This window comes from Megalobrama amblycephala, linkage group LG4 (genome assembly GCF_018812025.1).
Source record: "Megalobrama amblycephala isolate DHTTF-2021 linkage group LG4, ASM1881202v1, whole genome shotgun sequence".
Taxonomy (NCBI): Eukaryota; Metazoa; Chordata; class Actinopteri; order Cypriniformes; family Xenocyprididae; genus Megalobrama; species Megalobrama amblycephala.
Window position 1 is genome coordinate 25,392,431 of NC_063047.1, and position 144,179 is coordinate 25,536,609.

Here is a 144,179-nt window from a genome sequence, read left to right on the forward strand (position 1 = left end):
AAAAAATCTGTAAAACTACCTCAGGGTCTTTCCTGAAATGAAAAGAAAAAAAAAAAAAGCATTTCTCAGAAAAGCCAAAACATGAGAGTATATGTATGCGTATTCTGTTCCTGCTTAATAGTTTCTCTTGTGATGTACTTGTAAAGTTTTGCAATACATAGTCAAAAGAAGGTTCTCTGGCAAAAAAAAAAAAAAAAAAAGTCATTCTTGAGCACCTCAGGCCTGGGCAGATGAGAATGAGGTTTTTTATTTTGTTCACAATTCCATAAAAGTTATGAGATTACTGAGCAAATTATTAAAGGTGCTCTAGAACCCCTTTTCAAAAGATGTAGGTGTCCCCTGAACGTGTCTGTGAAGTTTCAGCTCAAAATACCCCATAGATTTTTGTAAATTATTTTTTTTAACTGCCTATTTTGAGCCATTATTACATATGCACCGATTAAGCGTGCGGCCCCTTTAAATCTCCCGCTCCCTGCCCCCGCGAGCTCTCAACTGCCTTAAACAGCAAACACAAAGTTCACACAGCTAATATAACCCTCAAAATGGATCTTTACAAAGTGTATCATGCATACATCGATTCCTGTGAGTATAGTATTTATTTGGATGTTTGCATTTGAATCTGAATGAGTTTGATAGTGCTCCGTGGCTAAAGCTAACATTACACACTGTTGGAGAGATTTATAAAGAATGAAGTTGTGTTTATGAATTATACAGACTGCAAGTGTTTAATAATGAAAATAACGACAGTCTTGTCTCCGTGAATACAGTAAGAAACGATGGTAACTTTAACCACATTTAACAGTACATTAGCAACATGCTAACGAAACATTTAGAAAGACAATTTACAAATATCACTAAAAATATCATGCAATCATGGATCATGTCAGTTATTATTGCTCCATCTGCCATTTTTCGCTATTGTTCTTGCTTGCTTACCTAGTCTGATGATTCAGCTGTGCACAGATCCAGACGTTAATACTGGCTGCCCTTGTGTAATGCCTTGAACATGAGCTGGCATATGCAAATATTGGGGGCGTACATATTAATGATCCCGACTGTTACGTAACAGTCAGTGTTATGTTGAGATTCGCCTGTTCTTCAGAGGTCTTTTAAACAAATGAGATTTACATAAGAAGGAGGAAACAATGGAGTTTGAGACTCACTGTATGTCATTTCCATGTACTGAAATCGAGCGCAGCGTTAGTTCAGGAAGGCCACGTAGGCATAGTGCTGCGACCAGCTGACGAGGTCAGCTGTCAAATCGCTCCAATCATTACCATTCTCCTATTAGACACGGGACATATATACGTGGCATTGCTGCTCGGTAAGTATGCTCAAACTGCTCGCAAGCTTTGCGGTACCTGCCGCTTCCACCGGGGTGCCCTTTTTTGCCCCCAGCAGCTGCTCTTTCTCCCCAACTGCGCGCTCAAATCCTGTCAGGTAATGACATTAAACTGTTTAAAATATTGCTATGCGCAGAAACCAACGAAAGAGGTTGTGGGGACATTTCTGTCATTCTTTAAGATAACGATCCAAGCAAGGCTCACCAGAAGTTTAACCATGGCAGAATTTAACGTTGCTTTCACCGTGTTTAGAGACATTATCCATGAAGTGTATCCAGACAGGAGAAAGGAATTAGATCTATCTACCATTATTTCGGATCTCGCAATGTCTTACGGAGGTACTCTTTTCTACAAATACCACAAATCATTTTCATCTAAAGCAGCAATGTACTTTCAACTATTTTTGCTGCGCTGCTAACGCTCAATTAAGTGAAAGTACACCTTTAATGTACAAAATAAATGTGATTTCACACAAAAGTGCTCAAAATGCACAGATAAGCATATCTAGTGTGTTTTAACAAGAATTGAAGCATGTCATGAAAGAAAATCAATATTAAAAATATTTATAGAGATTTACTCATTTAAACTTGTTTTTAATTATTCAGTTTGGGCTAAAGTATGGTATATTATAGGAAACTCAACTAAACTAGCCAGAAAATATAATATATAAACATTATTTTAGTTATTACACAGACAGCAATTGCATACCCAAATCAAACCCGAGTTTGCTGTCTTTTTCGCCGAGTTTGCAGTCTTGTAAACATGTTCATGCGTCAGATGATGTAAAACACAAAGCTTACCTCATTCGTGTGCAGCAATGGATGACACAAAGGCTTTTATTTTTATTTATTTTATGTTTATATATATGTGAGTGTTGTACACCTTGCATGTTAACAAACTTTCAAGACTATCAAGTTTAACAATGACTAATTATATAAACAATTTATAGCTGTCTTTGTAAAGAAATACTCACTTTATATGTAGCTTCGAGCCGCTGCTGTGACGCTGTACAAACGCTTCCAGTGTGAATACCCGCGCGTCTCTGCAGCTGCAGTTCACGCTCACGCGCTGCTTCCGCTCTGCTGCCGCTTGCGGTGTGAACCCGGCGTAACGCGCTGCTTCCGCTCTGCTGCCGCTTGCGGTGTAAACCCGGCGTAACGCGCTGCTTCCGCTCTGCAAAAACCCCTCTTGCTATAATTCAACGAGAATGTTTGTACTCCTAATAACTAAATATTTTCATGCTTGCTGCTATTGCGGGAACAATCACCCTAAGTTCTTGTCCACGCTGCTCAAAATCAATGTTCGCATGCTGCTCTCCTACCCCTTATGCCAGTCTCAGGGGGACATGCTGCTTTGTGCTGGTGTGAGTGGTGTGAGTGGTGTGAGTCACCACTGCTGTATATTGGGGCCAGCAGCAGCCAGTACTTTAAAAAAAAAAAAAAAAAAAAAAAAGGGACTGCTGTCCTTTTGCTGCTATATATTGAAGGGGTCTGCTGTTCATCCCTCAGCGAGGGAAGAACACCTCTCGCAAAAAAGAAAAAAAAAAAAAAAAAAAAGGGACTGCTGCTTTCTCCCGCTGGAGAGAACACCCTTTGCTGCTGTAACTGCAGGGGCCTGCTGTTCATTCCCAGCAGGGGATGAACACCCCTCGCTACTTAAATTAAAAGAGGGGCCTGCTATTCTCTCCCTCCTTCTAGAGGGGAGAATACCCCTCTGATAGTCAGTAGGCTACATTAAGTATATCTTAATAACATTGTCTTTCTCTTTGGCAGGAATGGAACAAGTATGGTTTTGGGGGGTTCTACTTCGGGCAAGTAATCCTTCTCATTATGTTTGGGGGGTTAATGTTAAAGCTCTTGTATGTTCAATTAATTTTGGAGCAAGAACCCCCATAAGGAACCATACCGCCAAAGATAATTGTGTTCAGTAAACTCAAGTAACTTGCCAAAGTGGTCCTGTCTGAAATCGAGCGCAGCGTTAGTTCAGGAAGGCCACGTAGGCATAGTGCTGCGACCAGCTGACGAGGTCAGCTGTCAAATCGCTCCAATCATTACCATTCTCCTATTAGACACGGGACATATATACGTGGCATTGCTGCTCGGTAAGTATGCTCAAACTGCTCGCAACCCTCCCTCCCTCCCCATTATAAGCATGAGCATATTACTGTGCACCTTCTGGTTGTCATCATCTTTTGTTTCAGATCACTACCTTTAAAGTCAACAAGGCTTCAAGTCCCGGCTGGCATGGACCGCACTGCTGAGAGACACTCATCCTCATAACCAAGCTACAGTATAGACGTCCCACATATCTACACGATACCACGTCGCTCTTAAAGACATTACTAGTGTCTTAATTGTCTCTGTATTTCCAAGCTGATGGTTCCGGGGGGTTAATGTTAAAGCTCTTGTATGTTCAATTAATTTTGGAGCAAGAACCCCCATAAGGAACCATACCGCCAAAGATAATTGTGTTCAATAAACTCAAGTAACTTGCCAAAGTGGTCCTGTCTGAACTCTTGTTATTCAACTATGCCAAGATAAATTCAATTTTTCATTCGATGGCACCTTTAAATTTGCTGCAGGTTATCAATGCTTACCTCATTTGCCTGACAAACCGCTTTGCAGGGAAGGCATTTGTCATGAATTTCTTTGAAATGTTGCATGCACAGAATCTGATATTGCACTAATGTGAGATGACACTGGACAACACCTGCTGAGAGAATGTTTTTTTTTTTTGTTTGTTTGTTTTTTTGTTTTTGTTTTTTGCTTTAAATTCGGTTAATATAGATGTATGTCATGGCCATATGTATAAAATTACCTCAATAAATTTGCTTCCACAGAAGACTTAAATTACTTGTGTCTGGTTTGTGGTGATAAATATCTGCATACTCAGGACACTTGGGTATATTGAAGTATTTATCCACTAAGTATTGGGTATTTATATGAAGAAAACTTGTTGTCATCTGACATAATTTTTTAAGGTTACATTTTCATGATAATCTTTTTAAGATTCAATGTGACAGCTGCACTGACTCATACATTATCTTCCACCACAAATGCTTCTTTATCAGAATCAGAAAGAGCTTTATTGTCATGTTTGCTTGAACACACAAGGAATTTGTTGTTGGTACTGAAGATTATGAACATTTACAGTATTATGAATAACATGAATAAATATCAGCTCAATTTGCATAGGTATTGCACTTATAGGCATATTTGGGAACAGGCTTGGGAGGGTTACTTTAAAGGGCACCTATTATGCCCCTTTTTACAAGATGTAATATTGGTCTTGGGTGTCCCCAGAATGTATTTGTGAAGTTTCAGCACAAAATACCCCACAGTTAATTTATTATAACCATTTGAAAATGTCATTTTTGGGGCCTGTTTTAAAAAGAGCTGTTTTGGTGTGTACCACCTTAAATATAAATGAGCTGCATATCCCCGCCCTGCCTTTGGATGAGGGCGTAACTATGGCAATAAACAGTCGGTAGAAGCAGAATGGCTGAGAGTGAGAGACCCGCTGTTTTGTATGGCATTCAGCCGTACATGTTTGAACCGGAATCAGACCCAGATGATGAAGAGACTCCGGCAGAAGAAACACAATTGAGAATGGAGCAGGACGTCTCTGAATGGTTATTTGATACATTTATGTACTTATAGAGTTTTAATCGCGTCCCCTTTGCAATTATGAATGTGCAACACACACACACACACACACACTGTGATAACGTTCGCGCAATTTTTTGAAACTACAAACACAAATACTGTGATAACGTTTGCTAAGTACAAACGAAATTATATTTATGCGAGGGAACGGTTGCGTCATGTTGACATTACTTGTCGTACAGGTGCTTATGTGGCAAATGTGAGAAGATGGCTACAGAACCAGAAAATATATGCTGCAGGGAGATAGAACAGGTATTCATTTATTTACATTTGTAATTGTTGAAAAAAATAATAATACGTGACATAAAACTGTCTGACGCTATTTGTTGTATCAAAGGTTACAAGACGGATGAAACAACTTCAAGTCACTCCATCATGTATGGTAGACCATCCCGGAAAACATACACAGTTTTTAATACAATATCTTTAAAAAATATATATATATACGTGTGGATACACACTATACAAACAAGGTTTAAATTATATACACAGACATTCTACGACGACAACAACAACTTTAGACGCATTTGTTATTGAATTGGCTGACATCGACTGAAATGACTATTTGCTCAAAAAACATTAAATACACTTACTTCTTCTGGAGGTGACATTGGATCGCGAACAGTAGGCAACGATCCACACTTGAGGATTAACTTTGAAGCAAGACCTGCTTTGAATTGTCCCTCGCTCTCAAAACAGTCAGTCAAAAAATGATTCGCGCAAACATAAACGTATTTTGGAATTTTGAGTGGCAACTTTCCTTCGTAAATAAAATCCATCCACTGCGTTTTCAGTGGCTCTGATGTCGGAAGTAAGTGAAAACTACTATGTTCATTATTACATCCCACAACAGAACACTTATGTTTCTTAGGAGACATTACCGGCTGTCCTTGAAACAATGGAGGATGGTTGACAGATCACCGAGGGCGGGGTCTATGCCAAAACCAGATTGTCAATCAAACCACGTGGGTGGGGCTTAGCGCAATTCTACGTCACAGTGAGAGCAATCTTAGAACAGGGCGTTCTGAGACAGTGCTTATGAATTATTGAGATTGTAAAAAAAACACTGGGTGGATTTTTCTCATTCTAGGGTGGTTTTGCTCACACACTGCCAACACACATTTATGGTCAAACACCATGTAAAAGTGAATTTTGCATAATAGGTGCCCTTTAAAATGTATCCCGTTACAGTTACAAATTACTTCATAAAAGTATTCAGTAATGTAATCCAAGTACCACAATATGAAAGTAATGTAATCTGATTACTTTTGGATTACTTCAAATTCACATATAAAAAGAAAGAAAGAGAAATTTAAAAATTGCCTTTTTAAATTTAATTTTAATTCTTCTCAATTTCTGCAAGTTTTTACATGTTACACGTTCCATACTTTTGAATGGGTCTCAACAACAAAAATATTTTAAAAATCTAATAAATTATCTATTGCAATATTATTATGGGGTTGTTGTTTAGAGCTTAAAAATATAAAAGTCACATCAGATCTTAAACAAACTGAACAAGCTTGGATCAAACATTTCTACCAGAAAGACTCGGGGAGGTAAGATAACGTGACAACCATATTTATTAACAATCAGCAAGCAAAATATTGAAAGAAAGTTCTTTGGCGTAGGCCCTGTCCGTAGCTCAGATCCTAAAGGGTTGCGGACTCTGCATTTCCTGCCTGAAGATGAAGGCAGGGGCATAGCTGACCCCCGGGAGGTATGGACAGGGACCATCCTGGTGGTGGGGAGGATGGAGGTGAAGGTTTGGGTCAGCATCTGCAGACTCAAACATGTGTCAGAAATCTTATATACTCCAAGTGTAAGATAGACGGGTGTTATTTGCGCATGCACCAGCGGGTGGCTCACGTGAGTCATCACTGGCAACAGAACCAGGAAATACGGTATAATCAAGCAGCGCTTAATGTGCGTTATTGTGGCAAAATAATGATTTGTTTAGTTTTAAATGTAACAATTGTAATCCTGATAGTATTCCCCCTTTTTTCAAAATGTAACTGTAATCTGATTACTAACAAATTACAGTTATTAACTAATTACAGTTACTGGATTTTTGTATCCTGATTACGTAACGCCGTTACATTCCGTTACTCCTCAACCCTGTTTGGGAGGCACTAACTGTTCAAAGGGAAATAGCCTGTGAGAAGAAGCTGTTCCTGTGCCTAGATGTTCTAGTGCCCAGTGATCTGAATCGCTGTCCAGACTGCAACAGTTCAAACAGGTTTGCGGACGTTTTTCACTGTGGAGTCAATGTGACAGTCCTACTTCATGTCCTGAGAGATACCTGAATGACTCCACTGCTTCCACTGTGCAGTTCATGATGAAGAGCAGGGGGAGTGCAGGGGGGTTTCTCCTAAAACCCTCCATCATCTTCTACTGTTTTGAGCGTGTTCAGCTCCAGGTTGTTATGAGGCACTAGACAGCCATCTCTACTGTCTGTATGCAGACTCATCACCATTGTTAATAAAGGTGCAGTCTTACAGTGAGAAGAGCAATGAGGAGAGAACGCATCCCTGAGGAGCTCCAGTGCTGATGGTGAGAGTCCTGGATGAGTGAGAGTTTTCTCAGCCTCACCAGCTGCTGCCTGTCTGTCAGGAAACTGGTGATCCACTGACAGATTGGGGTTGGCATGGAGAGCTGGGTCACTTTGGATGACAGGAGATCAGGCATGATGGTTTTGAAGGCTGAGCTGAAATTTTCATAACAACAGAATAGTTTTTGTAGAAAATTGTTTATCAGAAAATTTTCAATGTTAAAATGAGGTCACTATTTGACTCGTTTTTTTAATTAATTAAAATTTCTGCAAAAAGCCACATCCTTAGTAATAGTAATATTATATGCTTAATATTTTAAATGACCCATTAATTGGTTTTAAAGATCTTTGTGACTGTTAATGAGCCTGAGATGTTTGATGTGAACAAACTAAGGTTGTTTTATTGCTCTTTTACACTGTCTTGTACAGCTGTAGTTCTCTGCTCTGTTCCTGTTCATGTGGTTTGTACTGTCTCTGTGAATGTGTGTTTTGCCTAATTATATTAAAATAAGATATTGTAGCAAATTAGCTCAAAATAAATATGAATAATTAATCATAACTAGTTATAATTAATTATTAATATTTTAATCAGTTAATAAAATTAACTTAATGTAATAAAATTAATATTACAATCAATTAACCTGTTGTTCAATGAACACACAGTGTTAATTGTTTATTAATTCTAAGAAATGTTCATTTCCAGGTTATGGGAAATAACAATCTTATTCTACTAAAAGCCTGTAGTCAGGACCGACATGAACAGGGACTCCTGTATATGAGCGCAAAACACAGACAACCTTACGTGTGACATGAACAAGACTTTATTAACTAGACTAAACACTTAAACTACTCTAACATTTACACACATACATGCATACAGTTTACCAAGAGAGAGAGAGAGCTAAAGCAGAGTACAGGAAAGCAAGAAGTTACAGCATTGTTGGACATTCAGCAGATCAACAGCCTTGAGCAAACCATCAGTGTAGTTTTAACAGGCCCATCTTTAAAAGGGGTAAGGATACTCAATGTATCCGATAATGAGACTAAGTTTGATACTTGCATGTCTCTCCAAGTTGAATTAAAACGGTCCTGATGCAATTTGTGGAGGCTCCCGTTGAATCTTTGCTGATATTGTCTTGATGAAAGAGAACCAGTTGGATTCAGAGGATCTTTGGTGAATGGAAGGTCTAGGCCGAGGCCTGGCACAAGCTTGGGTTCCTTAGAAGCTTCTAGCTTCTTAAAGCATCATCTTGACGTCAGCATTTGTCAGTAAAAAAAGAAGAAGAGGAGGAAGAGCAGGAAGAGAGGGCTTGGTCTTGTGATCAGTGTATATAAAGGGTGAAGATGTCACACCCTCTTGAGGTGTCTGAGCCAATAAGGAGTTGCCCCCTCGGAGGGAAGTTTTACGAGTCTTTGTTCTGTAGCAAGATATTAGCATAAGACACTGGATTGGATGTTTGAGAGAAGAACCCTCTAGATTCCTATAATACTAACATGTCACAGAGTTAGTAACATGTAACATGAATTACCAAATAGGAAATGAAAGTTGGAGTCCGTAGATACCAAACATGTTGCCAGTGTGATTTCAGTTAACTATACATTTGCAACTATGGAACATTAATACCAAAATAGTTCAAAAGAGAGAATTAATACATAGAATAAAGCCTATAAAAGGAAAGTCATGAGATGGGAAAATTGGATACATGTTTATACATTTCCCAAGTGGTTATATAGAGAATACATAGGATTAAGAGAGTTTATTTGTCCTTCTCAGGAAGAATGAGTCACTAGTCTCTACAGCATTCTTCTGGATCATAAAAGTACCATATAACTGTAACAGGACACCTAGTTGTGCCTGTGTGCTAGCTACACTTGGGATGCTGGTTGCAGTTTTAGGGGGATGGGTTCAGAGAACTTTGATAGTGAGAGTGAGTTTATGGGTAATTCATTAAATACAATGAATAATTGTGTGGCTGATTGGTCCAGACACTACATCCCCCCCTTTCGATCGTTGTTGTTCTTTCTATGGACAACAGCGAATGACGTTGAAGGTGTAGAAAGATCAGACACACCACTGGCACACACGGCTGGAAGGCTGTGATGGGCTCTGGTTGTATGTGTCTCTTGGAGTGGTGGTCGTTCCATGGCGGTTGATGTAGACAGTAGACAAGCTCAGGTCTCTGAGCTGGTGTTGTGTGAGTGGTCAGAAGCTTGTACTTCTGAGTACTCCTCAGGTAAGAACTGTTCAAGGAGCTATCTTACTAGCGTTAGAAGCTCCTGCAGGTCCGATGCAGGCGTGTCCAGTCGTCCTTGTGCTGCCTGCTGTTGGAGGTCCTGCTGTGTCTGCAGGAAGAGGATGCTCCCATCCCTGGCTTCTCCCTGTGGTAGGTCTGGTACCTGGGTCTGTCTGAATTAATCCTTCTCCTTCTGCAGCTGCAGAGGATTTCAGGAAATTGGCTGATAATGTGTCAAGCAGAAGGCTTTGGCTTCCCCCTCTGTACCTCTGTGCTTGGCTGGGGGAGGTTCTTCTGCTGACTCCATGCGGTGAAGTGAGATGTTTCTCCTGCAATGGTTCTGTTTGCTGCAGGTAAGAGAGTCTCAGTTCTCTTTTCTTCTGTGTCTCTATTCTGTCAGGGTCCTTGTGTCTGTCCCGAGCCTCCATCTCTAGCTGGTCTATGTGGCTTTTAGCATGCATCAGCTCCTTGTGAGTCTCTGTGATCTGGAGTTTGAGGTTGTTCACCTCCTGTTTCAAAACAGCGAGGATGTGGGCCAAGAAGAAGTTGACTTTAGTCAGATCATTGTGATCACACCTCTGGTTTGAGTCATCTGCCTTTACTTCTCTTCCATCTTTGTCCAGTTGCTTTTGGGCTCTGGTGCTGTAACTGATCAGCAGCACTGGTTAGGAGGGTGTTCCTCACGACACATAGCCAGTCCTTTTGGTCTGCCATCTGGGCAGTTAGGCTGAGCATCTGCAACATTTAGGCACGCTTGTGGTGAGAGTAAGGGCAAGAGACTACTGCAAGATCAAACAGAATTTAGGGCTAAAGGCACAGTGAGCAGCCAGGTGTATAAAATACAGCTAGGTTTAATAAATGACTTAAGATGGTTCTTGTGGTCAAATTATTTCTTAGTATTTCTTACTGATGGCTCACAACAGGCTTGACCTCTGAACAAATGGAAAAGAGAAAGAGAGAGGAAGAGGAGAGCTTTCCTATTAGATTGTGCTTATTAGTGGAGCTCAAAATTATGCCATAGCAATCATTCAGATTCCTTTGTAACTGGCTCATAAAATTGAAGCAACTGTTGTAAATAAACAAAATCAAGAAGGAGAGTGTGTCTATTTGCTTGTGGTTATATTGGGAAATTAAACCACACAAGACTGAACAGGAAAATGTAAGTAAATCACATAGATGAAAGAAATAATACTAGTAAAAACAAATAGCTGACTGCTATTATAATTAAAATCAATAAAATATTTAAAGAAGTGATTAAAACAGCAGAATGACCTGGTATTGGGAATAGTCAATAGCACTAGTGATTGACAATTAGATTAGCTTTGGAAATCACTCTATAGTTGGTCACGGCTGCAGCGTGTTCAGGACCACACCATGTGTGTGTCCCTCCCAGAAGTTTAGTCAACGTGCTATTGAAAAATCTCAATAAATCCTAGAATTCTTCTTTAGTTAAACAGTTTACATGTAATTAAATTTAGATTTAATTACCCTAGTAACTGCAGATTTAGCTGAACAGTGTTCAGGGAGAAATGCACCTAAGTGCAGGTGAAATTAGCTGAGAAGAATTAAAGGTAAGGAAAGAGAGAAATCAGAAAACCAGGAATGTGGTTAAGGGAAATTGGTTTAGATCAGTTCACACTGCATACACACAAGCTATAGTTAAAGGCTTCACGTAAATGATGGTAACCACTAACTGTAGAAGCTATTAGTTAGCTTAGCCTGAGGTGCAGGGCTGCTAGGTGAGGTTAGCTTAGCCACCTAGCCTGGTTTGTTTACAATATGGCGTCACAGGGTGATGAGTTAGCACTTCCTGTGACAAGTCGTTGTCATGGGAACCAATGCACATCTGGGCAATTCAAACAGTTTATTGAGACTGTCTGCTCATTTCAAACAAGTTACGTATAGAGTTAAAATGTGACGCTTATACTTTCAGATTTTCAAAAACTTGATATTACATTCAGTAAAATGCAAATATGTTTTGGCATTTGCAAATTTTACTCATGTAAACTCTTCTCTCTACTTTAAACAACGTCTTGTACTTGTTTAAAGGGTAATTACACAGTTTGCTGTAAGTCAAAGCTTGTTTAAGCATATATAGTTAAGTCCGTCTTGTGCATGAATACTGATATTCCTTTCAGCGAGTGAAACACAGTTTTGGTCAAAAGGTAGCTACGCTTGTAGATGCAGCCAAAGTTTAGATGAATGACATCAATCTTAACTATAAAAGGGGAGCATTACCCAAATCTACATTTATATAACACTGTACTGAGATTCATTCATCAGAAACAGGTTAAGCAATACTGCAATTGGTATTTCTCCAACCAAAGCAGAATAATCAATTCTGGTACAGTTTACATGTCGCTGAGCTGAGATTCCTTCGTCAACACAGGCTTACGCTCTAATACTGAGATTAGGATTTCTTCGCTAAAAACAGATTAACTTTACACTGATACCATTTGAACATATGCTAAAATGTGTCAAGAGTAGACTCTTTCAGTTACAGTAGAGATGTCAATTCAAGCTATCACTTTATCAGCATCTAACAAGCCAGCAATTAGTGACCAAAATGCGCATCGTCTGACATATTCTGACTGGAATTATCAAATGCACACTTTTAAGTTGACAGTGGTTTAAGCTCATAACCTTTGTTTATTCATGCCCATTTCATTCTCCACCATTTAAATATATAACGAATGTAGCGGTTATTAATCAATTTATGGATGAAATATGAATATAATAATTCATAAGGTTATGAATAAATTATGATTCATATATCGACCCAACGGGGAATTAAACATATATTGTGAATCAATTACAACGAATTATAATCAATTACATATATGATTAGTTCTGGTTTAATAATTATTTACAGAAACTGTTCTTTTGTCCAGCAAACTAAGTCCCTCACAGAATATTATAAACGGAGTTATTCTCTGGCCATGAAAATAACTTGCTATTAGCATAAAGCGATCGAAAAACGTTAAAGTGACTTGGTCTTCAGTTGAAAGAACGAACAGAACAATCGAGCATGAATTAAGTGTTTAATATATGCAGCTATGTCTACAGAGATTATACGTCTAAATTATATACAGAAGTATACACATATATATACAAGAGTGGAAGTAGAGAAGGAAAGAGAGAAGGAAAGTAGCAAACTCACAACCAGTCCTAAGCCAGCACGGAAATCAGTTTCATCATCTAAGATTGAGAAACGGCAGTATACTTGCATTGGTTGCGTGTGTCGAATTTCAGGTTAGCGCTGGTGCAGTTCGGTGGCTTCCTCCGTTCCGCGGGAAAGCTTGAAGTGAGGACTTGAGAGTGAGTTTCGCTGGAAGATGGCGATCCCGAAGCTGAGCGCGATGGCAGCGCGTGGTCACCGGAGATGTCCGGGAAAAACGTGCACGAGATGCTCGTGAGACAATCGGGAGAGAGCACAAGAAATTGTGCGTCTTTGCTTTTATGACAAATAAGCCGACACACCTCCTTGAGGTGGGGTAGCCAATAACATGGGTGCAAAGTTGGCGGGAAAGCTTTCCCTTTGTTTGGCCTCACGACTTAATCTGCATGATTTATGATTATCAGATCAGATTTCGAAATGGAGTGCATTCTTCACAGTATCATCAAACACATAGAAAAATGCATTTGTCAGCTGTGTGACATATCTCAGTGAATAGCTCGTGTCCGGAGCTTTACGGAGAGATCAAACTCGACAGATCAGAAAGGCATAGACAAGAAGTTATGGTTTACAGACAGAATTCCCCTATTAAAATGCACACTAGCACAAATACACTCATTTAAACACTAGGAAACATGCATAGGCTCTAAACTATATCATGTATATATTCCAGCATAGTGGTAGTTCACATATACAGTTAAAAATGTATGATTGTGTGTTTTCGTGTGTGCCTGTGTGTGTGGGTGTTGGAATGTGGATCTGGTCAGTCTCTGGGGGGGGTGCTCCTTTTGAAGTCACCAAAGTGAGGAAGTTGGACTTTTCTGTTTTACCGTCGCAGGCCCACAAACCTGCCGAAAGTCACAGCCGTCCGGCGCCGATTTAGTGATTTATAAACAAAGTTCACCAGGTTAAAAGCGTTCTGAAAACTCCAAAGTTTATTGACTCTGAACGGATCCATCCAGGCGTTACAATATCTAGTATGTTTGGTGCTGTTGTGTTTTGATTTGCACGAACTCAAATGATTGTTTAACTCCTGTACTGATGCATTCAGATGTTCACCAGTTTTGCTTGTGAAAATATTGCTGATGATTGCTGTTTTTATCCAGCTATTTTATGCACATTTTAGGATATCGCATACAAAAACACTGGATAGAAATCCAAGATGTGCATAAATGTCTTTATGTGCTCAATTGAGTCGGATAAACTTTTTATCTGATAAAGCCCAAAATATACTTTTTACGTGTATGCAAGAGTCAGCATCAGATTTTTGGTTGCACATGCGCGTACAATTTTTTTGCTGTAATTATTTTATCCACAAGGTGGCAACTGTGTCCTGAGGGCATCGATTCACAAGGTAAACTTCATAAACAGAACAGACCAGGGGTCTCATTTATAAAGCGTGTGTACGCACAAAACGGGTCTGGAAACGTGCGTACGCCAGACTCCGGGGTATGTTTTTGCTTGTAAATCCTGTGCTACTGCATGGGGAGGGGGTCTAGCATTACTTCATAAAGAGAACCCAGCTAACTGTGGCTACATACTCTTCATTTGAATCCATTACCCTAAAAATCAACGGGGCTATTCCTACCATTCTCATGACTATCTACTACCCCCCTAAAAACAATCCCATCTTTTTAACTGAACTTTCTGAGCTTCTGACTTATCTATGTCCCATGTCTTCAAATGTTATCATGCTGGGTGATGTTAACATTCATATATATAATGTCAGTAACACAAGCACAAGTGAATTTTTATCTTGTCTGGATAGTTTTGGTATGCAGCAATTCACTAATTTGCCCACTCATCCTCGATCTCATTTGCATTTTTGATCGAGATCATCTACAGTCACTACCAGTGTTTTGGGCCCGCTTTTATTCATTATCTATCTACTCCCGCTTGGTAGGGCTGGGCGATATATCGCATGCGATTCTCACGCGCATTTCTTCAGTAAAGCCGGTTCCCTGATTACCGCTAAATCGCCATCACCTGCTTTCAAATGGAGCGGCATTTAATAGCCAGAGCCGTAGTTCACTGATAAGCCACGTTCATATCGCAGATGAATCGCCTTCGATAATGAACGCGATATTTGCGTGGCTTATCAGTGAACTACGGCTCTGTCTGTTAAATGGCGCACCATTTGAAAGCAGGTGATGGCGATTTAGCGGTAATCAGGGAACCGGCTTTACTGATGAAATGCGCGTGAGAATCGCATGTGATATATCGCCCAGCCCTACCGCTTGGTCACATTTTCAGGAAATATGGTATTCACTTTCACTGCTACGCCAATGACACCCTCTCTACCTGTCTTTCAAAACCCCTGATTCTTTTCCTCCGCCTTCTTTGTCCAGTTGTTTAGCTGAAATTAAAGACTGGCTTTCAGCTAACTTTTTAAAACTTAATAGCAATAAAACCGAGGTTCTACTTGTAGGCACAAGATCTGCTCTGATAAAATCTGACCATTTTTCTGTAGATATCAATCAACATGCCATTTATCCTTCTCCACAGGTTAAGAGTTGGGTGTTATTCTGCATAGCGCACTTTCATTTGAAGCCCATATTAATAATATTCTGCATACTGCATACTTTCATCTGAGTAATATTAATCATCTCTGTCCTTCCCTCACAATGTACATTCCATGCACTTCACAGTCTGGACCAACTTCTGGTCCAGGCCCTGGTCATTTCTAGGCTTGATTACTGCAATGCACTTCTGGCTGGACTGCCATCATGCACAATCAAATGCTCGCATCAAATTCAAGGCGTTGACGCTTGCTTACAGATCTACCACAGGCTCAGCACCTCCTACTTCCACTCACTCTTACGAGTCTACACTCCTACCAGAAACCTGCGCTCATTAAAGGAGCGAAGGCTTGTGGTACCATCACAGAGAGGCACGAAATCACTTTCCAGAACATTCTCATTCACTGTCCCTGGCTGGTGGAACGATCTTCCTGCCTCCATCCGGAATGCGGAATCCCTGGCAATATTCAAAAGACAGCTGAAAACCCATCTCTTTCGTGAGCACTTAACCTCATCTTGATAAAAAAAAAAAAAATGAAAAAAAAAAAATATTATACCTATCCTTTCACTTCCTCTCTATTGTAGCTTATGATACTCTGAGTACTGCCGATACCTCTTATTGTGAGCACTTCTTGTCTATTTGCTTCGTCATGACGACTCGCTTGTTGTATTCCTCACTTGTAAGTCGCTTTGGATAAAAGCGTCTGCCAAATGAATAAATGTAAATGTCTCGCTCCTCCGTATCTTACTGATCTTCTACATATTTATACCCCTTCACGCACTCTAAGATCTTCACTCACACTCTGTCTTGTGTTACCACGTATACGCTTAACTACCATGGGAGCCAGAACTTTTAGCCATGCGACCCCTCGCCTATGGAACTCTCTCCCTCTCGATATCCGTAAAAATGACAGTCTGCATACTTTTAAATCTTGTCTTAAGACCTTAAGACCTTTTTACCCAGCCTTTTTTATAACTTACTTATTGTTCTACTGTTTCTATGATGCATGTGTGCTTTTAAGTTGTTGTGATGCTAAAGGCATTTGTTTATTGTTATTTATCTATTTACCTTATTTTTTTATTGCTTGTTTGCTTGTAAGGTGACCTTGGGTGTTATGAAAGGCGCCGTTAAATAAAATGCATTATTATTATTATTATTATTATTATTATGCTCTTCTGAACATTCAGCCTGAGACCAAGAGACTCGAGGTGGCGATTATATATATATATATATATATATATATATATATATATATATATATATATATATATATATATTTTGTCACGACCGGCTCACTGCCGTGACAAATGAAAATGGAGGACACAATCGGATGGTTTGGTTGCAACAAAAGATTTATTTAACATAAATAGAAAAGTATAAAACAAGAAATTAACAAAACAGCAACTTCTGTCTGACACATGATCAGCGTGTCAGACAGAACTAGCTTCAAATTAATAATAACATCAAAATAAACGAACCAAAATCAGGGAAAAAACAACCAGAAGCAAGTTCGAGAGAGCGCACACCAAACAAAGTCCAAACTTTATAGGGGAAGAACAGGTGTAAATAGTTCCGTTGATGAGTCTCCCAACCACACCCACCGGCCGGCCACTGCAGGAAAGGAGAGACTCGTCACACACCCCCCCCTAAAAGAAAAAGACCAGAGTCTTTAACAACAAATCAAATCTCCACAAAATTCCAGTAGTCCACGTATTAAGATATTCAATCCCAAATCACTGTCTTAACTCCCCAACTCCTTCCAGCAACCGTGGCGCCTAGGAAGCAAATTAAGAAAAGAACAGAGACGAAGACAAGGAGAAATAGGACAAATCCTATAACATTTAAACTACATGGACACGAGACAAGGCATCGGCAGTTAGGTTTTCTGAGCCTTTAATGTGGCGAATCTCTAGCAGGTATCCCTGTAAAAACAAACACCACCTCATCAACCTTTGATTGGGATTCTGTAAAGAATGGAGAAAAACTAACGGATTGTGATCCGTAAAAACCACCAGCGGTCCCGCCGACGAATCCACATACACTCCAAAGTGTTGCAGAGCCCAAATCAAAGCAAGAGCTTCCTTTTCAATCACTGAATAATTAAGTTGGTAAGAATTAAACTTTCTAGAAAAGAAGCCAACTGGGTGATTGATACCATCTTCAGAAGTCTGTAACAAAACTGCACCAGCACCCACATTGCTGGCATCCACCTGCAACTGAAACGCTTGGTCAAATTTCGGAGCTCTTAAAACAGGACCCTCTGTAAGGAGCATTTTTATTTTTTCGAATGCTTGCTGACAACTCGAAGTCCAGCGAAAGTCCACTCCTCCCCGCAATAAATTTGTCAGGGGGGCCACCACTGTAGAAAAGTTTCTACAAAAACAACGATAAAACCCTACCATTCCAAGGAATCGCATAAGTTCTTTTTTGGTAGTAGGCGTAGGGTAATTATCAATCGCTTCTACTTTTACACGGACAGGGCGCACTTGGCCTTGCCCCACCACTTTCCCCAAGTAAATAACTGTGGCCTTGGCGAACTCACATTTTAATAAATTAACAGTCAAACTTGCCTTCACCAATCGATCAAATAGTGCTCTAATTTGAAGTATATGTTCATCCCAAGTTCGACTATACACGACGACGTCATCTAAGTACACAGCGCATCCCTTCAAACCAGAAATAACTTTATTCATTAAACGCTGGAAAGTAGCGGGAGCGTTGCGCAGCCCGAAACTCATAACCTTATACGAAAATAATCCAGACGGTACAATGAAAGCAGAAATTTCTCGAGCTCTTTCAGTTAAAGGCACCTGCCAGTAACCTTTAAGTAGATCAAATTTGCTAACGAATTTAGCGTTTCCCACCTGATCAATACAGTCCTCAATTCGAGGCAATGGAAACGAATCGGGTTTTGTTACAGCATTTACCTTTCGGTAATCAGTACAAAATCTATACGATCCATCAGATTTACTCACCAACAGTGATGGAGAAGCCCAGCTAGAAGAAGGTGGTTCAGCGATATCATTTTTTAACATATAGTCAATTTCGCTCTCTAGATATTTTTTCTTATTCATAGACACTCGATAATAACGCTGACGAATTGGAGCAGAATCTCCCACATCAATGTCGTGTTCAATGAGATTTGTACGAGATGGAGTATCGGGAAACAGCGTAATATATTCAAAAATCAAATTGATCAAATCCGTACGTTGCACCTCTGTTAAATAACTAAATCGATCGTGCAAAGAGCTTAATGCTTCCGAATTGTGTAGCCGACCTTGAAGAATAGAATCTCCAGGATCAATCTCATCCTGGTCCCCACTTATCAAAATGGAGTTGGTTGACAATTCAGCATCATTATTACAGGCAAAAGAACCTGCAAGCAAAACAGGTTTAATACCAGAATCAGATACATCAACTTTTTCTTCATTTATTTTATCAACACAATCTTCGGAACCATAAAAAGGTTTTAACAAATTTACATGACACACTCTAGTTTTCTTTCTCCGATCTGGTGTATTGATCAAATAATTAAGATCAGACATTTTACGAGCAACGACATATGGACCCGCAAATTTGGCCTGGAAAGGTGATCCAACAATAGGCAACAAGGCAAGGACCTGATCACCCGATTGAAATGAACGCAATTCTGTACGACGATCAAAGAGTCGTTTCATGCGATCTTGAGCTTTACTCAAAGATGCCTTTGCCAATTGACACGCCTCAAAAATATGTCTGCGAAAATCACTCACATAAGACAGGATATTTTTAGGTGGATCAAATTTTTTCCAATCTGCTGACAAAACAGATAATGGACCACGTACATCATGACCAAAAACAAGGTCGTTCGGACTAAATCCAGTGCTCTCCTGAGCGGCTTCTCGAGCGGACATCATAAGCCAAGGTAACCCAGCTTCCCAATCCTTTCCCATCTGAACACAGTAAGATCTTAATAAAGATTTCAATGTTTGGTGAAATCTTTCCAGTGCTCCCTGACTTTGAGCGTGAAAAGGACTGGAAAGATTATGTCGAATATTAAGTTGTTTTAAAACTTGACCAAACAATTTGGAAGTAAAATGACTCCCCTGATCAGACTGAATTATTCGTGGTATACCGAAAACAGAGATAAACTGAGTCAGTGCTTTTACAACTAACTTTGCAGTTATAGAACGTATCGGGTACACAGCTGGATATCTAGTCACTTGGCACATTACAGTAAGCAAATATTCATTTCCAGCTTTTGACCGAGGTAACGGCCCAACACAATCCACAATAAGATGTTCAAAGGGTTGGCCTATAACAGGAATTGGATACAAAGGAGCAGGTTTCATAGACTGGTTCGGCTTTCCCGTAAGCTGACATGTTTGACAAGATTTTATATACTTCGATATATCACGTTTCAATTTTGGCCAAAAGAAACGTTTCAAAAGCAACTTGTAGGTCTTTTTTACTCCTAAATGACCAGATGTGTCATGTGCGGTTTGTAAAACAAGTTGATGGAGAGACTGAGGTACTACAATTTGTTGTACAGGATCGCCAAGTACAAATTCTCCATGCGGCACCCACTTTCGCACCAGAACATCCTCCTCAAGATAATATCCAGAAGGAAGATTGATGATAGTATCATACGGGACAACTCGGTCAAACAACTCAGTAAGTGTAACGTCTGCTTTTTGTTCTTTAATCAACTCGTCGCGTGACACGGACAAAAGGGAAGGGATTTCTACAATTGTATTCACCCTATTAGTTTCAGACTCACCATTAGTTTTTTTTTTACTCATAGATCGCGTTATTACGCATGACGGAAACACATTTGAGGAACAAGTAAAATTTTCATCACTTGCCTCAAAAGTCGACACAGATGGTATAACCACCAAATTCGGTGTAGTATTCTTGCAAACTCGTTCACCAGCCAAATTATTTCCCAAGATTACCTGTACTTCTTCCACAGGCAAACAGGAACGCACAGCAACTTCCACTTCTCCCTGGATCAAGTCAGAATGCAGAACAATTTTATGTAGGGGAACAGACAACACATTCAAACCAATACCCCTAATCAACACATTGTTTCCACTGTAAGGCCGTGTGTCCACCAGAGCGTTTTTAGCCAGCTGAAAACGCTAGGCGCTCCGCTTAAAACGCCCGTCTGTGAGCGCTTGAGAGCGCTTCTGTAGCGCAGCATTTTTTTTTTCTGTTGAGACGCTTTGTTGCTATGATACGGAATATCCGCGCTGTTACTTATAACTGATTTTGCAGGTAATTTGTTTCAGACTTAAAATGTTCACACAATGTGAAATTACTTTGCTATGTATTTTTGGAGAGCAGCAATATTAATTTTTCATCCATTTTGTATCGTTCTCTGCTTGTTGATGTCGCTGTACAGCAAGAATGTTGTGACGGTTGGCCGGTGTAGTATTTGTCCCGCCCCTCCTCCATTCTGATTGGACGGCTGGCTAAAAAGTGACAGTGATGAGCGCAGCGTTTTACTCAAAGTTGAACATTCTTCAACTCGAGGCGACCAGTAAAAAACGCCCAGCTCTCAGCGCCTCGTTACGCTCCTGGCGTTTAAAAAAAGCGGCGCTCCCATTGAAAACAATTGAAAAAGTACGCTAGAAGCTGGAAAAACCGCTTTGGTGGACACACGGCCTAAGAGTCATTTGAAAAAGGTAAAACAGACTCTAAAACAAAAGTTTCTGACGATCCAGTATCACGGAGAATTTTGACTGGTACATCCTCTGTAGAATTAAGCAACCTCACAGAACCATCTGTAACAAATGGAGAAAATGTTGAGACACATGAAGGAATTTTCTGTACATTACTGATTTCCGAAGCAGTCACAGCCAGAGCAACAGACTTCACTGAAGAATTAGATTTTGTTTTAGCAATTTCTTTTACTTTCAGTGATGGACACTCATTCTTCCAGTGACCAAACGCATGACAATAATTACATATGTTTGCTCTATCGTCTTCATCAACAGAAACAAAACGTTGTCTGTCAGATGAAGCACGAACAAATTTAGAAGATCTGCTGGAAGATCTGCTGGAATCATACCACCGGTCATTCTGAAAATTCTCTCCACCAACTTTGGTAGAAGGGATTTTACGAATCAGAAAAAAATCATCAGCCATAACGGCCGCCTCATATGCAGTGTCGGGTTTACGCTCACTTATGTATGTTGCTACACGCGTTGAAACAGAGTTTTTAAACTGTTCAAGCAACATCAACTCTTTTAAATCGTTGAGTGTTTTCACATTAGAAGCTGTACACCAACGATTGAAATGAACTGAAATATCATGCACAAACTCAACATGCGTTTGAGACTCATTTCTCTTCCAGGACCTAAATTTTTGTCTATAGGCCTCTGGGACCAATTCGTATGCCTTCAATACAGCATCTTTAACAGTCAAATAATGCTTAGCATCTTCCACACTAAGAGGCGAATATGCTTCTTGAGCTTTGCCTGTAAAAACAGACTGCAACATGAGTGTACGATCGTCATCTGGCCAATTACGTGCCTCTGCCATGCACTCAAACAACAAAAAGAAGCGTTCAACATCTTTTTCGTCAAACTTGGGGATTAATCTCATATTAGTCACTATATCAGATTTATAAGGAACTAAATCACGTTCTACACCTCCAGTTAAAGAAAGTTTACCATCCCTTATTAGATCTAAATGATAACGTTCAAGATCAAGTTGTTGTTGTTGTAACTGAACTTTAGACATCTCGACACGATTTTGCGCTTCTAACATTTTCTCTTTCATCTCATTTTGAATTAACAACAATTGTTTGTGTTGCTCAAATGTTAAATGAGACATTGTAGACATATTACCGAAATCTGACATAAATCTAGCGTTAGCGTCAGTTCTGGCAGGTCACGTCAGTCAAGCTTGCATCAGCTGACTCCCAGGTGACTTGCGTCTACCTATAGGAATACGATGCCTATCACAGCATCTATATATAAGCTCCTCAGTATTATCAGCAGCTATTGCATTCTCAGGAGCAAATTATATGGCGAATTTGACAGGCAAACAGCATCATCTCACTAGGAATTGTGCAATCGGGAATTTAGCGGGAGGGATTCGTGGATTTCACCTCTCATACACGCGAATTCGCAGCATTGATCATAAGCCAACTGACTGGAAACGACTGAGTTAACATTAGCATTGCTTCTCGCATCGCTGCAATTAGACATGGACTCGCAGTTCAGATGGATCTGCACTCCCCGCATGAAGAAGCGTTTCAAGAGAAGATCAAACATCCACTTCGGCTATTTCACTCAACTTCATCTCTGAATGTTTCCACGAAGCTAAGCTAAGTTCCTTTTAATGCTCATTGTTTAAAGCTAACTCATGCTGTTGTTAAAGCTATCAGTGTTGCTTAGGCTTCTAGTCCTTCTCAGTAAAATTGTTTTTGCAAAGCTTTTGCGATCGTATTTGGCGATGTGCTTTACTTATCTGTTGTCGTGGCAACCGGCTCGACGCTGTGCACGCTTATCGGGTCGCTTTCGTTTGTATAGCAACATACACGCTGGTCGGATCGCCTGTGTTTAGCGCTATACATCGCAGATTCAGGCAGCTTGCAGTAGAGACAGAAAACAACTATTCATGGTGCAAACGGATTTTCTGCTGTGGCGCAGCACATAGTAAACATTGTTTTTCTCAAAGCTATAGTGCATTGGAAACGCTCGTTCTTAAAGGTTTAACAGTTAGTTGCTTTTGGAACAGCCGTTCTTAAAGCTACATTGCTATTGAAAATGCTCCTTCTTAAAGCTATAGTTGCTATTTAGAACAAGCTGTTCTTAAGGCTATCTAGCTGCTATGGAAGGCAAAAATATAAGAGAAAAAAAAAAAAAAAAAAAATTTTTTTTGCTTGTTACCGAAGCTCTAGTGTCATTGCTGCATATTATAAGCACATACTGTGAGGTTTCTATTCAACCCTAACAACATCGAACTTGATCCCGTAGGAGTGTGAAATCATGGGAGTCGTCATCTTCACTTTCACAGCCGAAGGAATCAGCCCGACTGGAGCAGAAATTGTTCATGATGAGGAAGCACTGTATTCGTGCCTAGCTGCATGCTGCATCTAACTCAGAGCTATTGCTGCGGGTGTATGCTTCCCCGACCAGACTACCATAGTTTTTACTAGTCTGTGATTTACAACATGCTTGTTGTATCAGTTTGCTGCCGCTAGGGGTGTAAGCTTCCCCCAATAGGAGAAATAAATAAATAATAAATAAATATGTATTAGGCAATGGGTGTATGCTTCCCCGACTAGACTGCCGGTAATGGTGTAAGCTTCCCCCATTATATGTATAATATATAAAATTGCTAACTAAATGCACTACAACATGCTTGTTGTATGAGATTGCTGCCGCTACGGGTGTAAGCTTCCCCCATTCATTAATAAAAACACAACACTAGCCAGGCTCATTCCTCATTCAGGTAACTGCATTTTAAAGAAACATGCATTCAGATTTTCGCACTCAGTTTGTGTTGGGGGATTTCGGCATATAGTTTGTTTTGGGGGTTTATTGCTGCTCTCCCTGCTCTTATTCATGCTAAGCTGCATGGAGGCGCAGGGAGTTCTTGCCCAGAACAGAACCATACCGCCAATACAAACTCTATGCATTATCTATCATATTTGACGATAGTGGTCCTGACAGAACGTCTGAAGAGTGAGACTGTAAAACTCCACGTTCAATTAACTCAGTTTTTACCAGGGATTTAATATTGTCTTTTAAACGCTTATCTTGACTTACCAAGTTAATTTCATAATAACCTGCAAGTTCTAGCAACTGATCCTTAGTCAAATCATTCAACAAACTTTCAGATGGAGCACTAATAAATTCCTCAACCTTTGAGGCCATTGTAAAAGAGAAACACAGGCTACTTAATTTACAAAAAGATATTTGAGGGGTAGGACTTGGACAAACAGTTCCCTCTAACTAAATTTCAAAATTATCTAAACTCATCCCTAATCTTCGTACAGTTACTTGCAGTGGGTTTTTATACACTGTAAACCAGCGTTTGCAATGGCAACCAATTAATGAGTCACCATTACAAAACACGGACGTGTTCCCGAGACAACTGCTCTAACTGCTTTCACCGTACAAACAAAACAAACTAAAATAAAAAAAAAAATTCGGAGCATCCCGTTAAGGATACCCCGCTAAACCTAACTAGGGAAAAGCATATCCAACAATAAACCCACCCTCAAATATACAAATAGTAGCCGATACTTACCGAACCCGAACTCCCGTGAAGCAACGAAACAGAACCAAACCAACCATTGTATCCTCCAAATATTTTACAAAACCAACGATTTAACCAATATTACCAAAAGAAAAAAAAATATTAATTTAACGAATTAATCATCAAATTAACGAAAGTAACTATTTAACCAAACAAAATCACTTAAGTTTAAAGACGAGCCCCCACATTTGTCACGACCGGCTCACTGCCGTGACAAATGAAAATGGAGGACACAATCGGATGGTTTGGTTGCAACAAAAGATTTATTTAACATAAATAGAAAAGTATATAAAACAAGAAATTAACAAAACAGCAACTTCTGTCTGACACATGATCAGCGTGTCAGACAGAACTAGCTTCAAATTAATAATAACATCAAAATAAACGAACCAAAATCAGGGAAAAAACAACCAGAAGCAAGTTCGAGAGAGCGCACACCAAACAAAGTCCAAACTTTATAGGGGAAGAACAGGTGTAAATAGTTCCGTTGATGAGTCTCCCAACCACACCCACCGGCCGGCCACTGCAGGAAAGGAGAGACTCGTCACAATATATATAAAATTTATTTCATTTTATTTATTTTTTTTAACTAAACAGCTGACCACGGGCCTCATTTATAAACCATGTGTACGCACAGATTTGATCTTAGAGTGTGTAGGAACTGTGGACGAACCAGACAAATGAATCATTCAGATGATTCTTTCAAACATAATCCTAATTCAGAATCAAGTTCCAACTCCAGCTCGTCTACGGAGAGAACCAATACTGATTAATTTTACGACACCCCATGCTTCCTGATAGCAGGAGAAGTGACAAACCAAATGGTCACCCAGGAAGATAAATAGTCTTTGATCTTCAGATCAGAAGAAACAGACTGTTCTGCAACTAAAACTGCATCAAAATTGTTCCAAACAATTTTAAATGGACTTATCAAACATCTTTTAACTACATACATTTTACATTATGTGTTCACAAATAGTTATGCTTTAAAACACTCAACAATTCATGTAAATGTGTTAATTCTTGACTGAATGAATGAAAGTATGCTTTATTTGGACTTAATTTGTCCCTTTCACCCTTTCCTATATCCTGACTTGAATGAAATCTGTTTAAAATGTATTGCATTCCATTTAATAGAAATTATGTTAAAGTGACACTCTCTGCTAAAGCAGAAACAGGATGTAACACCCATGTTTTATTGGGGGCAGAGAAAAGCCCTTTTGAAACAGGACAATATCTGATTGGCCAAGACTCCTCTGAGGTGTGAAAAACAACTAAGTTTAAATAGTCAAACTGCAAGAGAAGACTAGATTGTTTTATTGTTGTTTTGTTGTTATTAGTTAGGACTATTCAAGAAAACAACACAGAAGAAAGAACCGGTCAGCCATGACCAGAGTAAGCAGAACCATGGAGTAACAAGAAGAACAGACAAGCAGCTCATTCAAGCCATTCAAGTTTCGCTCACTTTTCTTTTCTTTGCTTTTACTTAATTTTCTTTTCCGTTGAAAGTCTCGTGTTCTAAGCTTTGCCGCAACGTTCAACAAATGACTTTTGCCGCGTCAACTCTAGCGACAAAGAGACTTCCTTTCATTTGTTCCACACGGACCGAACCTGGACAAATCATCGACCCTTCTCTGCACGACGAGGGAAACATTGAAAGTCAACGCAAGCAAGTACCTCCAGATGAAAACTGAACTGGTGCATTTAAATTAATGATTCATGGTTCGTTCAGGTCAGATCTTCCAAAGTGAATAATTTGCTAGGAATTCATCATATCTCCCTCTCTCTCTCTCACTTCCTGTCTTACTGCAACATGTATGAATGAATGTGTGTATGTGCGTGTGTTTGTCTTAGATTAGTTTGTGTTTGAATAAATAAAATCTCCTGTAGATTTTTAAAAGAAAGTGTCTTGTATTATATGCTTCTATGACTTAATGTCTTAAACTGTCGATTTTAAGTTACCTGCTCTAATCAGAAGAGCTTACGGCTCGAGCAAATAAACGCTGGACGAATCAGTTGCTCGGTGGTAAACTTACAACTCTTTATAATTCCCTGATAAATTATTTCATTTGAGCTAATTTTACTTCCTAGGGTGTGTATGCCCTACAATATATAGTTATGAGACAGGATAGAGTGACTGTATAACTGACTGTAAGGACTGACTGTATAACATCAGACTGATTAGAGGCATTATGGTATAGAAAGACTGCCTCATTACTGTAACTCACCCTTCATCTGTAAAGATCAACTACAGTATAAATTCAGTCATACAGTACAGTGAGAACATTTACTGTGTTGTCAGCACACTCTGTTCTACACAAAACCTCACGACTGTGTCATACTTCACACCTTTTGATATTACAATGATCTTGTGTTTGAAACAATGATTATGTGGACTGAAAACGTGCAACTGACTGAAAGCATTCCATCAGGTTTTGAAAGAACAGGTTTTGACTTTGTAAAATGAAAAATAACTAGAATGAAAGCCTGAGATCAGGTTTGAAAGAATGACTTGCTGTGTTAGAAGTGTGATCAGTTTGGAGTTTTGTACTAAGAGTTTTGAAATTATACACATTACTTGTTAAAATAGCACCAAAGCAAATAAAAAAAACCTGTAAAGTGATTGATGCATAAGTAAAATGATTTCAGACAACACAAGTGATACAGAAAATCATAACTAATTTATTTTTGTTGATGGCTTGACAAATAAACATCAAACAACCACTGAAATTTGTGTAACATATATATTTGTTAATATTTTCTTATTTCTTAGGCTTCACTTTTGACTATTCTTGTGTAAGACTACCCTTGTACAACAACTTTTTGTTATGTGAACATCATGGACACACCCCGACAAAACAAGAACTAGGCCTTGGGCAAACATATACACTGGCACACAAACAGGAAAGACACACACATACATTTGAACCTCTCTCACTTATGATTGGATGGAATGGTTTCATATTAGATCTAGCTCTAAAAAAAGCTCTAACCCTAACCCTACAAAGTTATGACTTTTTTTTGACAAGTACAAACTTGTTGCAAGGAGTGGCTGCTGTATATAACAGAGTCAAATCAAGTGAAGGTTCATTTTCTCAGGCTGCTGGCATTTGAAGACAGATTACTAAGACAGTTGACATGTAAGTATGTTTTTCATAGATTTATTCTTCTTTAATAACATTCAATGTATAATAGTTTTAAAAAGGAAAGTAAAAGCAAATGAAACCTTAGTTTGTGATTGTTTGTTTCGGGATCTCAGTGAAATTATAAGTCTTCCCTAATATATCTGGGGCCTAATTTATAAAATGTTGCTCAGAATCCATCCTAAATTTGATCTTGTGATCATTTCTCAGATGTGCTGCGTGTGATTCATAAAATGAACAAGTGTACACTCTTTCAGATGTGAAATTTATAATTCACAAATGAACTTGATCTTGTCATTTACATATAAAAGATCACCAGTCATTGTCCAAATCCTTTAATTTAGAATGGCAAGCTGAAAGAATACCTTAGATTTCCAAACCTGCAATAATCTGACAAGGAAAAGTGCGTACGTCTGTTCAGACCCTGACAAGCACTTTTTCACGCCAAAGACTGTTTTTATAAATATGTGTGTTGCCGTTTAAGCATACACACACTTGTAGGGCAAACACACCCTAGGAAGTAAAATTAGCTCAAATGAAATACTTTATCAGGGAATTATAAAGAGTTGTAAGTTTACCACCGAGCAACTGATTCGTCCAGCGTTCATTTGCTCGAGCCGTAAGCTCTTCTAACGGATATAAATATCCAACAATCGTGAAAACACTGATTAAAGCACGGTGACAGATCAACAGTTTAAGACATTAAGTCATAGAAGCATATAATACAAGACACTTTCTTTTAAAAATCTACAGGAGATTTTATTTATTCAAACACAAACTAATCTAAGACAAACACACGCACATACACACATTCATTCATACATGTTGCAGTAAGACAGGAAGTGAGAGAGAGAGAGGGAGATATGATGAATTCCTAGCAAATTATTCACTTTGGAAGATCTGACCTGAACGAACCATGAATCATTAATTTAAATGCACCAGTTCAGTTTTCATCTGGAGGTACTTGCTTGCGTTGACTTTCAATGTTTCCCTCGTCGTGCAGAGAAGGGTCGATGATTTGTCCAGGTTCGGTCCGTGTGGAACAAATGAAAGGAAGTCTCTTTGTCGCTAGAGTTGACGCGGCAAAAGTCATTTGTTGAACGTTGCGGCAAAGCTTAGAACACGAGACTTTCAACGGAAAAGAAAATTAAGTAAAAGCAAAGAAAAGAAAAGTGAGTGAAACTTGAATGGCTTGAATGAGCTGCTTGTCTGTTCTTCTTGTTACTCCATGGTTCTGCTTACTCTGGTCATGGCTGACCGGTTCTTTCTTCTGTGTTGTTTTCTTGAATAGTCCTAACTAATAACAACAAAACAACAATAAAACAATCTAGTCTTCTCTTGCAGTTTGACTATTTAAACTTAGTTGTTTTTCACACCTCAGAGGAGTCTTGGCCAATCAGATATTGTCCTGTTTCAAAAGGGCTTTTCTCTGCCCCCAATAAAACATGGGTGTTACATCCTGTTTCTGCTTTAGCAGAGAGTGTCACTTTAACATAATTTCTATTAAATGGAATGCAATACATTTTAAACAGATTTCATTCAAGTCAGGATATAGGAAAGGGTGAAAGGGACAAATTAAGTCCAAATAAAGCATACTTTCATTCATTCAGTCAAGAATTAACACATTTACATGAATTGTTGAGTGTTTTAAAGCATAACTATTTGTGAACACATAATGTAAAATGTATGTAGTTAAAAGATGTTTGATAAGTCCATTTAAAATTGTTTGGAACAATTTTGATGCAGTTTTAGTTGCAGAACAGTCTGTTTCTTCTGATCTGAAGATCAAAGACTATTTATCTTCCTGGGTGACCATTTGGTTTGTCACTTCTCCTGCTATCAGGAAGCATGGGGTGTCGTAAAATTAATCAGTATTGGTTCTCTCCGTAGACGAGCTGGAGTTGGAACTTGATTCTGAATTAGGATTATGTTTGAAAGAATCATCTGAATGATTCATTTGTCTGGTTCGTCCACAGTTCCTACAATATTATATGCCCTAACTCTAAACCTACCCATCACAGAAAACATTCTGCATTTTTACATTTTATAAAAATATAATTTTGTATGATTTAAAAGCTGTTTTCCTCATGGGGACCAAGAAAAACCCCAACAAAGTCAAAGTCATGGTAAACCCTGCGTTGTGAACCAAATGTCCAAACCAAAAGGATGGTAATACCAGTAATTTTAGACCTAGTGGGGACATTTGGTTCTGTTACAACTGGTGTAGATGAGGCAGAATAGGAATTCCCACAAGAGATGGGTTTATTACAGTTTTTTTTTTTTTTTTTTTTAATTGCTTTGGTGCAATTTTCACAACCAACTAGCACATAAAGTGCACTTTTTTCAAACATTGCAGCATATTTTCAATTGTGTTAGTACAATGCACAAAATAAGAAAGTATCGTTTTCACTACAAAAAATAAGTGTTTCATCTATATACAGTTTTTTTATTCGCTTTGTTACTATTTTCACAAGTAAGGTGTTCATTTTCAAAACTCTTAGTACAAAAATCCAAACTGATCACACTTGTAACGCAGCTAGTCATTCTTTCAAAACCTGATGAAATGCTTTCAGTCAGTTGCACATGTTTTCAGTCCACATAATCATTGTTTCAAACACAAGATTATTGTAATATGTAATGGGAACATTTGGTTTAATCACCCAAACACAACAGTATGATCTTCTTTCAGTTTAGTACTTTTAACAATCAGTTCATCCAACAGCAAACAATGCAAGATACATGTTTCAAATCACCTTGATGCTAAAATAATTACAGTTACACAGACTACAAATGCCACATTAGAAAATACACTTACATTACCTAAATTACATAATTGGGACCAACAAAACAAAACAAAGTCATGGTAAACCCTGTGTTGTGAACCAAATGCCCAACCAAAAGGATGGTAATACCAGTAATTTTAGACATAGTGGGGACATTTGGTTCACAACCCAGGGTCTACCATGACCCCACACACTCACTTTGGCAATTGTGGTCATCATCTAAGATAATTTGCTTATAATGTAAAAATAATTCATTACATTTGGTTATCCATATCGGAAAATGCAAACAAGTTCTATATAAACTATGCCTATAGAATCAGTATCTATAGAAATCTATAGGTGTACCAAATGATTCATTGATTAACCATTAAGCTCAGTTGGATTAAATAATAGACAAATGTATTACAGTTTTTTTTTTTTTTTATTCGCTTTGGTACTATTTTCACAAGCAACTGGTAAATTTTAAAAACTCTTAGTACTAATATCCAGGGGTTAAATTGGGCCGGGGCCGTCCGGGGCTGAGCCCCGGCACATAGGCTTACAAGGGCTCGACATACGCAGACAAGACAGACAGATTTTTTTGATGTAAAAGAGAATATTACTTGTCTGACCAGATAAGTAGCTTGATTAATATGTCAATAACAACCAAAACGCGAGAATGATTATTTTAGTTTAAGTGGCGGATTGATAGTGGATAGTAGCCTAATATATGTAGCCTAATGTATATTGGCGGTGATATTGCGCTGCTGAGGCGCACGTAACCTCTTGAGGAGAATTAAAAACAACTCTGCAGCTCACGCAAAGAAACTCTGTTATCATGTTGCAATAAAAATTCAATATGTGGGGTTTTTATAGCTAGATATTTTCGACATTTGATAAAGTTAAGCATCACACGACCGAAAGTGCTGAATTCCTGGATATCACCTTGATTGAAATTGACACTAATTTCATACAACAGTTCAATAGACAAGTAGTTAATATTAATTACTTACGTTTTAGGTGCAATATTGGCTGTTTTTTGTTCTGTTTGCACCGAAAATAGTTCCAAACAAAGCAGAACCAGCGCGTCTCGCAGCTCAGCCGTTTCGAATGATTCGGTGTTTTGAACGAATCGGTTGAGTGAAGATTCAATGGCCCAATCATAAACAACTGCTTCAATCTTGAATGATTCAGCCTTTTGAATGAATCTTTTGAATAAATGAATCAGTGGCTCATTCATTAAGACGGCCACTTGCCGCCATCTACTGGCGGTTTAATTTCATATTTAAAAGTATAAATTTCCCACCAACATTTCTTATTTGTATATTCAAAAATATTTAAAAAATCTCATAACAATATTGAATGCAGTTGTACTTTTTCAGTGTAAATTATTTAATTTGGTAACTGCCCTATAGTTTTTTACTATTTTAATTGATCAAATGTAAGAATTTGAAATAAAAGATTAAACATAGCTAAATTTAATTAGATTGGGGGGAAATGCCCTTTATAAAGGTTAATAAAATACCCCCAGGGTAAATTACATAAATATGCAGATTTAAATATGTCACTGCTGATAAAACACTGATGAAAATGTTGCTTGTTTCAGAAATTATATTTACAACACACACAAAAAACAACCTTTTTTTCAGACAAGCTACTTTTTTACTCTGAGAAGTAAATGACAAATTTAGTTGTCCAAACGACAAGCACAAAACAGGGCTTAACGTCGAACTCTGTATTTTGTATTTATATTCTCTCCTTTAATGGTAGCATCACTCTTATATTGATACTGACACAAAGGAGAGGGAACAGGCCTACAGAAAGATTGTATTAGTGTTCATAGCAGAGGACTCTCTCAACTTGTTATATTTTAATTTGTCAGTTGATTCTATTTTGTAGTCTTCGCATACACATGCACCCCTGAAACCACAGAGCCCCCCCACATAACAAATCCCAATTTAACCCCTGCTAATATCACAGCAAATCATCAAAAGTGCACTTTTTTCAAACATTGCAGCATATTTTCAATTGTGTTAGTAAACAAAGAATTTGTTGTATGAGATGAACAGAGCACTCTTTTTACACATGACCTGAAATCACAAAAATAAATCAAATTTACTAGGCCTATTACATTAAATAAAAAATTAAAGCAATATTAGTTCTAGTCAGAGGTCATGGCCACTACTGTAGATATAAGCCATCCAATATTACTTTCTCTGATAGTAGCTTTGGTTTGGTTATGCCATGGTTTCCCACGTATACTTAGCTAGAACAACGTTGCATTAAACAGGGGTAAGGCTCACCCTATTTAGGTTGGTCGATCAACATATTGTTGTCCTGAACGGAAATTCCCATTTTAGCCTTTACAGTCTAAGTACACTTGAACTAATACCGAATGTTAGTCGGAACTCTAAAATCTCAGTTGGTGTGCCCAATGCTCCACTCAAACTGGATTTTAGTCTGTTACTAACCTGACCCAGATTTGCGATTATGATTAAAATGATGAGTGGGTCTAGTGACGATTTGCTTGACCCCAAAAGAGTTTAGTAAATCTGTAAACGCAGCCCCTAACGCATCATTATAATATTACCAAATCAGCATTTTATCATCTCAAGAACATTGCTTAGGTAAGATCATTTCTCTCTCTGAGCAACACAGAAAAATGAATGCATGCATTTATAACTAGCAGACTTGACTATTGTAAAGCCCTTCTTACTGGTCTACCAAAGAACACAATTAACCAATTACAATTGATCCAAAACACTGCTGCTCGAATATTGACAAAAGCCAAAAAGAGAGATCATATTACACCAGTATTAAAGTCATTACACTGGTTACCTGTTAGTTTTCGTATTGATTTTAAAAATCTTTTATTAGTTTATAAGGCATTGCACGGACTTGCTCCAGACTATCTTTCAAATATGATTACAGTATATGAACCGAGAAGGACTCTTAGATCTTCTGATTCTTTTCTTCTAAAGGTTCCTCATAGTAGAACTAAAAAGTTTGGTGATGCTACTTTTAGCTGTTGTGCTCCTCACCTCTGGAACAACCTTCCAGAGAACATAAGATGTGCTGAAAACATTAATAGTTTTAAATCTAAATTAATTACTCTTTTTAGTCTGGCCTTCCTGTAAAATCTTATAAAACCTTTTTTATATTTTGTGTTTTGCTTTGTTTTTAATGTTGTATTTTATTTTTCATAATTTGATTTTTATAAATTCTATTCTTATGTATCTTAATGGGTTTACTTTTTAATTGTTATTTACTTCATTTAATTTTATTAATTGCTTATTGGTTCTTTGTCAAGCACTTTGAATTGCATTAACTTGTTTAGAAAAGTGCTATATAAATGAAATTTGCTTGCTTAAGAGCATTTTTTGAAGGTCTTGGTCTCACTAAAAGCACTCACTAAATTGCCGTTTCATTGTCTGATTTCTTTGTTCATATCAGTTTGATTGGATGTAAAACTTCCTGCTTCAAATGCAATCAATAACTTATTTCTAATTTCATTTATTATGTTACTGTTGTGCTGGGTGAGAAATCAAGAAGGGATTGTGTCAAAAAAGACATCAAAATTAATACAAATGCCCACAAAATTCAAGATATGATTGCAAGAAAGTACTTTTATAAGATCATATTATAACATATGCTATAATTAAGTAAAATATGAGCACAATTGCAAACGTGTTAATGATTTTTTTTTTTTTTTTTTTTTTTTTTTTACAAATGTTCAATAAACATTTAATTTTTACATTTTAATTTTTTCCAATTCAGATGCAACTTCTGTTCCACCTCTGCAGTGTAAAGATGAATTCTGCTGTTAGTGATTTCAGTTGATCGGTAACAGATCTATATAGACTCTTATTATTCTAATTTTAATTATTGATTAAAAATAAGACATTTCTCAGGCAGTAAATGTGGATCTTTCAGATGAATTTGAGGAGTGCTCGTCTGGTCTTGGCTTGGTCTCGTTTAAGGTGGTCTTGACTACAACACTAGATATTAATTCAGTTGAGATAGAGCCCGTTGTGTCCTAAAGTTCCTTAACTTGGGAGCCAAGCTGAGTTAAGGCTACACTAGGAGACCCCCGTAATCCCAGAGTATGGAGCCCCAGCTCAGCTCGACTCCCGAGTTATGACCGGTCAAACGTCCAGCTACAACTCCAGAGACAAGCTGACTCAAGGCTCCAGACCACCGGGCACCGGCCACTAACACCTACCAGGGTTCTAATCAAATATTAGAAAAAGGAATTTTTTAAAAAGTTGCCTGTCACTGAATGAATAAATTGATGTTTTACTTCTTTAAAATCAGTAGATTTTTATATGTTGTGAATCAGTCATGATGTGTGCTTATTTGGAACACATGCAGGCTTACAGTAAATGGTGCCAAAGGGCAGTTCGATTAAGGTTGTAATAACTTAATGGAACTGTCTTGATAAATTCAGAAATTAGGCAGTGGATTTCTAGTTCCCAGAATAGATAAAGAGAATAAATAATGAAATGAAGTGTTAATTTATGTGTTTTTAGTGAAGGGAAAGACCTGTTAGTGTTTATTGCTGTTACGTTTGTCATTTAAAAGAGTTTCTGTAATGTTGAAGTTTTGTGGTTATCATTGTGCTGAAGAGTAGATGCATGAAGATAAACACTATTGTGCTAATGCCAGTGACAAGTAATATCGTACTTGCTCATTAAATACAAATAAAATAAAAATGTCAGGGAAGTAACAGATCACTGGATTTGTTAAAATAATGAGCAGCATAAAATATGATTTTCTCCTTTTTCATTTGAATTCAAAGTTGAAAGTGGGTTTAAAGGGTACATGGGCTTAATGGGTACATTTACCCTATATTTTAATGACTGAACAACTAACCGGTTTGTGTTGGGTGGAGCAGCTGAGAGGACTATAAGAGAGAGCCCTGTGAAGGTTCTTCGAAGATCTCTTCTGCTCTCGTCAGTGAAACAGCAGTATCTTCTACAACATCTTCTGGTGAGGCGATGATTTATTCATCTGGAGAAAATCTAGACAACAACCATTTAACAATTATAATTATACAAATATAATAATTAGAATTTAAACAATTATATTTCAAAGTAAGAAAAGACTTATGAGTATGAAAGTATAATAAATTAAAAAAATTGTAAAAAATAAATAAATAAATAAATAAAAACTGCCATTGCATTAATAAATTTGAAGTTCTTATCTAAAAACATGTTATTTCATAAAGAGATTGGTGAGCCAAGAAATACAATTATATGCATGTCAGACTTAGAAATAAAATGATAACTACAGAATTGATATAAATTCCTGATCATATAACAAAAGCAATAATTAACTATAGTTTTTGTGTTTGTTTTTTGTTTTGGTTTGGGTTTTTTTTTTTTTCAGAATTTTCACCTGCTTCTTCAGCGCCACAAATACAGAAGAAAACAAAATGGCAAATGCACAGCCAATAACCACGCTCAGTGTCTCCACCTGTAGGGGCGAAAAGCAAATACTCAGAGCTCAAGGTTATCAGTTCATCAATGTTAACCTCAATGAAGGTGGAAACCGGGTCTTTCTTTGGTACAAGAAAGAGTCTGGCAAAAGACCAGTGACCAGGATCGAGTTCTCATTCACTGACAAGATGAAATCTGGTCTGGCTGAAGCTGGGTATGAGGTGATCAACAGGGATCTGAATGCAGGAGTCAGTGATCACATCTTCCTCTGGTACTTCTACGGCAGCACTGAATATGACATGCCTATTGTGGACCTCAAGCTAACCAAAGGCGCCAAAGAAGAACCTGTTCTTATGAATGATGGCTGGGAGAGACTGGGCTGTGATCTGAACCGTAATGCATCAAGAACCACCATCTACCTGTGGGTGAAGAGAGAGAAGACCAGCTACATACAGGAGATCGCAGGAACTGTTGACTTCTCTTCTGACAAGCAGATGTTTGAACTGGGCTACACTCGTGTGTGTGAAGACACCAATCGAAACGCTGGTGGAAAAAACTACGTCTTCCTCTGGTATCGCCGCACAACCGATAAGAAAAAGGCTCTCACTGATCTCAACATATCCACCTCCCGCCAGGACGAATCAAAGCTTCAGAACGAAGGCTATAAAAAGCTCAATGTTGATCTCAATACAGGAAACGGTGGAAATGTTGTCTACCTATGGTACAAGAAAGAGGGAGATCAATCGATCCAGGCCATGGCTCTGCTGATCAACCCTGACGCCTGGATTGAGTATCCGAATGCTGGTATCAACTTTATCGACAAAAATCTGAATAAGAGCATTGGCTGGAAAATATCCATCGCCTACAAGTAAAATCCCAGAATCATGCTGCCATCACAGGATCTTCTTCAGTTTTCTCATTATTAGATCTATATGGCTTTAACTGTAAGCATATCTGTTTCTAATGCATGATTTTAATGTCAATCTTTAAAGCACATTGTGACTGTGGCTGTTGTACTAAACTCAACCACACACATTTCATTTGGCCTTTGTGTTTATGTTGAAATGCATTATGAAATAAAGTCAACTTTAACCACAACAAACGCTTTAGAGAGGTTTTTTGGTGAGGTCATTGGTCTCATCTGTACATTATACTGCATGCACTGTCCCATCATTACATTAATTTTAGTGTATTTGTTTACAGGGGCAATGCACAATAAAAGACACGACTGTAAATGTGCCAGAATTAGTCAAAAATGCTATTTTTCATCTGCAGACCCTTGACAGAATGTTAAAGTCACAATAAAAACACAAACAAGCATCTCATATAAACACACACAGATACACGAAAATATATAAAATAGTAACAAAAACCCTACAAATTGGAAAATGTACTAAATTACAACAATGGGAAATTATCTAAAACAAAATATCAAGCTAGATACGAGGTAAGAGAGATAGTGACAGGAAAAAAAATAAACCACCAAGAGCAAAATACAAAGAAAGCTAAATACTCATTTTTCAGGGTCATAATACCATCGCACTAAAAATTCAATATTATCAATACAAATTAATTTAAAGGGTTTTAGTCTTTGGTGTGTTTTCCAAAAAATAGTATGTCAGTATCACTGAAAGCTCTTTTATAACAATGAGATTCTTCATGGTACTTGATGTTGGTATATTAGGAGTTTCTGTTGATTTATTCACACACACAAGAACAAATGAGTGCTTGAAATGAACCCAAAATTTAAAGGTGCCCTAGAACATGTTTTCACAAGATGTAATATAAGTCTAAGGTGTCCCCTGAATGTGTCTGTGAAGTTTCAGCTCAAAATACCCCATAGATTTTTTTTTTATTAATTTTTTTAACTGCCTATTTTGGGGCATCATTAACTATGCACTGATTTACGCTGGGCACCACCCCTTTAAATCGCATGCTCCCTGCCACACGAGCTCTCGACTATATTACAGCGCATTTACAAAGTTCACACAGCTAATATAACCCTCAAATGGATCTTTACAAGATGTTCGTCATGCATGCTGTATGCATGCTTCGAATCATGTGAGTATAGTATTTATTTCGAGGTTTACATTTGATTCTGAATGAGTTTGATAGTGCTCCGTGGCTAACGGCTAATGCTACACTGTTGGAGAGATTTATAAAGAATGAAGTTGTGTTTATGAATTATACAGACTGCAAGTGTTTAATAATGAAAATAGCGACGGCTCTTGTCTCCGTGAATACAGTAAGAAACGATGGTAACTTTAAGCACATTTAACAGTACATTAGCAACATGCTAACGAAACATTTAGAAAGACAATTTACAAATATCACTAAAAATATCATGATATCATGGATCATGTCAGTTATTATTGCTCCATCTGCCATTTTTCACTATTGTTCTTGCTTGCTTACCTAGTCTGATGATTCAGCTGTGCACAGATCCAGACGTTAATACTGGCTGCCCTTGTCTAATGCATTGAACATGAGCTGACATATGCAAATATTGTGGGCGTACATATTAATGATCCCGACTGTTACGTAACAGTCAGTGTTATGTTGAGATTCGCCTGTTTTCTGGAAGTCTTTTAAACAAATGAGATTTATATAAGAAGGAGGAAACAATGGAGTTTGAGACTCACTGTATGTCATTTCCATGTACTGAACTCTTGTTATTCAACTATGCCAAGGTAAATTCAATTTTTCATTCGATGGCACCTTTTAGTGCTATAATCGTGTGCATCTACCAAACCAGAAAATGTGAAAAAGGACAACCCAGTTGTTTTGGCAGGTCTTTCTCTGTAAACATGTGAAAAAAATGAGCAGCTCATATTGCGCTCTTGTTGATGTAGGAAGGGGATCTTTTTATTAGAATATTACCACTCCCTGAATCTGTATGTTTGGGCAACATTTACTCTTTTGACCCACAACCTTTAATCAAGTTGGATTTTTGGCCCTTGATCGAAAAAAGCATATACATCCAGCTAAATATAAAACAACAATGCTTAGGAATAGTAATTGTGTTGTTTCATTACATTAAAAGAAAAATAATTTGGACATATTTAATGTACAATCTTATTTTACAACTTTATAGTTTCTTCCACATTGGTTGCAGAGCTTTCGATACTTAAACTCTAGTGACTAAAATGACTCTCCCACAATAAAAAAAGACATTCATTTATAAATGTACAGTTTTTCTGAAGCCTGTTGATAACACATTGTATTTCAGTGAGCAGTCCATTCAATGCATTATTAAAAGTTATATTACAGTGATGCAAACATACAGCATAGCTCAGTGGATCCCGAACTTTAAGAGTGGAGAATCCCGAGCATTTACCATCCTTCTGCGTACCCCTCTCTTCCTCTTAGACTGCACCTTTTCCATTAAGGGACAATATTTGCTCTCTAAATTAACATTTATTATTCTTTAAAGTTCAGTAGAGAAGTGGAGAAATGGTAAAACCTGAAAACCACACGTACCTCACGTACCCCAGTTTAACCGCTGGCATGGCTTCTTGTCACCAGCTCACCCTGTTTGAACTTCTGTTTTGCACTAATTTTTGCCACTAATCTGTCACCATGGTTACTGATCATCAATATTATCATCACTGTCAGCTGTGTATCATTATCCACCTCTTTTGTCTGTGTATACAAGTCATGTGTTTTCAGTTCATCTTTGTCTGGTCAGTGTATGGTTGTGCTTCATTGTTTGCCAGTGTGTGGATTTATTAAAGCTTGACCCATCATCATCATGCATGTTTTTACAACCAGGTGTGACAAATCTGGAGCATTGTTTCATTAATGTTAAATTATAATATAACTAATATGAATATAATATATGTAAGGAATAACTGACTCTGGGCTGTTGAATTGTTAGAAAATAAAGCACACTCGAGGTGGTGATGTGGCCACGACATGAAGAGTTACTCCTCAAGTGTGCTTTATTTTCTAAGAAATCAACAGCCGGAGTCAATTATTCCACTTATACTACAGTTACCACACCTCAAGACACTGTTCCGATGTTGTATTTCAAGACATTTGTCAGGTTTTTGTATCTTTTAAGTTGCTGTACTATTTTACTGTTTACTTCATCAGAGCAGCGCTGACAAAACATTTCTGTGCAAGTTTGTGTCCATACTATTAGAGAGAGAGAGAGAGAGTATGCGCTTTCAGGACAAAAAACAAACAAACAAACAAACATAAAAAACATATTTTGTGGCAAAAACCATGACAATAATTTGTCGTTTTCATCCTATTGTTTACTATATTTATTTGCTTGGTCAGTGTTGTGGGTTTTGGTTCTTTTGCGGATGGAGGCTGTAGGGACCTACATTTGGCAAAGTGATATGGAATTGCAATGCAGTCAAGACCTGCTAGAACTACTTTAGCCGTGCATTTGAAAATAATTGCACACCTTAGAATGTTGGTCAACCAATCAGATTTGAGCATTCAACAGCCCTGCAGTAAAAATAACAAAGTTGTGTGATGTTTCTTCTGTCAAGCCATGTTAACAAAAATGAATTAGTTATGTTTTCTGCATCAATTGTATCTTTTGTAATTCTTACAAAAGTGATGGTGAACTTTTAAAGTAACGGATCTTTAATAAATATTTCATTAGGGCTAAATATTTCTCACTTTAGATTGTCACACAAGGAAAGGAAAGTTTATTAATATAGCACATTTCATACATAATGATAATTCAAAGTGCTTTACAAAAAAATCATAAAATAATCACAAGTGCAGAAGAAAAACAAAGTATCAGATTAAAATTGATTTAAAATGCAATTAAAAGAAGGAAAAAGAGGACACACCACCTGCGGTTGATTTTGATATTCTAGGTATTATCAGCTGGCCAAAAGAAACACTTAACTATTGAGAGCATTGCATTCTGCTGGTCTGTATATAGTATTCATCATTAATAAGCTGAATATATATAGAATTTTAATACGCATTTTCATATAATTATGGGAAGCATAAGCTCATTTGCATATATAGGTACACTCACCAAATCAATGCATGTTTTCTCCCGCCCAAAAATAAGCAGTTAAAACATGATAAAAATAAAAAATCCATTATTTTGAGCTGAAACTGCACAGACACATTCTGGGGACACCAGAGACTTATATTACATCTTAGGTCACATTTAATACTTCACTAAGTATACATCCCCTTCCCCTGATAACACTAGTTACTCAAGAGTCACTCAGTTTTGCAGATAAATTAAATTCACAACTTTGGATGGAAACACAGCTAATGAGTATCTCAAATTTCCTTTGAAAAAGCACTAACTAGTTCACCTTCTGTTTGTCATGTGCTATTTTCCTCCATTCTTCTACAGAAGTAGGTGTCTGAAAACATGACTTTAGATTAATGAAAAAAGTATAAGCAATCTGGGTTTGATCCTCAAGAACAGAGATTCCCAAACCTGTGTTGGTGGTATAGGTTAAATAACAATGTAACAATATAAAAAAACAATGCTTAGGAATAGTAATGTTGTTTTATTACATTTCATAAAAAAAAAAATAATTTGGAAATATTTCTTGGATAGTCTTATTTTACAACCTTATAGTTTCTTCCACAATTTTTCCAGTGGTTGCAGGCCTACTTCCCATTCAATACTGAAACCCAAGTGACTAAAATGAGTCTCCTACAAAAAAACAAAACACAGGAGTAAAGCATGTTTTTGTTTCTTTATACAGTTTTTTTTTTATTCAAAAGTAAAGACAAATACATTTGAACGTATTAAAAAATAATTATTAAATTAGATAAGTTATGTGTCACCTATGTCACTTGATTATGTTAGTTTTTATAATTAGAGGCTGAACTGTAGACTGTAACTGTTCATAAAACAGTCTCTCTGAAGCCTGTCATATAATTCATCTGTAGAAAAACTCATCGATAACATATTGTATTTCAGTGAGCAGTCCATTTAATGTATTTGAAACTTTTACATTTACAGCAAAAAGTGGGGGAAGTTTTAATCTTCTGATTGGTCAGTTTAAATGCCTCACATTTGGGTTTCAGTCACATTCTGGCTCTTTTTCTGGGCTCTCTTCTCTGGATCTTCTTTTCACTGGGGCTTCTTTGCTCTGGCTCTTTCTTCCCTTTTCTAAAGTCTCTCTCTCTCTATCTCTAAGGTAACATTCTGCAATATGCAGTGTATGATTTTATGTTTTTTAGATTAAATTAATTTGAATTAAAGTTTATATCATCTCATACATCAATTGTGTAAGTATTTTAAGAGTAACCATAACCAGATATTGTCATAAAACCTTTTTCAGTTACAAATGATAGTTTGATTTGGTATTAGCATTAATGTGCTACATATTGCAATATAATATTGTCACACTATAGCAATGCTCTTCCACATATTTTGCTATTATAACTGAGCTTATTTCCGTCATTGGCATAAGTAACAGTGGGTGGTAATAGATAAGAAATGTAAAGTTTTCTGCCATTTTGCTGATGAAGTTTCTTTAGTCATTCGGCGACCCTACGGCCTGAACCCCTGTAGGCGAACCACCCTTACAATACATTAATTCCATGAATAGTAAGTGTTCTTAAAAGACACTAATAAAGTCTTAAACTTGCATAAATTCACTTCATACATAAGCATTTATTTACTGTGATTTAATAACTTCTTAATGTTTTAATAAAGATTAACAGCACCTTTAATACATGGTTTAAAATACATTCAGATGTCAATTTGTTAACAGTAACAATGAATGAACTCATTATTTGTTTATAGCCTGTTAATGTGTTAATGATACTATTTATAAACTGAATAAACTAATACTTTGGAAATGATTTATAACAATTTTATAAATATAAAAGTGTTACTATGGAAGCTTTTTAAAAAGATTAATACAAAAAGATTATTAGAATTATATAATGCAGATTATTAACAGTAGATTATTAATTATGGCATACACAGGTGAAACCCATAAGTTTTACGCAGAAAGCAAGTGAAACAAAAAAACAAGCTTTTTATGACTATATCAACTCATAATGTAAAAACTGCACATAATACATTATTATTGTAATACAATGTAATAATTTTCTGAAAACGCATGAAATCTTGAGCTCATAATGTAATAACAATTTTTGCAATTATTACATTATGAACTCACCAAAAACATGTCATATTTTCATAATTGTAATAACTTTTAAAATATAAAAATAGTATTCCCTTACAGTAGAGACCTGCGCAGGATGGATTTTTCAGTCCCGCTCCCACAAAAAAATGTTATATTGTCCCACTCCCACCCGCAAAATCCCGCATAAAAGTAGCTCATATAGATTTTTGTCCATACATCCATGAAATATTAAGTTATGTGTCACCACAACATCCCAGCATAAACTCTTCTGATAAAAATATTTGTTATTAAAGCATCAACATTCACAAAGCAGTTAGTTTTAACAGAAAAGTAAGCAGCATGCATGGTTTGGCATGGCAGAATGCGCACAGAGCGCTCCCTTTATAATGACTAAAAAGCTGAACTGTCTCATCGCGATCTCACAAAGCTGTTATAACACAATGAATATATGAACAATGAATCTTGCATAATGTTTACACTTAGTGTGTTATAATAATAGGATTCATGAGCGCACAAATTTCAGCACTGCATAAAAACCCGCAAATTACACCTATGCCCCTGGGGGTACGTGAGGTGACAAAAGGGGGTACACGAACAAAATGTTGAGAAGTTCATTTATTTATACCTTAAAATAATATTAAAACCGAGCGGGACATGTTCCCAAGTTTGGGAACCACTGCTCTATGGGGTTCAGGTCAGGCGAGTTTGCTGGCCAATCAAGCACAGTAACACCATGGTCATTGAACCAGCTTTTGGTACCTTTGGCAGATGCCAAATCCTGCTGGAAAATGAAATGAGCATCTCCATAAAGCTTGTCAGCAGAAGAAGGCATGAAGTGCTCTAAAATGTCCTGGTAGATGGCTGCATTGACTGTGGACTTCAGAAAACACAGTGGACCAACACCAGCAGATGACATGCAGCCCAAACCATCACTGACTGTGGAAACTTCACTTTGGACTTCAAGCAACATGGTTTCTGTGCCTCTCCACTCTTCCTCCAGACTGTGGGACCTTGATTTCCAAATGAAATGCAAAATTTACTTTCATCTGAAAAGAGGGCTTCGGACCACTGAGCAACAGTCCCGTTCTTCTTCTCCTTAGCCCAGGTAAGACGCTTCTGACGTTGTCTTTGGTTCAGAAGTGGAATGTGACAGTTGTAGCCCATTTCCTGAAGATGTCTGTGTGTGGTGGCTCTTGATGCTCTGACTCCAGCTTCAGTCCACGCCTTCTGAAGCTCTCCTAAGTTCTTAAATCGGCTTCGCCTGACAATCTTCTCAAGCCTGCGGTCATTCCTTTCACTTGTATACCTTTTCGTACCACACTTTTTTTTCGTCCAGTCAACTTTCCATGCATATGCTTTGGCACAGCACTCTGAACAGCTCTTTCAGCAGTGACCCTCTGTGGCTTACCCTTATTTTAGAGGCTCTTGATGATCGTCTTCTGGACAACTGTCAAGTCAGCAGACTTCCCCATGACTGCTGTTGGGATTACTGACCTAAACCCTGTATTTATACCCTGAGAATGGTCATTTAATAGGACTTGAAATTAAATATTTTAATAATTTGAGATACTGATTTTTTTGATTTTGATGAGCAGCAAGCTGTAATCATCAAAATGAAAACTAAAAAGTCTGGAAATATTTTACTTCATGTCTAATAAATCTAGAATATATTTAAGATTTACTTTTTGAAATACAGAAGAAAAAAAAACTTTTTCATGATATTCTAATCTATTGAGATGCCCCTGTATATGTATATTTCTGAAATACATAACTTTGACAACAGATCACTCTAAATTGTAATGTAGACACATGCATTCTCTGTAAAGCTGTATTGTGAAAAGCGCTATACAAATAAATGTGGATTGAATTGAATTGGATATATATATATATATATATATATATATATATATATATTTCTGTTTTCTGAAATACTTCATGCTTCTTTAAATGCAAACCTTTTTTTTCACAATGTTACATAATTTGTTATTTATCTTTATGTTGTGGTTGAAACATGTCAGTAGTACATATGATTTGATAGAAACTGTGACCTAAACTGTCACTTCTTTAAATGAATAAATGGGCTGGTCTTTCACATTAAACTGCCTCGCTCTGGGTCACTCATGGTTCTACATATCAGGAATGACCCAGATGCTGTTCAGGTGATTTATCTACGATCCTGACTGTCAAACAGTGATCTTAAGGCTATGAATAACCTAGAGTTCATCTCGGTAACCATATTCACAGTCATAACGGTTCCATCACTTGTGAAGGCATACTGTGTTCTCCACTCATCTGGCATTAGTGTACTTTCTTCACGGCGGTTCAAACAAGCAGCCAGGTGCACAGTAGCTGTTTTACCAGAGAGCATAAGTACAAATGATATCACAAATATGAACATGTACAGGGGGATCTGTCTAAATGCGTTTACCATATTTTGTGGGACAAGATATGGAATAATAATACGGTCTTCTATTTCCATGCTTCTGTCCATCCAAAACTGGTGAAAAAAGGCCCATGCTTCATCTTCAGGGGTCACAGGGGATAGAAGGATCCCTGGGGTGTTGTGGAGAGATTCTCGCATGCAATTCCAGTGATCTGGCAAAGGGTCCGGCTCACAGTAAAGCCTATTGCTCGTATTGTAAAACTCTCTGTTTGTCACTTGAATGTTCCCTTGAGCAATTCCAAATGCAGCACTGGAATCAATGCTGCAGTTCCACGGAGAGTAAAGAATGGTGTCACGGATGGTAGGTGTGGGCACCAGGAAACCTGCTGGCATAAATTGGTCGACAATTGAGCCATGAGCCACAAACACAATGTCTATGTGTCTTCCATCAGGCCTTGTCAAATCCTCAGGAATGGAACCAAAATTCTCCAGAACAAATAGTAGAACATTCAGAAATTCAATCTGACAGGTTGCTCCCTGAAGCCAGGAGATAACTGTGCTGTCTGTACATGTTCCCATGATATATGCAATTATGTTCTGTCCATCTTCAGTCAGGCTGTGAGAATAAACCCCCAAATCCTTGATGAGATTCTTCATTCGGAACAACTTTTGGATGATTTTACTGTAATGAGAAAAGTTGCACTGTGAGTCAGTCAGTTACCTTCAGACCTTCATTCTTGCTTATGTTTTCAATATTGCAGTACTGTACAATCTCAGACAAATATAAGATTTGCTTTGGCCAAGACAGATTTACAAGTATAAATTAAAATTGGTAGAAAATAAAATATCATACTGCATTGCATCCAGCTGTTCCTTTAGCTTTTTTTGGCTTTCCTGTATTTCTCTGGCTGAATCCCGTAAGAACTTGCTGGCCTTAGAGATCTGTTTTCTCTTTACTATTTCAACAAAATATTTATTTATTTATATAAATTTAAAGGATATGACAAAAATCCTCCAAAAACTGCACAAATATGAAGTAAAAACATTAATAAACAGAGTAAAATTACATTTGTTTTTTAAAAAACAATTATTTTGTTACAAAATTACATTTTGTTGCCTGGGGTCTCTAGAGACCCCAAAGACCCTTAGTGTGACTTTTTTTCTACACTAACATAAAAACAAAATATTGCTCCATTTTTTTTTTTATTTGTAGATCTAGAAAGTGTTAACAAATGTACAAAGTTTCATGTCATTTGGACAAAGAGCGCAAAGACCTTATAAGGGTTAATCTGAATAATGCATAATGTAAAATTTAATTCTAAAGTGAAGATCATGGTAACCCACTAGTAATGTATGGAGTTAATATTGTTTCATAATTAAACAAACAAATCCAGCATTTTGTAAACAAACATGATCTGCTTTGCAAAGGAAAACTCGACTCACAAACAAACAGAAAGTGATGTGCAAATACAAAGGTCAGTTTGAAAATGCAGAGGAGTAACAAATATATGTTGTGTTTTACAAATATAAATAAATGAGCATATCATATAATAAGCCTGATTAAATCATCAAATATCAAATTTAGTGCATACAAACACACACCTGTGTGTTACGATTGTAAGACTCTTGCCTTTTTACAGCTTGATTTTCTCTAAAATGCAGTTGAGCAACTTCCTTTTCCAAAACAGCAGATGGCGCTTTGCTATGGGTCAATAGTCTCCCAAGAGAAGCCCTGAAACATGTGTTTATAATAATAATAAACTTTATTTTATAGTGCCTTTAAAAGTTGCATCTTAAAGTGCTTTACAAAAACTTACAAATAAACAAGAATAGGGGAAATAAAAGATAGAAACATGCATCAAAACACATTTCAAGATATAGGCTCTATATATCACATGGGCCTAAAGGCTTGCCTGAAATAAAGTTTACAAGAAGTTTTCACCTGACGAAAATAAGAGTGAACAGGTGAGTATGATGATTTCTGAAGGATCATGTGACACTGAAGCCTGGAGGAATTACACTTTAAACCACTTTAAATTGCAATAATATTTCACAGTATTACTGTATTTACTGTATTTTTTATCAAATGAATACAGCCTTGGTGAACAGAAGAGACTACTTTCAAGAACATAAAAAAACAAAAACATTTACAAACTTTTGACCAGTACTGTACATGCACTGAACCAAATTTGTGTGGCTCTTATTATGTTTAAATGGAAATGAAAAGAGGCAGATTGGTGTTTTAGAACATGTTTTGTACTGCTGAGTATAGTTTTACACATCAGCCCAGTCTATTCTGTGACGTTAGTGATACGGATGTTTTTGCACATTAATCTGACAATAAATGAGGCACACCCAGTTTTTTCTGATGCAGTCTCTTTTCTGGCTACACTAGTGAGTTAAGCTGAAATTAATTGTACAACCAAGTTGATTCTACTTATTTATTACAGTGCAGGAGAATAAACAATATTCAAACACTACAAAAATAATTCAAAGCAGCTAAGGGAAGATATAGAAAATATATATACTGTGATGTGTGAAATTTAGGAAAATACAGTTCTTAAGATTCTTGAAATTCTTGAAACAAACAAACAGCAGAACAAATTTAAGCCTTTTAGGGAAGACTTGAGTACTTTCACTGAGATCAAACAAACAATCACTAACTTTGCTTTACTTTCATTTTTAAACCTGCTATAGATTGAATGTTATTAATCATGAATAAATCTATGAAAATGTATACTTACATGTCTGTTTCAGTAAAGCTATGTCTTCAAATGCCAGCAGAACACTTGATTTGACTCTATGAATCACAGCATCCACTCAAGTACAAGTACAAGTTTGTGTTGTTTGTGTCCTCTGGTTATTGTTGAGAATAGGAGGATGTCCGTTCTGGGCGGGGAAAGGTCAGGAAAACTATGTTGGGCTAGATCTAATGCAGAAAGTGAAACTGTTCTGTGCTGTTTTGCCTGTGTTCTTAGTGCCCTATATAGTTTCTGCTTTAATTTAATTCACCCGTTCATACTTTCTTACTTTTATTTGTGGTTATGTGGCTATATTCCTGTGACTCCTCCAGCGATCTCCTGCATGTTTGGTTGTTAAATCATTGTGCGCTCATTACAGCCACTCGTACGTGACACTAACAACATCCACATTAAAACATGTGCAAACATCAGCTTGTCTGTGAGATCTGTGGCTGTTCTTCTGCAGATGCAGTGGTCCAACAATAATCACTCGTAATGCTGTTTTTGATGTATGAAATTATTTTCCAAAATCCAGTAATGATTGGTGATCCAGCAGATGCAATGATTGCAAATTAATAAGGAATAAGAAGTTTAATATGAAAAAGATTATAAATGATTAACGCTATATAAATAAATAAAGTTGACTAATATAAATGAATATAAATCTATATAAATTAATGTACAGTATATGACGAAAATAGAAAAATAAATATAGGTCTAAAATCAAAACATTAATATACCCATTAACCAAATCAACCAAATCATTGACATCATTTCCTATCATTTAAAACAGAATGCTTTCCCGCCATTGATGGAATCTCCAGACAGTTCATGTTTTCGCTCTTATATGGAAAAAATGAAATTATAGGCCTACTTTAAATATGGAAAAACACCAGTAGATGGGAACAAATCACTGTCTCAATAAGTGAGACATTAATTAATTCATTAAGTAATTCAACCGATTTTGAGCAAGTGACTATCTTTGTGAATGAATCAGTGAATCATTGATAAAAATAACTGAATCATTTAGGAACGAAACACCACTGTGCTGATCAGTGTTTGTGACTCTGGAGTTATTCTGGAACAAAACACTCAGTTTTGACAAATGTACGTCACGTAATATTAGCTTAAACTTAGTTATGTTTTAATTTATTAACTATTTATTTTTTAATTATATACCATTGGATAAAGTACAAAACAGTGAAGATCTTAATAGGACTAATGCATCCAGCGCTTTTTAAACTGTCCAACATAAAACCGGACAAATGGCCACCCTATTAAACATTTTTATTTTGAACAGTGGGCAAAAATTGCTGTTTTCAGCCTCGTTATGTTCAGCTTCTTACATCGTACCTCACACTCTTCAAGCGTTAAAAAGCATTGCGCTGAATTACTGCTTGGGTTCGACTTCTGTGAACATTAAACCCCGCCTTCTTTGATTTGATTGGCCATCTCAAACATTTTGACATTGACGAGCACTGTTGGACCGCTGCACTGAACCAGAGCTTGTTAATAGATGAATCATGGCTGCATGGGCATTCGCTTGGGCCGATGTAATGCGTAAATGTACTTTAAAATTTTGAAAATTCCCAGGTGGTCACATGACATAGTCAACCAGGGGTGAAGCTAAATCTCCTCAGGTGCACTAAATCATTATTTAGTAAAACATGCACTTTTCCTTCTGCTCAAAGAGATCTTCTTGTAGAGTTTCTGACCATGTAAGTTTATTCCTTTTGGTTTTTAATGTTATTTCGTGAAGTTATTTATGTTGGAGTGTGATTTATCATTCATATGTACTAGTGTTCTTATTTGATTGCTAAACTGCTTTGTGTTGAGTTAATTGGATTATATGATTTGTTTGGGTTATGTTGTTAATTGTATCTAAGACTCGTTTGTTCTTCATTGTCTTTCGTTCTTAGACACCATACAACTCTATTTGAATCCTAAGTTGATTCCTATGCTTCTAATTGTTAAGTAAAGATCATGGACTGAGTACACCGTGTTTTAATGGACACACCATCCTGGAAGCACATTGCTGAACAAACCCATCCTAAACTTTACAAGTACAGAATCTCCGGATCAAAACTCAGGCGATGAAGCTGAAACAAGCGATTGAAACAATCAGTTGTTAGATCTCAAGGACCAGTTTGATTTTGTGAGTGGAGATCATTTCTGTGAGGACTGAAGGTGCTTGGTTATTCAACGATTTAAAAACAAATATTAGGATATTTAAAACAATTCTATATTTGATCAATAGCCATGTTGCACATTTAAAAAGAACACCTAGATTTTTTGCACTTGTTTTAACCATATCTGTAATTCATTTAGACAAAAAAGACCCTTTGTTTTTATGTTGCAAAGGAAGATAAAACTGAATGTCATCAGCATAAAGGTGAAATGATTTTCATCTTTATTATCTCACCATGGACTACATTTCCCATAACCCTTTGCCTTGACTCGTCATGCTTCATTAATTTCAGCTGTGTCTCATTTACCTTGTTAACTCTGTCTATATAAACCTGGTTTACTCAGTCACTCTGTGAAATCTTGTTTAGTGTCACACTGCATTTCTGAGCATTATCCTGGTTTCCATTGTCTTGGTTTTAACCTTCTGCTTGTCTCACTGGATTTACCTGTTTGGCTGTGTGTTGGATGTTGTTTTATGTGTCATGGAGGATGTGTGGATGTGTCATCCATCACACCCATAAGCCTTCACCACCTGCACTCAGGTGTCTGGTCTCGTTGTTCACACATGAACGGACTCCTTACCTGATACCTACCTGTGGACTTACCTGACTCCATGTATCCAGTCTCTTGTCATCCATCTTCTGTCATCTGTTTCTTGCCCTTGGTGTGCCTGTCCAGTCTGTCCGTGCGTCACCTGCAGTAAGAGATCACAGTTACTCCTCAGCTAAGTTGTCATCTGATTCACTCAAACTGCTTGACTCACCTGTATTCCATCCTGATCCAGTTGTTCTATACCATCTGGGAAATAAACTGTTTATATTTCTACTTGCCTGTCTCCTGCCTTCTGTTCTGTGACATTGTTTGCACTGTTTGATGTGGTTTTGACCTTATGCCTGTTTTATGGATTATGCGTTTGGATCTTCAACCTAAAGTCTGTGAGCAGTATGTCACTATTTCTATCCATATTATTAATTTATGATGTTCCTTATTAATTATCTTTAAATTAATGTTACATAAAAAGGATTTTAAAAAAGAATCTTAATCACAAGTGCATAAGAAAACTGATATAATGTAATTAAAAGGATAAAAAGAGGACACACAATTATGTGCTTTGATCCTACTATTATTAAACATTAATTCTGTGAATATTAAGTGTTCCTTAAAGACTCTTTTGCATCAATTTTCATCAGTTCAGTTTATATATATGAGCATTTATTTACTATGACTTAATTACTACTTCATGTTTTGATGAACATCAACAACTCATTTAAAATAAATCAGATATGTATATTTTAACAAGTGGTTAACAAAGAATGAAAAATCATTATCTTAGGGGCTGTTTACATGACACCATGCAATAAGGTAAAAATACGGTGGACAGGCATGCACGTAGTCTTTCTTTACAAAGTGACATCACCAACTATTTGTCTGGCATGCGTAATACAGCGTTTTAAGTGTTTGCGCAAATCCATGTGAACAGGGATAGTTTTGATAACGTTGCCATCTGGTTATTAGCACATCGTAAACGTACCCTAAGTCTTTACATATGAGCCAATTCAAAATAATTTGTTAATTACTGTAACAATGAATGAAGACTGACTATCTGTATATAGTGTTAATGATTCTATTTATAAACTATGAATTAATAAGGACAACTGATATACTATATAACGTATAGACCTTTTTTGATAAATGACGTGACAGATCTGTCTGCAGTTATTTTAAATCAGCATTTAGGTTTTTTTTTTTATTATTATTTGCTAAAGTGAGTAATGCTGTATTTTATAATTATAATTTAAAAAAACAAATATATATATATATATATAATACATATATACCTGCCATACAGTACAGCCTCCTCTCTGGCTGTTTTTAAAGCAATGCTTGCAGCAGACTTATAAATAATTGCTTAAGAAGTCAGAATTAAGGTATTTTCTTGAAGCACCTGTTTAGGAAGGCAGCTCCGGACGGTACGGCTGATCGGTGATCTTCAAATCCCGGCAGAACAACACCGGTTCTGATCCGAGACCCAGCTGGTACTGCCATAAATTGAAACACTGCTTTAGCTTCAGCTCAAATGATAGTTGCTCTTCCACTTCAGTCTCTTCATTCCAGCTTTCCTTCTCAACGTTCACAACTGCACCTCCATATTCTGTTGAAAAGGAGAACTGACACTTTAAAACTAACCTTGCAAGTTTTCCAGATGTGATCTTGGCTGACTTTTCTATCTTCCAGTTCTGTGTGATCTGGGACATTTTCTCCTTATTGTATCCAACCTTTTTTGTAACTTTCTTTTGCATTGTCACTGGTGTGGGACTCTCATTACTTACAGTTTGAATATTATCCCACTTTCTAAACGCTGGGCCGTTAGTTATGGACAGCCCACCTGGCAGGAAGTTAAGAACATCAGGATGGACAGAACACACAGCAACACAGCTGTCCTCCTGGAAGTCTTTCCCTCTGTAGTACTCGACTCCCCACTCTGAGGCTGGCTTGAGGAAGTAGTAGTGATCTGGCAGACCCCAGTAATACAGACCATTTCTGCAATTGTCATGCAGTGGAAATTCTTCAGAGTGTGAGTCTTGACTCAGGTCTTTTGTTCTTCTGTAAGTGCCCTTATCCTGGAAGATGATCTAAAACCAGTCAAAGGCTGCCAGATAGTGGTCTCCACCCTGGCAGTTGGGATGAAGGCTGAAGACTGCAGATCTACTGTCTCCTGACAGGTCAGTGACTGTGCGGTAGGAATTACCCTTAATGATGTAAAACTTTTTAGATTTGAGAGCAAAGTAATGGTCTCCATTTTGGCAGGCGGGGTGCAGATCATGAATACTGAGGTCTGACCCTGCAGTGAAATCACTCAACCTCATATAGCAGCCGAGATCAGAGCGGATTATATAGCAGTAGAAGTGTGATCCACAGAAATCAACACCTTTTATTTTGTGCCTGGGAATGATATCTGCCATTCTGCCTCAACCTGCAACACAGGATAACAAACAAAAAAATGTTCAGATCTAATGTTATGCAGTACCTCCTATTATAGATTTTTCCCCACACTCTGTAAATTAGTCGACTCGAGTCGCTATTTTTATGACTTGTGACTTGACTTGACAAAAAATAAAATACTTGAGACTTGACTCGGACTTGGAAGTTAAAGACTCGGGACTTGACTTGACTTGAGACACGATGACTTGAATGACTTGAGTGTTAAATCGCATCATGTTTTCAGTTTGAAGATAAAATATATAAATTATTTAAAAAAATATCTCTCTCTTCTCTCCAACAGCGCGTTCACACACACCGCAGCTGAACACAGACACGCCTCCTGTCAATCACTCAGAGCAGCGGCAGGCCTCGAGACTCTCGTTCGGTCCGGTTGAAGGGTTTTATGATATGAAATGTTAATATCAGTATTATAACACGCAGTGACGCAGCGACATCTCTGCATCGGGACCCCTCTCTCGTTACGCTGTTTATGCTTTTGCCGCCGCATTCAAACTGGCGCAGCGCTTACTTACATTAAAATGCCTAATTCAATTTATTAAACATGAAGAGGACATATACGTCTGGCAGGCAAAAGCGAAAAAGAAAGCATGAAGATTAAACAAAGAGCGCCGTTTTTCTCCAAATATTATCATGATTACAAAAGTGATATTGATTTTATTCAGTGTACAGTTTAATGAACAAGAACCTAATATCAAGTGACTTACATTTTAGACACCAAATCGTCTGTTTCGCTGTATTTCACCAACGAAAACAGTTCCAACGTCCACAGAATTGTTTTGCGTCTCTGAGCAACACTTCCTGAATGAATCAGCCGCTTGAATGAATCGGTTGAATCTCAATGATTCGCTCATTAACAGTGATTCACTGCCACCTACTGGCGGGTTTAATTTCACATTTGAAGTGTCTTAATTTTTTTTTTAATAATTTCAAATAACAGTAGGCTATTTAACGTTTTATATTTTCAACATTAAAACATTTTTTATGCATCTGTAACTGCTCTTGACTGATTAACTTTAATAAATCTTAATCTATTCTATAATTCTATAGTTATACATTAGATTACAATTTCTGTACCTGAAAATCTCCTGTTTAAACCTACATGAAAAACTTTTATTTAATGTATATGTTTGTTCTGTTGTATTTATTTGTGCTATTACTCATAATTTGATTATTTGTTACTCTTTTATTACTTACTGTTTTTGTTTTTATTTGTCTAACAATATTTATAATATAAATTAATCTAGTAGCTTTTGGTGTCATAACCCTATTTATTTAGGTTAAATGTAACAAAGACAACGGAAACAATAAATATGCTTATTTTATAGGCCCATTTTCTTGTCTTTTACTTTTATAATTTTTTTGTTGTGAGGCCAGTAAAAATTTGAACCACTGGCCTGACCGAGCCAGTAGAAAAAAATCCTTAGCGTTGAGCTAAGGATTGAGCCCTGCCTAGTGTATCCAGCTCACATTAATATAAATAAATATCAATACATTTATTTAGTTCACATTACTTAATTAGTAAGATTTGTTGACGAATTTTGTAAATTAAAAACAGTTTGTTCTGTTATGTGTTTTGACTGTGTTATATGTTGTATAATTATGTCACTAGGTAACAAAGATATTTTAACTATAAAATCTTTTAGAAGGGCCTCATTTATGAATTTTGCCTGGGGCCCCCACTTAGTGTCGGTGCGCCTCTGCAGCTGATATTACAACTTTCATTCATTCAGTGTTTCCCAATGACCCTGTGCCGCCACCACCGTTTCATCATAAACCGAAAATTTAAAACATAGGCCTACAAAGCTTAAATGGTCTCTAAGTTGTATTTTAACAACGAACTAAAATCGGAACCGTGATATGCCAAATACAGTGCCAAATAATGTACATTTTCTGAACAACAATACTACAACAAAAGCTCCTTTCATGTCAGTAAAGCTGTTGTGAGAGAGAGAGAGGAGAAATGTAACAAAGTTGTATGTAAACTGTGTTTGAGAGAGAGAGAGGGAGGTGTTCACAGAGTCTGTTGGATGTTAAGCTGTTATTTGTTTTATGGACTCAATGTTGAAAATTTAAAACATTTCAAACACTGTTGGCAGAAGTGAAAAATAAATAATTTTATGAAGTTACAATTTTGTTTGATTCCATGATGTATTTTACTGAACATGAGTATTTACAATGCAAATCCAAATTATTTTAATTTACTGACAGTTACTTATATCTTGTCTTTTTACTTTATTAAGATCAGATTATGCAGGTAAAATTACAATAATAACGTGACTTGACTTGGACTCGACTTGACCTACTACAGGACTTGACTTGACTTGACTTGCCCAAGAAAAAAATACTTGAGACTTACTTGAGACTTGCACATGTGTGACTTGGTCCCATCTCTGACAAATACATATCTGTTATATGTCATACCTGTTTTAAGAAGCATGGTAACAAAATAGCATGTATTATTTCTGAGTACTTGTTTAGAATGCTTTTTTAAATTAAATATTCTTAAAAATGACCTATACTCATGATCACTTGAACACAAATACAGGTCTTCAAATGAGCTCCGAATGCTCTTCATTAGAAACATACTCACCTAGGCAAGTGTATATACAGCACTGGTTCTGATGGGAGGCTTCAGTCTGAGAGAGAGATATCGGACTGCTGCCTTAAATACTCCAAAGAGGTAAAACACACCGACAAGTAGGGGCTTCGCTAAACACTTTTTTCTGGGGCACGTGCCGTTCATGCTGATTTGTGCTGCAAAAATGAACGTTTGTGCTGGTTTGGTGTTTGAGATATTGAGCATTATTTTTTTGATCGTGTGACGTCATTCTCCACCCTATGTTGTTCAAATCGCTCCAACCTGGCATTGTTCATTTGTGCTCAATTTGTGCTGGTTAAAAAACCAACAATGACTTGACTGTATCACCATTTTCCCCATTGTTCACCCAGTCCCTCAGTCCTGAGACCTGAGGTGTGAATGCACACTGTCTCCACTCAACAAACAGTTTTTGTCTTGTGGCTTGAAGCCACAAAGGATGTATTTTCTATGCAAAATGGAGATCAATGGAGCAATTCTTCTCCATTTCTCCATTTCTTACCTATTAAGGTATACATGAATGCATAGGTAGAAGTTCAACATAATAAAAGGAAAACAACTACACACTCACTGAAGCATAGGCTTATTTATTTACCAATGTTTTGGCTAGTAGCCTTTGGTACAGTTTCACAAGAATGGAGAATAGTATAAGTAAGGATGGTAATTGTACACAGCTGTAAGGGTGTGTGTGTGTTGCATTTCATAGATGGATTTAGATTTTTAAAAATTTACTGTAAGGGAATACTAATGTTTTTATGTTTTAAAAGCTATTACAATTATGAAAATATAACTTTTTGGTGAGTAATACATTTCTCATAATGTAAAAATTATTACATTATGAGCTCAAGATTTTATTACATTTTCAGAAAATTATGGTAACACTTTATTTTACAGTGTTATCGTTACATATGCTGGATGAATGAGCTGTAATAATATACATAAAATATACTACCAGTCAAAAGTTTGGGTTTTTAAAAGTTTTGTCTGCTCATCAAGGCTGCATTTATTTAATTAAAAATACAGTAAAACAGTAATATTGTAAAATATTATAATTTAATATAACTGTTTTCTGTTTGGATATAGTTTATTCCAATGATCAAAGCAGAATTTTGAATTTAATTTGACAATTTTCAAAAAAAAAAATATATTTTCAGCATCATTATTCCAGTCTTCAGTGTCACATGATCCTCCAGAAATCATTCTAATATGATGATTTGCAGCTCAAGAAACATTTATGATTATTATCAGTGTTGAAAACAGTTGTGCTGCTTCATATTTCTGTGGAAACCATCATACATTTTATTCTTCAGGAATTTTTGATGAACAGAAAGTTCAAAAGAACATCTTGGTTATGTATGTAACCCTCGTTCCCTCTACCTGGACACTTGTTTGAGGGGAACTCCTACCTGTTACTCGAGGTGTAACTCTTCGTGTCGTGGCCGCATCACCACTTCGAGTGTGCATTATTTTCTAACAATTCAACGGCCCGTCATCAGTTATTCCTTACATATATTATAGTTTAACATTAATAAAAAATGCTCCAGAATTGTCAGACGTGGTTGTAAAAACACGCAAGAAGAAGAACAAAATGATGGGTCAAATAGTCTATTAAATCCACAGGCAAGTAAATCCACACACTGGCAAACAACGAAGCACAACCATACACTGACCAGACAAAGATGAACTGAAAACACATGACTTGTATACACAGACAAACGAGGTGGATAATGATACACAGCTGACAGTGATGATAATATTGATGATCAGTAACCATGGTGACAGATTAGTGGCAAAAATTAGTGCAAAACAGAAGTTCAAACAGGGTGAGCTGGTGACAAGAAGCCATGCCAGCGGTTAAACTGGGGTACGTGAGGTGACAGAAGGGGTACGCCAACAAAATGCAGACTCCCGCATTAAGACAGTCACTTACCGCCATCTACTGGCAGTTTTAGTATTTTTCAAGTTTTACCATTTCTCTATTGAACTTTTTTTATTTAAAACATTATAAATGTTGTCAATTTAGATGGCAAATATTGTCTCTTAATGGAAAAGATGCAGTGTAAGAGGAAGAGAGGGGTACGCAGAAGGATGGTAAATGCTCGGGATTCTCCACTCTTAAAGTTCGGGATCCACTGAGCTATGCTGTATGTTTGCATCACTGTAATATAATTTTTAAAAATGCATTAAATGGACTGCTCACTGAAATACAATGTGTAATCAATGTTTTTTTTCTACAGATGATCGACATGACAAGTTTCAGAAAAACTGTAGATTTAGAAGTTAATGTCTTTTTTATTGTAGGAGAGTCATTTTAGTCACTTGAGTTTCAGTATCGAAAGCGGCTGCAACCATTGGAAAAATGTGGAAGAAACTATAAAGTTGTAAAATAAGATTGTATATTAAATATTTCCAAATTATTTTTCTTTTAATGTAATGAAACTCATGATTACTATCCCTAAGCATTGTTGTTTTATATTTAGCTGGATGTATATGCTTTTTTCGATCAAGGGCCAAAAATCCAACTTGATTAAAGGTTGTGGGTCAAAAGAGTAAATGTTGCCCAAACATACAGATTCAGGGAGTGGTAATATTCTAATAAAAAGATCCCCTTCCTACAGCACTACTACAGGAGTGAAACTGAACGGCTTGTTTTTTTCACGTTTGCAGAGAAAGGCCTGCCTAAAAAAAGTTACTGGGTTGCCATTTTCACATTTTCTGGTTTGGTAGATGCACCCGATTATAGCACTTAAACACGGAACAAGTCCCCTTTAAGTTTAATGTCATTTGGAGTGTGGCCACTAGAGGGCGATCTTAGAGCTTACCTCTCAGTTAGCCAGATTCAGCTCGTGTCTTCCTTGGTTAGCAGCAACATACACAATGATAATTCAAAGTGCTTTACAAAAAAATCATAAAATAATCACAAAAACAAAGAATCAGATTAAAATTGATTTAAGATGCAATTAAAAGAATGAAAAAGAGGACACATAATGCTGTAATCCTACCATTATTAAACATTAATTCCATAAACAGTAAGTGTTCATATTGACACTTTGGCATCAATTTGCATAAATTCATTTTATACATAAGAATTTATTTACTGTGAATAATACATGCTATTACACTCCTTTAATGCATGGTTTAAAATGCATCAGATAGGTGTATTCATCAAGTTAACAAAGCTGAAGTCTTTTCATATGAGCTAATTAAAAAATAATACAGTAACAATGAATGACGAATTCACTATTTGTATATAGCCTGATAATGTGTTAATAATACTATTAATAAACAATGAACTAACTAATAGTTTGCAAATAATTTATAATGACTTTATTACTGTGTAAGTGTTACCATGGAAGAGTATAAGACACAAAGTTATTTATTAATACTTGATGACCAAAATGAATAATAGAAGTATATAATGCGAATTATTAACAGTAGATTATTAATTATGCCATACACAGGTGAAAGTTTTACACAGAAAGCAAGTGAAACAAGCTTGTTATGCCTTATGCATCAAACACTGAAATATCTATAAGGACAATTAATATACTATATAATGTATTTATTTTTTTTTTGATAAATTACATTATTTTTAAAGCAGCATTTTTGTACGTTTTTTTTTTTAATTTGCTATAATGAGTAATGTTATATTTCACACTGTAATTGATCTCCTGTATATACAGCACTATACTGCAGCACAGCAGTCAGTCTGTAATAGTTGTGATTTGCTGATTTCTTCAGCACCAGCATGTTCTTATTGTTGTTCTGCATTTCCTTGAGTTTCTCAGAGACTGTTTGTATTGGAAAGCAAACATTTTATGTAAATGTACATTTTTGAAATTCATAACTCGGACACAGTCACCTTTGATAACAGATCACTCATTGTGAAAAGTGCTATACAAATAAATGTGAATTGAAATACTTGTTTAAATGAAAACCAACATTTTTTTCATTAGCATAGCACAATACTCCATATGCAATTTGTTATTTATCTTTATGTTGTGATTGAAACATGTCAGTAGTTAATATGATGGGATAGAAAGACCTAAACTCTCACTTCTGTTATATAGTTCTTGCAACATGAATAAACGGGCTGGTCTTCCGCATTAAACTGCTTCACTCTGGGTCTTTCTCCAGCCCTGTAATATATCAGGAATGACCCAGATGCTGATCAGGTGATTTATCTATGATTCCTCACTGTCAAACAGTGATCTTAAGGCATTGAGTAACCTAGAAGAAATGTGCCTAAAGTCATCCATGCTCATAGTCATATGGGTTTCATCACTTGTGTAGGCATACTGTCTTCTCCACTCTACTGGCCTTGGTGGACTTCCTGCACGGCCCAAACAAGCAGCCAGGTGCACAGTAGCTGTTTTACCATAGAGCATGAGTATGAATGATGACAAAAATATTAATATATACAGGGGGATCGCTCCAAATGCATTTACCATATTTTGTGGGACAACATATGGAATTACAACACAGTCTTTTGTGAACAAGCCTCCATTGTTCAAAAGAAAAAAGGTCCATGCTTCTTCTTCGGGAGTCAAAGGGGATAGAAGGATCCCTGGGATGTTGTGGAGAGATCTTTGCATGCTATTCCAGCGATTTGGCAAAGGGTTCGGCTCACAGTAAAGCATATTGCTCGTATTGTAAAACTCCCTGTCTGTCACTTGAATGAACCCCTGAGCAATTCCAAATGCAGCACGGGAATCAATGCTGCAGTTCCACGGAGAGTAAAGAATGGTGTCTATGATGTTAGGTGTGGGCACCAGGCAAAGAAACACATGGCGGAACGAGTGAAGGAGACGCGCTGAATGAAAGTGCACGTTCACTCTCTGACAGCAGAGGGCGCTGATGGAAATGCAGCGGTTACCCCGGAAACAAAGCAACTGCACTAGTGAAGTTTTAAAATGCCTCAAACAGCCATTGATTTTTTTGTAATCTCAATGTTGTTCATCACAGCACCAAATACTTAAAAGACTTAATAGACTATTTATTTTCAAACAAACTTAAACATGTTTATATTTTAATCTGGACTAACATGCCCTAATGATTAGAAATGTTCTGATTATTTGTTATTGTCCAGTAAAACTTTGAAACATACGCTTCATTAGTTAACATGTTAATTCATTATTAACAAACTGACAATAAAAATACTTATAAAGCATTAATTATTCTTAGTTAATGTTAATTTCTTAGTTGCTTTTTAATTACATTACTAAAATCAAGAGAACTTATTTAATGGGCCTGAGATAAAACTAACAATGATCATTTGTGTTTCTTAATTAACATTAATAAAAAATAATACTTTCTGTAACAAATGTAGCTGTTGCTCAATCTTAGTTAATGCATTAAATAATGAGACCTTACTGTAAAGTGTTTCCTGTTGTTCTTTATAGCCTAATTCTTTTGCACTTTAATCTGTTTGAAAATTTTACTTTATATATTTTTTTGTGTATTGTAGTATTTAAACATTCAGAGTTTTTTTTGTTATTACAAACCTGTTAAACTATGACAACACTTTTTTTGCAACTTATTTCAATATCGTAATAATACCGTATACCGTGATAAAAGCTTCAGCAATTAATCGCCACATGAAAATTTGATACGTCACATGCCTAGGGGGAGCCCACACGGACGGTACGGCTGATCGGTGATCTTCAAATCCCGGCAGAACAACACCGGTTCTGATCCGAGACCCAGCTGGTACTGCCACAAATTGAAACACTGGTTTGGCTTCAGCTCAAATGATAGTTGCTCTTCCACTTCAGTCTCTTCATTCCAGCTTTCCTTCTCAACGTTCACAACTGCACCTCCATATTCTGTTGAAAAGGAGAACTGACACTTTAAAACTAACCTTGCAAGTTTTCCAGATGTGATCTTGGCTGACTTTTCTATCTTCCAGTTCTGTGTGATCTGGGACATTTTCTCCTTATTGTATCCAACCTTTTTTGTAACTTTCTTTTGCATTGTCACTGGTGTGGGACTCTCATTACTTACAGTTTGAATATTATCCCACTTTCTAAACGCTGGGCCGTTAGTTATGGACAGCCCACCTGGCAGGAAGTTAAGAACATCAGGATGGACAGAACACACAGCAACACAGCTGTCCTCCTGGAAGTCGTTACCTCTGTAGTACTCGACTCCCCACTCTGAGGCTGGCTTGAGGAAGTAGTAGTGATCTGGCAGACCCCAGTAATACAGACCATTTCTGCAATTGTCATGCAGTGGAAATTCTTCAGAGTGTGAGTCTTGACTCAGGTCTTTTGTTCTTCTGTAAGTGCCCTTATCCTGGAAGATGATGTAAAACCAGTCAAAGGCTGCCAGATAGTGGTCTCCACCCTGGCAGTTGGGATGAAGGCTGAAGACTGCAGATTCGGTATCTGTTGTCAAGTTCATGACTCTGCGGTAGGATTTTCCCTTAATGATGTAAAACTGGTTATTTTCATCAGCAAAGTAATGGTCTCCATTTTGGCAGGCGGGGTGCAGATCATGAATACTGAGGTCTGACCCTGCTGTGCAATCACTCGACCTCATATAGCAGCCGAGATCAGAGCGGATTATATAATGGTGGAAGTGTGATCCACAGAAATCAACACCTTTTATTTTGTGCCTGGGAATGATATTTGGCATTTTGCCTTAACCTGCAACACAGGATAACAAACAAAAACAGCCTTGAGTTTTGAGCTATTTTCTCTGTAAATTAGTCACAAATGAAGACGAGAGATTTTTTCCTGTATATATACAGCACTATACTGTAGCACAGAAGTCTGTCTGTAATAGTTGTGATTTGCCGTTTTCTTCAGCACCAGCATTTACAGGGTTAATGTGGAGAGTTCAGGAAGTGCGTATGAGAAAATATAAGAGCGGTGAAGGCTGCTGTGCCTGTTGTTGTTTGCATTAAAGCTTTCAACAAAAAGCTCCTTTGTTTGTCTTTCTTAAGACATCACAATACTTTTATATTCAATATCTTCTTGTCATTTTAATATTAGGAATGCAGTCACTTCACTAGAAATCTTTTTTCATCTGTACATTAAGTATGTCTGCCCTCCATACATAATTTTGGCTGTTCTGACGACTGCAAATTACACAATAAATACATATATGTTTAAAAAAGTATGGTAACAATATTGCATGTAAGTGCAAACGAGTACTCGTTTAGAAGGCATGTTTTGTTTTGTTTTTTAAATGAAATATTCTTAAATCATGTAAAGTGAGCTAAATGAGCACAGCAACACAAATACAGGTCTTGAAATGAGCTCTGAATGCTCTTTATTAGAAACATACTCACCTAGATGAGTGTTTCCTACAGCACTGGTTCTGACGGGCAGCTTCTCTGCTGTTAGTCTGAGAAACATCTGACTGCTGGGGGCGTGTTCTGGTGGGTAAGTGACGTCAGTGCATACCCAAACAGAGCTGGATTGTAGGAGTGGCAAAACACATTCACAGGCCCTATTTTTTATTTTTTTTATTTTATTAAATTTTTAAACAGCGCATGCGAAACTACAAAATGTAAATACTCCAAAGTGTGATGAAGTGGCGCTACCCAATGCATCCGCCAATGTTAATATATTAATTGTACTATTGTTCTGTAAAATAAAAAATAATAATAAATATTATTATTTATAAGAAGCAATCTGTATATTAATGTAACAGATTTATGAATGGATTATAAAAGCTTATTTTATTCTATAGTACAATAGTGTATATTATTGTTATATTTTTGCAATAGTAAGATATGTCTTTATTAATTTAATAATAATAATTGCAGGGGTTTGGTGATTCTGGTTTTCCTTCTTTTCTGTCTTTAGCTGATCACATGCCTGCACTTAAGTGACTGCATTTTGTTTTTATTTAGCAGGGTTTTTATTATTATTATTATTATTATTAAATTATTTATGTTCTAATTATTGTTGAGCTGCAGGTTTAGGCTCAGTGACTGCATTTATTTTAATTTAATTAAGAAGAATTAAATTATTGTATTTAATTAGTTAACCTGACTTAATACTATTCCAAATATTCTATGTGTTGCTTAAAAATAAATATATTGTGTACAATGGGAAAAAAAGTGTTTTTGTTTTTTTTTACTTAAAAATAACATATTTTTGAGCTGTAATCGCAATACTTAAGTTTATCGTACTGTCAAAATCTCAGACTGATGCCTAGTTCCTTGATTGTATGGACAGGTGTTTTTTGTTCCTCTTGTTATCTTTTTAGCCTCATGTTCATATATGGCCTTTGTGCTTCTCCTGTTCAGGGTCAGTAGTGTTTTGTATGGTTGTTTGTGTTGGATTTCTCCTGTGGTTCCTATAGTTCTCTGGATTCTCTGTGTTTTATGTTCTATGGGGAACGCACTGCAAACAGCAGCAGCCTGAGGGCCCGAACTGTGCAAAGTGGGTGTGTGGTGTCTGTTCACCCTCAGCAGAGGGGGCCACCTGTGAGTTGATGTGTCCTTTTCCTTCAAAAAGAATATTAGGAATTGGGTGTTGTCTTTCGATGCAAAAAGATCCACTTTCGGCTGGTTGAAAATGCTCCAAATCATGCGAACCATCTGGGGGTGGAGTCTTGATTGCCCTGGAGGCAACTATTTGTAAATCGTGATTTTACCCAAGGCTCCGGGACGTGTGAGGAGTCGCCTGTCAATGGCGTCATACCCGCGTTACCCTCGGTTTCCTGTTTTATTTTGTAGAAACCATGGAAACACCAAAGACGCTTTAATATTTACATGTTTTATTAAAAAAGGGAACAACTGTTTGATATATTTATAGACAGAAAACACGAATTATTGTTATATAGCTCAACACGTTCAGTCTTATTGTTTAAATCTAGTTTTCTTGATTTTCCGAGAGTACCATGCCTCAGAGAAAAACACTATTTTGTCAAGTAGCTAATACAGCATTTTCTCCATACAATACGTTTTAAAATGAATTGCATGTCATTTATCAACACAATCATCCAGCATTTAATATGATATTGTAAAATCGATCTATCTTACTGCAGTGTGTAACAGTGTCTCACAGCAGCCGGCGAGCGAACGCACAGAGTAACGTTATAACATCATTTTCAACACTCTCAAATGTATCTAATATGATAAACAGAGCTGCGTTACCTCATACTCATGACCGGAAGAAGCTTAAGCACTCGTCTCTCATTAGCAATCTTTACAGAGGCCTCATTCAATTGAACAAACGCAGCGCCAGTTCCATTTTTTTCCGTAAGTAGAATAGGGAAGGCATAGGACATATGCCATATATATGAAAGAATACGAAAGTGTGGTTTTGGCGAACCACTTGGAAGATGATCATTTGTTTATGTAAAGCATATACATTTACATATACATACACAAATTACTGATGGTTTCTCTAGATAAGACTCTTATTCCTCGTCTGGGATCGTTTAAAGCTCTTTGAAGCTGCACTGAAACTGTAATTTTGACCTTCAAACGTCTGGAGTCCAGTGAAGTCCACTATAAGGAGAAAAATCCTGGAATGTTTTCATCAAAAACCTTCATTTCTTTTATACTGAAAGACATGGACATCTTGGATGACATGGGAGTGAGTAAATTATCAGGACAATTTTATTTGAAAGTGAACTAATCCTTTAAGACATTACTCTTTACAAATAAATGTGAATCGAATTGGATATTTTTACTGAAATTTTAATGCAAACCAGCTGGGGGGTTTTTTTCATAATGTTACAGTTGGAATTGTTAGTAGTAAATATGATAGGATAGAAAGACTTAAACTGTTACTTATTTGATCTAATTTCTTCCTACATAAAAAAAGGGTCTGGTTTGCGCATCAAATTGCCTCGCTCTGGGTCCTTCATGGTACTGTAGCGAAATTGTACAGGTTTAATCAATTTATAGGTTAAATATGAATATAATAAATCATAAAGCTTTATGATTAATTATGATACATATGTCGACCCAAGAGAGTGAATGAGAGGTAGCAAGAGCTTTAAAACGAGACCAAACTCGACAGATCAGAAAAGCATATAAAAGTAGTTATGGTTTACAGACAATAGTATCATTAGAAATTACATTAGCACAACTACAATCCAAGCTAAGCTTATACACTGGGAATAACTATATGCAATCTGACATATAACGACGGTTACATTTAGGCATAATTATATTTTACACATACAGTCTGGCTGTATACAGTTTGGTGATCCTTTTGAAGTCTCCAGAGCTAGTGACAGGGTTCTCTGGTTAGTTTCTGACAGAGTAACAAAAATGCCAAAGTGTCTGATTCTCCTAGACCGGCCGGTGCTGATCCGTGATTTACAAAGCTAAAAGCTTTCTGAAAATTCCAAAGTTGATTGACTACGCCGGATCTATCCAGACGCTACGGTACTACATATCAGGAATGACCCAGATGCCATTCAGGTGATTTAGCTATGGTTTCTGACTGTCGAACATTGATCTTAAGGCTCTGAATAACATAGAGTTCAGGTACCTATCATCCATGCTCACAGTCATATGGGTTTCATCACTTGTGAAGGCATACTGTGTTCTCCACTCTACTGGCTTTTCTGGACTTCCTGCACGGCCCAAACAAGCAGCCAGGTGCACAGTAGCTGTTTTATTAAAGATCATGAGCATAAATGATGTCACAAATATGAATATGTACAGGGGGATCTCTCCAAATGCATTTACCAAAAGTTGTGGGACAACATAAGGAATAATAACACGGTCTTCTATTTCCATACTTCTACTCTCCCAAAGCCAGTCAAAAAAGGCCCATGCTCCTTCTTCAGGGGTTACAGGGGATAGAAGGATCCCTGGGATGTTGTGGAGAGATCTTCGCATGCTATTCCAGCGATCTGGCAAAGGGTTCGGCTCATAGTAAAGCCTATTTCTCGTATTGTAAAACTCCCTGTCTGTCACTTGAATGAACCCCTGAGCAATTCCAAATGCAGTGTTGGAATCAATTTTGCAGTTCCACGGAGAGTAAAGAATGGTGTCTGTGATGTTAGGTGTGGGCACCAGGCCACCTGCTGGCATAAATTGGTCGACAATTCTGCCATGAGCCACAAACACGATGTCTATGTGATCTCCATCAGGTGTACTCAAATCTGGAAGAATGCAACTTAATCTCTCCAGGTAAAATCGTAGAAGATTCACAAATTCAATCTGATGAGTTAATTCCCGAAGCCAGGAGACAACTTCATTGTCTGTACATGTTCCCATGATATACGCCATTATGTTCTGTCCATTTTCAGTCAGGCTGAGAGAATATTCCCCCAAGTCCTTGATGAGGTTCTTCATTTGGAACAATTTTTGAATGATTTCCCTGTAATGAGAAAAGTCGTATTGTGCATCAGTCAGTTGCCTTCAGACCTTCATTACTGTTTGCATTTTCAATATTGCAGTACTGTACAATCTCAAATACAAGATGTATTGGCTTTGGCCAAGACATATAAATTAGTCTGAAATAAAAATGTGTAGAAAATAAAATATACTGCATTGCATCCAGCTGTTCCTTTAGCTTTTGTCGGCCTTCCAGTATTTCCCTGGCTGAATCCCGTAAGAGCTTGCTGGCCTCCGTGACCCGATTGTCTTTTACTAATTCTTCACACGTCACAATCAGGTCGTACACACATATGCCTAAACCAATCGCACTGGGTACCTAGAAAGAAAGTCACAATCACAAAATCATTGTCTAACATATGAGGGCAATGCAGTGAATATTTATATTTCAAAGACGCAATTTTCTTAAAATGGAATGCTTGAGAAAAGAAAGCTGATACCCTTGATCCTGCTTTAACAGCCTCTTTAATGCCAATGCATCCAATGTTCTCCACCATTTCTTTGGCAGATACCTTCAGGCTACTCGTGATCTCAGGGGAACTAATGAGGTTCAGAGCTTGGCAAATAAAGCGCGAGGCCTCGGCTGGAGCCACTCCACCTGGTGTCATGTGACGAAAGACCGTGGCTCTGTTGAAATCTCTGAGAAAGTCCAGGGGTATGTGAGTATTATCCCTTCTGGCCAGAGCACCCATCAGTTGAGTGGTCACCTCACACTCCAACTCATCAGCATGATCCCCGAGCTTTGCTCCTCCACACCGGTCCTTCAGATCTTGCAGTTGCTTCTGAATGCTCATCCCAACCTTCTTATCTTCTTTAATTAATTCAATAGATTTTTTAAAGGTACTCCTGGAGTTAGCTTCGTTTACCACTCCAGTAATGATGCTGACAATGCCTGCTGCAACAGCCAATAGAGGGAGGGCCAGACCTTCTGTAAAGATACTGATAAACACTGCAGATGTTAAGCCCGCAGCTGTAGTTACAGCCAGAATGGAGGTGCTGCCCTGATGAACATTTTCCAGCTCTTGCGCCAGTTCCAACAGCTCTTCTGCACATTTCTTTCGGTTCTCCATCCAGCGGAAGAGTGAATCACATAGAAGATCTGCTGCCTCCATGATTAGAGCAGGAACTAAAAGAGAAAATGACGTATATTTCTTCAAACGGCACAGTGTATCTTCTAAAGACTACAGTAATGCATGCTTGATGTCATTTAATTCTACAGGTTGTAGATTATGCTCTAGGATTGGGATGGGCATTTTTCCAAAATATTGTATTCGAATATTTGGGCTCGTAAAAAACGAATATTCGAATATTAGTTTAGTTAAATGACGTTAAACAAGAAGGACATTATTTTTTTTAATTCATCAAGATTTTGTAACCATTTCTGAACAAGCTTACAATTAGACAATATACACAACAAGCTTACCTTTCTTTTAGTTCAAAGCATTAAACAATACATGCATGCAAACAAACAAAAATATAAAGAACAAAAGCATTTAAACTCAAGCAGCGCGAACGAGAAAAACGCTAATAAAGCAGACAGTTATCGTACAAAACGTACATAATACACTCGAGTTAGTATATGGTTATTGTGTTAATATTGTTTCACATGTTCATGTTGAGAAAAACAATAACATCCACATGCTCGGGTGAGAAAACGAGCCGCGCTGACGGAACAAAGATAAGGATAATATAACGCTAAGCGAAGTTTCTAACAGCAGCACTTTGTGTTTTCTCCCTCGACGAAACTTAAAGGAAGCATATGTCTCAAAATCATTTTGCTATCGCATCTTATCGGATCACTCGGGCGTACGGCTGTGCTTACCTGTCGTGAATGCAGTAATGGACAGCTGTCTTTCCTCATTTGACAGGTGTTTTGATTTCATGTACTTTCTCACTATGGTGGTGATATTATTATAATTCGCTTTCATTCAATCATTTGGTCAAAAGTAATTACATTTTGTAAGATCATTTTCATTAGGGATGCACTGATACTAGTATCGGTATCGGGCCCAATACCAAGCTCATGTACTTGTACTCGTAAAAATACCCCCAATACCAAAGACCGATACCTCACGTGACAGAATTATCTGTGCACAGAGAAACTGGCGACAGCAGCAGAAACAATGTCAGCCTCAGAGGTGTGGAAATACTTCAGAATTAATGATGACAACCCACACATTGCGAACTGAGAGAGAAATTAATAAATGTATAGGTATCGGTATCGGCGAGTACCAGGAAAAAAGTATCGGTACTCGTACTCCGTCCTTAAAAAAATGGTATCGGTTCATCCCTAATTTTCATCCAAGAAATTCCAAACTTCATGAGGCAGACAGCAACCTTATGTGATAATCAAATAAAATAAACTTGTTAAATACGCTCCACAGCGCCATCTGGTGCATTTAGTTATAACTGCGAGATTTAGTGCTTTATCATGGATTCACTGCATTTACGGCCAGCAAAGCAACGTAGTAAAATTCGAATAGTATTTTTATTTTTCGAATATTAATTACAGGTATTTGTGCACATCCCTACCACATAGACCCAAAATCATTCACAATTTGCAAAATGCTCTATGTGACGAGCAGGGCGAATCCGGTGTGCGTCAGCTCCGCGTTGTGCTGGTCTCGAATCTCTCACGGAGGAGCTACGGAAGCATAAAAGAGGGAGCGGCGACAATTAAACTTGATTACTTGTTTTCATTTCTGTTTGATATTAAAGGTGCTAAAGAGGATGTTTTGCTTTATACATTTTTGCACACATGTAACGATTGTAAGGCCGATTATGAATGCAAATTGATACTTATGACTGATCGCGCTCAAACGCGTCCAGTCAGAGCCAGTTGTGTTCAGTCTGCGATTACAGTCGGTGTTCAAATTCCATGTGAAAGTATATAAATCTGCTTCAGGAGCAGGAAACAATCGCTGTATGTTGAGCACAGTCTTAGAATGATTTAGATCTCTTAGAATGTGCCCGGCTTAATAACACAGCGAATGCCGGTGGTAAACACTCGTGTTTCAATACTCGTGCACGAGTTTTGGGAGGCGTTCACTTGAAATAAGCTGTGAAGGAGGGGGTGGTTCTTATACATGCGCTCATTTCAAAAACTCAGTCGACGAAAAGATCCTCTGTACCACCTTTAATTTTAGGATAATTAAACTTAATGGTTTTGAACAAAATTAAGAATGTTAACCTGATTCAACTAAATGGCATTGAGTTAACCTTATGTAATAAATTTAAGTTAAAGGTGCTCTCAGTGATCCTGGGTGGAGTATCTTCCTGTTGACGTTCAAAGTGTTGTCAAACAAAACACAGGCTAGCTAGACCCCCCCCCCCCCCTCCCCCCCCTCCTCCTCCTCCTCCTCCTCCTCCTAGATAGATAAATTACCTAAATTATTAAAGGTGCCGTAGAACCAGTTTTCAAAAGATGTAATATAAGTCTAAGGTGTCCCCTGAATGTGTCTGTGAAGTTTCAGCTCAAAATACCCCATAGATTTTTTTTTATTAATTTTTTTAACTGCCTGTTTTGGGCCATCATTAACTATGCACCAATTCAGCGCGCGGCCCCTTTAAATCTCTCGCTCCCCCGCCCACAAAGTTTACACAGCTAATATAACCCTCAAAATGGATCTTTACAAAGTGTTCGTCATGCAGCATGTCTAATCGCGCAAGTATAGTATTTATTTGGATGTTTACATTTGATTCTGAATGAGTTTGATAGTGCTCCGTGGCTAAAGCTAACATTACACACTGTTGGAGAGATTTATAAAGAATGAAGTTGTGTTTATGAATTATACAGACAGCAAGTGTTTAATAATGAAAATAGCGACAGTCTCGTCTCCGTGAATACAGTAAGAAACGATGGTAACTTTAACCACATTTAACAGTACATTAGCAACATGCTAACGAAACATTTAGAAAGAGAATTTACAAATATCACTAAAAATATCATGATATCATGGATCATGTCAGTTATTATTGCTCCATCTGCCATTTTTCGCTGTTGTTCTTGCTTGCTTACATAAGGAGGAGGAAATAATGGAGTTTGAGACTCACTGTATGTCATTTCCATGTACTGAACTCTTGTTATTCAACTATGCCGAGATAAATTCAATTTTTGATTCTAGGGCACCTTTAACTATTGATTTTTACAATGGAATTAATCAATACTGAACTTAACTTGGACAATGACACTATTATCTTTAAGAGCTGCTGTGCAGCCAAAATTATTTACCAGTTATCACTGTAAATCTGCCTTGACACGATCTGTATTGTAAAAAGTGCTATATAAATAAAGGTGACTTGACTTGACATGAACTCAAATATCATAATTTTTGCAGAGTACTCCCGTGAAGACATGTGAAGACATTCGCAAACCCAAGCTTGACCATTCAACCGGGAGGGCTCTCGCAGCGTCCGACGGGAGCTTTGGATGAAAGTGCTCATGGCATCAGACGGGTAAGAGAGCTGAGGTCACCCGCTGCATTTGGTCGGGAGGGCTTGACCAGCAATTCGAAGGGGGATTGGGACATGGGAATAATCCCTTTGCCGCTCATGAATGGGGAGCCCACGCGACGACATACACATGGGCGTCTAAAGATATCTAAGTCAGGCAGGCTCTCACTGCTATTCGAACAGGGGGGCTGAACCGGCGCTTCGGGAGGGGGACTGAGCCCGGCCCACGAGCCCACACCGCGTGCAAACGGGGGAGCCTGCAATTGTTAGTAAATATACTAAAATAAATTACAATATTTGGTTATGTTAGGCGTGAATACCTGGAGAGTGACAATGAATGGTGCGCAGGTGCTGGGAATGAACAATTTAATTGGGTAGGGCTTGGTTTACGTTTCTGATGTGGAAGCAGCTGGATCTGATGTAGGTTTTGAAGGCTTCTGATGACCGAGGACTGAGGGTTTGAATTCATTGTTGGGAAAGACCTTTTTGGGCAGCTGTGGTTGCTGCTTCGAGTGATCCTCCCTGGTGGGTCACGGTTGATTTAATTGGGTTCTATTCCGGACAGGGAGGAGGATTAATTTGAGGGCATGTCGTAGTGGCATGGTTGATGGATCTGCAAATTGTGCATGAGATGTTTCGGCATCCGAGAAAAACTCTGTTATGGAGATCAGTGTCCAAAGCGGCCCAATAAGGACACCGATTCCATTGTGAGACACGTACGGTGCATTTAGCAGAAATCAGTTTATGATATGCATAAAAATGGCTACATCCATAAGACAGCGCAAGCTCCACTTTGACTTTTTTTTACTCGCACCATCTTTGGGAAAAAGCAGAGCAAATTATTTTGGTATAGAGGCTGAAAGCAATACAAGATTCAGCCAATGACAGATACTGATAAAACAATACTGAACCAAAGTTCGATTTAATTTCATTGTCATCACTTCATTTTTAAATTGTTTACACGCAGGTGACTGTTACCACAGAATAAATTGTTACTGTAGAATAAATAGGCTAATAACGGTTAAAATGAAACAAACCGGCACACAAAGGCTATTATAAGCGCGGTGACTCACGCTGCATAGAAACAGCTGCTGTCGCGACTCTGGAAAGCGGAGTTTACCGGCGCAAAATAAAAACATATTATGTATTTTCAATAATACATTTTTCAAATTATATATAGGCATTCACAACAGATATGACTATTTCCAGACCAAAGTAGTGTCTGGAAATAAAACGAAATATTCTGGCACCTTTGATTGGGTGGGCCAGTGCCGCCCTGGCCCTTCTGTAGCCTCGCCACTGCCCTAATGTGTATTTGGTTTCTTTGATTTCAAGCTGTTTCGCCGCTTATGACCGTCAAATGCTTTTAAATCTTCAAATCTCTGCTGATGAGTTGTTTAACCAAGTTCAGAGAAGCCAATATTACTCTCCCCATCCCTTGCTGGAGTCTTTACCTGCATGTTTGCGCCGAACTCCATGCTCCTTACCTGGGAAAAGATGCCGCAAAAGACGGGGAAAATGGGGAGGCTTTGCCGTCAGGCTCAAGCTCCTATTGGTATCAAAAAGAGAGTATAGTCAGCTGACCCAACACCGCTCGCCTCGTCTGCGTGGTGGGTGTGTGCGTGCGTGTGTGTGTGCGTGCGTGCGTGTCTGCGTGCGTGCGCGCGTGCTCGCTGCGACTGACGGTGTTATGAAATATTCGGTGTCTGAGATTTTCGGTGACACTGGGCGGAGCTTACATGAATATTCAAGAGTTTCCTGTTTTGAGTTAAAGCGCCACTGAAAGTGTTAGTGGATTGTCCTTAGATCACAGAACTGTTTTCTATAACGTGATTGTGTTTGATTGTGTCGAATGAATTTATGATTCTTTTTTTATTAATAATGTTTATGTATGCTCAATTGTTTGTAGGTTACATTGTGTCGTGAAATATACTTTAGTAGTGATTGCAGCCACTGGTGGTCTATCTTTAGAAAATGTGCCAACATCGAGTTTGTTTGTTTTAGTAGGCTACAACTGTTTTGATTTTATTTTAGTTCGTTTGATAAGATAACTTGTATAAATGTATCTGTGGTGGCATAATAAAAGTTTCAGTTGTGATTGTGTCATTCCCTATATTGCTTTCTCAGATAGCCTGCATAACTTTAACCCAACATTATTATTTTTAAAACACATTGAGAGTTATATTTATGTTCCGTTTATGTTTTTGACATGCATTAATTAATGTAAACCTTCTTTATCCTTTTCTGCAAAACACACACTGCTCGCTAATAGAAACATGAGGCAGTGATATTAGCTTCCCTGCAGCACTTTCACAAGGTTTTATTTTAATGCACAACAATTGAAATGTTAAAATTGAATTACAAGTGGTTAAATTGATCAGCTACAAAACTAAAAGTTACTAATGCAGGTTTTATTTAAAAATATTTAGGCTATATGGAGAAGACAATTGGCAAAAGTATGAGGAATATTATTGTTATGTGGATAATCAGACATACATACATACTGTGATTGTTCTGTCATTTCTTAATTGCTTGCTCAGTTGGTAAATATTTTTAAAGAGACTTTATTAAATCCTAAAGTTAAGTGTTATTTTTTTCATATTATAAGGAAACATTCTCAATCTTTTTTCCCACAAAATGATGCATTTCATTGACAAAAAACATTATAATGTGGAAAAAAATGAAGCACTGTGAATCAGGATTCAGTTTAACAGTGTTGATATGAAACTATATGGAACTAAAAGATCAAACCTGCAGTATATTCACAATGAAATGTATTAGTTCTATTCTACAAGCTTTCCATAACAATTAAGATTTTATTTATATTAAATTAGCTGCTAAAATAAGAGACCATGTAATTTGCATATCTGTAATTTCAAAGATGAAAGTAAATAATGAGAGTAGTTTCACTTTGAATAAAAAAGAGCAACTGATTCTGTGTTGGAATTTTATTCACAAATGAGGAGAAGTCACGACATATGACATATTTAATTAGCAAAAACACTTTACACGGGGTCTTGGGATCCCACACAAATTAAAGTTTGGTCTGCTCTTGTGATCCCAGTGATTCCAGCCTTTGCTACTGACACATTCAATCTGAAATATATCATAAAATGACATTACAACAAACATGTATTATTAAAATTTTTAATACACTGTCATGTTCAAAACAAAGTGAAAAATAAAAGTGTCTGCTTTGTCTGGTGTGCAGGGATATTTATTGGCAAAAGTCATATTTGGGAATGAAAGAATATTGGCTATAGATATTATATTAGTTATCACATGCGTAATTCACCGTGGCCTATTTGGATAATAAATAAACTATATTTAAAGTACATTAACATGTTTTCTAGCATGTGTGCAATTTTGAAACATACTTCATATAGAAATTCAAGTCTACCCAGATTAGAAGTGCTTCTGCAAACTAGGAAAGTTCACTACTGCCTTCACCACAGGAGTTTACAATTAATATTATTATGCTACCATACATTTTGGCAAACTTTCAAAACTATATGCTTAAAAGACTCAAGGTAATACAAAAATAGGCTACTTAAAACGCTATTGGCTCGTTTAGCGAATCCTAACGACACCTCTGGTGAATCATTGGCTTTGTTCATATCAAACATAGCTAACACATGACAGACATAACACAAAATAGCTTATATATAAAATCTTGTGCATCAATAACAGTTAGAATATAAGCTTGACTTCGTTTAACGCTGAAACATATGCTAATTACCTTTAATGTAAGCCGAAGAGCGTGCACTAACATTTTCAGTGGCGCTTTAACTCAAACAGGAAACTCTTGAATATTCATGTAAGCTCCGCCCAGTGTCACCGAAAATCTCAGACACCGAATATTTCATAACACCGGCCAGGGTTTGGTCTCTGGGACTTTCGGTCTCATTGGTCAGAGTTATATGAATATTCATGAGATTTTTCCCGCATGGGCGTTCCGCGTGAAACTAAAAATGTTAGTCAGCGCTTCTCAAATCTGCACACGTTTTATTGGAAAAGGATTATTGAGAAAAAGGTAATTAGGTTTTAATGACGAACTACAACTGTGTTTGTTCTACACTTTATTGTTTGTTTGTTTTTATTGTGTGCGCTTGTCTTGATTTGGTTGCAGACATGATTACAGATATTCACAGTAAGTACAGCAGTAACTTCATTTCACTCACTCTCCCTGGTGGATATTCATACCTTGTGTGTCTTTAAACTGTCTTTTTTTAGTTGTCATTCTGTACAAATGTTGTCAACTTGAACTAATGATTCTGTATCCTAATAAACTGTTTGTAACTTACACTGGTGTGATTATTACATCACCATTCATTCACCTATAGGCTACATACATGAACATGAAATAGGCCCTGTTGCACCCATCTTTTGCAGTGTATGTTTGTATAAATATTAGTCACACAGGAAATGTTGCTATAATAAAGCATTAACTCAATGAAGGCAGCTCATGACATGATGTGGAATCAAACACAAGAGAAGTGTCCCAGATAATAGTTTATTAAAACGGGGCCTTTTAGCACACTGTACAAATAAATAAAAAAAACCCTGTAAAAAACATGTTGTTGGTGGTACCAGCCACTGCAGCCCTTATATTCAGGGAATGATAATGCCATCATGAATATACGAGTGCACTCTACAAGATCATGTAAGATTAGCACACATTTTAAAATCATATTTTCAAGTATACTCTTAAACAAAGACATAATTTTATAGTATATGGTTAATAATACTATTATTTCTTATTATCTCTAATCTGGCCCTCTTCGTTTAGGAGTCACACTTGCCTTCTTTACGGTCAAAAGTGACTGAAGCCTTGAAATGTAACTTTTTTGTTTTTCAGGAAAACCAATGTCATAGATTTTTGTTCAATAATATTTGTTGATTATTGTATAAACTTTTGAGGGTATTTTATGATACTCTGCAATATTTATACAATTTTTATTAGCTATTTTTCCCCATTGAAAATAATACACAATTTTTTTCTAATATATTTTTTAATTATTTTTCAATTAAAACAGTGTTCCATGTTAAAATAGAGACAAGGCATTTAAAATAATTTTTTTTGAAGGTAGATTAGTGCCATCTGGTGGGAGTAAAAAAAGAAAAACGTATGCAATGCCATGGTGTCACCACTAGATTCCTATAGAGCTCTATATAAAGTGGCTTATAAACTCTCTAGCTATTACAGCTTAATAAATCTGGATCTTATCTGATTTTAACCTTTTATTTGAGTTCTGGCTCAATTTTACCATATTGTTACAGCCACACCGGTTCATTTGTGTGTGAATAACGGTGTGTGTCTGAGTGTAACCACTTCCTTGCTGTTCATTTTTTTACTGCTTTGTGGCTGAATTATTGATTCTATTTCATACATTTGCATAAACTTGCTCTGTCTTATAGTCGTGCTAATTCATATATATGTGTGTGGAGGGGTTGTTTGTGCCTATTTTGCATTCTTAGCATTTAGTGTCCCCCCTTCATTGCTGTGCACTTTTTTTTCTGCACAGTGTCTGATTTGTAGTTTGTACCAACAAAAGATTCTCTGAGTTGTCGTGTTTTTTCGTATTTCCCATTCATTTCCTATGTCAGTCATTTTTGACCGAAAAGAAGGTAAGTGTGACTATTGTTTTTTGTTTGTTTGTTTGTTTGTTTTACAACGCTTTAACATGTCCGAATCATGTCCTTGATTTTTTTTTTTTTTTTTGGTGTGTGTTCATATTGCTAACACGACAAAAGTCACCAAGTGTCATCTCATTCCGATGTGGCTACGATTTTTACATTTCAAAATATAACATTTTTCGGTCAAAAATGACCGAAGAGGGCCAGAGAGTTAAAGAAGCGTTCTTTTAGTTGTTTCTGCATGCACCATTACAAGATTTCAATAAAAGATTCTAGATTTTAATAAAAAGATGTTAATAGCTAATGCAGATTGGAGATGGACTTTAAATGTGATGTTGGGGGAAGTCAAAGAATGCAAATCTCAATTTGCTCTTCTGTGATCAGAAAGACAGGTAACAGGTACTGACATTCTTTTGTCCCTTTTGCAACTAAACCTACTTACCAGAGTGAAAGACCAGCGGTGCAAATTAAAGGGTTCACCCAATATAATGAAAATAATGTCATTAAATACTCACCCTCATGTCGTTCCACACCCGAAAGATCTTCATTCATCTGAACACAAATTAAGATATTTTTGATAAAATCCATAGATTTAGAAGATTATAGAAGCCTGCATCACCGGCAAGATAATTAACACTTTCAGATAAGACATATTTAAAACAGTTCATGTGACTGCAGTGGTTCAACCTTAATGATATATAGCGATGAGAATACTTTTTGTGCGCCAAAAAAACAAAATAACGACTTTATTCAACAATATCTAGTGATGGGCGATTTCAAAACACTGCTTCATGAAGCTTTACGAATCTTTTGTTTCGAATCAGAGTGCCAAAGTGTCATGAGCACCAGTGCCCTAAATTGCCACTAGAGGGCACTCCAACCCGGGATGTTCCTCACCACACTCTTGAACTGCATTTCCCATAACCCACTTCCCGGACTCATTATCCCGTTCATTGCACCCAGCTGTTTTGTGTTTGATCATTAGTTCTGTCTATTTATACTTGGTTTGTTTTTGCTTTTGTTATCGCGGTTTCATTTCATGTTCTTCTTACAGTGCATGATAAGCCAAGTGAGATAAAGTCACTATCCAGAACTAGCAGTCCAGTTTGGGCCACTCATTCGTCTCTGGACACTCAAAGCCAAACCTCACAAACAGAAACATTTACAATGGGTGAAGAAATACAAACAGTTTTATTGCTGTGGTGTTTTTTTTGCAGCATGGGATAGTGCATAGTGCATTGTATTTCAGAAGGCACTATCCAGTTATGAACTCCACATATCTTGCAAATGTCATTTTAATACCCTCAGAGACCCTAAAGGGACCTTCCGTCTCACTTTCCAGTATTCCAGCCCAAATCATCACCCACCAGCTCCTTGCTGACGTCACAGTCTTGTTGGAACGTGGAGCCATTCACCAACCATCCAGAAATCCATCCATTTAGACCATCCATTGTCGTACGGCATTAGTCAGTGAATAAAACTATTTAAAAATGAGTCTTCATGTATTTCTACACCCACTGTAAATGTTTCTCTTTGTGAGGTTTGGTTAGTGGTGTCTAAAATGCATCTTTACACACAACTGCCAGCCTGCATGGAGAGCTTCTTGAGACTCCAGAGACACCAGCAGCTTCAAATACCTGTTTGCTGCTCAACACTGGCTTTTTTTATAGCTGCACTTTTAATGCAATTAATTTTTTTGACTGGAACTTTCATTAATAAGCCTTTATCTGACCGAGTTCTGCTGTGCTCTAAATCACTCACAAATCTTAATTTGATAATCTCCATTCAGTTTCACACAATATTAGTTGTTTTCATGCCTTTTGCACAACATTGCACCATTTCATGCTTTTCATCTTCAGAAAGATCTTTCTTCCTCCCCATATTGCATGAGAACTGTGACTTGCTTAATAATGTGGAACAACCTCTAAGTAGGGTTTCCACAGACCTGGCAAATTATTTTGTCAGAGATTGATACCAGTTATCTAAAAAGGCATGGATAAATAAACAAACAAACATTTTCTTAGAAAAACTAAAATCTGAATGTTTATTCTACTGAAACCTTGCTGATATGTCACTTCATGATAATTTGGAACGCAGTGTAGAGAGTAGGCAGAAACAGCAATAAACTCCAGCAAAATATTGCAAATCCACAGCACTTCATCTACAGATCAAGAATTTTACCGTGAGTTTTACCGTGCTGACTGTCGTAATCGAACGCGGCGCGCTGTCTGAATGCTGAACTGAGAATGATTGACAGCCGCAGCGGAGGGAAGAAGAGTTTCCGAGAACTTTAATTTAACGGTGTAAATGTTCTTCTGGCCCTCACATTAAGCTATGAAATGGCTTCAAATAAGATAAGATCAAAAAAACGCGATCAGACGATTATTTAATTATCGCGACAGGCCTATGCCCATAGTAACCACACGGGGAACAGCAGCAGGTGAACACACAATAATGGAGACACAGGCAGGGATCATGAGAGTTAGCAAAATTTCAATTTAATTAATTCTTGAAATCATTTGAAAGCAAGCAATTTTTTTTTTGACATTCTGTTATGAACACACACATGGCAACATGTCATTTATTTTTTCGGAGGTTGAGCAGGTTTTGGACATTTCGGCTCATCTTTCACTGGTGTGCACAGATTCACAGATGTTTTGAGTTCTGCTACTTCCTGATTACCATAGGTGCCATTAACAGAGGTAATGCGTTGGCCTATTTCATTGTCCTTGTAATGTCGGATGAGCTCACCGGAGCACAGGACTTGAACCATAGAGGTTTTGCTTAAAATATCAATGGTGCAAGAATGGTTGGGTGGAACCTGTACCTCCATACTCAACGAGTGCAGGACCTTATTAACACTGGCTATCGTTTCAGAATTCGAGCGACTCTGGTCATATTTTCCACTTATTTTTCCACTCATTTGGACTACAGTTGCAATTGTACCAGAGGCTGATACTTCTAACGCCCCTCCGGCTGTATGCGTGATCCCCTTTAGAAAAGATTTTGTTTTGTCGCTGCCTTCATCCAACTTCACCACATATTTGGCTGGATCACAGTTCCTGTTGTCAGCTATGATCTGTTTTATCACTTCTAACTTGCCTGGACTTTTCCCTCCCTGGTTTTCACAATAATAAATTTGAAAATGCTGCCCAGTTATGTCATAGTTTACAGTGAGAACTTGCGTTTCTTTTTTTAAATCGCCTTTAGTCTTAAAAGTGATACTATTTTTATCTATAGCAATGTAGTGACTTTTACAAATCCTTATTGAGTAAAAAGGAATCTGTTTCTTCTTTATGTCTGACCATTTTTTCCACTCCAAATTTTCAAATTGATCTTTATTCACAAGAAATGAACGTACCTCATTATTAGCAGCTTGGCTCAATGCTTCTGTACTTTTAACTGCCTTTAACGTAAACTTATCACATCCCCCAAATCCAAGAATGTAATAATCTTCATTGCCATGAGGAACTGGAGCTACATCTTCAGGTGGATCTTTTGATACAACAAACTCCAAGTTATGGTTGAAGTCAAGAACAATCTGGTCCTTATCTTCTGCAGCTGAAGAACTGCCGAACAATCCACGAGCGTGACGCTGATGGTGATTAGAAGAGTCTGCAAGACAAATCCAAAAGAAATACACAAACCCAAGACTGATTACTTATTGATTATTAACAATAATTATAAATAAGTTTATCTTCACACATGGATTAGTTTAGGAGTTGTTGAAACACCAGAAGTGAAGGTGAACATACCAGTGCTTTCAATGTTAGAAAGATCCTCTGGATTCACCCCAGCATTCAGCAGACGGATCTGCAGCAGAGCAAAGATGATGATCACGCTGAAACCCATCATCACCGTCCGTCACAATATCTGTGAAGTGATGAGAAGATGAGACTGATGTACTTACATTGATATTAACTCTTTCTCCGCCAGCGTTTTTGATCATTTTCACAAAAGTTTCATGGCCCCAAGAATATTTTGTAACTTAGTTACGTGTTTAAAATACAACATTTGAGTAACTGTATTTCATTACAGTTACATTTTAAATGGGTGGTAATCAAATTACAGTTACATTTGAAAAGTATTTTAGATGACCAAAGTGATTACTTTGACTTTCATTTAAACATTAATGTAAACTGTGATAATTAATGTAAAATAATGGGGTAATTCTTGTAAAAAGCAATTGGTGATTCTCTGACAGTCTGCAAAAGCATCAGCTCCATTTCTGCTCATAAGTTTCATTCCTCTTGCAGAATATGCAACATTTTAATAATTTTAACCAAATAAGACGGATCATAAAAATTGCAAGTTAATTTTATTTAGTACTGTCCTGAATATGCTATTTAACATAAAATATGCTTACATATATTACAGAAGACAAAATGACTAAGTTTTTATAAAAAATTGCCCCATTCGAAAATGTCCATACCCTTGAATCTGAACCTCAATGATCCACGACTGTTTTCATGTTTTTAGTTGTTTGTGAGTCCCTTGTAACTGTAAAAAATGGTAATTGCAACTTTTTATCTCACAATTCTGACTTTTTTTCTTCCAATTGCGAGTTTGCATCTTACAGTTCTGAACTTTTTTATCAGAATTGCGAGATATAAACTCGTAAATGCAAGTTATAAAGTCAGAATTGCGTGATTAAAAACTTGCAATTCAGACTTTTTCTTGCAATTGCGAGAAATCTCACAATTTCTTGCAATTCTGACTTTTTACTGCGAAATTGTGAGTTTATATCTCAGAATTCTGACTTTATAACTCGCAACTGCAACTAAAAAAAGTCAGAATTCTGAGAAAAACTTGTAATTACCTTTTTTTTTGAGTTACATGCTTATTAGTATTCCAAAGTATTCTAAACTATTTAAATTAACATACATAACATAATACATAACAAATTACTTTTTAAAGCATGTATTTTGTAATCTGTAGTGAAATACAGTAACCTTCCCAGCCCTGGTTATATGAACATCAATATATCAAAAGAAAGAAGAGAGCCTCTGCTTTTAAACAAAAAGAATCATTTATATCACAAATTTGAAAGAATCTTTCTAATATAAAATGAGAAACAAGACTCACGTGTCTTACCTGTGAACGATCACCTGTAAATGTAGAGTTGATGAGACTTTGGAGATGTTCTTCAGAGCTCTCTGACAGCGTCCAGCACATGCACTCATATATATATCACGGCCCTGATGCAAATACAGCGGTGCACATTATCATACTAATCAGTTTTCAGTTTTTTTGCTAACAAGCCACATTTTCAAAACTCAAACTGTGTCTGTGTTCAAATGACTTTGACCAAACTGTTTCATTGCTTTCACACAAAATGCATTCAATGAGCACGTTTTCCAAAATCCATGAACACTTTTGTCATTCTTTACACCATGTGCAAAACACTATATATTTGCAGAACATTTCTCAAATGCAAACACTGCTTTCAAAACTGATGAAGCACAGAATCAGATCAGAATGATGGCAAACTCATTACTGCAGGAATTATATTGAAATATGAAATACTGAAATATAAAATCTTAGCAGAATATTTGCAATGAAATTAAATAATAATTACAAACACAACTACTGTAATTGCAATTTCAGCTGAAAGCCAACATGTGTCCTATTTTAGTCTATTTTTTTCAGTCATCTTCATATTTTTTTACAGGTACTAACAAGCGTCCACCAATACAAAAAATACTTTTTCTAACTTTTTCTCTTTTTAATTTTGAATATTATGATATTGATATTGAATTTATGAACCATCTTGTTAGATTTTTTGTTAAATGATCACTTTGTGCATAAAAATGTCGGTCACTAAAAACGTTAAAGCTATCCCATTACTTTATATCACTTTTTCCTTTTAACATGGTTACAGGGCTCACATACTGCCCATTTTTGCTAATTTTGTCCTTCATAAACATAATTGTTTTTTGCATAAACAAATGGAGGAGACATTGTGAAATTGTGTATTTCAGATGCCGTCACATGCCACGACCTCATCATCTGCAGAGAGAAACTGAGAATGAAGGACGTAAAGACTTCATAGAGGATTGTGAAGATATTTCACTGGAACTTGGTCTTCGTTACATCTATATCATGTTCACTGGTAATTGTTATTTATTCATTTATTCAGCTAATAACTGTTGTTAGAGCACTGTCATTTTTGCCACAATTTGCCATGTCAATAAAAAATAAGCACCTGACTGACACAACATGCTGTTTTTTTAATGTAAAACCCAAATAGAGGCAACAAGATATTATAAGACCAGGCAGATAGAGGAGTAAAATAATATTAATAAATAATACATAAAAAAATTAATGTTCATTAATATGAAGATACTAATATTCTAATATTGATGAAAGTATAAAATATTATTTATAAAACGATTAAGGTCCAATACAGCACTTTCAAAGCATGGTTCTTTATGGAAGGGTTTTATTTTGCACCAAAAAGATGTCTTTAAGATGCAGGAATATATTTTGGAAATGTATTATAGGTGCAGAACAGCCAATTGATGGAGACGCATGTTCAAATCCTCTTTCACACACAGTTTATTTCAGTGTAGAAATAAAGATGTTTATCTCTGTTTCTCTATCATAAATGTTTTCATATCAACATGCAAAGTGATGAATTTGAATTCTACCTGCAGTTGTGCCCGTTATATATCACTGTAATTCCCGTTATCTTGATACTGGTAGAATTTCCAGGACTCTTCTCCTTAACTTACCTAGGTGAGTTATATAGACGTATGTTATCATAAAAAAATGTGTGTTAAAACAAAACAGGTTTAAAGTTCACTGTAGGAGCTGATAAAGCAGCTGTCAGTTATATGGCTGACATCTGAAAGAGCTGAAATAACAGTACAGGAATGCAAGTTTGTATGTCTTTTAAAGGATTAGTTCACTTTCAAATTAAAATTTCCTGATAATTTACTCACCCTCATGCCATGATGTTCATGTCTTTCTTTCTTCAGTCGAAAAGAAATGAAGGTTTTTGATGAAAACATTCCAGGATTTTTCTCTATATAGTGGACTTCACTGGAGCCCAAATGGTTGAAGGTCAAAGTGTCAGTTTCAGTGCGGCTTCAAAGAGCTTTAAACAATACCAGACGAGGAATAAGAGTCTTATCTAGAGAAACCATCGGTCATTTTCGAAAAAAATAAAAAAATTTATTAATATAAGTTTTAACCATAAATGCTCGTCTTGAACTAGCTCTCTTCTTCTTCTTCTCTATTAGAATTCCAGCAGTGAGATGCTGCTAAGTGTATTACTGCCCTCCACAGGTCAAAGTTTGAACTAATTGTTATATACTTGCACTAGCATATTGAATATGACAATTTAGTCATATACAATAGATGAAATTACAGTAACTGTCACATCCACGTCTGTCCCGAACTCCAGTTCCCAGGATCCTCCTGTTCTCCACACCTGTCTGCACTTCCCTCATCAGTCTTCCCGCCATCTCCCTGGATTCCCTGCACCTGTTGTTCCTCGTCAGCACTCCCTTTAAGTTGGACTCACTCCCTGCACTCCTGTTCCGTTCTTATTGTTGTTTAATGTGTATGAAGCTGTTTCCATTCCTGAATTGTTACTTTGTGGATTTCCGTATTCGCCTCGTCTTTACAAGCAGCACACGTAACAGTAACATGTCTATGTGGTGTTTTTAACATGTTTTAACCAAATACGTCGACATCAGTCGAGTATTTTCTCCTTAAAACTGCAGTGAAAAAACATGGTTTGAAATCGCTGGTGTTTCTGACGTCACACTACCTTGTAACCAATCGCATCAAAGTATGATCACCAACGAGTGGATCTCTGAGCTTGTGCAAGTGACTGGGGGCGGGGCTAATTTGCATATTCATAGAACCGCGTATACTAAATGAGGCAAGGGTGCAGAGTTATATTCAAGCTATTTTAAGTTATGAAGAATTTAAATACACAGATCAAATCAAATCAAAAACAATCAAAAACACGGTGAACAGCAGATTTATACTCGTGCTAAAATACTGCAGAAAACAACAATGCAGCGAATGCAATTATTTTCATCTATATATATATGATATATAAGAGTACTGGACTGTACTCGTAAAGGTTTTGCTTGTCACTTTAATGGAGCAAGAATGGTTGGGAGGAACCTCTATCTCCATATTCCATGAGTGCAGCATCTTATCAACATTGGATGTCGTTATAGTGTTCGAGCGACTGTAGTCATATTTCAGATTAAGTGATCCACCAGAGGCTGATCCTCCGAACGCATGCGTACGGCCCTTCTGAGAAGAACTTGATTCGTCACTGCCTTGATCCAACTTCACCACATGTTTGGCTGACTTACAGTTCTTGTTGACAAATATGAACTGTTTTAGCACTTCTATATTTCCTGGCGTTTTCTGTACTGGATCTTCAGAATGCATATCTAATGTCTCCAATTTGTCATTGTTTAGGTAGAGATATTCAGTTTTCTTTTTTGTTTTATCTATTTGTTTGGTCAAAGAAGGCTTACCAGATTCATCTTTAGCAATGTAATAATGTTCACAAATCCACACTGGGGCAAATGGAGTCTTGCTACTCTCTATATCTGCCCATGTTTTCCACTCTAAATCTTCAAAGTTGTCTTTATTCACCAGAAATTGATGTTCCTTATCATTAGCATTAAACTTATCAAGTATTTCTAACTTAAATTCATTACATTTCCCCGTTTGAATAATGTAATATTCTTTTTCTTTATGGAAAAATGTATATGCATCTTCAGGTGGAGTTTTTGAGTCAACCAACTCCAAGTAAGTGTTTGGGTCAAGAATGCTCCGGTCCTCCTTATCTTTCCCAGCAAAAAGCTTCTTTAGAGGCAATGCACGAGCGTGACGCTGATGGGGATTAGAAGAGTCTGCAAGACAAATCCAAGAAATACACAAACCCAAGACTGATTATTTATTGATTATTAACAATAATTATAAATAAGTTTATCTTCACACATGGATTAGTTTAGGAGTTGTTGAAACACCAGAAGTGAAGGTGAACATACCAGTTCTTTCAATGTTAGAAAGATCCTCTGGATTCACCCCAGCATTCAGCAGACGGATCTGCAGCAGAGCAAAGATGATGATCACGCTGAAACCCATTATCAATATCTGTGAAACATCACCGAACAGACATGAGAAGATGATGATGAACATTACCATTGAGAATTGCAGTGGACTCTGTGTGTGAATCAAATACATTTTTTGTAATGGTTTGACATGTAATTGGTTTTAACACTATATTTTAGATAGATTGGTTGATGATTGGAAATTAACCAATTATTACTAATTTAATTAATGTCTTTGGTATATTTTGTGAAATGATCAAGGTCTTGGCACACACATATAATAACTGTAAGTTGTTGATATACAAAAGACCAGTTGTCCAAACACACAACTTTATTACAACAGTACTTCTAACTGAAATAAATTGATTTTTTTTTTACTTATTGGTAGAGAGTCGGTGTTGCTTTGAGTAATGCTCATGACATGACCAATCAGAGAAAGCATTCCATAACAGTTAGCATATTGCAAAACGTGCACAAAAGAACAGAAATGTATATCTCATAATCAGTGTTGGGGAATGTTACTCCCTAAAACAGTTACTAATTGCACTACTGAGTTACTTTTTTTAAGGAAAGTAATTTGTTGCGTTACTTTTGTGTTTTTCTGACCTGAGACAGGCTTGTTTGTTTTTAACAACAACAACAAAATAAATAATAATAAAAAAAAATAATAAATGTGAATAGGTAAATGTGAGGCCCTTTCACAATAAACGTGAAATGAAGCCTCAGGCTGAAGGAAATGCATATTCACACCTGTACAGTAGAGGGCGCCGCTCAAACAAACCTTTCAGCTGGAGCGCAGAGGTTCAGTACTCTTCTTTACTCTTCCAGTTTTGTTTATTAGTATAGTTGAATTGGATCATTGAAGGTCAGCAGCAAAGTCGGTTAGCTGTGTCCGAAACCGCTCACTCGTTCACTCATTCACTAATCCCTATATAGTGTATGGCATTTGAGTGCACTATATCTGTAAGGAGTGAACGAAATGAAGTGAGTGAATTCGGACGCTGACGTATACACTGTGCGTCGGAGATATCTGTCTCAGAAACAGCTCGACACGCGATAAAACTATTTTATTTACATTATAAAACAATGTTAATAACAATAACAATCATAATGACTTCATTTTGTAATCATACATGCCTCTGTGCCAGCTTTGTAGTTTTAATCGATTGTATAATTTTTTTTGTCATGCTTAATGTGTTCATAATCATTTAATACTATAAAATACTGCAAACAAAAATAAACACATTAACAAGTGTACATAATTTCATGTATTTATCCTTTTTAATAAAGTTGTTAGAAACTCTCACGCTCACAGATTACTTTGAGCGCCCTCAGGCGACCGTTATGATTAACGAATTTTTTTAAATCATCCACTAAATTATCATCTTTTAAAATTTAATGAGTTAACAATGCCACAAATTATTAAAACACATTGCTGTTAGTAAAACACATTAAATTGATTTAATGCCTACATAATATTTTAATAATAAAAATAATATTTTTATTAATATAATTTCATTTTTGTAATTCATCTATATAATAATGTCCCCCTATATTTTAGTAGGTTTTATTCAAGTAGTGATTAATTTAAAAAAAAAAAAAAAAAAAGGTTACAAAATTGGATTTTGGGAAATAGTGCTTCAGCAAGTGTACATCGAATGTACACTCGAAATCAGAGAGAATTGTGGGTATAAAGTAGTGAACGAATGTAGGGAATGAAGTCGTTTACTCAGAATTCGGACATCACTACAAAATGGCCGACACCCGATACAGTGCACTATATAGTGGATAGGGAGCGGTTTCAGACACAGTCATTGTTTAATAAAGTGAGAGGGGGGAATGTCAGAATTGTGAGGTCGTGTAATGACTCAACTAGCCGAAAGGGGTCAGGATTGGCGGTTGTCACAGTGGTAGCGTGGCCGAGCGGTCTAAGGCGCTGGATTAAGGCTCCAGTCTCTTCGGGGGCGTGGGTTCGAATCCCACCGCTGCCAAATCGTTTTCATTCATACACACATGAACTGAATTAGACTGCATTATATGAATCCTCGTGATGGACACATTATGTTCTCTTTGATTTAAACTGCTGATTTCATTTTGTCAGACAGGTGTTTTGATTGTGGACTGACTAATATAATATTCATAAAAATAGCTAAATAGACTCAGTGACTGACCACTCAAACTATTACCACAACAATAACTAATTAAATGTATTTTATTTTTTAAGTTACTAAATTACTATTTATGTTTTTAAACTTCTACACTGCTTTTTTATTTTTTTTTATTTAAATCTAGTTTTAGTTTGTTATTTAGTTTTATCAGTTATTTACATTATATATATTCGAATCAAATTTATTTATTTTAATAATGTTTATTTTTTATTTTATCAAATGTATTAGCAAATGTATTATTTCTTCAAATAAAATATTTATTGTATTTATTTTAGTTTGTATTCATTTAATCAAATGTTTTATTTTTATTTAAATAAAACAATTATCAAATTATTTTAATTAAATACCATTATCCATTGTTTATTTAAATCACATTTCATTTTAATCAATTTATTATTTTGATTTAAATCGCATTTAGTTCTATACATTTTTATTTTTATTTTATACAATTAAAACAAATTTCATTTTAATCAAATGTATTAGTTTGTTATTTATTTAAATAAAGTGTATTGTTAATTTTTATTCATTTTAATAAAATGTTTATATATATATATATATATATGTTTTTATTGTTTTAAATATTTTTAAATCAAATTATTTTAATCAAAAACATTTATTCATTATTATTTATTTAAATTACATTTAACATTAACGAATTTATTTATTAATTTATTTAAATCTTGTTTTAGTTATTTAGTTTTATGTTAATTTTTATGTTATATATTTAAATAAAATTGTATTTTAATCAAATGTATTTGTTATTTATTTTATTATTTTATTTATTTATTTAATCATTTTATTTATTCTAATAACATGTTTTAATTGTTTTTATTTAAATAAATAAATAATAAAAAATTGCAGTTGCAGTGTGTGTCCTTTAGATGGCGCCTAAGATCCGTGTTTTTCTTTTTCTTCTTCTCCTGTTTCCTGTGCGTGGTATAAACTTCCGGGTCGGCTTTCATTCTGTAACGCGCAGCAGCGGTTCGGCTGATTTTGGAGGTTCTGCTGGACCGAGCTCGGCCGGTTTCGGTACCGCGATGGCGGCGCTTCATCCCGGTGACCCGCAGCTGGTGTCGATGATCGTCAATCACCTGAAGACGGAGGGGCTGTTCGATCAGTTCAGGAGGGACTGTCTGGCGGACGTGGATACAAAGGCAAAACACACACTTTTACTGCAGTAGCACGATTTTACCACAGTAATAGTATGGTATTATCTGAAGTGTCTAGTACCTGATGTGTTTATCGATAATCGATGACGAGAGTCACGTGATCAGTGTTTAATTCGCGCACTTTTATCAACGGTCAGTTCAGCAGTTTCGCGGTTTTTGTTAATGAGTTGTTATTATTATTATGTCAGTAATCTCTCATTACTTACTGTGAAAAATTAATTAATAACCTTTAACAGTGACCGATAAATTTTATTTATAACACTGTATAAATGAGAATATTGAGGGAAAAACCATTCAACTTTATTCAGAGACTCAAACTGAGGAGAAATATGTATTTTGCTGCAGATTCTGATATTAATATGGACAAAAAGTGATGAAATTTTAAGCTTGTGATATAAATTAATGAGATCTTTATAACAGATACTGACCTAAAATGCTTAGAAATATTAATATCTGCCAGTAATGTCTTAGTTTTATGACCAAAGAAATGTTTATAGTTTAATTTGTGTTGTTGTTCTTCTTCTCAGCCGGCGTATCTACACTTACGGCAGCGAGTCGACAACTTCGTGTCCAACCATCTGGCCAATCACACGTGGAGTCCACAGCTGAACAAGAACCAGCTGAGGAACAGCATCAGACAGCTGGTCCAGCAGTACGTTCCCTCTCTCTCTCTCTCTCTGTTTATCTCTCCGTCTCTCTCTCTCTCTCTGTTTATCTCTCCGTCTCTCTCTCTCATGTCCTCCTCCTGTCTGTGTGGATCAGGTCCGGTATGCTGGAGCAGGGAGTGGACCGGATCGTGGCTCAGGTCGTTGATCCGAAGGTCCATCACACCTTTCGTCCGCAGGTGGAGCGAATCGTCCGGAAGTTTCTGTCTCCAAACAGCCACATGGAGGAGGACGAACTTCCTCCTGTAGCCCCGCCCCCTCCTGTGGAGAACCAGGAACCGGAACTGCTCACCGCAGATGATGGAAATGAAGCCGGTGAGCATCTCACATGTTAATACGTCACAAACGTTTGAGACGGTTTTCCTCAGTTTCTCTGTGTTCTCCAGCTGCGAGTTCCAGCGCTGATGTTCAGATCCAGACGAGCGTTACCGACCCGATCCATGATCCCACAGAGGACGAGACGATGGACATCAGCCTCCCTGAGGAAGAGGAGGAGCGTGGCGCAGAGATGAAGGACGAACCGCAGGAGGAGCCTGGGAAAGACGGGGGACAGGAGGAAGAAGAGGAGAAGGATGCGGAGATGGAGGAGGTGAAGGAGGAGGGAGACGCGGGGAAAGAGAACAGCAGTAAATCCTCAGGGAAGACGAGAGAGGAGAACCGGGAAACGGACTCGCAGAAACCCTCCAGCGTCAAACAGAAGACCAGAGAGCGGCTGAGAGAGGGTACGACACTCATGTTCTTCATCGGTGTTTCTGTTCTGTTTTCCACTACAAATATCTCAACATCCTTAAAGGATTAGTCCACTTTTAAATAAACTTTTCCTGATAATTTACTCCCCTCCATGTCATCCTTGTCATCCATGTCTTTCTTTCTTCAGTCGAAAAGAAATGAAGGTTTTTGATGAAAACATTCCAGGATTTTTCTCCATATAGTGGACTTCAATGGACTCCAGACGGTTTAAGGTCAAAATTACAGTTTCAGTGCAGCTTCAAAGAGCTTTAAACGATACCAGACAATGAATAAGAGAAAAAAAAAAATAAACTGGCGCCATGTTCGTTCCGTAAGTAGAACAGGGAAAGTGTAGGACATACAGCGTAAACGTTTTGAAGAATACGGAAAGCGGAAGCACGTTCAAGGCAATCATGTGTGTTTATAAAGCATATACTGTTGTATTTATTTTAGAAAATGACCGATGGTTTCTCTAGATAAGACTCTTATTCCACGTCTGGTATCGTTTAAAGCTCTTTGAAGCTGCACTGAAACTGACATTTGGACCTTCAACCGTTTGGGCTCCAGTGAAGTCCACTATAAGGAGAAAAATCCTGGAATGTTTTCATCACAAACCTTCATTTAAAACCTTATTTAAAAGTGGACTAATCCTTTAAATCAGGATAGATTTACTGGAGAAGAGAAATGACTGAAGATATTATTGAAAAATGCATCAAAATTAAGTGAATTTATGCCTAAAAACAAGAAATCTGCCATTTTCAGATCACTGGTTCAATTGTATATCGATTTATAGTATAATTTCCTCAGGGGTTTTTTTAATGTGTTCCTTCATATTTCCTACAGTTTGCAAACAATTTCATAAATCTTTGTGGAAACCTTGATACATTTTATTTTTTCAGAATTCTTTGATGAATAGAAAGTTCAAAAGAACAGCGTTTATTTTAAACAGAATCTTTTGTAACATTATAAATGTCTTTACTGTCACTTTTGATCAATTTAATGTGTTCTTGATGAATAAAAGTGTCAATGTTTTTATATTACCCCAAACTTTTGAATGGATCATGGTTTCCACAAACATCTGAACTGATAATAATCATAAATGTTTCTTGAGCATCAGATCATCATATCAGAATGATTTCTGAAGGATCATGTGACACTGAAGACTGGAGTAATGATGCTGAAAATTCAGCTTTGATCACAGGAATAAATTACACTTTACTATATATTCACATAGAAAACAGCTGCAATAATATTTCATGATTTTTAATGTATTTTTGATCAAATAAATGCAGCCTTGATGAGCAAAAATTGTAACACTTCCAAAATGTTGACCTTTGGTGTGTGTTTGTGTTTTGTTAGAGTACTCACTGGAGGACTCAGATCTGGAGGCTCTCAGTGACATCACCGTGAGTTCGGTCCACACCAGCGATCTGTCCTCGTTCGAGGGCGACAGCGATGATGACGAGCCGCCGTCTGAGTCCACAGAGGAGGGAGAGATCAGCTCTGAGGGTGAGAAGCAGATCACATGATCAGCCACTGCGTCTGTCTGTCACTGCAGCGCTCACGTGTGTGTGTGTGTGTAGATGAGGGCGGACGGAAGACGGGTGAGGACGCTGAGGGAAGCGGGGAGAAGAAGCCTCGCGGCGTGAGACAGGGATACGTACACAAACCCTTCCTGTACTCGCGCTACTACAGCGACTCTGATGACGAGGTGACGGTGGAGCAGCGCCGGCGATCGGTGGTAAGAACATACTGAGAAAGATTATTACAGTTCGCTAAAACCATTATAAACACTGTTACTTGAAATAAAAGAACGTTAACTGAAAAATATTTTATTTTAACTAGTTCGCAAATCAAGATTTCTTATTGTCATTTAGTTTAACTTGATGGACTAAAATAACTAAAACTGAAATAAAATTAATGAAAACTATATAGACAGATTTAAAAAACAAAACAAATAAAAATGTCAAAAACGTACAACAAAATTACTAAAACTTTAACGAAATTAAAATGAAACCAGAATATAAACTTTTTTAATGTCTTTTAATTGTTTTTATATATTTATCAGCAATATGTTTTAATTAAAATGTAGCTGTTTTAATAATCTTCATAATGTACAGTTTTCATCTGATCTTTGTTGTCAATCACAAACTCTTAAATTTCTTCGCAGGCCAAAGAAAAAGAGGAGCGTCTGCTGAAGCGGCAGCAGAACCGTGAGCGAATGGAGGAGAAACGCCGGCTGAGAGCAGCGCAGAATGAGGAACAGGGTACCTGCTCTCACACGTGTGTGTCGGTGTGCGTTAATGATCTGATCTCTGACCAGACTTTCTTCTTGCAGATCGGAAGAAACAGGCGGATCAGAGACCGAGAGCCAAAGAGGCTCGAAAAGAGAAGAAGTTCCTGGAGAAGAAAGTGGCTCTGAGCAGACAGAGAAAGAGAGACTCCAGGTCTGTGGGGATTCGGGAAGAATAAAATTCTTCCTAACGTCTATTTTCCTGTTACTTTCTAACTTAAAGGATTAGTTCACTTTCAAATCAAATCTTCCTGATAATTTACTCACCCCCATGTCATCCAAGATGTTCATGTCTTTCTTTCTTCAGTGGAAAAGAAATGAAGGTTTTTGAGGAAAACATTCTAGGATTTTTCTCCATATAGTGGACTTCACTGGCCTCCAAACGGTTGAAGGTCCAAACTACAGTTTCAGTGCAGCTTCAAAGAGCTTTAAACGATACCAGACGAGGAATAAGAGTCTTATCTAGAGAAACTGTCACTCATTTTCTAAAAAAATACAACTGTATATGCTTTATAAACACATATTATCGCCTTGCATGTGCTTCAGCTTTCCGTATTCTCCAAAAAGCTTACGCTGTATGTCCTACACCTTTCATTACACATTTTATTTGAAAGTGAACTAATCCTTTAAGAATAAGGTTAAGTATATTCTGAATTACCAAAATCGTTTCTTACAAAAAAGCTTAAGAAGAATTCAAATTCTTGAAAGAAATTTTCTTAAAAATCATTGTGAATAGCCTCTTAAAGTTAGGATAACCTCCAATTCATCTTAATTTCCCAAAGATGAGATGTTTATTTAATTTATTGTTTAAAATATAAAGCATTACACTTAAAACTGAACACTAGCTGCATATTATACACATTATGACTACTAGAGATGTGCGTATGTGCCGAAAGCTGCAGAGAATCGACTTGAAAAGTAACTAAAATAAAATAAGTTTTAGTATTTTTATTTCATTTCAGTTGATGGCGCTAAAACAGACAAAGTGAAATAAATGCAACAGATCGCTCTATCTTGAGACAGTTTCATTAAAATTAACTATTAAAATACAGCGCACTTATAAACGTAATACTTATGATATCAAAATTCAAAATTATGAGGTAAAAAGTCGAAATTTTGAGAAGTTGAATGGTAGAGACGTGATGCTTTCTTTACAGCTATGTTTACGAACGTCATCCGTGTTCGTCACAAGCATATGCGCACTTCAGTCAGAGTGGAATAGATGCGATTAAAGTGTTTACAAACCAGTTTATTGCAATTAAAACCAGCATGCACCACATATTTTACTACAATTATGAGCTTAAATGCATCAATTTGATTGAAGTATTGTGTTTACATGAGGGAAACTTTAATCGCAATATGCATGTAAACATAGTTCTTGACTTTTTCTTTTAGAAAAGAGGATGACAGGAAGAAAAGTGACACTGAGGGTGATTCAGCCAACAAAGATGTAAGTTTCTCTCACTCTCCAGCTCTGTCCGTCTGTCTGTCAGGAGTGAACAGCTCCGTCTGTCTCTGCAGGTGAAGGCGGTGAGTCTGAAGTCAGGACGACGGCTGTCTGATCTGGAAGAGCAGCGCAGGAAGAAGGCAGACGGTGAAGAGAAACCCCCTGACAAAAACCGTGTTCACTCCTTCATCCTGGACCTGGAGCTGGGAACGGAGGAACGTCAGAGGAAAGCAGTTCGGAAAGACTCGCACTCCAAAGAAAAGGAGCGCAAGGATAAGGAGAAGGAAAAAGAGCGCAGCGGCGGCCCTGATGAACGACTCAAGCACAAACTCAGGAAGACTGGAGACGCCGCTGGAGACACTGAGAAAGACGGAGGGGCTGCGAGAGGAGGAGCAGCTGATGAGAAGAAGGGGGCAAAGGTCAAGCCGGACAGGAAAAGTTCTGTGTCATCCCGAGAAATCAAGACGGAAGCTGCGGATGAAGGGAACCTAAAGAAAGGAAAGACGGCCGTGGGTGAGAAGGAGAAACCGAAGGTGAGCGGCAAGAGCCTCCGCCGTCTGGACTCCACCGGCTCCTCAGAGGAGAGGTCAGAGGTCGAGACAGGTTCAGAGGTCAGCCGGAAGAAAGACAAGCACCCTAAAGATATTCTGAAGAGGTCAAAGAGTCATCCAGAGGCTAAACCGGGAGAGAAGCTCAAGGTGAGGTCGGATAGGAAGGATTCATCTGCAGACAAGTCTCAACCGCAGAAATCCATCTCGGAAAATGAGAGCGACGTCCGAAAGGTGGAGGCAGGGCCGAAGGTCAAGTCCCTATCTGAGAAACACAAGTCTAAATCCCAGAATCCTGCGGCAGGCAAATCGGACAAAAAAAGTGAAACCAAGACTAAAGCAGGAAGCACAGAACAGAAGAAAGAGGAAAGGAAAACGTCGGAGGAGAAAGCGAAGGTTGCGAAGAAAACAAGTGAGAAGAAGGTGCCGAAAGATTCCGAGAGGAAGTCCGAAGAGAAGGAGAGTTCTGCCGCACTGGAACCCGCGGCCGTCTCCAGCACCACACCTCTACCGGACGACCCTTACGGCGCCCTGAGCGACGTCACTCCCGAATCAGAGGATGAGGATGCGGTGGCCAAAGAGCCCCGCCCACTATCAGCAGAAGCCGACGCCCTCTTGAGCCTGATGGACGTCTGCACCTCCGCCTCGGAGCTGGCAGCCCGGCGGGAAACAGAGGCCGACATGAAGATGAAGGAAGCGGCGCTTACGCTGCTCTCCATGGATCCGGATATCGCACGCTCCTCGGATCTAATCTCCGATTCTCAGGTTGCCATGGAGACGCTTCCTACAGGCACAGGAAGTGCATTGTATTACGCTGTGACTGAGACGAACAGTGAGTCCGCCAGCGGCTCCTCATCCCAGGATGCAGGTAGTGTATCGTCTACGATAATAAACGTTAAACCACCATGAAATCCCACCCTTTCACTGCACACTTTTTGATGCCGCCTAGTGGAATGTATTTAGAATTACCTCAAAATTGATACAGGGTCTAAAACGCATTTTTGTTTTATTGTTCTATAGTGATATAGTGAAACAATGTCACACAAGCTGAATATTTTAATATATTTTTTATATTTTTTTCCTGAATATCAGCACAATCGCAAATGTGTTACGATTTAGTGTGTGTTCACACTTGGCAGGTAAACGTACTCTGCATCGATGGCTCTTTTAGTGCGGTTCATTTGAATCAGTGTGAACGCTGCCATCTGAACCAAACAAGTGGATTGAGACCCAGATTTTCAGGGGGTCTCAATCCGGTTTCAGACAAACTCTGGTGCGGTTTGACTGAAATATGAACGCAACATGGACCAAAGACGTCTAAATGAACCAAAAACAGGATGTGATGTCACAATAAGTTACCCTAAAAAGGATAGAATGCTCAAGCATACCTCGTTCGTCTCGTCTTCTTTGATTCAGATGAACCGAACTACAAGTGTGAACACACCTTTAGACTCAATATTATCTCTATTTCATCAAAGAAAATAGTTCCAAACAAACCCAATTGATTTGATTAGTAACAGCCTATAGTGTTTAATTGTTCTAATTGATTTTGTCGATTAAATGTTAGAATTTGACATAAAAGATGATAAATAGATCTTACAAGGTTCGAAAAAATTGCCATAATTGTGTTATTATTGACACAATCTCAGAAAATATTCATTTTTTGTCAATATCGCACACTCTTAACACACAAACACACATCATCATCATCATAATATGCATGTGAATAATAAAACCTCATAATAATTTATTTAATTTACTAGCTGCATCTGTCGCCACAGTGGAACCCATGGAGACGGAGCCTCTCGGGTTGCAGGAAGTGACGTCAGAGGTGAGTTCATGACATCATATCCTCTACAGTCTCAGATTATTGGGCTCTGCAAGCAACGCTAACTGGGTTAGAACAATCGTGAGGTTTTGCTTCAGTTATACATATATTGGGTTATTTGTTCATGAAATCATTCTTCATGTAGAAGCAGCAGTATTTCAAATGCATCCACTATATTGGCAATTAAGAACGTGATCACGCTGTTCTGCAGCTGCCTGCTCTCTACTACTTTAGAGACAAGTTGTTTGGCATGTCAGACTTGCCTAATGCATCAGATTCGTCCTGTAGGTTTTTCTGATTGCTGGTGTGTCCGTGTATCTCCTATAAAGTGTTAATGCTTTTCTTTCAGGCTGGTGATGAAAGAGACAAAGAGAGAGACTCACAGATGCTTACAGCAGATGCAGCTAAATCCACGTTGAAGGTCACTGCAGACGCAGCCGAGTCCATGCAGACCCTCACTGCAGACGTTAATGAGTCCACACAGACCTTCACTGCAGACGCAGCTGAGCCAACGCAGACCCTCACTGCAGACGTTAATGAGTCCACGCAGACCCTCACTGCAGACACAGCTGAATCCGCACTGACAGTCTCTGCAGGCGCAGCTGAGCCAACGCAGACCCTCACTGCAGATGCAGCCGAGCCAACGCAGACCCTCACTGCAGACGCAGCTGAGCCAATGCAGACCCTCACTGCTGATGCAGCCGAGCCAACGCAGACCCTCACTGCAGACGCAGCTGAGCCAATGCAGACCCTCACTGCAGATGCAGCCGAGCCAACGCAGACCCTCACTGCAGAAGCTGCTGAATCCACATTGACAGTCCACGCAGACCCAGCTGAGGCAACGCAGACCCTCACTGCTGATGCAGCTGAATCCACATTGACAGTCCCCGCAGATGCAGCCGAGCCAACGCAGACCCTCACTGCAGAAGCTGCTGAATCCACATTGACAGTCCCCGCAGATGCAGCCGAGCCAACGCAGACCCTCACTGCAGAAGCTGCTGAATCCACATTGACAGTCCACGCAGACGCAGCTGAGCCAACGCAGACCCTCACTGCTGATGCAGCTGAATCCACATTGATAGTCCACGCAGACGCAGCTGAGGCAACGCAGACCCTCACTGCAGAAGCTGCTGAATCCACATTGACAGTCCACGCAGACGCAGCTGAGCCAACGCAGACCCTCACTGCAGAAGCTGCTGAATCCACATTGACAGTCCACGCAGACGCAGCTGAGCCAACGCAGACCCTCACTGCAGATGCAGCTGAATCCACATTGACAGTCCCTGCAGACGCAGCTGAGGCAACGCAGACCCTCACTGCAGACCCAGCTGAGTCAGAGCAAACCCTCACTGCAGGTGCAGCCTTGTCAGTGCAGACTTTTTCTGCAGATGCTGCCGAGCCCCTGCAGACCATCATTACAGACACTCCTGAGACAGTACAAACCCTCAGTGCAAACATGGCTGAGTCATCTGCGCAGGCTCTCACTGAAAACGCAGCTGAATCAACGTCAACGGTTCCTGCAGATGCAGCTGAGCCTGCGCAGCCCCTCACTGCAGACACAAAGGAGACAGATACAGATGAGCCTGTGCAGACCTTAATGGAATACACTGCAGTTTCTATAGACGCAGCAGAGCCTGCACAGATGCTTACGGCAGACACAGCTGAGGCCGCACAGACCTTTGCCGCAGACACAAAAGAGGCTGATGCAGATGAGCCCACGCAGACTCATACAGTAGACACAGTTGAGTCTGAAAAGACAGTCACCACAGATGCAGCCGAGCCTGCGCAGAACCTCATTGCAGATACGGCCGAGCCTGCGCAGACCTTTGTTGCAGATACAGTGAAGCCTCTGCCGTCCCGCTCTGCAGACACAAAAGGGACTGATGCCGATGAGTCCATGCAGACTCATACAGTAGACACAGTTGAGCCTGTGCAGACAGCAACCACAGATGCAGCTGAGCCTGCGCAGACCCTCATTGCAGATACAGAGGAGCCTGCGCAGACCCGCTCTGCAGACACAAAAGAGACTGATGCAGATGGGTCCACGCAGACTCATACAGTAGACACAGTTGAGCCTGTGCAGACAGCAACCACAGATGCAGCTGAGCCTGCGCAGACCCTCATTGCAGATACAGAGGAGCCTGCGCAGACCCGCTCTGCAGACACAAAAGAGACTAATGCAGATGGGTCCACGCAGACTCATACAGTAGACACAGTTGAACCTGCGCAGACAGTCACCACAGATGCAGCTGAGCCTGCGCAGACGGACTCTACAGAGACAGGTTAGTTACAGTGATGATTAGGAGTGTGTGTGTTTCTGATGATGTTTCAATGTAACCCATGCCTCTCATGCAGGTGGTGCATCTGTCTCAGATGAGCAGGAACAGAAGTCTTCAGACGCCTCTGAGACGGTAACGAATCAGAATCGTTTCATCAGCAGATATTATACAGAAATCATGCACATGTCGTTAATGACTTTGTCTGATCAGGTGGAGCAGAAAGAGAGCGGCACACGGAGAGGACGATCATCTGCTCAGAGGGCAGGTGTGTGTGTTCATGTAAAATAACATATTTTTTCATCTTAAAAGCATGTTTCCTGAATGAACAAGACTGTAGAATCTGAAATGAAACTTTGTTTCTCTGTCTGCAGCAAATCAAACCAGAAACGATAATGAAAAAGAGCAAACATCTAATAAAGAGGTGAGTTTTCTTCCCTCTCTCTCTCTCTCTCTCTCTCTCTCTGTCCGTCTGTTCTTCTACTAAAGTGTGTGATGTTTGACAGTGTGATGATGATGATGATGATGAAGAGGAGGAGGAGAGATCTGGGGCGAGCAGGACTCCACGCAGAGGAAGATCCTCCAAAGCATCTGATGCTCCACAGAGAGAAACGCGTAAGAGTTGCAGTTGCACCCGCAGTGCGCTCTCTTCTACACACACACCTGATCATGTGACCATTTTTCTGCTCTTTCCCATAAGGCTCTGCTTCACAACCGAAGGAGGCGGAGTCAGCTGTAGAGGAGGAGCCAAAAGAGGTGCATTTGTTTGTGTGTTTAGATTCTTCAGTTTTGATTTAAAGAAAAAAAAAAACAGTTAATTCTAATTTTGGAAAAAAATAATAACTATTTTAATAACTTTTTGATAATAAATTTGAAAAATTATCATATTTTCAGTTAATCTAGTATTTATGTAAATATAACAAAGAATCGCTGTCATCATCATCACCACGCCAAACATTTAAAGAACTGACTTTCTGAAATATTTTAAATATTGGATGATATATGATGGAAATGAGACACTAGAAGATGTAACTCTCAGAGCCAGTGTTATTTATATACTACTAAAATATTTATTAATATTTTTAATTAGCTTTTGTTTTAACATTTTACTTTAGTTTGTTTCAGTAATTTTAGGTACTTTTGTCGATTTAATTCGTTTTTGGTAGATATTTATATTTAGCTTTAATTTATATTTATTTTAGTACTTCAATCTATTTATTTCAGTTAGTTTCCAAGACAGCATTTCTAATTTAAGTTCATATTTTAATTTTTTTTTTTTAAATGTTCATATCTTATTTAATTTTAGCTTTATTTCAATTAAGCCAAGACGCTACATTGTTTTTCATTCACTGTTTATTTTTGAGATTTTGGTCTATTTTGCCTCCATAACATGTCTTCTTTCAGACTGTTGAAAAGAAAATGTTCAAAATACACATTTTATTGCACTTTATCTATTTGCGTCTGTAGATTTCAATTAATATAAAGGCCGTTTTCTCCAAATGAGTTTTTTCCTCCACTTCAGCAGCACTTACACACACCAAAACTTAGAGTTTTATTCACATCTATATTCTGAAGATTTTTACTGTGGGGTTTGTTCATACATCATTCACACTGATTTATAGAACATTTTATTTCTAAAAACATGGTGAAAATGTATTTTTTCTGTCTGTCGACAGTATTTTCTGATTTATGGAGCGATAAAAAGACAAATCCAAAATCCCTTCTGTAAAAACATTTAACTCTAATATGTCAACAAAATCAAACAAGAATTTTGAATCTGGTTTTATCCAATGTTCAGATTTATTTTCTGAAAATGTATGCAAATTAGTCCATATTTAATTAGACAATATCTCATGCATATTTAAACATCTAAGAAAACTAATAATACAAAACAATTGTTTTAATGTACTGTGATAAATCAACTAGGGAAGTGTGTGATATACATTAGTTTACCCTATTCACCTGTAGTGTGTTGCCTTAACAAAAATGATTTTTAATTGTTTGTTTTTTTCATTAACAATATCAACATTGTCCAGCAAAAGGAGTCGTCGTTAATTGAAAGATTTTTACATCATGACCTGAAAGTTGCTTTCAGAAGTTAAATCGACTGCTGGCTCAACTTTTTCTCCAAATAAGAGAGAAATGTCACATATTATACCAAACCTTAGACTATTCCAGGTCATGAGATCAAAGTTTTAACGGTTCATACTTTGGATTTTGATGGGACTGAAGTGTTTGGTTTTATTATTAGCAGGGCCGCAGGAGTCGACGTTCCGCTGCTCAGATCAGAGACACTCCCACAGGTGAGCGTCTGAATCACACACACACACACACACACACACACCTGTCTGTCTGCAGATAATCAGCTTCTCTCTTTCTGCAGTGAAACCTGCACTGAAACGGAAGAGATCAGACGAGCTTGAGGTGAAGGAAGAACCAGAACAATCAGCCAAACACAGAAGAGATGAAGGTCAGTTGTTTTTAGTCCAGTGTCCGTCATTGTCATTGTATGTAAAACAGCGGTCAGAATGTTAAACGGAATGAAGCCTGAATGGTCATTTTACTCCTTCCGTGTTTGATTTTTCTCTCAGCGAGTCCGTCTGACGATCAGGACGTGATCAAAGCCAGCGATGAAGATGAGGAGAGGAAAGATGAGGAAGATGTGACTGTGAGCAAACAAACACACCTGACACTAAACCATCAGACATATGAATCAATGACTGACGTGTGTGTGTGTGTTTGTGTGTGTGTTTGTGTTCAGCGGAAACCTGCCCGCCGTGGACGACCCTCCAAAGCGTCCTCCGCCACTGATGACTCGGGTACGAGAGCCGTGATATTACATCATACAGAGCCTTTGTCACGTGTGCTTGTGCCACGGATCCCAAATATGATCATCCTCATGCGAGTGACCCCCATTCTAAAATTCAAAAAGGCATCTATGTATTTTAAAATATAAAGTAAATTAAATTAAATAAAAAAAACATTTTTTAAATATGTTGAAAATATTGCATTTCTATTTCTAAGTTAAATTATTACCTTTTTTTAGTCATTATAGTACTGTTATAGTAATATATTTATTTACTCACTTTATTTTAATCAAAAATGTAATTTAATGTTTTACTCATTTATTTACTTATTTATTTTAATGTCATTTATTTCAAACAATTATTTATTTATTTATTTAAATCTAATTTTTAATGGTATAATCACATTTTTCTTACTATATAGTACTGTTATAGTACAGTATTTATTAATCTATTTACTTTAATCTCTTTTTTATTCATTTATTTAATTATTTTAATCTGTTTTAATCTTTATTTTAATCAAATATTTTGATAGATTTTTTTTACTCAGTTATTTACTTATTCATTTTAATCACATTCATTGTTTTCAACTGTTTCATTTTAATCTAGTTATATTACTTTTATAGTAATGTATTTATGAATTTACTCATTTTCCAATTTGTATTTACTTTATAATTTTTACTTAATTATTTTAATCTAATTACTGATTATATTGTTTTTTTATCACTCGTAATACTGTTATAGTAATATTGATTTACTTATTTTTGTTTTGTTTTTGTTTTTTTACTCATTTGTTTGTTTTAATCTAATGTTTCTTATTTTAATCTAATTTTTTATGATTTATTTTTTAATCTTATTTTTTATTATTTATTTATTCATTTTCCACAGTTTTTCTGTAAACATCTCCACATTGTTCTGGAGGATTTTCAGTCTGTTCCTCTCGTTCACAGATACAGGAGCATCAGAGAAAAGAGACGGAGAAAAGGAGGACGACGAAGAAGAGACCAAAACCCGAGCGACGACCCGCGCCGCGTCCCGTCTGGAGGCAGAGAAGTACGGACGGATCTTCAGACACGCATATGTTCACATCAAACATCAATGAATCATTCCTCATTGCTGTCATGTGTGTTTCAGGAATAAACCCAGCAAACCGTCCACTCGAGCTCTGAGTAAACTGAGCGGGAAAGAGGAAAACTCCCCGAACACACGGTCTGTCTCTGTCTGTCTTGAGCGAAACTATCGAAACTGATTCAAACTGAAAACCATTTTAAACTCTTTCACTCTCTCTTTCTGTCTCAGATCGGTGAGAGGACGGAAGCGCGACACGAGTCCTCCGGTCTCTCGCACACGCGGAGGGCAGAAACCTGACGAAGCGGCTGCAAAAAGAACCAAACGATGAATCAGCATCACAGATCTTCGTTTGATCTCATCAAATTCATGATTGTTAGTAGTTTTAAGGTCAGAAAGTGTCTATGAGCGGCTGAGAAACGAGTCTGAATGAAGAGCTGATTGTGTGTGTGTGTGTGTGTGTGTGTGTGTGTGAGTCATTCAATTCATAAACGTTGTTGTTGTTTATGAAAAAATGCAGGTTTTACACCATGAAAGTGTGTGTGTGTGTGTGTGTCATATTTCTGTCACCATAAAGATGCTCATTCTGTGAATGTCATTATTGTTCCATTTTATATTTTTACCTTTTTATTATAAATTGCAGTATTGATCGAGATCTGATCTGTGGTGTTTCTTTATATTTTTTGTTTTGTGTGAGATGTTTTTCACCAGAGGAACTTTAACAGGCTGAGACTCGACGAAACGGACAGATTTAAGTTTAAAAGTGTGTGTGTGTGAGAGAGAGAGAGAAAGAACAGACGAGAGGCTTTTATTTCTGTGGTTAAACTAAGAACAGTTTATTCCGTCACTCATTTATTATTGGACATGTTAATCTGGCGCTCAGGAAACAGCTGTGTGTGTTTTAGAGAGTCGAGCTCATTTCTTCCAGAAGGAGGTTGAATTCGATCACTTTAGATGTTCCCTTCAGTTATTTCCTTCATGCAGCTCATTTTAAACTCGCCACTAACTAGTTCTGTCGTTCCTCCGGCTCTCAAAGCCTCAGACACACACCAGTGTTACAGAAGTGATCTGAATCTGACTGAAACTCCCTTTGGGAAATGAACATTGATTCCTGAAGCAAATACACTGCAAAATATGATGTTCCTCCTCAGTGTTTCTGTCTTATTTTCAGCACAAATATCTAAACATTCTTAAATCAAGATACATTTACTGGAGAAGATAAATGACTGAAGATATTATTGAAAATTGCTCAAAATAAAGTGAGTTTGTGTTTAAAACAAGAATAAATATCTGCCAATGGAGTCAGGAAAATAAACTTAATTCAAAGAGAAAGCAAGATTTTGTTTTTGACCTCATTATCAGATATTTATTCTCATTTTAAACACAAACTCACTCATTTAGGTACATTTTTCAGAACACAGCACTGTATAATTGTATATAACTGCATAATTGTAAATATAATTTAATTAATTTTGCATTTCAAATTGGTGTTGATCTGTAGTCATTATAATTAGCTGTTAGATATTAAAAATCTCTTTACAATATTACCCTGCTGGCAGGAAGGTACTAAAACCAACACAGAAATTAAACAACATTAAAACCATTTGCATCATAACATCCTCCAGTTGTCGAATAATACATGTAAAATGTCATTTAAAATCGAGCCTTTTTCGATCTTTCCTTTGTCCATTTCCTGTGATTGTCCACAAGGTGGCGCTACATTCAAAGAGTTCCTTCTCTTCTTCCTGTGTTCTGCCATATTGAAGCCCTGAGGCTTTCAATCAGGTCTAAAGATTAGAGGAAAGCAGTAAAAAATAATAATTTAAAAAAAAAGAGAGAGATTAAACTGAATACATTTGACTGAAATAATAAAAATAATAATAATTAAATAAAAAAAACATTATTATGTTAGATTAAAACAAATATTTAAATAAATAATAAACTAACACTTTTGAAGTAAAATAATTAAAATGATTTGATTTAAATAAAATAAATAGGCTACATAAATAAAGACATTTAAAATGATGTGATTTACATAAGAGTAATTTTATAAAATTAACTAAATAAAAAAGCTATTTTTAAATAAAAAAAATACGAAAAGCAGTGTAAATATGTAAAAATAAATACATTTATGAATTAAACTAAAATGTGAATAAAATAAAAAATAAATTAAATATATTTTGTTTAAATTAATAATAATAAAATGTATATATTAGAACAAACTGATTAAACAAATAACACGTTTGATTTTAAATAAGTTCATAAATAAAAATATTTAAAATAAACATTGATTTAAAAAAAGATATTACATTTAAACAATTGAAATTGTATTTAAATAAACAATATAAAGCACTTATAAAACTAAAAACTAAAGTTTTATTTATTTTGATAAATATAAATATGAAAAGCAGTGTAAAAATAAGATTAAACTAAACAAATTTGAATAAAATAATCTAAATACATTCATAATAAATGATGAATATATTAAAACAAACGGATTAAACATATTTGAATTATAATAAATAAAAATGATTTAATTAATAAAATGTATTTAAATAAATAATATTTGAAACTAAACTTACTTGATAAGTAAATTAAATAAATTTAATAAAATACATCTAACAGTGCTACAATTAAGTAGAAAAACGCAATGATGTAATAGAAAAACTAACTATTTTACACATTTATAATTCCATTTTTCACATTATTATTTGGGTCTTAATATGAAAATAGTCGCATTCAGGATGATCGTGTTTGAGGGATTAATTAATAGTAATAACAGGGTTAATAAACACACTGATGTGTCGAAGCAGTTCAGAGATCAGTGTTCAGTCATTGTTGTTTTAAGACTCGGAGCAGGTGAGTTTTTACTGCTCGTGAACGAGCTTCAGTGTTTCACCCCGTGTTTCTCTCTCTCTCTGTGTGTGTCCGCTCGGGTCACGCGCATCTGGACTCGATGGGCTTTAAATCGCTGCACATGATTTTCAGGAAAACAGAAAGAAACTCTTTACTGGCATGAACGAGCGCGCGGGAGCTGCTGTCATCCGTGTCACGCCATTCTTTCCTTCATGTTCGTCCTGTAGATTCCTGCATGTGTGGGAGTTTCATAACTCTGAAGGCTTGTCAGATGCTGTTAAACATCACACACTCAACACACACACACACACACACACACACACACACACACACACTCAACACGCACACACATATAAGCAGCGGGAACGAGTTGCAGTTTTGGAGTTTATTACGCTTGGCGCGTTCATTTTTTCATTAGGCATCTGAATGCACGCGCAATTTATGCTTCACGAGCGTGCCAAGTGCACGCCCACGGTGATCCCTCGATCGCGAGCATCTGCAGAGTCACACGTGAACGCACTGATAGATACTCATGTCACTTTTATCAGACAGATAGGAACGCGCGTGAGTGAGGCGCGTGGCCGCTAGATGGAGAGAGAGACGCGCGCGCTGGAGTTCAGTTGTCTCACCTTACTGATATTTACCAAGAATTTAAAATCATTTATAAACATCATGTTTACCGATCTACTAACTTTTATGCGAGGAAAAATACAATTTCTATTATTTAAATTTGTGAGCGTGTAAATGATTTTTATCAGCTGATGAATTAATCTGTAATAGTCACTGCTGAAGTTAAATTATTAACTGTAAAATACGCATTTCGTCGTATTATAGTAGCCTAAATGATCGTATCAATTTAAAATCAGCCGTAAATTTATAATTTGTGTCGATTTAATATCTAGTGAAATAAAGCAGAAAAAAACATGACAGAAAAATATGTTTAGCCTCATAATTCTCGATTAGACAAAACGATTTAAAATATGATCGCCGAAAAGAGGAAAGATTATTAAACATTTATATTTTTCCTGCTTTTTTAATGGAAATCGAGTTTTTAACTACTCGAACTTCACAACACGATAAAAAAACATTGTCCAACAACATGATTTATTATCCGGCATCAATTAACAATGAACTAAAGTTTTCATTACGTGCGATCATTTCCCATCAACACTCAATAAACGCGCTTATTAAATATATTAATTTCAGCTATTAGTTAATTTACTGAAATAACACGTTAATAGTAGTTTAGTTAATTTTATTTTTGTCGTGAACGTTCACAATATCGATCATATATATATATATATATATATATATATATATATATATATATATATATATATATATATTAGTCAGAGACACGATATCACAGTAAGAAAATCTAATTATTTAAAGCGACACTTAACGCAATATTTGAGGAAAGTGTGGGAAACAGCGTCAAAAATGAAGAGAAAAATCGAAAAAGAAGAAAGGATCGTTTGTTAATTGTTGTCCGATTTATTATTATTATTAGCGCTGTCGCTGTTAAATTGAAAAGTGTAAGCGTGACGCATATTCATAAAATTCATATTTTCCTTGTAGCGTTTTTAGGCCTCATTCATTCTGAACAAAAACACGCTCAAATATGACGCGAGTCGAAATTAATTTGACGAGTTATTTTATTCTACTAATTTTTAATTAGTTTACTTATTTATTTTTGTGGAATAGGCCTACACACAGACGAAATCGGTTAAACACAATATGCAGTTTGATTCTGACCGTTTTTACGAATCAAAAGATACGATGAAGAATTAACAACCCTACCTTAAATAAAAGACACGCGCCTTTATTCATAATAAATTAATGGAATGCGAACAGAAAGTACTTACAAGAATATACAGGTTTAAATCCACTTGACCTGAGAATAAAATCACACTATAAACCAGTAGCATGTTTATGTGATGTTACTGAACGCGATTATTATAGAGCTGCCGTTATTTTTTGCTCCGTAAAAACGGAACGATGATGATGATGATGATGATGATTCTGCGCGTTCTGTTTTCATCAGCTCGTGTGTAGTTGTCAGTGTGATTTTAAAGGGTCATTGATATCTTTTCATTCTCTCCTCGGGTGTTTAAGGGTTAAAGTTTAAGACGTTCTGGGTGTTCTGACCTGCTGCTGTAAATATGTGCAAATCCCGCACAGCCAATCAGAACGCGCTACAGCTGGCCGCCTGACCAATGGGAGTGTGTTGAGGGTCAGTGTCAGCCGCAGGTGAAGTGGATAGTAGCTCTGTGTGTTCACTCACACTCGCGCTCTGGCGACGTGGATGCGCATCCACAGAAACTCCCTTCACGCGGGGCGCGATGCGACCGAACTGCCGCCACGGGGCTCAATCTCCATTCGATCCGAATCTGGAGCGCGTAACCCCGTTGCTGTGTGATCGACAGTGACTTTTCCTGCTTAAAATGGCTGTGCGCAGCAACTCTCTGATGCCGTTCTCCATTCAAGCCATTCTGAACAGAAAAGAGGAGTCTCGGCATCTCAACGAGCTGGATGTGTGTTTCTCGAAAAGCGCGTGCTGGAAAATCTTCGATGAAATGGACGGAGCGGACAGGAGCGATGAGAGAGAGCATAAGAACTACGACTCGGACTCCGGGCTGAGCGAGGACAACGACACCAAAGCGCAAAGCGACGCGAAACCCGAAAAAGACGCAGATTTAGCGGACGAAACGGATCAGGAGGAGTCCACGGCGGCGGAACACTGCAAAGGCCTGAGCGACTGCGTGTCCGGTGAGTAAAGAACCGTGAAAAGTTTTCTTTGAGCTCCAAGAACAGCTGCTTGATTCATTACTGTAAAAAGTTCTTAATTTCAGGTCTTTAAAGTGGAAAAGGGTTCTTTAGATTTTAAAAAATGAAATGAAAAATGAAAAAATGGTTCTTTTTAGAACTGTTAACTGAAAGGTTCCAAAAATGGTTCTGTTCCATCGCACTTTGGAATCTTACTTTTTATACAAAAGTAACGCGATTGTGATTCTTCTCCAGACTGTAACACGACCGAGGAGAAGAGCGGCGATCAACCCAAGCAGAGGAAGAAGCGTTCCCGCGCCGCGTTCTCTCACGCGCAGGTGTTCGAGCTCGAGCGGCGCTTCAATCACCAGCGCTATCTCTCCGGACCGGAGCGCGCGGACCTCGCGGCCTCTCTCAAACTCACCGAGACGCAGGTCAAGATCTGGTTCCAGAACCGACGCTACAAAACTAAGCGGCGTCAGATGGCGGCCGATCTGCTGGCCTCGGCGCCGGCGGCGAAGAAAGTGGCCGTGAAAGTGCTGGTCCGGGACGACCGGAGGCAGTACAGCCCCGGAGAACTGCTGCGACCGCCGCTGCTCTCGTCATATTATTACCCGTACACATACTGCCTGCCCGCCTGGAGCCTGTCCTCCTCCTGCGCTGGAAACCAGTGACACCCGGACTCACGCACGCGCGCGCGCGCTCACGTATTTATTCTACCAAAGACAGTCGTTTACTGAGGAGCCAAAAAAACAAAAAAAAACAAACGGGAGATTTATTCACAGAACTGCCTTCTTCTTCTTCTTCTTCTTCTTCCAAGGACTGATATCAGTTTTGCTCCTATAAAAACACTATTAGGATTTTATTATTTCAGAATGTATGGAAAATGTTTTTAGCAAAATGTTCTTTCTTCTGGTCGGAAAACAGCACTTGATGATGATGTCGTTACCGCGCGCGCGGTTTTAACGTAACGGTAAGACTGGCACTTTCCCGCCCCTCACGATTCAAAAAATTAAAATCAGAGGAAAATATTGATCTGTCGAACGTTTGTTGGACTCCTTGAGCGAGCCGTGGAATTTACTCGACATGTACCTGTTTTCATATTAGTGTAACGTGTTTTTGTTTAATGAAAGCATTAAAACGTATGAAGCATAATTTCATTAGTGTTTCTCACATTTTATGAGATGTCATTTCTCTGTGTTCTCAAAGTAAGAGCATGAAATTAATGAGCCGTGACATCGTGAGCCCAATGGAGTCATTAAAATGTGTTATTATTAGACACAAAACGGCAAAGACAAGTCATAATTCCACGCGAAACTGATTAATCCACATTTAGACGGAATTTTAGCATTTTATGGTTTTTATGTGTTTGTGTTATTTTATGAAATCTGCTGCTAAATTGTGTTAAAGATGTTTCAGATCATCATAAAAAGTAAAGGCCTAAATGAGGTTGTAGAGATATATTTATAGTCTATTGGAGACAAATCAATGTAAGAACGAGTGGATTATTGGAATTATTGAAATGTGTAACAACAATGAAGCACTGAGATTATAAATAAAGCAGTGCAAATAATAAAATTCAAACAATAATAACAACAACCGTTATGCTCAATAATAATAATAAATGTAGTGGGTTTATGATTTAATGTTGTTTTGTCTCGCGTTTCAAACATAGATTTATGCGCGCGATCAGAACAAGGCCTCGCTGAACTCATTCAGTGCCTTTGAGTATAATTAAAGATATAATTCAATCACTTATTTTGTATATAAATGTACGAATTATATTTCAATAAAAATTATATAGGCCTATAGCATAGTTTGCATTTCGCTTGATCTATTGCGGTTATTCTGACATGGCTAATTAGTAGGCCTATTTCTGAAATTGAGTGATTAGTAGAATAACCCTTCATGTGCATGTGTAGAAATGTGAAGTAGAGGAAATCATCATGCTTTATTGCAGACTCAATATAAAACAAACAACAGATAAAAACAAAAACATTAAAGGGGAAAAAAATCAATGCGTTGCAAAAGTGTCTTCACAACTTGGACTAATAACGTGTAGCGTAGATATTTAAAGTAACAAACATCAGTTTATTAGAATTTTATCTAGGGTGAATTTAGGTTGATTGGGACACATTTTCCAGCTCATCTCAATGGCAAAAAGTGTCCTAATCACCATGAACTCACAATTCTTTGAAGTACAGGCCTAGATTATGATGATGGGCTCTGGTGTTTTATAGCATTCAAGTTGAAAATGAAGACACAGTAACTCTTAAAACATCACTGATTCTCAGAGTTTGGTGCTGTGAGGAGCAGGTGGAGATGATCAAGTGTTTCAGGACTGTCTCTGTCTTCTCAGTCAAACTCCATGTGAATCATATGAACAGGATGAAGGGAAACTCATCAAACCGCTGCTTGTCCCTCAACATCTGTTCAGATGGATCGAGGATTCAGGTATGAGTCCCATGAAATGCACATGTAGTTTCTGTGTTGGTACACATCTGATGTGCAAAGATACTAGTGTTTATGTAGATGATTGCGAAACATCAGGACTTAAAGTCATTCAGTCTTTGAGCTCCAACACCGAAAACCATCAAATAAATGAACGAATTAACGCTTGCGGTAAACGTCAGAAATCATATGATACAAAATAGTTTGTTAGACAGGCTACAATTTTTAAAATGCAGGCAATTTGCTTTAAAAAAAAATTATTAATCTGCTATATGAGTCACATAAGGCCTGTATGAGCGCATAAAAACATTCGTCAGAATTCATCCCAATTGCTTTATTGGCGGTTTTTAGGTGGAAAGTTCTTGGATTTAAATAACACACTTACGATTTATGCTGGGAAATTAGATGAATATTTGACAATAATCACCACACTAATTCCTGGCTGTTGGGTTTGAATCCATTGATGCCAACAAAAGGTTATTATGAGGCCTATAGAGAGACTTCAGAAAAGTACAATTCCATTTCTTAACATGAGTATTTTCCTTATGCGTGTATATCTGTTTTGGGTTAACATGGGCCAGCGCGTTTAAAGACTTTGAAATGATGGTCCATATTTTGAAGTTATTTCTCACAGAGCGCGTGCATGTGCTGAGAGTGATGCGTCCAAAGAAGAGCACGAGCCTCTTTACATTCTTCGGCATAAATGCAGCGAGTCCGACGGTTCAACTTTCCGGGAAAAATGTGTGTAATGACCAAGAAAAAAAGAGAGAAAAAGAGAGAGCAGGGCCTTAAGCTTTAGTCTCAAACACAAACGGGCTGATCTGGAAATCATTCGCAGATGGAGCTTCATTTTGCCACTCAAAACGCTATTGGCATTGAAATGATCACATGCACACACGAAATTCAGCGTTTATTCGGTTCAGTAAAGATCCTTCTTGTCTAGACATAGCCTGTTTTCTCTTGAGATTAATACATTTCTTGGTGTTTCATATCGATGTATTTGTTTGCATGTTTTAGTACACCGATGATAAGGAATTAGAAAATAATAAGCTCTTTGTGGAACGTTTTTCTGTGACGTCATAATGTAAATTCGAATTAAAACTTTTGACGTTTTATTGGGTGAAATTGTGTCGTCATGTAATGAATCGCTCTGTTGTGTGACATGTATGTTCAGTGTTTCAAGCGTGACATTTGTCATGTTGGCACAGGCTGCTTCACTAGTCTATATTTTGACAGGATTTGCAACTTCAACATGATGGCCTCGCAATTTCCCGCTACATAAGTAGTTTTTTACTATCCCCTGAATGCCTGTGTATTTTTGGTCAAATTTTGGACGTCAAGGACAATTTCTTTATACACGCTAATAGAGCGCGCCTGTCACACATAATGGCGGCGTAATCAGGGCAATCATTTTCCCGCGCAGAGACATGAGCCAGTTGTTGTTCCAGATCTAATTTCACATTTAATGAAAGAAAATTGGCATTTCAGACACTTCAGTCTCGTGGGTCAGATTCGTCCACCTGCGAGACGTTAATTTATCTCCTAATTAAATTATATGTTCTCCTTTTTTAAGTCTGCACACGTGCTTTTGTTCCGCGGGCTTTTTTCCCGCGCCTTCTTTCTTGGTGAATCTCTACCTGCTCGAGCATCAGTAATGCGGCCGTGAAGGACTCGATTGCAGTGGATGTGTGTGATGTGAAGCAGATGTTTCGCGCGTGGAAATGCTTAACAGGTGTTTAACCTCACGCCTCGAGCAGTTAACATGTCTCAGCATCAGTCTAATTATCATGTCTCATTATCATGTCCAATTACACTCCCGCTTGACTTTTAGAGATGTCTCTGCAATAAATGGGATATTTAAGAGTGTCCCGAAAACAAAAAAGAAAGACAGTTTAATTTTCCTTGCTTTAAAATATAATTTCAGATCAGATGAGTACTGAAATACAGATGTGTTTCTCTTAAAATCGTGGTCACTTCATCTATATTCAGAAAGGATTCGGCTGAATACTATTTATTTATTTTATTGTCTAAACTTCATGTAATGTAAATCATGTCTGATAATAATTCAAAATAATATGCTAAAATAATAATTAGCCTATGCTAATGCAATTCCCTAGTTCTCTTAATGACTTGGGCGAAACAAAATATAGCCTATAATATGATATATAAACGCGATGGATATCACTGTAATCGTTTTTGCTGTTGTGCTTATTTGGTCGATGCTTAATCTGCTGGTCCCATATTTATTGTAAACATAGACTAAAAAACGTTGGGTTGAAAATGGTCAAACCCAGCGATTGGGTTAAATGTTTGGCCAGCCTGATGGGCGGTTTTATTTAACTCAAGTATTGTTTAAAAATGACTATATGTCTGGCTTAAAATGAACCCTAAATATGTTGAAAATTAATAATCAGACACATAATTACTAGAGGCAACAATAATAATCAAAAGGTGAACATTTATTAATAAGCAATTTAATAAATGTTTGTTGTTTAATCATTATTCATTAAACTTAGCCTAAATGTTAATTTATTAAACATATTAATACATGTTAATTTCCAACATATTTTGAGTCCATTTTAAGCAAGAAATACAGTATTTTTTAAACAATAGTTGAGATAAATAAAACTACCCAGCAGGCTGGGGCAAACATTTAACCACTGGGTTAAAACAACCCAATTGCTGGGTTAGTCCATTTTCAACCCAACTTGGGTTGTTTTTAACCCAGCATTTTTTAGAGTAAGCTCTTGTTATTAAAATATAAAATATAGCCTATAGTAGTCTATTTTTTTTTTTTTTAAGAATTTCAATTAAACAAAATGACATTGTTGTCCGAGGCCTATAACGTGACGTGCACAGAGTTTTGCAATAATCAAAACGCAAAGCATTTATTTTGTGTCCATATTGTCTCGGATGAACTGTGAAATCAAGCGAAGCTCCATTCAATAAGTCGAGACTCCATTCTGAAGCTGCGCGGAAAGTTCTTGTGGAAACAGTCGTGATCTCACAGTCTCTTCAGTGTCTGATGATGATTTATTTCAGTCTGGAGATCCCGGGAGCTCCATTAGGTCAAACCTCCCCATGACTTTACGCAAACTCTCAGAAAATCCTCTTTTAGCAGGTCTATTTTTTGATGTTGGTTGGTTTCTGAAAGTTGAACATTCTGCTTTTTATTTTTCTTATTCTGATCGCGCACGAAGCTCGTTCTCGAACGATATAAAGCTGGAGAAACTCGAGTTTAATCTGAGGAGCGTCTGACACGCGCTTCGAGACTCGGTGTTTGATGTAAGTACAGTTTGAGTCTGCTGATATCAGGTCACAGTTTTAGCCAAATTCACTCTCGAATAATAGATGAAATAGAAACTCACACCATGATATCTGATCTCTGGGGTGGAGAAATCTTCAGTCAAAAGATTTTCAAACTATAGAAGCATTTAGACTCAAACAAATGTGCGGAATTTGGAAGTTTAGTTATTTTATATAATTTATATCAGAGATTACAGAAACACAATCAGTTTGATCAGTTATTACTGATTTTTACTAAATCACTCTTCAGGTGTGTGATATCCATCTGTTAGTCAGTCATTAGTGTTATTTCCTGGCAATATCTGTGTGTGTGTGTGTGTGTGTGTGTGTGTGTGTGTGTGTGTGTGTGTGTGTGTTTCCTTCACCATATGACACCCGACACACCCAGCATAGTGTTTAACTGAGGCCAAGATCATACAATACAGATGCACAAGGTGTCTTTCTTTCTTTCTTTCTTTCTTTCTTTCTTTCTTTCTTTTTCTTTTTACCATAGACGTCTATTGTTTTATATAAGTAATTCTGTTGTTTTATTTAAATACTATAAACACATCCTAACAGAGATGTTTTTGCATTTTTAGAATTCAAAAGAAACATTTTTTTACACTCTTAAAAATAAAGTTTTTTATTGGCATTGATGATTTCATGACGAACATTAACATGCACTGAATCTTTCCATTCCACTAAAGCTTCTTTATAGTGGAAAAATGTGTTTATATTTAGATTCTGTAAATGTTCTTCACACTTAGAAAAGATGGTTATTTTTTAGAACTGATCCCTGAAAGGTTCTCCACTCAACAAAAGGTTCAGGGTTCTATATAAACTCTAGGGTTCTTGACTCAATGTTAAAGAACGCTTTATGCCAAAAAAGGTTCTATAATGAGAAATGTTTTAAATGATTGAATAATACTTTCATGTTTAACAGGAATTTTTTTGTTGACGAGCTGCTTAATTTATAAAATGTTATTAAATTAAATGAAAAATTTATTAATTCTAAATCCATAAAATGATCCCATTGGGAACCCTCTTCTATGGTATTATCATCTGATACTTGTAACACTCTTAGAAATAAAAGTTCCAAAAGGGTTTTTATTTTTGGTTCCTCGAAGAACCTTCAGTGATCCATTCTTAAAAGAACCATTTGTGAAATTATTTTAATTATTTAAAGAACCTTCCATGGATGTTAAAGGTTCTTCACGGAGCGATTGATGCCAACAAAGAAGCTTTAAGAAACTTCAGTTCATTAATTCTGTTTCAATTCTTGCTTCTTAGTTTTCATTGTGAATAAAAGCAACATTCTCACATTCAGAGCTTCAGAGATGATGCAGTCTGTTCTAAACAAAGGCAGTGTTACCAAAAACATTCACATAAAATATTTTAGAGTTTTTCAGTATCACTATAAATCTGGATTGAATTGAGAGATCAGATCTGACAAATTCTGTTTAAACGTCTCAAACTCGACTTTCTCTCACTTTTGTAAATTAATTTCAGCTGTATTGGCATGACAATTACAGTAAGGATTTTGAGGATAAGAAATGTTTTAGAAAATGTTTTAAAAAAACATTTAAATCCTTAAGAAAGGTTTTGCAAAAATATCTATAAGGCAGAATCCAAACAGTCATACAGTCAAATACACATTCACATTCATGCATTCCCTGGGAATCGAACCTGTGACCTTGCGTTGCGAGCGCTGTGATCTAATGTTTGAGCTACAGGAAAGTGAAGAACATTTTAATAATCTATCAATAATCTTTTCTCTGATGACAGATGGATTCAGTGCTTCAGATGTTTGTTTGTTTGTTTCTCATCTGTGTCCAGATGTGTTTCTCTTAAAATCGTGGTCACTTCATCTATATTCAGAAAGGATTCGGCTTTCATTAAGTTATTTAATTAATAAGCAATTAGCCAGTTTAGTAGTGCATGATTTCTTAATGATTAGTCTTAAATCATCATATACACATACTGTTCAAAAATTTGGGGTCAAATGATTTTTTTCTGTGCTTTTGAAAAAAGATTACATAGCCTACAGTAAAAACAGCAATATTGTTATTATTTTGTAAAACAGCTGTTTTCTATGTGAATATATAGTAAAGTGTAATTTATTCCTGTGATCAAAGCTAAATTTTCAGCATCATTACTCCAGTCTTCAGTGTCACGATCCTTCAGAAATCATTCTGATATGATGATTTGATGCTCAAGAAACATTTATAATTATTATCAATGTTGAGAGAAAAATATATATGTAGATAAAGATATACAAATGACTTTATAATGCAACAAAATTATAAAATATCTGGTTTAGTTTTATAACAATATACATAAAATATAATAATTTAAATTAAATTTTTTTTGCCATTATAATGTAGGCTACTTTTGTCATGCCAATAAAGTGAATTGTGCTCTCTCTCTCTCTCTCTCTCTCTCTCTCTCTCTCTCTCTCTCTCTCTCCATGGTAACAGGGAAGCGTCATGAAGGACGAGTCTATTCCGGTAGCGGCGGGTGAGCGCTGTCCACATAAACACAGTAAAACACAGTAAATCCCGCTCGATAACTGTTTCAAACTGATAACTGCTGAGTTGAACTGATCGATGATCGGAACACGGTCATAAAGCGCGTTCACAGCTGCTCTGACAGTGAAGAGTGACGTGAGGAGGTGTTGGTCCGCGCTGAGGGAAGATGGCGGCGGCTGGACCGTGATCAGATTAACCCGCTGCTCTCAAATCTCTGGTTCTGGTTCGGCTGAGAGTTTTTGAGCTGTTATCGTGTGTTTGTGTTGAATTGTTGAGTGATGTCGGACTCGGAGGAGGAGATTCAGGAGCGACAGCTGAAGATCGTGGTGCTGGGAGACGGAGCGTCTGGAAAGGTACAAAATACACGAGAAATCAATCATCATCATCGCGAAACATCATGAAATATGAGCAGAAGAAACACTTTTACAGTCAACATCACAACAACTACAACACCATAGACGCCTGACAACATTAAACCACACATATGGCTACTATAACTGTGTCGTATTTAGCCTATTAACGTGTATTACTATACTATAATGTTAATTTACATTGCTATAATATTAATATTAAACAATATTAATGTTATAAATGTTTTTTTTATAATAATAACGTTATGTTTTTTAATTATATAAGAGCAAAAATAGAATGAATATGTAATATAGTGCATATATTTAGCAAAATGCTCCTCTAGACTTAATTTTTCTTGCTAACTATGCTAGGCTATTGTCATTGAATGGCTGAGGTAAATAACATCACGTGACATTGTTCTCAAACTTTTATTGACGCGTTTGAAACTCTGATTGATCGATTACACGAGACATGATTCATTTCAGTAAGTTTTGTATCTTTCAACACCTTCTGATGTTCATTCATGTTTATTTGGTGCTGTAACTAGTAGTAAAGAGGAAGAGATGATCGGTTCACGTGCCAGTTGAACTACTATTTATATTTTGATATCACATTAACGTGTTTTGGTGGACACTGTGACTACTATATTTTTATTTTAAAGATGTTGAACATCTTCTGCAGGTCAAACATGCTTTACCTGAAGTAGCTTTGCAGAATTGATGCGGATCAAACATTATCCAGTGTTTTCTAGTGAATAATTGATTGCAGTGATCTGATCATGGAGATCAATGAAACTCTCTATATGTTAAGGACATAAATTCATAACTAACAGCTGTCAATCACAGGTGAGCATGATCAGATTACATGAACGTAATGCTATTTTTATCAGCAGTTTGATTGTTTTAATCTAGCTGGTTAATCTGTACTAGATGCACATGGCAGGATTTTCCTGTGAACTTCATTCATGTTCTCGTGTGGAAGTCTTGTGTGCGCTCTGTTTGTATGATGATCGTGATGATGCTGACATGATCATTCGCTGTGGAGAAACACATGACAGACCAAGAAAGAGAGATAGACTTTAAGCTTTTAAGCTGGTCAGTATATTGCAGTGTGAGCAGAGCAGCTCAATCCATTTACTAACAAACATGCATGTGTTTCTTTACTTCGTTCTAAAAAGTAGTGTTGGCTTAACAAAAACATTAACACAGTTTGCATCATTTTTTTCAAGTTTTGACAACATTAAGTGAATTTACATTCAACCAATAAGCTAAACAGAGTTAGAGGAACTTAATAATTTGCAGCATAAACACACATTTTTAAGTTGATTACTCAAAAAAAAAAATGAAGTTGCTTGAACTACCAGAGTTGTAGCTCTGGAACCAATTATTCTGATCTATTTTAGTTCAAATCAACAGCTATCATAGCACACGCTAACACAACTAATTTAACATGTATATTTATTGAAATAACTTCAACAAAATATTCAACATTACAGAAACTCTTATTTAAATGTCAGACACAACAGCATTAAACATTAACATCAACAAATAAAACATCAACAACAAATAAATTAACACTTAATTTCATTATTTATTCTCTTTATCTTGTCATATGCAGAGCATGCTGGGAACTAGAAATCCACTGCCTATTTTCTGAAGTTATCAAGACGGTTCCATTAAGTTACTACAACCTAATTTAAAAAAAAAAAAAAAGCCAATTATCGCACAAATTTGAGTTTAAATTGCAGAGTTGATGTAATGATCAACATTATTATGTCAACAGAACTCTACAAAATAATGTTTGCAACTTAAAAGGTTTAATTAAAACAATAAATTAGAATTTTAAACCTGCAACCATGCATTTATTTAAATTGTGGTAACAGATCCCCTGAATTACTTTTTAGAGTGAAAATTTGTCTAAAAATCCCCAATAGCAAAACACTGAGATTGAACAGAGAAGAGAGGAACAGGACTGATTTTTTTCTGCAGAATTCTGTTTTTATTTTTATTTTTTTCAAATTATTATTATTTTTTTTTTCTATTTTAATTTTTCTGGACTCCAATTTAATGGTTAAATTTAATGTTAGTAATCAAAAAGCATGTCTAAAATGTTGAAATCATGGAATTTAAAATGAAATAATTTTTTTTTCTTAAATTCCATTTTGTTTTCCCCAAAATTTGTTTTCCATTTTTATTTTTCCATTTTAATCAATTGAATTCATAAAACTTTTTATTTTTGGAGACACAACCTTTGAATTTAACGATGTATTAGTAAACGTTGAAATTAACCCTTGAAGACCTAGAATATTTTTGGTCACCTGTCTTGCCTGTTCTTTTCTTTGTTTTTCTAACTCATTAGCAGTCAGGATAAAGTGCCATATATCATTTTAAACAGGAGAACCTGAAGTTTCAGTGTAGCTCAAAGTCCCAGTTTTACTTTTATTTTTCTGAGAATTGATGAATTTACCAAAATTATGAAAAACGGGAGAATGTTTTATTTATTTATTTTTTTACTGTGAACTCAAACAGAACCAAGTTTGGATTATTTTCCTTTAGAAAGTTATACTTGGATGTTTTGAACCTTCATACGAAATTGTCTATGTGTAACAATCCCTAAGCAAGTTATACTCATTTTTTATACATTATTATAGGCACTTTTCAGTGAAAAAACTAGTGTTTTTTTATTTACTGACAAAAAGTTCAATAAATTAAGATTAGAAATGGTTTAAAAGTATTTAAAATTTTTTGTTCATGTTAATTTAGTTAACTAATGTTAACAAATGAAACCTTATTATACAGTGTTATGAGTGTTTGTTGTCATGATGTCTCATCTTACATTTTTTGATTGTCATTGTTCTTGAGGTTTGTGTGTCATGTTTTGAGATCTTCTAAAGCGATATCTCAGATATCTTTGCTTTGTAAGAGGATTGCTCCTTCAGAAACAAAGAGAGCATTGTTCACTTAACATATTAAGTGTCCTATAAAATATATATATATATATATATACATATACATTTTTTACATTTTTTAGAAAAAAAAAGGTTAAATTGATACTTAAAATGGTCGTTCACCCAAAAATGATTATTCTGTCATCATTTACTCTCCCTCATTTCATGCCAAACCTATCTGACTTTCTTTTTTCTAAGGAACCCAATATAAATATATATTTGTAACTATCCCTTTAAAGTCAGCAGTGTCATCTGTTTCATTTTGAGTGCCGTCGTCCCATTTAACTATTGAGTTTATGGTCATTGAATTGCTTTTCTGAGGTAAATATGACATTGCGTGACTCAAGCTGTTTTATTGACGTATTTCTGCGGTTGAAACACTGATTGATAGATTACATGAAACGTGATTCATTTCAGTTAGTTGTTCTCTACCTTTCACCATCTTCTGATGTTCATTCATGTTTATTTGCTGCTGTAACAAGTAGTACACGAGATGATCGGTTCACGTCCGCTTCACCACACATTAAAGAGACACAAAACAACATTTATTGTTTGAATTTCATAATAAAAGTGACAAAATTTGAGAGCTGAGACTTTGTTTCATATCAAAAGTATCAAAGCTTATTGGATGGCAGGAACTACAATTAATGTTTAGTGAAGTTTTGTTCATGAATCAACTCAAAACAGCACTAAAAGATCAATTTTGAGATTTAAGAATCAATATCGGTTCAATTTTTCAAGTTTTTTGTGTGTCCAGTGTTGGAAGAGCATTTGACGTGAGGTGGGTTTGGAAAGCACTGTGTCTCTCCGCTAAACTAGAGTCTTAGGAAGGGCCAATTTTCCTACTAGAAATGTCTTTTAGGGTTTCAGACCACAGGAAAAATGTCTTTATCCTGGATTTCTATGTTTGGTTTGTGTGGCAGCGTTTCTCCCTCTCAGCGGTGGTGACCCTCGCGGCCGCAGCAGAGGGTTCTGGGTAGCAGTGCGTGTACAAACCCTTCTGGCTCCAGATGGGGTTGTTTAAACGTCACTTAGAGTGGGAGGGAAAACAGACAGCGGCGCGCTACCGTAACGCCAACACAAACGAGTGTCCGGTCAGAAACATTTGTGCTGTTAGATCAGTCTGTCCTCTCTCACGGACACACAGTCGCTCTGTGGGATACTGTGACCTGCTGGAGTGTTCAAACTGAACGTCTGTACACCCAGTACTGCAACAGAAACCATGTGACTGTAGAATCTGAATGGGTTTCTCTGTAGAGTCTAGCTTTATTGATCTACAACAGGTTTCTCCAAACTGGGGTTGGCGAAGGAACTGCCAGGTGTTTGTAAAAACGGCTAATAATAAATCCTGAACATGTAAAATTTAAATGAATAAGACGTTACAGGAAAAAAATAATTTTTGCATGCATTCATGCACTGGTCCATTTTGGGATTTTGGTGTATTTTGCTTCCTTAACATCCAAAATACACATTTAAGTGTTTAGTTTATTGCACTTCATCTATTTGCGTCTGTAGATTTCAATTACCATACATATCTTTAAAAGTTTTTTCCTCCTTTTCAGCAGCAGTTACACACACCAAAACTTACAGTTTTATTCATATCTATATGCTGAAGTTTTTTACTGAGGGGTTTGATCATATTTCATTTGCATGGTATATATTAACATTTTATTCCTGAAAACATGGTGAAAATGTATTTTTTCCAGCCATTGACAGTATTTTTTGATTTATGAAGTAATAAAAAGACTAATCCAAAATCCCCTCTGTAAAAACATTTAACTCTATTATGTCAACAAAATCAAGCAAGAATTTTGAACCTGGCTTTATCCAATGTTCATATTTATATTCTGAAAATGTATGCAAATTTGTTTGATTTAATTAGACAGTGTCTCGTATGCATATTTAGACAAAAACATTTCAGAAAACTTAATTTCACAAAACAATTGACAATGTACTGTGATTAATCAACTGTTGGGTGATATCTGTAAGTCGAACAATTACAGTCAAAATGAATATTAAAAAACGGATTATTTTATCTGTTTAGCTTCATGTCATGTGACCATAAACTGACATCAGAGAACCGTAAATATGCAAATGTGCTGTTAAATTATTGAAATAATTAAAAATCTCAGGTAGTTTGGCTGACAAAAATGTTTGGGAATACCTGGTCTACAACATTAAATCAAAATGGCCGTAATTCATTCGGTACTCGCAGTACTGCAAGTTTGTAGGCAGCATGATGTTTGAAAGTCACTTTATTCTGTGTGTTGTAAAGTTAGAGGTGTGTGTTGATGTCCTGTGTGTATGTGGGCGTCTCTGTCCACACACACATGATCTGATTGGCTGTAGTACTTGACATGAAGCATCTGTCAATCAAAGAGAAGTGGGAGGCGGAGCCTCAGGATAGGTGAGAATAATTTCTTTCAATTTAAAATGTTCTGATGTTTATGTGTGTGTGTCTTTGTTTCTCAGACATCTCTCGCCATCCGCTTTGCACAAGAGGCTTTTGGGAAACAGTATAAACAGACGATAGGGCTGGACTTCTTCCTCAAGAGAATCACCCTGCCAGGTTAGACACACACACACACACACACACACACATACACACAAGCAAGTAAGTAGTTGACAAATAACACAAACTTTATTCTTCATTTAGATTTCAGAATTCTTTTAGTTCACTTTCTCTTTTAATATAGCTCATAACATTGCATGTATAATAATTATAAAATAGTATTATTAAAAACGTTCCTCCGACATGCTTCATCCACGCGAAAAAACATGAATCTATAAGCTACTTATTAATGTTGCAAATCTCTCTATCCATGATGTGGAGGTGTAATGTGTTATTTTTAATATCATTGAGATACTATTATACTATTATATATTTTTTATATATTTTCTGTTTTCATTTTCATTTTAGTTCAAGTTTTAGTTGAACTGCATTGAGAATGCCTTTGAAATTCCAGTTAAATTTCTGAATTTCATTCAAACAGGAAGCATATTTGTTATTCAAATTTAAGGAAGTGGAATTAAAATCACCTGAAATTTAAAGAAATTTTAAATATATTTCAAATTTGATGTACTTTTTAATTATTTTTTGCTTGTGCAGGACTAATGAAGTATTGTTTCATTGGGTTGATTTTTTTCCATTGTAATTCTTTAAATTCCCAACAAAATTACCCAAATATTTATATAAAAAAACTTATAGCGTGATTTATTATTTAACGACAATTGTTTATTTCAATACATTTCTGTATTTTGTAGTTCATGATGAACAAAGTAATTCCGGAAAGACAATTCCAACATTTGGCTGAAAATTTCTAACAAAAAAAAAAAAAAGAACTCAGAATTTGAACAGATAATTTGTAGGTGAAGTTTTTGTTCATCCAATTGATGAAAACCACCAATCAGTCTTTCGTTCTCTAAGATTTTCACGTCAGCCGTCTATATATCTGAGCGTTGTTGACAGAGGTTGTGTAATGGTGTTAATTGACTCGATGCGTATGAATAGATCTCTGTCCTGATTCTGTGTCTCGCACTGATGTTTTCAAGTGTTTCTGAAGCTCTGCTGCTGGACGGCGTGTGTTTGTGTGGGTTTGTACTGAACCTCTGAATGAATCACTCCAGTGTGTGTGTGTTTGTTGTACGTCTGCCTCTTTTCAACTTTATTACCTACGAAAGCTCTTAACTCCTAAACAAACACACATAACTCTCTTCTCAAAGACAGATTGTGTACTGTAAAGCACCAGGTAAGAATGTCGAATGTGAGTTAGTTTGATGTTTAATTGCAGACTGAAATCAGATCTGGGTAAGCGCATCTTTTTTACTGCTATTATCCATTGCAGGGGACAATACGCCATGTACATTTCTTTTTACAGCATTTACTTCTATAAATAGAAGTAGTAAGAAACATAAAAAGAAGATTTGACCAACCAAAACTTTGATGCATCCAGGCTGTTGTGAAATGTAGGTCACATTATTCTATTGTTTAAATGTTAGAATTGATTTTTTTTTTGTAAGGTGTGTAAACTTTGGAATGGAAATTGAATCAGCTGTAATTACAGGAGTGAAGTCGTCGTTTGGCGCTCTAAACAGAGTCCGTCTGTCTGTTAGCGTCTATTTATTGTGAGTGTGCTGTTTGACGTATTGAACGCGCTGCGCTCTCTCCTTCTGACGGGTTATTTTCAGGTCCGTTCTCATGCTGGGACGCTTCTGTTTTCACGCTCTTATGGACCATAACTGAGAGAGAGAGAAACACACCGCGTCAGCACATTCGGCTACGCTGGCAGAACGTGCGAGTCACTTACCGTAAAGATTGAATTCTAGAATAAATAAAGAAAAGAGATCTTTATAGAGGCACGTGAAGAGAAGTGTGGGATGAACAGACTCGTCTGTATATATACATCGACTGTATAGTCTGAATGCATCGACTGTGACGCTCTGGAGAAATATTTACATTAACGTTGTTAAAATTATTTTTATTATAATTATATGTATTTAAAATGTATTTAATTTATTATGTTATTTATTATATAAATAATACAATTTATTATTTTATTGAATTATATTAATTTCTATTATTTTGTAATTTTTATTTTTTATATATAATATTATTACAGAAAATGCATTCTTTTTAAATTTAGCATTGCAAAAACATAAAAACATCCTGTTTCCATAATCAGTTTCTTTTCACACACACACACACACGCACACACACACTCACTCACTCACACACACACACACACACACACACACACACACACATGCTGGGTGTCTTCGAGCTGAACTGATGTTTAATGTGAACATGTTTTGACTCTCTGAAGGGAACCTGAATGTGGCGCTGCAGGTGTGGGACATCGGAGGACAGACCATCGGAGGAAAAATGCTGGACAAGTACATCTACGGAGCGCAGGTGACTGACAAATCATGTTTCATAAATATGGCTGTTTGTGTGTGTTTGAGCGGATGAATATTTGTGATGCTAAATAACGCTTATCAATACAGTTAGTGTGCAGAATACAGGCAGAAACCTGCAGATAATACACACACATACACACACACTCCAGCGCCACCTGCTGTTCAAACACACACACATTCAGACACGATCTCTTCAGTTGCCAGCACAGATCTGAACTGAAATATTTGTACCTCATGAATGCTTTAGAATATAGACCTAAAGTTCATCTCTTTTAAGAAGACAACTTTTAAGTGTAAAAAGATTGTTAAGCAAATGTACTGAAATAAAATTGTGTATATTTTACAAAAACAATTTGGACTCTATTTGCTATAAAATCAAAGTCATATTTCTAACCAAGTTTCGTTCCATATTTGAAGTTGATATCACAAAAATTGAGGTTTCTGAGAGATTTCATTTAGGCGCTGTACCACAAACAGCCACCGGGTGACGCCCACATGACGTGTCTCCTGTCACAAATGAATACGTTTCTGTCACAATGTCATTTCTATCACAAAACAGTCACCAACGATATGTGTTTCATCAAGTTTAGAAAAAGATTTGATTATAAAATTGTGCTGTAAATTCTGTAACATGAAATATGACACCGTCCACTAGGGGGAGCAGCTGCTGAAAGAGTTTAAAGTATCCTTCCAGAAAGGATTTGAATTTTGAGTGTTTAAGCTTTTGAAATGATACCTACTTAATGTGTGTGTGTGTGTGTGTGTGTGTGTGTGTGTGTGTGTGTGTGTGTGTGTGTGTGTGCAGGGTGTGCTGCTGGTGTATGACATCACTAATTCTCAGAGTTTTGAGAATCTTGAAGACTGGCTGAACATGGTGAGAAAAGCCAACGAAGAGTCAGACACACAACCTGCGATATCACTGATCGGAAACAAGAGTGAGTACACACACACACTTCACACACACACACACTCACATAATGTTTAAAGGAAGAATGTAATGTAATTACATTGTCAATTCTGGGACAAAAACATCTTAAGAAAACAGTGAAAAAAGTTCATAAGATAAATTCTAGAATGTTCGTAAGTGCAATTCTTGACAATTTCTCAGATATTTTCAGAACATTGTAATTGTTTTCTTAAGAAGTAAATAAGTCCTTGATGTTGTTTGATCGCACATTTTCCTCCTCCTGAGGTTTTCTTGTCTAATGCAACAAATTCAAAACTTACACTGTGAATCGTAAGGATATATTTGCCATCTATTAATCTTTTGTAAACAGTAAGCGTCATTCAGTGACTGAAGTGTGTGTGATGTGCTGACGTCACAGCTGATGAAAGGATTGTTTCATATGTATTTAGTGTTCTGTTGTAATGATTAATATTTAAAACATCCCATAAATTCATTAAACATCTCACCTATGGGACAAGTTGGAGGTTATCCTAACTTTGAGAAGTTATTAATGATGATTTTTAAGAACATTCCTTTGGAGAATTTTAAAGTTTTATCTTAAAGAGATTGTGCAAGTTGTGATTGTTTTAATTATTTTATTATGATTGTTGTTATTACTAAATAAAAATATTATACTATTGTAATTTTTTGCTAAAATAAAAGTTTTATTTTAGAGTTTTTAAGAAAAATAATAATAATAATATATTTATTTATAATATATTATAATATTTTTTACAGTACAACTGTAAAATTACAATAGCAATATTTTAGATTGTGCTAAAGCAGTTTTGATCTGATGAATAATCACCAGATTTTGTCCGATTTCTGAACCTGTGAAATCGTAGCGTGTTCAACGAGACTGACGGCTGACCTGCCGTGTGCTCACCGTACTTCACTCGTCCTCGGTTTGGCTCTCCCTCGTTTACACAAACACAGCGGCTGTGATGTGACAGCGGATCTAAAGCAGGCTAACGCTTGTCTGCTGATGCCAGCGTAACTCTCTGCGGGTCTCGCGTTACTAGCACAGGCCAGAACATTAAAGAAAGTCGTTTGTTGCTCTAGATGAAAGTGTGAACCCACGTGTACAGCCTTTCAAAGTGTACTGCACGTACATGAACACAGGCGTCTGACGCACGCGCACTAGAGAGGTTCATCCTTGTCGTTGTCTGCGCTGTTTCTCTCCAGAAGTTATGAGCGATAAAAACGTCTTTGTATTGAATCTCACACATGAGTCTGTCGGAGCGTCTCCAGTAGTGTGTCGCTGTTCTTCTGTCTTTCCTTCCTGGTTTTTCTCGTACTTTAGACACAGTTTTGATTTCTGAAATATGCAGAGTGCAAGATCTCAACATGCAGTCGAACTGAACTCGGTTCAACATGTAAAATCATAGAGCTGCACGATTGGGGAAAACTAATGAAGGTTTTATGATTGTTATTTAAAATACAATTTTAAAAAATTGTTCTAGGTTTGCTGTGTTTGTTTGTAGGGCTACACAAAATTTGTGATTATGTCAATATGACTATAAAATATTATTATTATTATTGAAAAATAAAAATATTAATAAAAAATGCTATTGTAATATTTCAGTGTAAAATAAAACATTAGCATATTTAAAAAATAATATAATAACAACAACAATAATGTTAACTGTAAAATGACATTACTAGTATTTATGGCTGTTTTAATTTCTTCATTTTAAAACGTTACGCCATCACGCTTTTATTTTCACCGCATATGTTTATTTAATTAAATCACAACTTTTGCAAATTGATAAAAGCACAGATCAACTTTAATAAGCTGATGAAAGATGAGTAAAGAAAAACCCTGAAACGGGATGCTTTAATGTTTTTGGGGTTTTTCTCAAATTCTGATTTTTTTTACAGTGTAGTTCAGATGAGATATTAATATTTACTGTTAGTTTCATAACATTAATGAGGATTGAAGTGTCTTCATCATGGACGTCAGTGTAAATCTGGAACCATTACAGCGCTGTGTGTTTGTTATGAGTGTGTGATGAATTAAACTGTTTCAACAGTGAATGTATCATTCTGACCTCTGACCTCTGACCTCTCTGATGTATGACTGACCATCTTTACTGACCCCTGTGTGTGGGAGCTGTGTGTGTGTGTGTGTGTGTGTGTGTGTGTGGATGTGGATGTTTCACGCCGCTAGTAAAATACCATCTCTTCACATAATAATAAAAAAAAAAATAGATTATTAGTATATGGAATATTCAATATAAAATATTTTTTATAAAATTAAAATCTCTATTCTTTCCCCAGCTATATTCTGTATGAATTTTTCTTTGATGCTTTATTATATTTCTTGATCATTTATTATATTATAAAGATATAAATATAATAAACTTGCAAGAAATGTGTCTATAAAATAGAAGAATATTTAATGTATATATAATATGTATATATATGAATATATAATATAAAATAATATAGAATGTAGGGGAAAGAATGGAGCAGACATTTTTATTTTCATTTTTTACTCAGATAATCTCTGTTTTGGGCCAAATAACATTCAGGTTAACTTAGTGTTTGTGTTTCAGTTCAGTACGTCAGATCATGATGTTTTGTGCTTTATGATCTTGATCTGTATTGTGTGTATGAGGTGATGATGATGATGATGATGATGATAGTCGTGTTTGATTGTTTCAGCAGCTTCTGGAGCTCTGAAGTGATCAGAGTTGGACTCACTGTGTTTCGCTGCTTCATTTCTCAGTGTGAATCAGTCGATCAGAGTCAGACTTTAGTTTTTACCTACTTTAGTCGAGGACATTGTGTCTGTCTCTCTCTCTCTGTCTGCTGGGAATCGTCTGGAGAGAAAGTGAGCGCTGTTTTTCTTTCTTCTCTGTTTTGTTTTGGTTGTCAGGCTCGTGTGTGTGTGTGTGTGTGGGCAGACCTGCATGTTCCCATGAAGATGAAGAGTAGAGGGCAGACCTCACAAATATAGATTCATTTTTACAGCAGTCACACACACACACACACACACACACACACACACTGCTCGATTCTGTCATCATTAACTAAACATGAAGTCGTTATTCATTGATCAGTTTCCCCTCCACTAAAGTTTCATATAGTTCTCCTGCAGTTCTCGTACCGTTATCGTGCTGTTCTCATATAGTTCTCATGGAGTTCTCATGCACTTCTCATGGAGTTCTCGTGGAGTTCTCGTGCACTTCTCGTGCACTTCTCATGGAGTTCTCATGGAGTTCTTGTGCACTTCTTGTGCATTTCTCGTACTGTTATCGTGCTGTTCTCATATAGTTCTCAAGGAGTTCTCATGCACTTCTCGTGGAGTTCTCATGCACTTCTCATGGAGTTCTCCTGGAGTTTTCGTGCACTTCTCGTGGAGTTCTCGTGCACTTCTCGTGCACTTCTCATGGAGTTCTCATGGAGTTCTCGTGGAGTTCTCGTGCACTTCTCATGGAGTTCTCATGGAGTTCTTGTGCACTTCTTGTGCATTTCTCATACTGTTATCGTGCTGTTCTCATATAGTTCTCAAGGAGTTCTCATGCACTTCTCGTGGAGTTCTCATGCACTTCTCATGGAGTTCTCCTGGAGTTTTCGTGCACTTCTCGTGGAGTTCTCGTGCACTTCTCGTGCACTTCTCATGGAGTTCTCGTGCACTTCTCATGGAGTTCTCGTGGAGTTCTCGTGCACTTCTCAGGGAGTTCTCGTGCACCTTCTCGTGGAGTTCTTGTGCACTTCTCGTGGAGTTCTCGTGGAGTTCTCGTGCACTTCTCGTGGAGTTCTCGTGCACTTCTCATGGAGTTCTCCAGCACTTTTCAGGGAGTTCTCGTGCACTTCTCGTGGAGTTCTCGTGCACTTCTCGTGGAGTTCTTGTGCACTTCTCGTGGAGTTCTCGTGCACTTCTCGTGCACTTCTCATGGAGTTCTCGTGCACTTCTCATGGAGTTCTCGTGGAGTTCTCGTGCACTTCTCAGGGAGTTCTCGTGCACTTCTCGTGGAGTTCTTGTGCACTTCTCGTGCACTTCTCGTGGAGTTCTCGTGCACTTTTCAGGGAGTTCTCGTGGACTTCTCATGGAGTTCTCTTGCAGTTCTCCTGCAGTTCTCACAGAGCTCTCATGTCATTCTCTAGCTGCTCACAGTCCTGCTGAAGATCATTGTTTTCATTTTCTCTCTCTCTCTGAATGGTCAAATTTTTTTTTTTTTTTTACTTTTTTCTATGTATTTTAAACCAATTTTGATTTCATTATAATCAAATTGAAAATTATTGAAAAAAAAAAAATTATATACAGTATGTTTTATATGCTTATATATTGACAGACATAAAAATTAGGAAGGAAATGTGTGCGGTTGTCAAAATAATGTTACATTGCTTCTAAAATAGGCTTCAAGTTCTTTATGCAAAATAGTTTATTTCTTTTGATTTTGACCGGCTTCCTCTTTACCTTGTTAAGTACTTGCTTGAAAACATTTATTTTCAATAACTTTTAACCAGGTATAACTTATTTACTGTATTCGTTCTATTTTGTCTGATTTTACGTGTATTGTTCATCACTTTGGGTCATCCATGAGTTGAAGGTGCTTTATAAATAAATAAAAGAAGAAGATGATTTTGTGGTGAAACACGAGCTGCACAGTTTCTGTGTGTGTGTAATATGTATCAGTGTGTGTATGTTTGTCATATTCAGCAGTCAGATGACCCGAGTCACACCTGGACGTGGAGTCCGAGCACCAATCAGAGCTCAGGATCAGGGTCATGTGATCTCTTTCAGTGGCATGTGTGTGGAAAGTTCTCCATGTGCCGCTTGAATCGTTGGGTAAATATTGGTGCACATGGTGCTGCTGAGACCAGCGGCCTTTCGCAACCTGTGTGGTACATCACGGGCCATTACGCTTCACACATGCGTGTGTGTGTGTCAGGTACGTGTGTGTGTCTTCTAGTACAGAAGGAAAGTGTGTGTCTGCTATTGTTTTGTTTGTGTGTGTGTGTGTGAGAGAGAGAGAGAGCGTCTTGTGTGGCCTCTTCAGCACTGGAGCTTTTGTTGGCTTTCAACACGCCTGAGGACCCATAAAACTGTATGACGCACACACACACACATGTGCATGTAATATACACACACATTCCCATCATAAATACACACAGAAGAGAGTACGTTCATCATCTGATTGTGACTGTAATGGGTTTGTGTGGATCGCGGTGCGCGAGTGTTGACGTGAACCGACGCTCCTGTGTTTACTCCACTTAGCGAGCGAGCGTTGACCTTTAACCTCACGCTCGCCCGCTGTCCCGCTAATGGAATAGAGCCGCAGGAAGCAGCTGGACGGTGAAGCGTTTAACTGATCGTGTTCTCTAATGAAGTTAGTCGCTCTGTTGAATCACACACATTACGCTTCACACCGCCCGTCAGTCTGTCACATGCTTTTGTTTACCATCGCTGATCACTTTCCGCCTCACACACTCGATAATACATGCAGTGTAGTGCAGCTTATATGATTAAAAACTTCAATGCAACTCCTGCTGGTGTGTTTTCTCTTTGTTACACAGTGCCGAAACGTCATGGTAAAACTGATCGATTCATCTTCATGTCTGCTGCTGTTTCTGGAGTGTGTGTTTGACTGATCGATGCTGTGACGTGTTTGTGACAGTGAGTGAGCGCAGGGCTCCTGGACGGCGGCGCTTTATGTAAACATGGCCGGTGGAAGGGACGAGGAGTCGCCATCACTCTCCGCGCTATCTCCCGCTCGTCTCTCACGCCGCGGGTTTGTGCACGGACACTGAGGAGAAGCAGACCACCTCCAGATCCGTCCGATTGAGAGACGAGCGCAGGATCAGCGTGTCGCGCTGCTTTAGATTAGATTATGGGAGAAAAATGGCCCCCGATCTGCAGACGGACCCCTGGAGCCGCGCTTCACGCTCCGTCCTGCGACTCACTGTTGTTTTTGCGTGCGTGTGCGTCTCACGGTGACGTTCAGGTTCAGAGCAGAATAACACTCCTCTGTTCTGAAGGTTAAACTCGAGAGCTAAAATAACTCGCTATATTTGGTAACAATAGCTTTTAGCTAAATATTTCTCTACAGGATTTGTGCTGGTAATGAATGAGGCCTGTCACTGAGATGCCAGAGGATCTTGTGGGTTGAATGTGATCCGCACAGATGTTAGTGTGTTAATGTGTTTGTGTGGCGGTTAGTGGTTTGATGATCTTAAAGCTGCACGAATTAAAATGATGAAAGTCGTGACGAAACGGATCTTTTCTTCCACATCTGATTTTAACAGAGTTTTGAAAAAGAATAAATGTGGGGCGGGGCTTGGTTCTGTGCATCAGTTGTTGATTGGATGTTGAGATGTGGGCGTGGTCCTCAGAAGTGTATGCAGATGAGCGTGAGCTTGCAGGGGCGGAGTTTAAGTGCACTAAATGATTGGAGAATCTTGCATATGAAGCTTCACTGTAAACATTATGAGCTCAAAAAATTGAATAAGATCTATAACATTTGCATTTCATGCAGACTTTAAAATGCTATAAAAAAAAAAGCTTGTGCAATTTGGCCCAAAATGTTTATATGGTTATATATCAATATGACCATAAAATTATAATAATTATAGATATTTTTTATTAGATAAAAATCTGAAACAAAAGAAAAAATATTCATATTTTAATATTTCATTGTAAAAAAAAAAAAATTCTGTATTTAAAGGTGCAATATGTAATATTTTTGCAGTAGAATATCCAATAACCAATAGGCCAGTGTTATATATTTTGTTCACTTGAGTACTTACAATATCCCAAATGTTTGCAACTATTTGTAAATCGTGAGAAAATTGCAATTTTATCCAAGGCTCCGGGACGTGTGAGGAGTCGCCTGTCAATGGCGTCATACCCGCGTTACCCTCGGTTTCCGGTTTATTTTGTAGAAACCATGGAAACACCAAAGACGCTTTAATATTTACATGTTTTAATAGACAAGGGAACAACTGTTTTGATATATTTATAGACAGAAAACGAATTGTTGTTATATAGCTCAACACGTTTAGTCTTATTGTTTAAATCTAATTTTCTTGATTTTTTGCGAGTCTCATGCTTTACCATGCCTCAGAGAAAAACACTATTTTGTGAAGTAGCTAACATAGCATAATCAGATGCAGCTTTATTTTTAGTAACAGTAATACAGTATTTTCTCCATCATACGATATGTTTTAAAATTAATTGCATGCCATTTATCAACACAATCATCCAGCATTTAATATGATATTGTAAAATCGATCTATCTTACTGCAGTGTGTAACAGTGTCTCACAGCAGCCGCCGAGCGAACGCACAGAGTAACGTTATAACATCATTTTCAACACTCTCAAATGTATCTAATATGATAAACAGAGCTGCGTTACCTCATACTCATGACCGGAAAAGGCAACTGTGTCATAATAAAAGTCCCGCTGCTCGTGAGGCGTGTGTTGATCAATCGCTCCAGCTCCTCGTTCAGCTCCACAACACTCGCTCCTGCTCTGATTCACACTACAGTAACGTTAATAATCACATCCATGAACATGAGTTCTGCCCAAGTCCAATCCCGATTGTTTCCACCGGCTGTGATGTGAAGATCACATGTCCCAAGATTCCACGCTCGGAAACTTGCCGTCGTCAAGCTACACCTTTGTTTTGAATAGGCCTCTAGCGACCTCTAGTGGACATAAAATATTATATATTGCACCAATAATAATAATAATAGTCGTGATCATTTTACTTTATAATACTACTGTAAACATTTATGGCTATTTATTTTCAAATGTTATACCATCAAACTTTTATTTTGACAGAACCCACAGCTTCTCTTCTGTTGATCAGCGCTTCTCATTATTTGTGAAGATGTTTTGCACGTGTTTCGTTCCCAAATACGCATTAAAGCGACGCAGATCAGATCAGATGTTGATGTTGAGCAGCTTTTACTGTGAATCGAGACGCTGAAAACATCAGATCAGTGTGTGTGTGTGTGTGTGTGTGTGTGTGTGTGTGTGAATCAACACAGCGCCATGACATGAAGAACAGTAAATGATGACAGAATGATAATTTTGGGTGAACAATTGCTTAAATGTCTGACAGGAGCATATTAATGTGCTTTATTTGACGAGATACTTTAATGTGTGCGTGTGTGTGTGTGTGTGTGGCCAGTTGACTGATGGCAGTGCAGACATGAACAGGATCTGAACTATCTGTGGGATTATGAGTGTTTAGTTACAGCTGCAGACACACATCTTCCCTCATCTGTGTGTGTGTGTGTGTGTGTCAACTCTAGTTTCAGGCAGATATTTGTTCTTGTTTTAAGCAGAAACTTGCTTAATTTTGATATATTTTTCATAAAAAGACTTAATATCTTCAGTCATTTCTCTTCTCCAGTTACTGTATCTTGATTTAAGAATGTTTAGATATTTGTGCTGGAAAATACTGAGGATTTTTCAATGTGGTTGTTTATTTGGAGATGGAGAAATATGACACACACACACACACACACACACACAGGTGTGTCTGAAACACAGAAGTGAAAAGAGCTGTGGAGAGTCTCCTGTGACCCCGGTGCGCGACCTCTGTGTGACCCCGCAGTGACATCACAGACGGGTGTGTTACGGGTGTCAGAGCGCCATTGTTGTGTTCTCACTAAATCAGTCCTGCTGACAGCACTGCCGAGATTCCAGATCACACATGACATGATCACATGACACATCTGTGTGTGTGTCCTCAGGGCTGAGACGTTATCTTGAGCTTACAGGTGTGTGAAAGCAGACAGAGTTAGGGATCGTTCTGTCATCATTTACTGTCCTTCAAACTCTAAACGCAGACGATATTTAAGGTTTTCCACACACTGAGCTTCACTCATGAAACACGAGCAGAATGAAGCCGTTCTCATGCAAAATTATAATATGTATTTTAATTATATTACATTTTTTAAATGTACATTTATAACACAAGATTGTATCATATATATTATAACTCAGATTGCTTCAAAGCAGCTTCACAGTAATGAACAGGAAAATAACCGTTAATGTTAAATTTTGATCATCTCTCTCTCTCGTGTGTGTGTGTGTGTGTGTGTGTGTGTGTGTCTGCAGTTGATCTGGAGCACATGCGGACAGTAAAGATGGAAAAACATCAGCGATTCTGTCAAGAAAACGGACTCATCAGTCAGTTTGTGTCTGCGAAGACGGGAGACTCTGTGAGTAACACACACACACACACACACACACACACACACTCGCACACACACACTCACACACACAAACACTCACACACACACACACCCGAACACGGCTGAAAGAACGTCTGCATCTGAAAAAAAAAAACTTCTGCAAGAAAATATAAACTAAAACATTTGGTTTCTGTTATAATTATGCAATTTTAATTGTGAATCCAAATAAAGCATTTCGTGTGAGAGTGTGTGTGACGTGTGTGTGTGTGTGTGTGTGGTGTTTTATTCAGTGTGTATCTGTGTGTTTGCAGGTGTCTCTGTGTTTCCAGAGGCTGGCGGCTGAGATTGTAGGAATAAAGCTGAATAAAGCCGAGATCGAGCAGTCGCAGGTGACTATGATCGCTGGTTTATGCTTTTTCTAACACACTCATACTGACACTTCAACAGAGCTTCCCACATGTTTGAAATATACTTGCGGTAGTAGCCGGGCGAAAAATCCTCCTATTACCCACGGCACAAAAATGGTCTACTACATGTGACAAACAAATAATGTGATTTTTAACAGTATTTTTATTTATTGAAATTAATTTTAATTAAATAACATATTACATTTAATTACATACTAATATTATGCATTATTATGCATTGTAAATTATGCAAAATTGCAGCATTTAAATGGTTCACATTTTCCTATGTTCTCCTTGCTGTCATATAGTGTCTCTCTCAGTGAATGGGACACAGATTTTACTAGTAAAATTTATATAATGAATAATATATGTGTCAAATAATGTTCTTAGTCTTTTATTCCTGTGGGGGAGACTACAGTAATTTACTATGAATTAAATGGAAATCAAATTAAATACAATTTATTGTGTAACCAAAATACCAATAAAGCCCAAAAGAAAAAGAAAAAACTTAGCGTGTGACTTTGATTTATAAACAAGCCCGAAATACACTGGGACTCTTATTTTGAAATGTCTGTACTATTGCAGGCTGATCCTTCAGATTCTTACAATCGTCTAAAACATTTTATATAAAGGCCATAAAGTAGACATTGTAATAATTCATCAACTTGAGTTCATTAGCAATCGCTTGGCATAAATCTGCGCTTTTCATTGATTGAGAATCACTTTGAAGCAGTCTGAAGCGCTGTTGCACGAGCCTGTAGAACACACAACAGCGCCCCCTTGTGACTTTGCAAAATGCAGCGCCCGTGTGGAATGTAAACAGTTCTGACGCACACATAACGAGCAGATACGAAACGACTAGTTAATCGATCGCAGATGGTTTCATTATCTTGCGCGGATATAAAGTATAAGAGGATAAATATAATAAAAGCAAAAATGTGTCTCCAAATATACTTGGGCGGCCGTTATTATACGTGGGCGGCCCGCCCAAGTAAAGTCTATGTGTGGGAAGCACTGCTTCAATCAGTGTGTTCATTTGTGTGTGTGTGTGTTCAGATATTACAGTAATCTCACTCAGTTCTGTATTGTTTGTCATCTGTAAATCATCTTTATTTTCTTCTTTATCTAATGCATGAAACCTCATTTTTCTGTTCTGCTTCTCTCCATTTCTTTATTTCCATTGTGTGTGTGTGTGTGTGTGTGTGTGTGTGTGTGTAGCGTATTGTCAAAGCAGAGTTGGTGGATTATCCTCAGGATGAGGGACCAATCAGACAAGAGACCAATCAGAGCAAGATCTGCTCTGTCCAATAACAGTGTGAGTGTGTGTGTGTGTGTGTGTGTGTGTGTGTGTGTGTGTGTGTGTGTGTGTTTGTGAGAGTGTGTGTTTGTGTGTGTGTGTGTGTGTGTTTTCATCATTGTTGTATATTGATTCTGAATCCAGTAGTTCAGAGTTTAAAGTGTGTGTTGCTCTGTAGTGTGTGTACAGTATCAGTCACATGTGCATCATATGAACATGTAAAGGCTCAGTAATCACACATTATTTTACATTATCATAAATATATATATGTATATGATCCACTAGCAGTCAGAAGTTTAATGCACCGAATTTGTTTCTTGTGATCTTAAAAACTGTATCTATCTTTATCATTTCTGCTTAAATTGTTCAACATTAGACCTGTATGCAGTATTTGTTAATCATTATTTCTGTATAATATCTAAATATTCTTAAATCAAGATACATTTACTGGAGAAGATTGATTTCAGATATTAAAAATGAATCAAAATTAAGTGAGTTTGTGCTAAAAAGGAACAAATATCTGCTAATGGAGTCAGAAAAATAAAGATTATAAAACAAGATTATTTTTCTGACTCCATTGACAGATATTTGTTCTTGTTTTAAGTAGAAACTCACTTCATTTTGAGACTTTTTCAGAGTTTATCACTATTATTTTAACATGTTATAATAACAGAGCTGTGTCTGAACTGACTGCTAGTGTTCATCCATGTGTGATGATGATGATGATGATGAGTGACTGAAGATGTGTCTCTGTTCCTGCAGCACGTGGTTAAAGCCGACATCGTGAACTACAGTCAGGAGTCGGTGGCTCGAGCCGTCAACCCTCCGCGCAGCTCCATGTGTGTCATGCAGTGACCGCCATACATCGTCTGTGTGTGTGTGTGTGTGTGTGTGTGTGTGTGTGTGTGTGTGTGTGTGTGTGTGTGTGTGTGTGTGTGCTCACGTCTGTCCTCTCGTGAGCGTCAGTGATCCTGAAAGACTCGTGTTGGACTCTGAACAGACTGAACCAGTGAAACGGACACAAAATTTACACTTTATATTTTTCTCCTCTTTCATTTGCCAATTAGATACTGTGTTTTCCATAAAAGCTTTAATGTGTGAACGTTTTTCCTTTTAAATCTGTGTTTTTGCAAGTCGAGACAGTTTTATAGAGGATCGTTGCGTGTAAATGCTGCTGCTGGAGCGAACCGAGACCTCGCAGCTGCGGGGGAATTCGCTCGCACCGACGGAGGCCTGACTTCCTCCGGTCAGAGGTCAAAGGTTAGAGCAGACACGTGTGTTTGTGTGTGTGTGTGTGTTTGTTATGAAAGAAAGTACCTTGATAGAAGGCCACTCTGAGCACATTTCAATATAAATAACTCTTCAAGGTGAATCATTTGACTCCCAGTATTTCCCCCAGTTTCATTATTATTTGGCAAATCCAGAGCGAATATCTGAAATTCATGGACGTGACTCTCCCCCTCCGTGTTCATGACTGATATTTGATGTTTACGAGCATCATATTGGACCAATAATCTGCAGTAAAGCAGGAGTCACACAGAGACGTCTTGTGTTGAATATTTGCCGGCCGCCTGTAAACTCTATTTGAGTGATTTGTTGGTTTGTGCGCGAGTGAGTGTTTTCATTTCCACGGGACGTCCGGATCCCTCTACTTAGAGAAGTTTCATTATACGACCTCTGAATATTTCTATTTAAATACTGAATGTATTTGTAAACTCAAGCCTGTCCAGGTGTTGTAGAGCGTTGTACCGTTTAGGAATAAATGTCACAACACACGTTGACATGGATGTCTGTTTTTTTTTCTCTCCATCTTCATTCCTCTGGAAAAGTAAAATATGTCTTTTCCAAATCCCACGGTCAGAAGATGTATTAATGTGGAGGAGGATGTAGACATGTGGTCAGGAATATTGTCCAATATTAATATCATTCAAATGTCTGCCTGTAATTTACTGAAACATGATGCCAGTGAGTAATTGCGCTTGAAATAGTCTCCTCTTGACAGCACTTACACACGAGCTGTTCAGAACGAGTCCAGCGCTCGTCACTTCATCTCGTGTGGAGTTATGAGCTCCAAACTTCAGTGTCCATTTATTTCACATGATCAGAATCGTTCCTCACTTGACCTTCGCTAAGAGAAAGAGATATATTAACTGCACTCTTCAGCTTTTCACTCTGTAATGATACATAATAAATTATTAGAATACATTATAGTAACTATTGATGCATATATATATATATATATAGAGCACAGAAAAATGTTGCTTTGTGGGAAGCTACAACAATAACCAATGTTGGGGAAAGTTACTTTTAAAAGTAATGCATTACAATATTGTGTTACTCCCTAAAAAAAAGTAACTAATTGCATTACTTAGTTACTTTTTATGCGTTGCATTACTTTTGCATTACTTTTTCTCACCTGGGCTGGGCTTTTTGGCAAATGTAACGGCTCTGTCACACCAAAACTGAAATAAATAAGCCTCAGGCTGATAGAAATGCATATTTACTCCTGTACAGTAGAGGGCGCTGCTCAAACAAACCTTTCAGCTGTGCTGCAGTTCTGGATTGAAGAAGAACAGGAGAAGGAAGTTCAACACTCTTATTTCTAAATCTAATATAAAGTAATTTTTGCTTATTAGTATGATTAAATTAGATCATTGAAGGTCAGCAGCAAAGACATTGGTAATAAAATGAGATTTAATACATTAAAGGGTTAGTTCACCCAAAAATGAAAATTCTGTCATTAATTACACACCCTCGTGCCGTTAAACACCCGTAAGACCTTCGTTCATCTTCGGAACACAAATTAAGATATTTTTGATGAAATCCGATGGCTCAGTGAGGCCTGAGCAATGACATTTCCTCTCTCAAGATCCATTAATGCAATAAAAACATATTTAAATCAGTTCATGTGAGTACAGTGGTTCAATATTAATATTATAAAGCCAGAGAATATTTTTGGTGCGCCAAAAAAACAAAATAACGACTTATTTAGTGATGGCCGATTTCAAAACACTGCTTCAGGAAGCTTCGGAGCGTTATGAATCTTTTGTATCGATTCATGATTCGGATCGCGTGTCAAACTGCCAAACTGCTGAAATCACGTGACTTTGGCACTCCGAACCGCTGATTCGACACGCTGATTCATAACGCTCCGAAGCTTCATGAAGCAGTGTTTTGAAATCGACCATCACTATATAAGTCGTTATTTTGTTTTTTTTTTGGCGCACCAAAAATATTCTCGTGTCTTTATAATATTAATATTGAACCACTGTATGCAGGCCTCACGGAGCCATCGGATTTCATCAAAAATATCTTAATTTGTGTTCCAAAGATGAACAAAGGTCTTACGGGTGTGGAACGACATGAGGGAGAGTAATTAATGACAAAATTTTCATTTTTGGGTGAACTAACCCTTTATATGTGAAACTTGTATTATTTGAAAAAGTAACTTAGATATTTTGTTGTAAATTGAAAAAGTTATGTGTTACTAGTTACTTGAAAAAGTAATCTGATTACATAAAGTTAGTTGTAATGCATTACCCCCAATGCTGAAGATAACTATAACGATAACAATTAGTCTCCATGAACGATATCAACTCTGTAGTTTTGTGCTTGTGCTCTTTAAAATCAGATGGACTCTTATTGGCTGTCAATGTTTTTATCCTTCATCATTCTGAAAATGATTCCAATGACATAGTTCTTCTGTACCGTTATAGTTGTTTTGTGGACAAATTAACCATGGTTTTATTATGGTAAAAGTGCAGTAACCATGTTTTTTGGTGGATTGATTACCAGTTTTAGTACAAATACCATAAACTATGGTTAATTAACATGTTTTAACTACAATAACCGTGTTTTTTGTAGTAAAACTATGGTTAATATCCGTAAAGACTCCATATTCTATTAGACTTAGAACGATTAAAACTTAGTGTGAACAGGCCTTTAAGTTGTTTTATGTGCACACAAGTAATCAGTAATATGTATATATGCCATTTTATATGTAGGTCCATATATAGTAGGCTACATTGTGATTGTTGCTTTATTTTATTTTTATTTTGCTTATTTATAGTCCTTCATGTTATTTATTTTTCTATTATGTTATTTTTTTTGTGCAATGGTGACGATAACTGAGGGTCAAAGCGTCGCTAATTAATGAAGTATTTTATTGCACTTCAAATATTGAGCGCACGCGACCGTCCGGACAGGAGCGCGCGGGTTCGCTAGAGTCGCGGGTCCGCGCTTCCCGCTGTCAGGACGAGAGCTGTCACTTGGCGCAGCCGCTGTTTGTACAGGTGTTTTAGTAAAGAAAACAACGGCAAGACGCTTCCAGTTCAAACACCCACCGCACTCCCGGCCTACTCGAAAAAGACGCGAGGAAAGAATAATATATGGTGGAAAATAATGCGAGAAAAGGGCTGAAGGTTTGACAGATGAGCAGCGGGTCGTTGGGGAGTTCGAGTCTGTTTCCCGCGCGCGGGCTTTGAGTGATGGCGTGACTAATTTGTGGAGTGACCGTTAACGCTGAGGAGAGATTTCAACTGAACATCTCAAACTGACATTTAACACATGCAAGAAGAAGCATCTCAAACTGATCCAACACACACAGGTAAGAACACATTCAGCAGTTATATATTATAAAAAAAACGTTTGGTTGTCATAGCGCGTTTTTGAAAGGTAAGCATTAGATTCCCTAAAAAAAAAAAAAAAAAAAAAAAAAGTTTTAAGATGTTCAGACATGTTGCCCAAAAAATGTGTTCTTCTAATAAAGGTAAGTTATAGTTCACTCAAAATGGAAATTCTTTCATTTTCTCCCCCTCATGTCGTTCCAAACCTTTGGACTTTATTTCTTAAATCGCAAAACTAAGACGTTCTTCAAAATATCTTATTTTGTATGTTTACAACAACATAAGATCTGGTAAAGGCGCATTCACACCACGGAAAATAAAGTTTTAATGGTTCTTATTCCATGGCAATAGCGATGACATGGAATCATTCTCTTAAAAGCGCTTGAAATTATAATAAATAGAACTCATGGAAATTCGTACGTATTTTACTAGGTGGATAATTCATACGAATTGGTATGTCCTCACTCGTATACATTAGTACATTTTTTGCTAAATCGTATGTATTTTATGTGTTGCCAGATTCGTATGAATTCGTACGAATGACCTATCCCTAACCCCGCCCCTAAACCTACCGGTCACTGGGGTTTAGAAAAATCGTATGAATTTATACGAATTACACCGTGTCCTAACCAGACGCGACGCGATGCCTCGATAAGCGATAAATGGTATCTTTTCCATGTTAATCTGAGTTTTTGTCCTAACCAGCGACGGACACACGAATATTCTATTTTAGAAACGGTTTCTATTTGTATTTGTATTTTGTATTTTATTTATATAGCACCAATTTAATACAACGTTAGTTGTCCAAAGTGCTTCACTGTCCCAAAGAGAAAACAAAAGTATAAATAAAAACAGATAAGACAGTATAAAACAAACACGTAACACACACAATTAACGTCATATTTATCCGCGAAGTATGGCAATGATAATATCTTTTTATGTGCTTTATTTAATGTTAAAAGCATCTAACGTGAGTTTGAATATCGTTCTGCGTTCCCAGATTTTTAGCTGTAATAAAAACAACGGATCTAGTTAGGACACGATGTTTGCCATCTCATAAAATATGTACGAATTATTGTGAGATAGTGTTGGCAGTGTTGTTAAGTCCGCGGTTTTCCTGAGGAATTGGGTTACTTTTACTCTGTTGCCGCGGGTTGTTTTTCTTGTCCGCGGGTTGAAGCGACCCCAAATTACATGATGTTTAGCCCCTGGAATGCGAATTTTACCACCAGGAACGCGATTTTTGCTGTGGGCTAGTTTTAGTAGTAAAACCTGGCAACCCTGAGTGTTGGCTATACCGATCTCGGTGTGAACGGGCCTTGATAGCAGAATGATCAGTTTTGTGTGAACTATCACGTTAGTCATTAAATTAACATCCATAACATTAGCCATAGATTTTTTTTAACGTTAGCTGTTGGGTGGAAAACATCTAAACTCAGACGATGATTTCACACAGGTAAGTAATATCTAATTGTAATTCCACACAGGTACTGGTAAAGGATGTCAAGACTAAAGAATGGCGTTCAAGTTTAGATGAACAGTTTCAGTTCATGTAAACTGCAGGAACTTTTACAGCCTTAACTGCAGGTTAGCGATGAGCCAGAGGCTTCTGAATGCACTGAGGCGGTAAAACCCTACAATTAGTCAGTAATGAGGTTCAATTACACTTTATTGGACATGTTAAAATGGAGCACCGTGAATAGAGCCGTTGAAATGACCTACATGTGCAGGACCCAAAAGGGAGAATAAGTGATTATTGTGGATGAGGGACATTTGCTGTGATTCTGGCCGCATCTCGTGTGTGTGTGTGTCTGTTTTATGAGTGTTTTTGGAGTGATGTCAGACGGTAATAGTGACATTAACCGTGCGTGTGTGCGAGTTTCGTGCGAGCATGTGTTCGCCTCTTCGACGTTGACCTGTAACTCGAGCCCCGCGACCTTTATACAGTGGAACGTTTTAGGGCTCTTCCCGTGAACCCTCGCGCACAAAGCACAGAGGAGACGTTGTGGTCCCTGGACTCATCATTCCAACTCAAGCCTGAAACGGGGACCGTACGCCGCCTGGCC

General features: G+C 37.2%; 9 protein-coding genes, 1 long non-coding RNA gene and 1 other non-coding gene across 26 annotated transcripts in view; 6 read left to right on the forward strand and 5 right to left on the reverse strand.

Annotated features, from left to right (window-relative positions):
- The first annotated feature begins 27,759 nt into the window (after window positions 1-27,759).
- On the forward strand, window positions 27,760-37,181 carry LOC125267166. The gene is made up of 3 exons (XM_048188527.1): window positions 27,760-27,880; window positions 35,540-35,634; window positions 36,034-37,181. The coding sequence occupies exon 3, from the start codon at window positions 36,080-36,082 to the stop codon at window positions 36,953-36,955; it is 876 nt and encodes a 291-aa protein (XP_048044484.1). The 5' UTR covers window positions 27,760-27,880; window positions 35,540-35,634; window positions 36,034-36,079; the 3' UTR covers window positions 36,956-37,181.
- A 7,633-nt stretch (window positions 37,182-44,814) lies between these two features.
- LOC125267167 lies at window positions 44,815-54,362 on the reverse strand. 2 transcript variants are annotated; one of them, XR_007184628.1, is made up of 4 exons: window positions 54,199-54,362; window positions 52,437-53,465; window positions 48,308-51,185; window positions 44,815-46,245 (listed from the first exon to the last, which is right to left on the reverse strand). XR_007184628.1 is itself a non-coding variant. In XM_048188528.1 (2 exons), the coding sequence occupies exons 1-2, from the start codon at window positions 46,419-46,421 to the stop codon at window positions 45,345-45,347; spliced, it is 906 nt and encodes a 301-aa protein (XP_048044485.1). In that variant the 5' UTR covers window positions 46,422-46,600; the 3' UTR covers window positions 44,815-45,344. The 2 variants fall into 2 exon arrangements, 1 of the variants encoding a protein (XP_048044485.1); XM_048188528.1 differs by lacking the exons at window positions 48,308-51,185; window positions 52,437-53,465; window positions 54,199-54,362 and adding an exon at window positions 46,417-46,600.
- Window positions 54,363-59,023: 4,661 nt separating this feature from the next.
- LOC125267169 lies at window positions 59,024-73,553 on the reverse strand. Of its 4 annotated transcripts, XM_048188533.1 has the most exons (5): window positions 73,314-73,518; window positions 67,848-68,533; window positions 67,560-67,726; window positions 67,084-67,390; window positions 59,024-60,862 (listed from the first exon to the last, which is right to left on the reverse strand). In XM_048188533.1, exons 2-5 carry the CDS (start codon window positions 68,517-68,519, stop codon window positions 60,275-60,277), a joined length of 1,734 nt encoding a protein of 577 aa, XP_048044490.1. In that variant the 5' UTR covers window positions 68,520-68,533; window positions 73,314-73,518; the 3' UTR covers window positions 59,024-60,274. The 4 variants fall into 4 exon arrangements, with proteins under 4 accessions (XP_048044490.1, XP_048044488.1, XP_048044487.1 ...); XM_048188531.1 differs by lacking the exon at window positions 59,024-60,862 and having other exon boundaries at window positions 65,736-67,390; window positions 73,347-73,553; XM_048188530.1 differs by lacking the exon at window positions 59,024-60,862 and having other exon boundaries at window positions 65,736-67,390; window positions 73,314-73,553.
- On the reverse strand, window positions 61,578-63,488 carry LOC125267170. The gene is made up of 2 exons (XM_048188534.1): window positions 63,385-63,488; window positions 61,578-62,737 (listed from the first exon to the last, which is right to left on the reverse strand). The coding sequence occupies exon 2, from the start codon at window positions 62,724-62,726 to the stop codon at window positions 61,704-61,706; it is 1,023 nt and encodes a 340-aa protein (XP_048044491.1). The 5' UTR covers window positions 62,727-62,737; window positions 63,385-63,488; the 3' UTR covers window positions 61,578-61,703.
- A 6,428-nt stretch (window positions 73,554-79,981) lies between the features above and the next one.
- Window positions 79,982-82,642, reverse strand: LOC125266108 (natterin-3-like). The gene is made up of 3 exons (XM_048186572.1): window positions 82,591-82,642; window positions 81,252-81,369; window positions 79,982-81,111 (listed from the first exon to the last, which is right to left on the reverse strand). The coding sequence occupies exons 2-3, from the start codon at window positions 81,349-81,351 to the stop codon at window positions 80,078-80,080; spliced, it is 1,134 nt and encodes a 377-aa protein (XP_048042529.1). The 5' UTR covers window positions 81,352-81,369; window positions 82,591-82,642; the 3' UTR covers window positions 79,982-80,077.
- Window positions 82,643-85,470: 2,828 nt separating this feature from the next.
- Window positions 85,471-86,680, reverse strand: LOC125266109 (natterin-3-like). The gene is made up of 2 exons (XM_048186574.1): window positions 86,523-86,680; window positions 85,471-86,384 (listed from the first exon to the last, which is right to left on the reverse strand). The coding sequence occupies exons 1-2, from the start codon at window positions 86,677-86,679 to the stop codon at window positions 85,546-85,548; spliced, it is 996 nt and encodes a 331-aa protein (XP_048042531.1). The 5' UTR covers window position 86,680; the 3' UTR covers window positions 85,471-85,545.
- A 1,814-nt stretch (window positions 86,681-88,494) lies between these two features.
- Window positions 88,495-88,576, forward strand: trnal-aag. Its single transcript has one exon. It is a non-coding gene; the product is annotated as a tRNA-Leu (tRNA).
- Window positions 88,577-89,642: 1,066 nt separating this feature from the next.
- Window positions 89,643-104,235, forward strand: bod1l1 (biorientation of chromosomes in cell division 1-like 1). 9 transcript variants are annotated; one of them, XM_048188542.1, is made up of 25 exons: window positions 89,643-89,907; window positions 90,450-90,574; window positions 90,685-90,902; window positions 90,974-91,309; window positions 92,676-92,825; window positions 92,900-93,057; window positions 93,487-93,583; window positions 93,655-93,763; window positions 95,005-95,059; window positions 95,131-96,472; window positions 97,368-97,435; window positions 97,782-98,222; window positions 98,322-99,714; window positions 99,788-99,843; window positions 99,922-99,976; window positions 100,083-100,132; window positions 100,215-100,323; window positions 100,409-100,464; window positions 101,960-102,011; window positions 102,092-102,178; window positions 102,300-102,376; window positions 102,470-102,527; window positions 103,463-103,565; window positions 103,647-103,721; window positions 103,812-104,235. In XM_048188542.1, the coding sequence occupies exons 1-25, from the start codon at window positions 89,791-89,793 to the stop codon at window positions 103,909-103,911; spliced, it is 5,487 nt and encodes a 1,828-aa protein (XP_048044499.1). In that variant the 5' UTR covers window positions 89,643-89,790; the 3' UTR covers window positions 103,912-104,235. The 9 variants fall into 9 exon arrangements, with proteins under 9 accessions (XP_048044499.1, XP_048044497.1, XP_048044496.1 ...); XM_048188540.1 differs by having other exon boundaries at window positions 97,782-98,193; window positions 98,227-99,714; XM_048188539.1 differs by having other exon boundaries at window positions 97,782-97,887; window positions 97,921-99,714.
- Window positions 104,236-108,268: 4,033 nt separating this feature from the next.
- On the forward strand, window positions 108,269-110,357 carry nkx3-2 (NK3 homeobox 2). The gene is made up of 2 exons (XM_048188545.1): window positions 108,269-109,205; window positions 109,458-110,357. Exons 1-2 carry the CDS (start codon window positions 108,881-108,883, stop codon window positions 109,874-109,876), a joined length of 744 nt encoding a protein of 247 aa, XP_048044502.1. The 5' UTR covers window positions 108,269-108,880; the 3' UTR covers window positions 109,877-110,357.
- A 7,058-nt stretch (window positions 110,358-117,415) lies between these two features.
- On the forward strand, window positions 117,416-139,269 carry rab28 (RAB28, member RAS oncogene family). 3 transcript variants are annotated; one of them, XM_048188547.1, is made up of 8 exons: window positions 117,416-117,819; window positions 123,237-123,333; window positions 125,588-125,676; window positions 126,487-126,616; window positions 135,708-135,811; window positions 136,096-136,173; window positions 137,410-137,506; window positions 138,251-139,269. In XM_048188547.1, exons 1-7 carry the CDS (start codon window positions 117,745-117,747, stop codon window positions 137,500-137,502), a joined length of 666 nt encoding a protein of 221 aa, XP_048044504.1. In that variant the 5' UTR covers window positions 117,416-117,744; the 3' UTR covers window positions 137,503-137,506; window positions 138,251-139,269. The 3 variants fall into 3 exon arrangements, with proteins under 3 accessions (XP_048044504.1, XP_048044506.1, XP_048044503.1); XM_048188549.1 differs by lacking the exon at window positions 137,410-137,506 and having other exon boundaries at window positions 138,251-138,355; window positions 138,395-139,269; XM_048188546.1 differs by lacking the exon at window positions 137,410-137,506.
- Window positions 139,270-140,959: 1,690 nt separating this feature from the next.
- The window catches only part of LOC125267174, a 48,778-nt gene continuing 45,558 nt past the window's right edge, over window positions 140,960-144,179 (forward strand). For both annotated transcript variants that reach the window (XR_007184630.1, XR_007184629.1), the window contains exon 1: window positions 140,960-142,094. This is a non-coding gene — a long non-coding RNA (uncharacterized LOC125267174). The remainder of the gene's footprint in view (window positions 142,095-144,179) is intronic.

Excerpts from the sequence above, each read along its gene's own strand:
- LOC125267169 (XM_048188531.1), bottom strand. The coding sequence starts at position 68,519 with ATGGAGGCAGCAGATCTTCTATGTGATTCACTCTTCCGCTGGATGGAG. Across the intron at positions 67,727-67,847 it reads CTGTTAAAGCAGGATCAAGG|GTACCCAGTGCGATTGGTTT; the intron begins GTATCAGCTTTC and ends CTTTCTTTCTAG. Across the intron at positions 67,391-67,559 it reads GAACAGCTGGATGCAATGCA|GGAAATCATTCAAAAATTGT; the intron begins GTATATTTTATT and ends TTCTCATTACAG.
- nkx3-2 (XM_048188545.1), top strand. The coding sequence starts at position 108,881 with ATGGCTGTGCGCAGCAACTCTCTGATGCCGTTCTCCATTCAAGCCATT. Across the intron at positions 109,206-109,457 it reads CCTGAGCGACTGCGTGTCCG|ACTGTAACACGACCGAGGAG; the intron begins GTGAGTAAAGAA and ends ATTCTTCTCCAG.
- LOC125267170 (XM_048188534.1), bottom strand. The coding sequence starts at position 62,726 with ATGCCAAATATCATTCCCAGGCACAAAATAAAAGGTGTTGATTTCTGT.
- LOC125267166 (XM_048188527.1), top strand. The coding sequence starts at position 36,080 with ATGGCAAATGCACAGCCAATAACCACGCTCAGTGTCTCCACCTGTAGG.
- LOC125266109 (XM_048186574.1), bottom strand. The coding sequence starts at position 86,679 with ATGGTAATGTTCATCATCATCTTCTCATGTCTGTTCGGTGATGTTTCA. Across the intron at positions 86,385-86,522 it reads TTCTAACATTGAAAGAACTG|ACTCTTCTAATCCCCATCAG; the intron begins GTATGTTCACCT and ends TTTGTCTTGCAG.
- LOC125266108 (XM_048186572.1), bottom strand. The coding sequence starts at position 81,351 with ATGATGGGTTTCAGCGTGATCATCATCTTTGCTCTGCTGCAGATCCGT. Across the intron at positions 81,112-81,251 it reads TTCTAACATTGAAAGCACTG|ACTCTTCTAATCACCATCAG; the intron begins GTATGTTCACCT and ends TTTGTCTTGCAG.
- rab28 (XM_048188547.1), top strand. The coding sequence starts at position 117,745 with ATGTCGGACTCGGAGGAGGAGATTCAGGAGCGACAGCTGAAGATCGTG. Across the intron at positions 126,617-135,707 it reads ATCACTGATCGGAAACAAGA|TTGATCTGGAGCACATGCGG; the intron begins GTGAGTACACAC and ends GTGTGTCTGCAG. Across the intron at positions 135,812-136,095 it reads CTGCGAAGACGGGAGACTCT|GTGTCTCTGTGTTTCCAGAG; the intron begins GTGAGTAACACA and ends GTGTGTTTGCAG.
- bod1l1 (XM_048188535.1), top strand. The coding sequence starts at position 89,791 with ATGGCGGCGCTTCATCCCGGTGACCCGCAGCTGGTGTCGATGATCGTC. Across the intron at positions 93,584-93,654 it reads AGCGCAGAATGAGGAACAGG|ATCGGAAGAAACAGGCGGAT; the intron begins GTACCTGCTCTC and ends TTCTTCTTGCAG. Across the intron at positions 95,060-95,130 it reads GTGATTCAGCCAACAAAGAT|GTGAAGGCGGTGAGTCTGAA; the intron begins GTAAGTTTCTCT and ends CTGTCTCTGCAG.